General features: G+C 47.7%; 2 protein-coding genes and 1 long non-coding RNA gene across 6 annotated transcripts; 2 read left to right on the forward strand and 1 right to left on the reverse strand.

Annotated features, from left to right (window-relative positions):
* The first annotated feature begins 18,947 nt into the window (after positions 1-18,947).
* On the forward strand, positions 18,948-89,925 carry LOC144136214 (uncharacterized). 2 transcript variants are annotated; one of them, XM_077668336.1, is made up of 6 exons: positions 18,948-19,298; positions 74,663-74,956; positions 82,844-82,987; positions 83,461-84,617; positions 86,950-87,075; positions 87,517-89,925. In XM_077668336.1, exons 2-4 carry the CDS (start codon positions 74,677-74,679, stop codon positions 84,615-84,617), a joined length of 1,581 nt encoding a protein of 526 aa, XP_077524462.1. In that variant the 5' UTR covers positions 18,948-19,298; positions 74,663-74,676; the 3' UTR covers positions 86,950-87,075; positions 87,517-89,925. The 2 variants fall into 2 exon arrangements, with proteins under 2 accessions (XP_077524462.1, XP_077524461.1); XM_077668335.1 differs by lacking the exon at positions 18,948-19,298 and adding an exon at positions 71,475-71,628.
* Positions 89,926-103,049: 13,124 nt separating this feature from the next.
* Positions 103,050-103,901, reverse strand: LOC144136217 (uncharacterized). Its single transcript, XR_013315579.1, has 2 exons — positions 103,656-103,901; positions 103,050-103,121 (listed from the first exon to the last, which is right to left on the reverse strand). It is a non-coding gene; the product is annotated as an uncharacterized LOC144136217 (long non-coding RNA).
* A 1,483-nt stretch (positions 103,902-105,384) lies between these two features.
* Positions 105,385-121,447, forward strand: LOC144136216 (transmembrane protein 192). 3 transcript variants are annotated; one of them, XM_077668339.1, is made up of 6 exons: positions 105,385-105,405; positions 108,140-108,277; positions 109,449-109,683; positions 111,969-112,124; positions 118,234-118,342; positions 120,795-121,447. In XM_077668339.1, exons 2-6 carry the CDS (start codon positions 108,167-108,169, stop codon positions 120,934-120,936), a joined length of 753 nt encoding a protein of 250 aa, XP_077524465.1. In that variant the 5' UTR covers positions 105,385-105,405; positions 108,140-108,166; the 3' UTR covers positions 120,937-121,447. The 3 variants fall into 3 exon arrangements, with proteins under 3 accessions (XP_077524465.1, XP_077524464.1, XP_077524463.1); XM_077668338.1 differs by lacking the exon at positions 105,385-105,405 and adding an exon at positions 106,259-106,475; XM_077668337.1 differs by lacking the exon at positions 105,385-105,405 and adding an exon at positions 106,862-107,041.
* The last annotated feature ends 449 nt before the right edge of the window (positions 121,448-121,896 follow it).

Genomic DNA, 121,896 nt, shown 5'->3' on the forward strand with positions numbered 1-121,896 from the left:
ATGACAAGACAGCTCAGTCGCAAAGCGTCAAACCGGACCTGAAACGAAAACTGCAACAGAAGCCATGTTTTTGCCTGGATATTAACCGAACAAATGCGTCTCCCGCCGTTGTATACAGAACTGAACCCCAACTGGAGCGATTAAAGAAAGGCCTGTTCCGGAGAGGTTTAGGAAATAATTTAGACAGCCTTTTGGTGGAGTACACCATAGATCATTTTTTATCTTATCCTTCAGCTTTCGAACTGGTAAACGGCGGTGTGGTGCACTGTGTGGCTTTGCAAAAGCAGCATCTCATCGGCGACGCGACAGGGGTGAACTGCCGTCGTGTAAAAAACGACGTAGTTGAAAATAGCAATTTTTTTTCGAAATGAGCGCAATTTAGAAACCGAAATAAATCAAATTTTGCTGTAATGGAAAGCTCGTCCATAGATCTTACTTTTGCAATAGCTGAGAGAATGAAAGGTGCTTAGTAGCGCCTAGAAAAACTGCGCGCCAATGTATGTCTTATAAAAAACGACGCAGATCCTGCTGATGTACGGATCAAAATGACCCAAATCCGCTCGCGAGAGCCTTCTTTGTCAGCTTGAGTCTCATAGCTGGGACTGTTTAGGGCGTGGTTTCAATTATTCCTTCCCCAGCGCTACTTTCTCATCGATTGCGAAGGATATGAAGAGATCGCCGGAAGATCCGAACCCAGAAGATGACGATAAAGATAATTAACCCCGTCGCCTATGAACCAATGATGCGCCTCTACTGCAGCGAAGATTAAAGCGTTTAGTGGGGCTAGTTGGCGGTAGCTTTCTGAATTCGTTATTACAAGCAAAATAGCAGAGACAGGCAAGAAACGACAATACTTGCAGTTGTCCTGTCGTTTTTTGTACTCCACGCGTTTAACACTTCATTACCAGTCATGAATTCAGAATGCTACACTGAAGTATAGAATACCTCTATCTCATGCATCCTAGCTAGCTTAGTTTTCAGCTGCCGAAGTGTGGGCGCTAGAAAAGAGTGTTGTAACTGCAATGCTTGACAAAAACCTGCCATTCGCATTTACATGCTTGTGTTAGAGCGCTGCGGTGCCCCTGAAAGCACACAATATATCCTCGAATTGTTTTTCGCCTGTATTCACAGCAAAATCATTTTAAGCTCTATTTTCATAAACAGAGCTTGAAAAGAACTCTGAAAAAGTTTTGTGAATAAAACTTGGGCATCAGTTGTTTCACATCGAAAAAAAGTCAAGTCGAACGTTTAGTGGTTATACTTACTAAATTACTTGCATAATTTTTCATTCAATCACGGTGTAGAGTTCCTCTTACTAAATGTAAACCATATAACATAACAGCTAGGATACTGCTGCGGTTTGTGCGGATCACGAACTTTCACGTCTTTCTCGGTGTGCGCTTAGGTGGATTTGGCTCATTTCGAACATAAAAAATAATATTTCCGTTGAGCAGTTTCGGAAAAATTTGAACCCACGTGACAATCATCAAAATTTCGATTCTGTCCAGACTATAGTTCACTATAGTCGAGACTCAGCAGCGATATGTGCGCCTGATAATTCAATTGTAGAACATGTTAAAATTGTTCAGACGGTTATTGCAGCAGCTTAATGAGAAAATTTCGCGTTCCTGTGATGTTCTTTCTCAAACATGAGGCAAAGCGCAACTGCAGCGACGATACCGCGCTCTTTAAATTTACTTAATTGAAATGCCAACCACGCCTGATTCGGGCACAGCAGCTATCGACGACGCGGCGGCGGCTTTCGGGAGAAAGGCTGCAAGAGCGCAATTACTGCTTGAACTTAATAACGCATCCGAGCAAAACCGTCCTCGTTTGTGTGTCGTATTACATAGCGTAACGCGGAAGGATAATCAATTACGACTAGGGAGAACGATTTCGCTCTGCTGATTGATGTATTTAGCAGCACAAAATCTTTGTGATATCACATAGTGTTGCTCGTAGCAATCGGCCGAATTTAGTTTATGAAAGCTCTACAATTTAAAACTGATTCACGCACAAAATATAACACGCGCGACAGCCAGACTTGGCGCAAATGGTCGGGACGAAGAGGCAAACCAAGCGTACGAGTTTTAGTAAAAGACGCGAGCCTCGAGATACCAGCTGAGTTACAGATTGAGCGTGATTTCTGGAGCGAAAGGGTGGCCAAAAACTTTCCCGGGCTGTTACTGCGGTAGGTGGCCAAGAATGACTACACCGGGGACCTGTGGCCTGCGACAAGTGACCACTGCCTCATCGTAAGCTTCTTAAAATCGTTATTGTCATCACTACCTACAGATTTAAGTTCACTGTAATGCAGACTCCTCTCCCGCGGATTCTCTGTTTCTGCTGCTATTAGCCGCCACCCTACAACTACAGCAACCCTCCTTCAGTTATCAATCCACTCGGACGTATGTGGCCCCACCGGTCATCTGTTCTGCTCATAACACGTGCTGCTCAGGTACTTACGTTTTCCCTCCGTAATTTCTGCTAGGTTATCTTCAACAATGTACGCTGTTTCCGTGCTGCCGCCTACCATCTTCCCTTCTGCGCGCTGTCATTTGTCTCATTTAAGGCTTTTTTCTTCTTGGTATACTTTCTAGTTCTGGGCCCGTATAAAACACTTGACGAACTTCCCATCATGATCACTGCGTCCCTCGGTAGTTTTTTTACCTTCTTTTTTGGCGCCGGATGTTGTGAAACCCCGTATTTCATGCGGCACATGCGCTCTGATCGGTTGTGCCTGTCGTGATGTCTTCTTTTCATATAATCAAAATGCATATAAGGGTGAAAAGACGGAAAATACACCCACGAGTGATGTGCCGCTACTGGTTGCTTTATTGCGAAGGCAGCAAATATATAGCTTGAAAGGACATAGAAAAATTGATAGTAGATTTGCATAGTTAGGCCAAATGCAAATTTAGGCACGCTAGAAGTTCGGTTTTCCCTTTGGTTCCCCTGTTCAGATGCAGTGTTCACGGATAGCAGTTGTTCGTATAGCGATAATTGGTTAACGTCCACATCTGCGGACTTGGTCATTCTCTACATTCATAGATCCCTGGGAGTCTTCCTACCACTCCTGACGCAGTTGTGCAGCGGTCAAGCGATGCGCCAACCGCTGTTGCTTCGGTTGGGTTGCGATCCAGGTTGGACTTCCCGAGCAACCTCTCATAATTAAATGAGCTGCCGCCTGACACGGTGGGTAGGTTTCCAGGTATGCATATGTATAAATACATACCTGGGCAGGTTGGCCACCAAAAGGTGGGCAGGTGAACAGCCTGCACAAAACCGGCTTCAGACAAACAGCTAACACAAAAACAGAATGGCTAAATGCGGCGAATGGCCACTGATAAAAAATCTTGGTGCAGACAAATGGGTCGAATAGGTTAGAAAAATAACTCGCCCATTTCAGCATCCTCTTTCCTTCTTTCTGCTTCTTTTTTTTATTCGGGAGCCCAACCTTCCTAGGAATGCGACACTGAAAGGCGGATGCTGGGCGGAACAAACAGGATTGTTCACCATTGATTCAAACCAGCCCCGTAAGGAACGTAACCTACACGAAGTACCTGGGATTAAGTGCCAAGGGATCAACGATATCAAGCGGTAGCAGCCACCAACATAGAGCTTGATGGCACAATGTGTATAGATTTTGAGACGTTTAGAGTTCTATAATACAAGGGGTATATGTTCGAACAAACTGAGATCTGGGGTTATGGAGAATCAGAGGGAAAGAAAGCAGCAAACACAAGCAAGGAAAGTACGAAATAGAAAACAAATAAGGAGATATATAGACAATGAGAAAATGATAGGATCAATATGTGAGCTGTGATATGGACAAACAGATGAACTGAAGGCATTTTGCTGCAGTGTGTATACAGGGTATTTCAAATTGTTCAGTTCATAATGCTTCATGTCTCGAAGCACGATGCTGATCCTGAAATTTCAAAAACTGCGCTCGCCTTCTATTTCGACGGCCTTGAATTTCGCAATACAATCTTGCGCCCCAAGACTAAAAATAACATACCCAACAATTCTGGACAAAAACGTTTTTGAGCGGGAACGAGTTTATTAAAGCAATTTTTTCATATATTGTAAGTTTTCACTGTAACAATCAATATATACGCAAATCTCCCGTCGACGGCCTTGCATTTTTTTGCATTAATGTTTTTGCGACCGTCAAAGGTGTCCCCATTGGTTTTCTATGGCAGATTTAACTGCTCCATGTGAGCGATGGAAAAACGTTAAAAGAAAGATTTTACTACACATCTGAAGAGTGGACCATTACCTTCTACAGTACGTTACAAATTTCTAATATTCAAAATTTTCTTCCAATAACGCTGGCTCTGAAAAGTTAGCCAGTTAATTTTAATAACTATTAGCCTTTTAATTGTACTCTATCATATAAATAATGCCGCCCTTCGCGTAAAATCAAACTACAGACTCCTCACCAAAGTACCTTTCACGGCTTTTAAAAGAAAAAAAAATCCGTATTCAATAACATGAAACACCCTGCATATTGCTCGACACAGCGAACCGAAGACGCATGTTCTGTCTGTAACACAATGCATTAGGTCCTTGTTCCTAAAACACCCAAAAGCAAATAGCGGGTGGAAACCTCTATGATGACGCAGCACGCAGAGAATCGTCGTAAGCTCTTCGCAGCACTTATCAGTAGCCGAGTGAACGCCTAGGAAGTGCAGGATGGAAAGGGTGCAGAACAACCACTGCTTTACACCCTCGGGACGCACTGACGAGGTTTCATTCAAGTGTTCCGTCGGGCGTAACACGCGCGTCAGCCGACCTAGCGATTAGATATTATGGTGATAACCCGCGCAAACAAATTCCCCTTCAGTCACAACACCCCGATGGCCGCTGTTCGCAACGGAAGGGTATTCGACTTCAGCACTTTGCGCAGAGGCTTGCATTGCATTTTCAGCCACCATAATCTTGGACAGACAGGCCAAGGCGTGACGGTGAGCAGCCTATGCAGGGGAGAGTCAAAATGTTTAAAACTATAGTTTCCGAGAAGTGCAGGAAGGAGGTGCAGAACTATATGGAGCGTTATCTCTGGAATACCCTACTGGCACTGAGATTTGTGTGCGATCACGTACATTTTGTACAGGAACTCGTATATGTGGAACGTGGGCGTATACGGCCTGAATGTGGCCTGCGTGAACATATGCGTGACTCTGCTTATCCATGCATTTGGACATCCGCGTGCTGAGCGAGACCTGCTGAGGCTGTGCGTGCTGCACAAGAGCAGTCAGTCCGTACGTGGGTATAAGGTGCTTCATCTAACACCTTACACAATATTTAGAAAAAGGCTTTATGAGTTAGAAGAGCGTTCCTTTCGGCGTAGCATTGCCAGTGGTGTAGTACATTAGAATGCAACTAAGACGTGCTAACTAGCAGGCTGGTTAACCAATGTTGAATAGTTAAGAGAGAGAGAGAAAGACGGAAAGGCAGGGAGGTTAACTAGGCAGTGCCCGGTATGCTACCCTACACGTGGGAAGGGGAACGGAGGGAGAGATAGAAAAGGAAGAGAACAAAGGGATATGATCACTTTTCCACGTGTCCGTTGGCCGTTACTTGTAGGGTACACAGGGCACACACTGATTGTTCACAATCTTGCACTCAATCCTGAGTCCTTCAAGAACTTTAAAAGTGCCTTCAAAGCTGTCCTCTGCGGTGAAGGCTTACTCCAAGGGCCCAGAATCTTGGCTTCAGTAAGGGGCCGAGGATATAAACGGCGGAGTGTTGCAGCCAGGAGTGCACGCTCACGCTGAAACCGAGGGCAGTTACAAAGAAGGTGTTCTATAGTTTCGGCGCACCCACACATCTCACACGCAGGAGAGTCTGCCATTGCGATTAAATGGGAGTAGGCATTTGTGAACGTCACTCCCAGCCGCAGGCGACACAACAGCGTAGCATCGCAGCGGGAGAGGCCGGACGGAAGACTGAGTCGGAGTAAGGGGTCTAGGCGGTGCAGATGGCATGTGGAGTTACTAGTTGAGGACCATGACGCTAAATGTTCTTTTCGGCCAAGCATTCGCAGATGTCTTGCTGCGTCGGCTCTTGTCAACGGTATCTGGACAATGTTGGCACTGCCGTGAGCCGCTCGAGCTGCAGCGTCAGCTGCGTCGTTTCCAACAATGCCAGAGTGTCCCGGTATCCACTGGAAGACGATGTCATGACCGTCTTCCTGCGCCTGGTGTTGGAGATGTCCTAATTCAGCTACGAGTTGATCGTGATCGCCATGGCGTAAAGCAGAATTAAGACACTGTAAGGCTGCTTTTGAGTCACAGAACACAGCCCATTAGTGGGGTGTTTGTGCACCGATGTACTGCACAGCCGCACGAAGAGCGGCCAATTCTGACCCGGTGGAGGTTGTCCGATGCGAAGTTTGCTGAATAATACTGGTCTGTCTCGCAGGAATCACCACGGCGTAGGTTGAACTTGTACCTGAGACCGAACCATCTGTATACACATGAGTGCGGTCACTATATGCGGCGTGGAGTAGGCAGAGTGCCAACTGTTTAATGGCCGGTGTCGATAAGTTCGATTGTTTCGTTATGCCCGGAATTGTAAGGCGCACGCATGGCTCCCGCAGACACCACAGCGCAGAGGAAGGCCGTGCTGCCGGGGTGAACTGCGATGGGATAGACGACTGGTGGGCTGCTATAACCTTTGAAAACGCTGCGTGTGGTCTTTGATTCGCCACTGACACAAGGTGGTGCTGTGGAATCCTTGTTAGATGCCGTATATGGATCCGCAGGGTTTCAAGGCTTATATACGTCGAGAGTGGGTAGTCCTGGGCGATTGCAATGGCAGCAACTGTTGCGCTGCGAGGTAGAGCCAGGCATGTGCGAAGTGCCTAACCTTGTATAGCTTGCAGGGCACGCAAATTTGTCTTGCACGTGCTTGAAAGCACTGGTGCACTATACCGAAAAAATCCCAAAAAGAAAGTTGCAACATTGATAAAATCGACAATCCCCATGATTTTCCGCCAAGAAATCTGAGCACGTGTGTGATAGAGATTAGTTTTTTCTTTACAATGCTGCAATGCGGGCTCCATGATAAATTTCGATCTATAACGATTCCTAAAAAACGATGAGATGCACGATAGGCAATGACATGGCCGTCAATAGTTAGCGGATAACGAGTTATACTTTTGCGCGTGAATGCCACTATAGCGCACTTCTCGGCTGACACGCTCAGACCTTGCTCTCGGAAATAGGAGGAAGTTAGGGTTGCTGCCCTCTGAAGTCTTGTTCGCACCTGGAGACGCGTCACAGGGGAGGCCCAGATGCAGATGTCATCGGCATACATAGAGATATGGGCGGTATTAGGTAGGTACTCCTGGAGTCTTATAAGCGTTAGATTAAACAAAGTAGGACTGAGCACTCCGGCCTGGGGCACGCCCCGGTAGGTGTAATGCATGGGTGTGGAGCTATCTTCACACATAATAGAAAATGTCCTTTTGGTCAGATAGCTTTGGATCCACCTATACATCCGTTCACTTATTCCAACAGCCTCTAGCGCATTAAGGATGGCCTCATGTGTCACGTTATCGTATGCACCTTTGATGTCAAGAAAAAGTGTCGCGCATATGCGCTTCTGGCGTTTCTGTTGCTGTACTGTGGACACGAGATCAATGACGTTGTCTATAGAGGAGCGACCCCGTCGGAAACCCGCCATGGCATTAGGATACACGTTATTGTGCTCAAGGTACAACTCAAGACGCGCCAGACCCATTCTTTCCATGAATTTTCCCACACAACTGGCCAAAGCTATTGACCTGTATGATGACAGGTCGAGTGGGGATTTCCCTGGTTTTAGTAATGGTATCATGCGACTGGGTTTCCACTGGGGAGGGACAACTCCGACTTGCCACGAGTGGTTGTAAAGGCTGAGTAGCTCTCTACGCGCGTCGTGGCCAAGGTGGCACAGCGCAGCATATGTAATGCCATCTGGACCTGGTGCAGACGAACGCTTACATTCTGCCAGGGCAGCATCAAGTTCCTCACGAGTAAAGACAGCATCCATCGATGAATCCCGTAATGCACGAGGAACACGCTGGGAACCCGAGGTAGTCACTGCACCCGCGATTGTCCTGCAGAAGTCAGTTGCAACTTCGTTCTGATGACGGTTTTGATGTAGAGCCAACGCATAGAAAGGCTGTCTTTGCTGTGGAAGCGTTCGAAGCCCCCGCACTGTACTCCAAATGAGGGACATGGGCTTTCGAGGATCCAGAGATTGGCAGAAGGACTTCCAGCGCTGTCCCACCAGCCTGTCCATTCGTCGCTTGATTTTCCTCTGCACACGACGCGCCTCTCGGGGGTCCCTTACGTATTTGGTCAGTCTGTAACGTCTTTCTGCACACCGGTGAATAGCTTTTAGGTGGTCTAATTCGGCATCAAATTCGGTGCGCATTCTAGTTGACGTGAGGAAGCCTCTAGCAGCCTTCATTGCTGTTACTATAATGTCCTCCAAATTGGAAGTGAGGGCTTCTTTACACGCCTCTTCCATTCGAGTTTTAAATGCCATCCAATCGATGTGAGCGTGTTTAGCTGGGACGAACGTCCGAAGACCTGGAATCTTGAGGTAGGTGGGTACGTGGTCACTCCCGTGGATCTCCACATCACAAAACCACTGGACACGCCGGCGCAGAGACCGCGAAACTAGCGTCAGGTCTAGGCAACTGCTGTATGAACTGCCTCGCAGGTATGTCGGGCTGCCGTCATACCTGCCCACAGTTGGGGGTGGGTGTTGAAATCTCCGCTAATAATCCAAGGAACCCGGTTGCCTCCATAATTGTCTTCAACCTCTCGCAGTCCAATTGAGAGGAGGGGGACACATACGCCGCAATCAGTGTGAACTCTATTGATCCTTTTTTGACTATGAAACACACGTACTGATTGTCATTGTGGGGTTGAACTGGGCAGCAAGCGTACGTTATGTCGGTGCGGATGTAGACCAGAACTTTGCTGCGCTCCCCGCATGTCGGAACAAAGAAGGGCTCGTATCCGGAAAGCCTGATTGCTTGGGATAAGTTAGGTTCACAGATGACTAATATCGGGAAGTGGTTGTTGAAAACATATTGCGGAAAACTTGCGATTCGTGACTTTAGGCCCCTTGCGTTCCACTGGAAGACCGCAGCGCCCCTGACTTCCTCACGAAACGTGGGAAGCTGGCCAGCCATTATGTTTTAAAGATCTTGTAGTGCTGGAACCAGAGAGTCCAGCACCAGTAAGACGCTTCGGGCGGTTGACGATTGCAGGGCCTGTATCAGAGGGCGAATGGCGCTGACCACCGTCCCGAGGATCACGAGGGCTTGACGATCTTGCTCCGTCTCTAACGACAGGTGAGCTCGGCGATGGGTGTTTACGCTGAGGAGGCTCAGTAGGAAGTAACGGTGGAAGCGCTGGCCAAGCATCCGCACACGAAGAGGTCTGATTATCCTTGGCGATATTTCGCGGACTGGACACACTTGTAAGTGGCGGCACGGGAGGAGGTTGAGAAGGAGGTACCGTGGGCGCGTCTATGTGGTTGATTTTTAAGAGCATACACTTTCTTGGGTTCCTTTTGCGGCGTGAACGTATTTTCCGAACTGTCGCGGCAGCTTCACAGTGCGCAGAATTGTCCCGAACCATTTGCTTTAAAACGGCGCGCTCGTTTTTTAAGCGCGGACAATTCTTAGATGAGGCGTCATGAGGCCCGTTGCAGTTGGCACACTTAAGCACTTGTGCATTACATGACTCAGCGCTGTGAGCTCCGGCACAGCGAGAGCACACTCTCGTGTTGTCGCAGACCCCGCTCACATGACACAGTTTCAAACATTTCTGGCACTGCAGGGGTTTCGGAATGAATGGCCGCACTGCATGACGGAAATGGCCCACCTTCACGTGTGATGGAACGCTATCGCCTTGGAACAAAATCTTCACACAACGAGAATTGCCGAGACGTGATACCCGTAGAATTACGGTGCCATCATTTGCCGGCTTCACGAGTATAGGCAAATCATCTCGCGTGATAACCTCGTCGACATCATAAATTACGCCGGAAGAGGGCTCGTTCACGCCGAGGGGGATAACAGTACGTACTGATAATCCGCCGAGCTGGGTTATGGCCCGCAGTGGTTCCAACGCAGCCGCGTGGTGGACATCAACGGCTACAATGGCTACAACGGCTACAACGGCTACAGACGAGGTTTCCCATTGGATATCATGCCATTTACAACTTTCCAGACCTGTTTGGGTTTGTCCACTATTGAAGCAAATTTGTTTTCACAATAGGCCGTTTTAGCCTTCTTTAGATCCAGATTTAATTTGTTTCTAAATTTCTTAAATTCTTCGAAATCGGTTTGAGAAGTCTTTTTCCCTGAAATATTGGCAAACAATGGACCACGGGAAGGCCACGTTGAAACATATTTTGTGGAAATTTCCAAAGAGTGAAGCCTCGACAACCGTCGTCGGCGATTCCCAGACGAAACACCATCACCACTTTGACCCACTATTACGTGGCACACCAGCCTTTGTTTCGCAGTGCGGTGCGGCTATCGATGATGTACGGGCACTCCTTGATTTCGTGCCTCTGACGACGACAACGTTGATCCTTCATGTCGGCACTAAAGATATTACATCAAGCTCCGGAGCAACAGCGTTCAAAAGGCACAGCGCCCTACTTGGTTACATATCAAGAGAGCGCCCAGAAATCACCCGAATATATTCGAGCCTCATCTTGCGAAGGACGCCAAACCGTCGTCGAGGGAACCAAAATGGCGCGTCCGTGCACCGCTGCAACCAAGAAGCCAGCCACTTCAATCACCTTCTGCAACGCTTCTGTCGGCGTTCTCAACTCGTCTCCTTCCTACAGCACGGCTTCGAATGGCTACCGACGGCCCGTTTTCTAGCAGCTGACGGCCTGCACCCAAATTTCGAAGGCGTTGCACTACTTGCTGGCCATCTCAGAGAGATCTGTTTCAAGCCGTTCTACGACAAATCCTCACCTTCGTGGAATGACTGCGCACCTGCACCTCAACCGTGCAACGAAATTTCAGGTGCTGAAACTCCTGTTCCCCGTAACCAGCCGCAAAGCCACAGTCTTTCATCGAGCCCCACTTCTAGTGGTCCTTCCTTAAAAAACCAGCCTCCTGCTCCTCCGTCCAGCATCAACGAATGGCCTACATTAGCGTCCACTGTTTCCGTCAAGCATCTTCCCAACCACCTGCCTGCCGCCACAACTGCTACTCCTGCTGCTACAAGTAGCAGCAACCGCCCATCTACTAGCCGCACTAGCAACCTAACCTCAACGAACAAGACGCCACTTCAGCCACCCAATGAAAATGCAGTAGCTTCTTCAGCCTAGAGCACCCCACGTTCAAGGAACTCCACGTCTGGCATACTACTGTCAACGAGTGCGCCTTCGCCTCACCCACTATGTGCAAGTGTAGGAGCTATTTCAGCCTCGAGCAGTTCGTCGACCACCTCTAAGCCTAAGCCACGCTCCGCAGCACTACGTCGGACTACTCCTGCTACATCCTAAGGTAGCCACACAACCTCCGCAGTACCAATCGGAACTCCTCTCGGCATGGGAAGCATGACTGATTAGCCACGTAATTTTCCGGTAGCTGTGAATCCACGTCTTTTTCACTCGGATTTCTAAAGCTTAGAAAACTTGCCGAAAAACGTATTTGTCATGATTTGCATATTTACACCCTTAGTTGAGCCGCCGCGGTGGCTGAGTGGTTATGGTGCTCGGCTGCTGGCCCGAAAGACGCGGGTTCGATCCCGGCCGCGGCAGTCGAATTTCGATGGAGGCGAAATTCTAGAGGCCCGTGTACTGTGCGATGTCAGTGCACGTTAAAGAACCCCAGGTGGTCGAAATTCCCGGAGCCCTTCACTACGGCGTCTTTCATAGCCTGAGTCGCTTTGGGACCCCCATGAACCATAAACCATTTCCAACCTTAGCACCTACTTCGCAGCTTCAATCGTCCCGAAGGGCCTTCGGTTAACAGTAGAACCAGCTATACGTGAAATGTCCGTCAGAAATAAAGCGAAGTGGAACACAATACTAACGACCGCTTCACTTGAACTAACCAATGTCGTCTTAGAGCACTATGCCTCTTCCAAGAAAGTGCTTGTTAACAAAGAGTACCAAATGCGCTCTCATTACAAACTCGGTTGTGTCGAATCAGCTGCATCAGAAAAATATGAAACCAAAAAACTAAATGAACTTAGCGCCTTAAAAGCAAGAAAGTTACTTCGTGACAACGTGGAATGCTCTTTTCCCCAGCAACAACTTAATGGTTATGAACTCGCTCCTCATTCAACAGCCGCAGATTGCCTCTTTGCTTTCTCGGCAGTGCCTGCCATCAACAAAGAACTTAGTAATCAAGATAAATCGACCGTAATAAATCTCTCTGCTTACAAATTAACCTTGGATGAAAGCAACGTGTTGTCCCGTGGCCTTAGTTTTTGCTCCTATATAGGCGGATACAGCGAGTTCCAGCTGCTGAAAGATTTGGACAATTTTGCCCGCAACCTGCGCCTTCGAGAATTTTTTTATGACAAACGTAATTCTAACGCCCCGCGCAATCCATTGCCGTCTTACAAGCACTGGGCTCCTACAACACAGCGGGACAAGTGCCTAGAGTTGTATATTGGCGCCGTACAAAAAGATATTTTACAACTGTACAAGAGTAAGGTACCTTTCCACCGTAAACTTTCAGTTCGCGAAACTAAAGCAATGGAACAGTTAGCCTCCCGTAATGAAATCATCATTAAGCCTGCTGACAAGGGTGGAGCTGTGGTTGTAATGAACAAGAGTGATTATGTCCCAGAGGCACACAGGTAGCTAGCAGACAGCTGTTTTTATCGACTTCTAGACTATGACCCCACAAATCAGTTCAAAGAAATTCTCAAGAATACATTGCTTGACCTTTATAATGATAACCAAATTACAGAAAACATTTTTCGCTCAATCATTCCGCTTAGCTCGGTTACTGGTAGATTCTACTTGTTACCAAAAGATCCATAAAGTAAACATTCCGGGTCTACCCATCGTTTCTGGTCTCGGCACTGTTACGGAAAATCTATCCCGTTACGTCGATACGCTCGTTGATACATTCTCGCGGTAATACAGGACGTGCTACGTCTGCCGCTATGGACGAGGGTGGCGCTGGTGAACACTCTCAAGGCTCGCTTACACCCAATAAACATAAATACCCACGAGAGCAGCAGATTGGACAGCCGTCGCCGTAGCTCAGTTGGTAAGAGCACTGGACGCGATATTCGGAGGTCGTGAGTTCGGATCCCACCGGCGGCATGGTTGTTTTTTCTGATGCTTTATAAGTAACTTTATTTCAGCGATAGATTAATTTAATTATTATTATCCCCCCGATTATCACTACACATTAAAAAAAAAATTTAACCTTCCCCTATGCACCTTGGTTTCGGTGACTGTTTGCTCCCTTCATAAGTTTGTCAAAACGAGTCCCACATTTCTTTTACCTTGTCTGCTAATTGCTATAGGAGGGTCTCGGTCTTGGCAGTCTTGATGACATAGGTAGCATAAGAGGGCTCTCGCACAGTTTCCGCCCTCGCCGTTAGATGACGTTCCATGTCACACTCGCGGTAATACAGGACGTGCTACGTCCGCCGCTATGGACGGGGGTGGCGCTGGTGAACACTCTCAAGGTTCGCTTACATCCAATAAACATAAATACCCACGAAAGCAGCAGATTGGACAGCCGTCGCCGTAGCTCAGTTGGTAAGAGCACCGGACGCGATATTCGGAGGTCGTGGGTTCTGATCCAACCGGCGGCATGGTTTTTTTTCTGCTGCTTTATATATATATATATATATATATATATATATATATATATATATATATATATATATATATATATATATATATATATATATATATATATATATATATATATATATATATATATATATATATATATATATATATATATATATATATATAATCACCAAAAATTGAAGAAACATAACAGGATTTCATTCACGACGTTTCGGCTGTGAAACGGCCTTCATATATATATATATATATATATATATATATATATATATATATATATATATATATATATATATATATATATATATACAAAGGAGGGGCTTGTTTGATAAAGTTATGAAGGGGGCCAACAGTCACCGAAACCAAGGTGCATAGGGGGGAACGTTTAATTTTTTTTAATGTGTAGTGCTGATCAGTGGGATAATTATACTTCGATTAATCTATCGCTTAAAGAAAATTATAAAGCAGCAGAAAAACAACCATGCCGCCGGTGGGATCCGAACCCACGACCTCCGAATATCGCATCCGGTACTCTGGAGCACCGTGTGTGTGCGTGTGCGTGTGTCTGTGTGTCTCTGTGTGTGTGTAGTTGCGAAAACATTACGTACTTGACTGCTTAAAATAATATAGAGCGAAGTATACGCTTCGTTTAAGGAGACATATTTATTTTACTCGACGTTTCAACCGGAGGACCGATCTTTTTCAAGAGTATTGTAACGGGGGCCTAGGTCAGCGCTTAGGCGGCGGCGAAACACAGTCCCTGCTCTGTCAGGAAGAGCAGGCTCTCGCTCTGAGCGATGGCAGTGCGGCTAGGCTAATGCCCTTCATCTTCACAATATATATGTGCCCACTGTGGCAGGTGGCTGTTCAGTAATGTTTGGTGGCCGCGAGCGGTTGCTCGGGAAGCACAACCTGGGTCTCGCAAGCCGCACCGATGGCAGTGGCGCATCTTGTAGCCTAGCCGTTGCCTCAGTGCGCCAGGACTGATATCTGGACTGCCAGGGATTCAGAATGTAAAGTAGAGAATGACCAACGCCGCATATTTGAGAATTAACCCATCATCGCCTATCCAAACAGGTCCTATGCGTGAACAATGGATCCGAACAAAGGAACCGAGGTGCAAGGGCTCCTAATTCGCAGTTTGGCCAAACTACGCAAATCGACCTTCCATTTTTTTCCCCGTTTTCGAGAGCACGGGACAACTAGAACGGCGCATGCATGAAAAAAAAATAAGATATGCAGGAAAAAAGTAAGAGGAGCGAGCTCGCAGTTGTGGCTCCCGACCTTCCGTTGTTTTCCCGTTGCAGTTGCAAGGTGACAACACTCGTCGCCGCTACCGAGCTTTCCGGAGGGTGACGTGCTGCGCCCGTGCGAGTCCGCATGGAAGTAAGCGTAGGAGAGGCGCTGGAGACAAGATTAGGGCCGCTGTTTACACTTTACGCGGCTGCGATAAGCTCAGAGGGAGCGGGAGGACACTTTCTTTAAGAGGGCCGGATGGTCGCCGAGGGTTTGCAGTGCAGTGCTCGCACCTTCGCACCTGGCCGCGGTACGCGCGATAACGACCAAGGAGACGCGAAGGGAAAGAGACTGGCCGCAGCTGCATCGAAGGGGGACGTGATTGCGAGCTCGTGCCTCTATACTGTAAAAGAAGAAAAAAAAAAGTGGCGCAGTCGGACTACAACGGGGATTCAGCCACACTTGGCGGATATCCCTTGTGCGGTGGCGAATTTTAACTTTAAAAAATGCTGCATGGACACAATAGGAGCGCCGTGCTGTGGGAACCTAACGCTCTATTTCCTTTTAGCGCGCTAGCAATAAAACCCTGCATATTTTGGCGATGTTTGTCTGTCCGAAGCAACTGGCAGGTGGATCGTCTGCCCACCGGGCTGTGGGCAACCTGCCAGCAGGATTCATCGCAAACTATGCAAAGCACTCTGCATGAGACCACTATATCATCGCCGCAGACGAACATCCCACCTGTTCAACTGCCAGTCTCTCGCACTGTTGTGCCTCTACGGCCGCAACCGTCCCTGAGGGATTTTCGACACATCTCCCGGGTTCCCTATCACCATCTTGCTAGCCTTCCTATCGCAAGGCCGCGCATATCACGTTTACAAACACCATTGACGCACATCGCACCATTCTGCTGTCCCAGTTTACACCCACCTCTGGACCATCCTCTCTGCTATGGAGCCTGCGCCTTCCCCGCGTGCTTCTTTCAATGCTCGGCATCAGGAAGAAGATGAATTTATCCCCGATAGAACTGAAACAAGTCACCCTTGAATATGTCCATGATCACCATGCAACCGGCTGCACGTCTGCACCGATGCCTCAAAGAACCCCATTCGGGCTCCGTGGTCATCTTCTCAAGGACTTCAGAAATTAGAGTTAGGAAATCTCACCAGACTTCTCCGACGAGTGCAGAACTAACCGATATTTGTGTCTCCATTGAACATATCAAAGAGCACAGCCCCCAGCAGTGGTATATATTCACTGATTCCATACCAGCCCTCCAAGGCTTGCAAGCTGCTCTTCACCGGGGAGTCCATGAACAACTGGGCACGGAAATCCGAGAAATACATCAGTCCGCTATCGATAAAGGGCACGCTACCAGGACACAGCGGCATAGCAGGCAATCGCCGCGCGGTCGAACTAGCCACCAAGACGGCGATTGAGTGTCGATCCCCATTTCGACAGCACACGCAGCGGGCAGGCTGCGGGCACTTGCGCGGGAAATCACGCTTGTCTCGAGAAATTCCGGCCAGTTTTCGAACTTAGTTTAAAATACCTGGACCCTGACCTGAAGCTCCGGCTTCCACCCGGCCTACCACGACGTGACGCAACTTTGTTTTATCGCTTGTGGTTCGGTGTGGCTTTCACAAACCATTACTCCATTGTAATCGGTATAACTAATAGGCCTCCATATGTCATCTGCGGCTGCGACGAGACTATAGCCCACATTCTCAGTGAACGCGGGCTTGCATAGAGTCTCTCCGCTGTGTGCTGGAGCGTCGATATCCACGCCCGCTGAGGGAGATTAAGATTCGCGGCCAATGGCCGAGGCGATCGTCGGCGGTGAAGGCCTCCAAGGCACTGCTGCGCTTCTTGAGAATCTCGGGCCTACACGATAAGCTGTGATTTTACCGCACGCTTACTCACTTCACGAATTGACTTAATTTCCCTGCTACTCCTTTTTCTTCTACACCTTTATGTCCCCTCACCCCTTTCCCCCCAGCACAGGGTAGGAAACCGGTTTCTTGATCCAGTTGATGAAGGTGATGTCCTCAGGCTTGATGCTAGTCAACCTCCGTGTCTTTCCTCCACCTTCTCCTCCTCTTTCTCCTCCTCCAGCACTGTGCTTTGCTTTGGATGTCGTCGTCTTCATCAACTTCCATAAGAACTCGCCGTCTCAAACCAAGCTTCGAACCGGAATCGAAACCGAAGTGCGAGTGTACCTAATTCGCATTTGGACGAACCACGCTAAATAGTCCGTCATTTTTAACCCCAAGTGAAGTTTTACTTGTAGACGTTATAAATACCAAAAAATTTGTGTTCGTGAGTCAGAGCTATGAAGAATTAATTTTCTGTGTGTTTTCTTTTGTTCTACTCTCAGGTTAAATTTCACTTGCAGATGTTGAAAATGTTGAAAATTTGTGTGCACGTGTCAAAGCTTGAATGATTAAATCTGTGTGTTTATTTTATTTTAGTCCAAGGTTAAAGTTTAGTTGCAGATGTTGTAAATATCGAAAATTTGTGCACGTGAGTCAAAGCTGTGAAGAATTAATTTTTTTGCTTCCTTTTATTTTATTCTACTTGCAGATGTTGCAAACATCGAAAATTATTGCGCGCGAGTAAAAGCTATGAATAACGTGCTTTGTGTGCGCGTGCTTTTGTGCTCTTGCTGTCACCCTGCATGAGGTGACTGTGGGCTTTTATCACGCTGCCTTTTTCAGGCAGCTTTTGCCTGCAGCCCCTGAGTCTCTGTGAGGGGAAATAAAGCTTTTATTATTATTCGAAGCTGTTGATGCCTTTACATTAAGGTTTGTGTCATTCTTTCATGACTGTGTTTGTGGATCCCTACACGTCTGTCTGCTCACAACCAGAGATCTCTTTACGTCCTAGGCCCCCATGGTGGTTTAGTGGTTAAGGTGCTCGGCTGCTGACCCGAAAAAGGCGTGTTTGATCCAGGCCGCAGCGGTCGCATTTCGATGAAGGCGAATGCTAGAGGCCCGTGTATTGTGCGATGTCAGTGGACGTTAGAGAATCCCAGGCGGTCGAAATTATCCGGAGACGCAACTGCGATGTCTCTCATAGCCTTAGTCGCTTTGAAACTTCAATCCCGTTAGGCTATATTTTTGCCCTCTAGCTGGCGGTTAGATGTTTTCCCAAAGGTGTCTAGACGTGGCGACATGGAGACAATGAAGATACATCGAAACGTGTGTTCTCACTTGTGGTCTGGTAACGTCACTTCCAGACCTGGAAATCCGATAAGGCTTCTGATGGTATGGCATCAAATCTCGGGTGGGAAGAATGTGATGTAGACTTGTAAAGAATGCGGATTACTTATTCCTGTCCGGATAAGCACAAGTCGAGCTCTGCGTTATTTGAATTACCGCTTGCGTTGGCATGTGATAGACAGCAGCTCCACGCACGGTAATTCTATCGGATAACCGATACGCGGACGACATCTATTTCTTCGCGATCATTCAGCTTGCCAGAAAAGTAAAGCCTATCTATAGCTCGAGCACAGGTTGCCGTGGCTATACAGCCTGCGGAAGTTGCGTGCACGTGGGCCGTTTTCAGGTCCTCACGAGCTAACCAGCCGATGTGGTAGCCTTCGCGTCGCACTCGTAGGATTCCGCTGCATGGCAACGGAAGGTTGTACCCCAGCGCTGCACAGAAAGGATCACATCGCCGTTCGTGCTGGAGAGGCGGCCGGGGAGCCATTTGCACTTTTCTTGCTGCGGTGCGCCGCCCGTGCGAGGCGGAGAGTCGCGCGGTTCGGGCGCGCCTCGTGTATCGCGCAGCGGGTTCACGCGACTGCCGCCGGCGCACGTGACGACAGCTTGCGTCGACGGCCGCGACACGGCGCGTGCGACCAACGCCGGCCGGGCTCTGACGCCGGCCAAGCCCGCCTGGACAAGCGCCGCCATCCTCCGGCGAGCCAAGACCTCTCCTTGTTGCTTTGCTGCTGCATCCGGGCCGAGCGGGAGCGCCTCTCGCGCAGTTCTCTTCCGGCAAGAATCTGCTCTTCAGTGCTGCGCGCCCCTGCTCCGTGCGCGGTTCCTTGTTACTTTTAGTTCTTTCTTTTTTACTTTTCCCGGCGCCTCGTGGGACCCACGCGCTCTTTACGGTCATCGCCTGTGGGACAGCCGCGTTAGGATTTCCACAGCGCTTCACTACATCGCACCAAGCCTCGTGTCCCGTGCGCTCGGAGATCTTCCTCGTTGCAGGCGAAAGCGCTTATCGGCATCAAGGTGAGCACCGCTGCCCTGCGTCGAGAGCCCGCGCACATGCAAACAGCAGCACTGGTTGCCACGCGGTCCTCAGCTTCTCGTGACAGCGAACGGGTTGACGGGAGTTGAGGCCGCGCCAAGGTACTGGCGGCCGCCGGCAGCTGACAGAAGAGCCTCGGGTGCGAACAGCGCGCGTTGTACGTTAGTGACTGGCCACGTTTCTTTTTGTTTTGTTTTGCTGTTGTAGTTGTTTTGCGTTCTCTCTTTCACGCTTTCGCAGTCCCATTGAGAAAGAACATGGACGCTCAGCTGATCTTTTGTATGGTTTTGTAATGCCCGGATGGGCAAGAACAGAGAGCGGAGCTCGCACGTGTGGGATACTTCTGTAAGAGCGCTTTTCTATCCATGAAAGTAACATGCGGTGAAGCTTCGCTTCAAATGCACTTTTTCTTAACCGGTCTCGTTCGCAAATGGGCAAAGCGCAAAGGCAGCTGACAATAAGCCAGAAGAGTACATGTCAACAATGCAGCAATGCTAACCAATGGATAAACGCTGGCCAGAAACAACCGCGATCTGGTGTTGGGTGTCTAGCATTTATTGGTTTATTATTTACGCATTATTAAATTGTTGCATGCCAAAGCAGGAAAGAAGGCAGTGAGGCATACCTAGTGGAAGGTTTTGGATTACTTTCGGTCAGCTGGGTTTATTTAACGTGCATTGTAAAAGGCGTTTTCGCTGAGTTGCAGAATGGAAGAAAGAGAGGAAAGAAAGAACCGAATTCATCAGAGAGAGATTAGTCCTCAAGCCAGCATGCAACTTAACCTCACCTTATATAGCGTCAGCAGCTGCTCTTTTCAGAGAGATTTTTTGAGGCGCATCACAGTACTGCTGCATATGATAGAGTCGCTGAGTTCGCTTATTCAATAAATGCTTGCGCAAGTTACATATTTAATTCATTTCTTCAGTTTACCGTCTAGCGCTCTACAGTACGAGCTTTTGCAGTAGGCGCAGCTTCAGGGGATCGGGTAATTAACCTTGCCTTTCAGCAAGACTAGAACGAGTCAGAATTCCATCATGCGTCCTCACCGCAGCAAAAGTAAACATGTGATAGCTGTTGCAATCTCGCCTAGAACAACTTTCTGGGTTGACCGGCAGCGATTACTCCGGCATAACTTTGCGGTACCATGGTGTCGTGCGAAAGCGCTGAAGAGGCGACGCGTGTTGTGCCAGAAGAATAACTGCTAAAGAGATAAAAAATACAGATTTACTGTCATTGCTAAGCTTTACAGGTACCCAAGACATAGCTTTTTATTGTAGTTAATCACGCACTCGAACACAATCGCGTTAGTCTTCTGGCGCAAACTCTGAATTCTTTAAGAGCAAAGCGCGTGGTTTTAAAATTTGCCCCGTCATTTCTTTCCGTAGCTTTCTTACTGTTCTGAATATTCTAATGGAATGTAAGTTGCAAGTTTTACATATCTTTAATCTTGAACTCGTACTTTTTATTTGCGAAAAAGTTTGCTTTGGAATCAATAGTTCCACGTTGGGCGCCATATATGGTGCCAAAGGCAGTGCACGCTGTAAGCGTAACTTGGGCACTGGAACACCGGATTTAGTGGGAATTCCTGCAGCGGAAATGCCTTGTGCGGGGGGCTGCCCTAATCGCGGCCCTGTCGTGAGTCATAAAGACAGGAAAGTGCTAATGAGATTCAGCAACGGGACTGTGCCAGCCATGGCGTTACGTCTCGTCAGAAAGATATATAAGGTAGCTAAAAGAGTTTTCCCTGCTTCTGATGTCGCATTAGGAAAATGAACAACCTTCTCTAATGCTGGAAAAGCGCTTGGGGTGTGCACGACAGCCTGATCACCCGTTCGAATATGACTGCCGAGAGAGCATTGAAAAGCAGGCTGTCGTCGTTCGTCTTGGGCTGTGCAACTTGGACGCCCTCCAGCGAACCTGGAAGCGCATGGCGCGTGTTCGGATGCTGCCATTCTATGGCCGTGTGTCCGGAGACTGCGGGGTGTATAACAGCGGCCACAGACGACCACTTGAGACCAACGCCTGACAGTGCATTCGGCCACAGCATTATTCTCAATGGTTTTACATGCTCCGTGGCTTGATTAGGCTGCGGACAAGCTCACCTTAAAATCAAAGAGCAGGCAACCTTGAATGACCTGTTTCGACGCCTACATTTTCCCTCGCCATCTCAAACTATGGCTACTGTGAGGGAATGTTTTTCCCTGTGAATGTTCGGACTTCTAACGTGGCCATTTTTTTAGCAGACTAGACAGCTATGTCCATATCGGTGATCGCTTTTGCAAAAACAAATAACTTTTTAATTTCTTTGTATTGGTAAGCTATATTTATATCGCGTTCATTTTCGCTGATCAAACCACCGTCGGCAACCCGCCGGGAAAAATGGGTACAAGCGTCCCGCGGTCCGGCGCACGGCTTCCTCAAGGGTGTGCGTTCGGAACAGCGTCCGCCAACCCCGCCGCGTCCTTACGGGGGCGAAACCAGTTTCGAACGCCATCGGCCTGGAAAGGTGGTTCGTGATTCATTTGAGAGGTATTCCAGTAAAATGAGTTGTGGGGCTAGTTGCTCCATTCTCATAGTTAGTTCTTGCGCACAAAAACTGTCCTTCCCTGTCTTTACTGTGTCGTCTTTTTGTGAGCAAGAACTAATTCTGATTCAGTTGCGAGTTTGAACGGAGTTTCGAGAGTTCAGTGGGTTTAAATGACTGCGCTCTAAGAGAGTTCAGCAGATGAGAGTAGGCCTCAACCTTCGAAGCTAGTTTCGAAAGTTGGTCACTGCGTCAACGGGAAAAAAGGGCCACAATGGGCTTATCCGCACGAGGCGGATTTCGGTCTCTCGCGGATAGATTTTCCATCGAGAGAGGACGAAGTGACCAGAGGCCCTTTTCCAAGCATTTCACCCCAGAATAGCCGAGCACCAGGCCGGGGAAATCTTGTGCTCCCTATAAAGCCGGTGGGTACCCGGCGGCGCTGGGGATCGAACCCAGCACGTCCCGAATGCGAGGCGGATGCACTACCACGAGGCTGCCACCCATAAATTTTCCCGACAAAAAACAAAGAAACCTCATTTACACGCTTCATTTGGGGATTCCTTTAAAAGGTTCCTTGTCATGTTTGGTAACGTGCTTGCAATGATGCGCACGATAGTAACGGGGCTCAATAATCAACGGCACCATCCAGAGCTCGAAACAGCGGATCATCTACGATCGGATGAGTGGCTGGCACAGACTTCTTCTCAGGCTTTCAAAGCTCTTCGGTGCGCTCGCAAACCCGGGCCGCGGCAGCTCTTGACGGTCGCGGCACAGGGCTGACGTCGTGCCAAACGGATGGACGTGCGCTGTCGCACAGATACGTCCAGGATGCTTGACCCGAGGCCAGCGTCGATAACGGCCTCGCAAGCAGGGATCGATAAGTTGGAAGGTTCCTTCGCTGAACGCATCCTCTTCGCGGGCACGATGCGCCGCCGATAAGGGACTCCCCGCTCGCTCTCATTCTTTTTTTCTCACCACCAGGGTTTCCGCGTTTAAGAGGTGCTCTCCGTATCGCCGTCTCGTGTGCTGACACTCGCAGTATCGGGTTGTGTGCGCCTCTCGCGCCAACAGCAGCCGCGAAAAGCAAATGGTTTCCCGCGAATATCGTCGCAGCGAACCGAATTTTCGGAAAATGACATAGGCGGGGAAGAAAGGTTGAAGTTGCGCAACATAAGCGAGTCGATGTCGTTAAAGGCCAACGTGTGGGTGGAGAGAAGTCGTGGGGAGCACGACGCGCGAAATCGCCAGACGCTGAAGACAGCACTGCCGTGTACCTGAGATCCTGCTTGTTGATCCGCCAGCTCTGCGGTTAACATTGCTACATAGTGTTATTTCTTTTTTGTTTACAATTGAAAGGTTTCAGTTTTTTTTTTCAAAGGAAATGGCTTTCTGTATGCATCTCCTGGCTTCCTCTGCACGTTTAATAGCGGCCTGACTCTCGCGGTTTGTGCGAATAGAGCGAGCGTGTTGCTCTACGCAAGATCGGCCGGGAAAACCACTCGAGAAAACGCACGTGATAGTCGCGAAACGTGTGAACATTAAAATCAGCGAGCACACAGACAAGCATACGAAAGGTTTGCTGTCGGTGCTCGTCTTTCGCAGAGCTTCGCCGGCGTTTCTTCCTCTCCATCCTCACTGCGGTTATCGCCTGGACTCGGACACACTGCGCATCCTTTATTTTACCACGGGCAGTACTACGAAGGGTCACCTTTCAGCAAACGGGTCTTGCAGTGCGAGTTGTCTCTTTTTTACTCTCCGCGGCTCGCGAGAGTGACCGGAGGCTCTTCAACGACACTCGCCATGCTGGTCTAGCTACGGCTGCTGAAAATTAAGATAACTCACTACTGGGCAAATAAGGCAAGAACGAGGTTTACAACGACATCCCTTGCACGACCTGGCTTGCCTCGACTAAGGAGGCAACAGCCTTATCTTTCCGTGCGTGTTATTTTTATTTTTGGATTCGCACTGGTTCCTACCTCTCCACGCAATTCGTAGAGTCACTGCTAGATTACCTCTGCACACGGAGCCCGTTTCAGTGATAGAGGGCGTAATGGGTAAAACTATATTTGCGACGTCAAATTGCGCTGAATCCAAGTCAGGACGGCGAAAATAAAGTCATGCAGTGTGTGTCGACGCAGTGTGGTCCACCGAGGCCTACGGTTGACAACGGAAACGAGAACAGCTATACCCAGCTTTAGTGCACGAACTTCACAGGACAGCTTCTCGGAATAGTAAGAATGGCAGGTGTCATTTAGACTATTTCGAGTTTGCTGACAATGCCTCTTCTATATATCGGTCCACGAAGCAGCCTTTGCTGGAGCCAGCCGATCCAGAAAGGAAATGGTGCAGCAGCGTCTCGCAAACTAAAAACAGTGCTGCGACGACGGACAAGAAGGACAAGCGCTTCCTGATTCCCCCATAAGAATTTGTGCCCACCTCTTTTCACACAAACCAAAGTTATCTGTAGGCATGTGGACAAAATAACAAGAGAAACATGTGACGCCTATTACATCCATGTGATGGTGACACGTGCGTAAGCTGAGCTTCAGTGCTCCTTTATGGCTGTGAGATCGAATATCTTTATTCTCATGATCAGAAGGGAGGCGCATGAGTCCTGGTTGTGTTAGATAGTGTATTAATACCTGCGCTTTTTCAATAACACTTCTTCTTCTTCTTCTTCTTCTTCTTCTTCTTCTTCTTCTTCTTCTTCTTCTTCTTCTTCTTCTTCTTCTTCTTCTTCTTCTTCTTCTTCTTCTTCTTCTTCTTCTTCTTCTTCTTCTTCTTCTTCCTCTTATTATTATTATTATTATTATTATTCGTCTTCTTCTTCTTTTTCTTCTTCTATTTATTCTTCTTCTTATTCTTCTTCTCTTCTTCTTATTCTTATTCTTCTTCTCTTCTTCTTCTTCTTATTCTTATTCTTCTTATTCTTCTTCTTCTTATTCTTCTTCTTAATCTTATTCTTATTCTTATTAATCTTATTCTTATTCTTCTTAATCTTCTTCTTCTTCTTCTTCTTCTTACTCTTCTTATTCTTATTCTTCTTCTTATTCTTATTCTTCTTAGTAAGCATGACACATACCCAGGCAGGGGGATTGGCCAAGGTTCAGTAGATAATCCCAATGAAGTAATAAACCTTCAGCGCTTGCCTTTCTTTCTTGACCGTCGTCGCAGCGCTGTTTTTAGTTCTTCATTGATGCACCAACTCGCTCAGTTTTCGGTTCTTTTTCGTCTCGTAAAAGTAAAGCGAAAAAGGGTTATAAGCATTGAAAATGCCCCGGCAAATTAAAGAACATAGCGGATATGAAAGTGCAAGCTCGACTAAGAAAGTCATGACTACGCCACAGAAAATAATAAATATCATTGCTGCAACAAACGAGGTTTGCTGCATGACAGGCATTTGTGCAGCGAAGCCACCAACGCCTTGTTATGCTTTAAACCACTTCCGACTTTTATATTGACCGCGCAATGGTCGTGCATTTTATTGAATTAATTTACTTCTGTGATTTTACCTGTTATTAATTGTCATTTAATGCTTATATCTGCAACACGTTGAATTTTCCATACGTGCTACCTGACTAAACTCCTGCTAACGCGTGCCCACTGCTCTGTCTGCGCTTTGTGCAGATAAATACTAGTTGATATTTTGGAGCCTGTCATTCCTGCCTCGGCACTGCTTTATTTGGGCAGCAAAACCGGACTGCTCGCGTGTTAGCTGCCTTAGACGATCGATTTGTTCTGAAGAAACACAGTCGCACAAATATTGTACGTAGCGGGAAAAAATAGTATCTCCTATTTATTGCTGTTCATTTTTCTTTAATTGTTGCCTTTATGAACGCATGACGGCTATAGAGCAATTGGAACGCAAACTTTTCACCATAAATTAAAGATCTCTTACCATTAACTACGTCACTCGTCCGTTCTTTAACCCGCAAATAATATCTCTGCTGTAGTTACCATCGTCTTTACCATCATCATCAAAATTTCCTGTAAGATTATATCCGCTGCACGGCTGAGGACTCACTCATTGATCTCTTATGTATAAATGCTGCCTACCCTTTCCCGTCCGACTCCCTAATTTCATATCCGCATCTGACTTCCCACAGCCCCTCTCCCTGGGAATGTAAGCGTCGCCGCGTTTTGCCCCGTAACAAAGCTATTCAACGCAGCAACGCTAGGAGAATGCCTTGATCCCTTTCCTTCTGTGACCCTGAGAAACCATCGCTTATATGCTATTGCTGTTACAAGCCCCACCAAATTACTTTTTCAGGCCTTGATTTCCGCTAGAATTTCGTTAGTGTTTTTTCTTTAGCCGGCGCTGTTCTTTTTTTGTTTTTAATAGTAATGAATAAAGCGTTTCTTAAACAATATCAAAATACACAGTCCTGCGTGTCAAATCCAGACAAGGGCTTGAATGACAGGGCGCGGCAACTGGATACAACGCATAACAACACAAATGTAGTGACTGATGCACAAGGTTCCCCTATCTATATGTCTCGCTGCGCTATTCTCATCCCTATTTCAAGCCTTTCCCTTAGCCTCCTAAGTTCGGCCTAAGAAATTAGTTACGGCAGGATACAGTTGTCACATGCTTTTCCACTCGACAGTAAGCTGCTATTCCGTACTTTAGATTGTTTGCTAAATTCAGTCCTGCCCATTCTTATTCTCCTGGCGTTTTCTTTCTCGTGGTGCGTTTTTTGGGTCACTACTTATTCTAGATTGACGTAGTTACTACTACTCCGCCAGTTCGCTACCTTCCTAAACTTGCTCCATTTCATACTGCTCAACACTCTACCAGCCGAGCTGCTAATTAATTTGCCGATTGTACAAGACCGCACTTTGCTTCAGGTTTGGTGTAGAGAAGCGCTTATCATCAATGCAGGAGCTATAATCAATGCAGCAAACCCAATATCTCGGCCTCACACACCACTATAAATCACAACAAATTATTTGTCTTTATAAAATAAGTGCTTCGTTTTATCACATCACCTGTCGTCCACGGAGGAATGCTCAGGCAGCTTTCTGTAAGGATACATCTTACGTTTATGAGTTCACTAGTTCCTCGTACCTCCTCAGGAGCCAGTCACAGAAGTGCTATAACATTTTTGAACACCGCAGCACAGATATGGCGGGAAAAGGCAAAAAAATTGGCAGAGGCACTTAAGCTCCGCCTGAAGGGTATGACGAGATAGCGTTTAATGGGTTAGTGCCCACATATGCAGAATTAGCCATTCTCATAGATACCTGGGAGTCATACCATTCCTGGTACAGTGATTAAGCGATGCGCCACTGCCCTGCGATGGCAGGTGCTGCCACTGGTGGGGTTTGTGTGACCCAGGTTGCTCTTCCTGAGCAACCTCTCGCGACCGGTCATTAATTTACTGCCACCTGCCACTGCGCAGTTTGCTCACAATCCGGTGGTCGGCAGTTCTGATGACGCCGCAAGGTCACGTGACCTAGGTGGCCCACGTACGTCCTAGGTTGCTTCTTTTGAGATCTGTCGTGGATTTTTCGCTGACTGTAAACGACGCCGACGAAGACGCATAACTGTCTTGTGCATTACACAGTTTAAATGAGCTGACGAGAAGAGCTATCAACTTCAAAATAAATAAATAAAGAGTTGAATATTATTTCATAACTGAAAGTTTTGCGATGAAGCAATTTTTATGCAGAAAGCTTAACCTCTTCTCGTTTTTTCTCAATAGTTCCAACCGAGCAGTTCTCAATATAGGCCCGAGGGTGTTGGCGCCTTGGAGCCCTCGAATACTGGACCCGGCTCTACAACGCACGTGTTGTTCATTTTTGCCTGGAGTATTCAGAACTGTCGCCCTCTGCTGTTGGCCGCTCTTCTGCGACGCACGATAGTTTATCGGGCGGGTCGCGTTACGATGCAGGAGGAAACGATCACCCGGCCGTCGCAGGATCCGGAACGGGTGCTGAGTTCCAAGGCCGCGTTTCATTCCGAGACTGCAGGCGAGAGCGCAAAGGTACAAACTGTAATATTTTGGAGAGCAGGCCGAGTGTTGCGCGCGACGCATGCTGCCGCGTTTTCTTGTTCCTTCTTGTTCTTTTTTTTTTCTTCTGTATTGCCGTATATCCTGACGCCCGAGGGGATGGTCAAGAGTCTTCGAACGATCGTGTACACAGCGTTGCAGCGTGCCGGAAATGTGCTTCCATGAGTTCTTGGCGAATAAATCTTTTTTCTTTTTCTTTCATTCCTCCAAGCGGGATATAAAGACATTACAAAACTGTTACCGTCTTGCATTGCCTGTCTTTTTCCCCTGCTTTCTGCAGGGCTGCTTTATGAAGGATCCCATGCTTAGGAGTGTCTGGATAGTGCACTGTAAAATTGGAGAAGGTGAGGACGTTATAACTATAGAAGTCCTCCTCTTTTGTACTGTCGGAATCGCTCGCAACGTAGCGAACTGTTACCACTGGTTAGTTCAAAGGATACCTTCGCGATCAAAAGTTCTCGGGACGCAAGACAAAAAATTTAGAGGATGGTTACCATTGGTTAACGCGAGATTCAGCGACATCTATTACGGTATGTATTGGTACTTTGTCGTAGAGAATATGAGAGCGCCTCACATCTGTATACTTCTGTAGCGCTCTTTTTAGTTTTCCACAAATACTCTTTTTTCGTCGAGGTCTTCTCTAAGTCCACCGCTCTAGCACCGCCCATGATCCTCTCCTCGGGCGGCGCGTTTCGCAGCGACTGTCGCAAATGGACCGTGCTACATACACCTCCGCTCTTTTATTTCCCAGAAAGTTCTGGTCGGCTGTCTGTGCTAAAGGCTGTGAGTGAACAGATTGAAGAGGCCCAGGCAGCCGTTACAAGGCAAACAGCACACATTAAAAGAATATTTACACACATCCAGAAGCACATACATTGCATACATGTTTCAAACGCAATAAAATGGGATCACTAATTCAAGTAAATGCAATGCACACATAGGTGTATTAAAACAACACCAAAATATCAATTCAGCAAGCACCACTAACTAGCAGGAAGTATGCATACAATCAAGTGATCATACAAGGTGGAAGCTTGGGCATGTTGGTGTGTCATTATCGTTACAGCGCAAAAGACGAGTACACAGGCACGGTGCTGAACTTACAACTGATCTTTGCTGAGGGTTTTCCACTGCTTAAATACTGCGGCGAACAATCTCAGATGAAAATGCGTGCTCATACAAATTTATTTATTTATTTATTTATTTATTTATTTATTTATTTGTAGTGGGGCAGAATAGAAAGAAACAACAATACAAAGAACAATACAAAGAGGAAAAGACGCAATCATACAACATTAGGAACAGGCCTGGTAAAATATATGGGGAATCCCCCAAGGCGGAGTAAATTTGTAATAAGGGAGTAATTACTCATTGGCATCCACCCGAGCCGTAAATTTGTAATAAGGGAGTAGTTACTCATTGGCATCCACCCGAGCCGTATGCCTGCGTTCGGGTGCCAATGAGTAATTACTCACTTATTAGGAACAGGCTTGTAGAAATTCTTCTAATGATAATGAGCGGATGTTGCCTGATGAGGAATCCCAAACTTCAATGGTATGAGGGAAAAAGCTGTACTTAGAGAGGTTAGTGCAGGCATAAAAGGGCGAAATGCTTAGGACATGGTGGCTCCTTGTATGCGAAGGTTTTGAAAATGTGAGATAATTACCTAGCGAAGAAAAACGAGGTAAATTGAATAAAGTGTACATGAATTTGAGGCATTCAAGACGACGACGTGCGGCAAGAATACCGAGACGTAGTTGGGGAAGAAAAGTAGACGGCGAAAAATCTATGTCAAATCTTCTGCAAACAGAGCGCGCGACCTTCTTTTGCAGAGACCTTCTTTTGGTTGGTTTCACACTGCTTGTAGGGATTCCAGACAACACAACCACAATCGAGGATGGGGCGAATGAGTGTTTTGTATGTTGAAGGCTTGGTTTCTTGAGGAGGAGCGCGCAAGGTGCGATGCGAGTATCCTAGTCCTTTAAGTGCCTTATTGCAGATGACGACGATGTGCTTTGACCAAGACATGTCGGGCGTTAGAAGAAGACCGAGATATTTGTATTCGCATACTCTGTGTAAGTTGACTGTATTATATGAATATGTAAAGAAGAAATGGCACGGACGTCGTGAAAATGACATACAGGAGGTCTTAAAAAAGTCAATATTCATTTGCCACGTGTTCGACCGGTTACATGAATTGTTAAGGACAGCATGGTTAGCGGTGATTTAATTGTTCTATATAAAACGCAGTCACCGACATAAAGGCGTATATTTAGTGAAGCGTGAAATGGCAGATCATTAATGTACAGAAGGAACAGAAGACGACCCAGTGCAGAACCTTGGGTAACCCCCGATGAAATATTAACTGAAGATGAGTTAGCAGAGTTGAAGTGTACGTAGGGGGGGGGGGGGGGGGGGGCGCTGGGAAAGAAAGTCCGATATCCAGTTCACCAGGGACGAATTTTTTCAGTATAGCGTACAGCTTGAGCATTAGTTTAGGGTGTGAAACTGTATCGGAGGCCATTGCGAAGTCTATAGAAACAGCAACAACTTCGTCACCTATTTCGAGAGCACTGCTGATGTCATGTACGAATTCTGTCGGTTGTGTTACAGTACCGAAGCCACTACGAAAACCATGCTGGAAAACGCTTAGTATGTTATTAATTTTGAAGAAATTCCATATCTTCAAAGACAGCGTGCTCCAGTATTTTACATGAATGCGCTCTTAAGGAAACTGGCCTGTAGCTGGATGTTAACTGCAAATCGCCAGATTTCAACAGGGGGAGAACCTTAGCAAGTTTTCATGAGGAAGGAAGGGTGCCGGACGTTAGGGATTTCCTAAAGATAACTGTAAGGTATCTGCTGGAACAAAGAGAGTAGCGAACCAGAAATGCCGCAGAGTTGTCGTCAGGACCACACGATTTTTTTAGTATCTAAGTTTAATATCATATTGAGCACACCTTCAGTTCACGGATACTGACACGTCCCTAATTGAAGATTGCGATTCAGAATCAAAAGCTGAAATTACCGAATTTTCTGTAGTGAAAACTGAATGGAAGTAGTCGTTAAGAGCAGAAGCAATTATTTGTGGTTCAGAAACAGCGACATCGTTAATTATCAATACATTCGAAGTGGACCGAGGAGTTAGAATAGACTTCCAGAATCTGCGGGGATTAGTTTTCATTAATATGGGCACAGTAACCTGGTGGGTTAGTGGGGAATTAGCGGGTGGATTGAGGTGGATGAGTGAGTCGGTTTAGTATAATCCCACATAATGCCCCAATGGAGGGTACTCGAACATTCCAGCAGGTGATGACTATAGCTTTTTCACCTTTAAGAATGTTGTTAGGAAGGACCCCAATTTTTTTTCTACGGTTAACCCATTTATTCATGGATGAAATGAATTACGGATCTCGTATATTTGCTGGTTTAATTCAACACTGTTCGGTAAGTTGCGTTCGCACGACTTTTGCGCGTATCGGAGAACATGGCTACCGTTTCTGTACTGAATTCTTAGTGAATTAACGTTAGCGAAATTCTCCGTCAGCGCTCCTGTCGCTCGCCTCGCTCATTTTGCACGACATGCAGCCGTAGCAGTCCTGGCTGCAGCATGCGTTCGTGCCTGCGGGTGTGCCTACCGCGTGCAGCGTTCACCAGCTGCTCGCCACTGACCGAGGAGTCGCTGGGGAGTCGGAAGACCGCGTGTCGCTCCCGAAGCGTGCTTCGGTCTCCAGCAACGGAAAAACCCCCGCAGCTCCCGCGTCGGCATGACACCGAGATGAAGAAACAGAACAAAGCAAGTTGCATTGGTTCGGCCTCGAGAAACTCTGCCTTGCTATCGTTCTATTTAAACGTTCCGCGAGCGCGAACATCCTTCGCGTGGGGTTTCGCAGTGCGCAGGGACACATTCTGCTTTTCTTTCTTCTTTCGTTCCATTTCACGTTCTGCTTTTTTTCATGACATGGCATTTTCTAGTTTTTATTTTTCTGCAAAAAAGTTCGTTCAGAGTCTTTCGTTCAGCCCGGGTTAAGTAAGCCGCGCAGCTTGTCGTTGGCTTCACCGGAACGCCGAGCACAGTATTACTCCTTGCTCGTGGTCGTGTAAAGTGAATGAATGAATGAATGAATGAATGAATGAATGAATGAATGAATGAATGAATGAATGAATGAATAGCGGACAAGATGTTAGTTCGTGTCTTTTGTACCGCGCGTTGAGCTGGTAACTGAGGTTTTTCTCTCGAAGAATTCACCTATAGAAACACTGCTTTCATTTTTATTCGCGCGTAACGGTACGACTGCGCACCAATCAATCAATCAATCAATCAATCAATCAATCAATCAATCAATCAATCAATGGATTTCCCTAAAAAAACGCGAAACCAGAACCGACAGAGAAGTGCTGTGTATTTCATTGCGACGCAGCAGCACAGACAAGCTTTTCGCAGTTATGCGCGAACAGAACAAACTGAGGCCACCAGGGTAGACTACGTATGTTTGAGCGGAAATGATTATCGAAGTTTTTGTGTAATCAGTCAACGAGGGCATGCTCCAGAAAAGATACGCAGGGACCCCTACCAGGCGGCAGCAGATGGCAGTAGTACGCAAAAAGGTCAAATTGTTCCTTGCTGCTACGCAGTTGTGGTAGTCGTCAAAAATGCTTTCGTTCATTTGTTAAAAAGTAGGGATGTTTATACTACAGCAGACTTCAGTTACGTCAACTATAGCATCATGAACGCATCTGCACATACCAGGCAGGTATAAGTGCCTGTGCGCGCGATAGATTTACGTTTGTTTTACGTCACAATGGGCGCTGCGAAATGATTGATGATGAAAGAAAACACTGAAGTCACCTTGCTGCGGCTTCTTTTGTTGAATTGCACGCGTAACAGGGCAACATACTGTGCCTGCTCGGTCCTCAAGAGAGCACAAGCTGAGTCGACGCCCTGGCACAAAAGGACCTGCCTCGATCATAATCCTAAAGCTTAAAGGGCTCTCCAATTCCTGCCCTGTGCGTATGTTGTCTCGGCCCCTACTGTCGAAGTAAGTGGTAGCAAATACGATTTCGAATGCCTTCCAACTAGCCCAAGTTCCGCCTTAATAACCAGTTCCAGCATTTTGCATACCAACCATGCTGAAAGGTTGTAGTCAGGGGCTGTTCTTCTATGTTATTATTTGTTTTTACTCTCCGAATATTATTTTCTAAGCAAGAATTTCGGTTTTAATTGGTGAAATTTCGGCCTCATTTTTCTGTACAATGAACAGCTGATCTAGCAGCACCTAACACATAAACAGTCGTATTAAGAGCTATCGTTACTCAAGGATGCCATACAGTCATATCAAAAAGTAAAAGATGTCGAAGTTAAATAATCCGGGCGTCGGACAAAAATGTAAGGGGTGACTTAGTTCTTAAAATTTGGTTGTGATGCTATTGTTGCACTTTGCGCGAAACGAGAGGACCGTGATCAAAATGGTGGGCGTGCTGACGGCAGTAATAGAAGTTCCGCCCAACCATCGAGGGAGCCAGAACATGACACTTTCGTGCAATTACGCGTGGCTCCATATTGACGGTTGCGTGTTGCGATTCCAAAACTTATCAGTGTCCTTACATGCAGTGGAAAAGCCTACTTAACCAAGGAATGGCCCTAAGCCAGTAACATGTCCGAGCACATGGAGCCATACGATAGCTTACAGCCCTTAGGTGGGAAGTGCATTCAGCCTTCTGGTCTGCAGCTGCTTGTGAGCTTGCGGATGAATGTATCAAATCTCACAACAACGGTTCTAAATTCCAAGGATACCATTGTGTCACTCTATTCCTGGTTCCAGCATTGTCGTCATTTTCTGCAGTGACCTAGTGCAACTGGTACTGAATAGCCAGCTAAATGTGACATGCAAGCCAGAAATAGTGGCCTATATCGCTTAAAATAAAATTTTCAGAAATGAATATGGAGTACCGTTATGATTCTAGCTGCTATCGCTCGAAGAATCGTATCCGATCCCTCTTCATTCACTGTAGCACGCAAAGGTTAATGGGTGGTGGCTGCAGAGAGGGCACCCTTCCTCATGTGGTAATGTTTCCTCTCTCTCTCTCTCTCTTTATTTGTTTCACTTCTGCACACGTCACATTGTGTCAGTGTCAAGCAGCCCAAGGAGAAGCGCGTGCGCTGCTGCTGTCCCTTTCGATCTGGGCTTCCAGGGTTGCAGCGCGGCGTAGCGTTGCCATGGCCCGGGGCTTGAACCCCTGCGCAACGCGGCCTCTCGTGCCCCACTCGGTTCGCGCGCCGTTAATAGGCTTCCGCTCCAAGCCGGCTCCGGCCGGTCCACCCTTTCGGGAAGACCCGCGAAGCCGTGCGGAAAACCGAAACGCGATAGCCCCCTCGGTCGCTGAAGGGAGCTGTACACGACGGAGAGCCCACCGCCCAATGCGTTTGGCAAGTGCGCTGGCCGGCGAGATATCGTCGGAAACTTTTTGCGCCTTCTTAGGGGCGATAAGACAAAAGGGCGTAGTTGCTGATATGTGTATTTTCTAGCGCTTACGTAGCCGTTGTTTCTGCAGTGCCTTTCTTTGTGTCATGTAAGTGGAGCCAAACGCTAGAATCTATTCCTATTTGCTTTGGCTTTCTGGAAATATACTTGTGCTCAGTATTCACTTTGATAGAACATCTTGACCGATCGAAATAGCACTAGCGGTACGAGAGCCACTGCACAGGATGCTTAATCGCTGCCACATCGGATTGCCGGTTCAGAGTGGCTGGGCACACCTAACAATGAAAATTTCGGTGTGGTATAAAAACAATCGCGGGGTTTCACGTCCCGAATGAGCTACGAGGGACGCCGTAGTGGATTTAGGCCGCCAGAGATCGTCTAACGTGCGCTCACATCATCGCACAGCACAGGCGCGTATTTATGTTCAGCCGCCGCGACCGGGATCGAACGAGCAACCTCGGGAGTCACCGCAGTGGGTGGCTGTGGTGTGGTACGGTTCATTACAGGAAAAGGGCACAACTTCCGGCCACCGGGACTGCGTCGCTTAGGGCTGTCTTCTTAACTGCGGCTGGCGGCCAAAGGAGAGGGAAGTGAAAGTAGCCGTTTGACGAGAGAACAGATACAGGGAGAGAGAGATGCTATTCGTAACGCACACGCATATGTACAGACCAGCTACGGATGGTGTCAATGGCCCCAGTACCTTCACAGAAAGGCGTGTTGAATCTGCCCATAACAATAAGATTTGTCGGGCTAGTTTGTTCGTACTGAATGAAAAAGGTAAACTGCGTTGGCAAGTGTCGTGTGTGTTCCCTTGTCTTGTCTTAACCCTTTCGCGCAGTTTACCCATTTCATGCCCGTAACAGCAGGCCCGGTATCCTCAGTTTGGCTAGAATGAAATCAGGACCTGGACACAGTGTCTGTCTACTTTGTCTTGACCTTCTAGCGATGTGATTGAACTTGGAAGTTCCTTCACGTCCCGACACCGGCCCCGGCTCTGGTGCCCTGTCTGTCAGCGTGCCTACACGAACGTGTGGGTTCACGTGCAGGCGGCTGCAGCAGCGAACGCGAAACGGAGGCGAGGAAACCGCGGCCTGGGCGCCACTCACACAGGCTGTGCAAGACTGGTCTACAATGACGTCAGCGCGATTTTGTTTACAAACTTGAAGGCCAGGTGCTTTGTTTGAGCGTTTCTTGGTAAGCTTACCGATGATCCCCGACGTGCAAACTTTACGCTCCTATTCAATCGTGAGGCAAACATCACCTGGAAGACGTTCCCTTTGACAGCGAGGTCTGACGCTTCCGCAGGCTGCGGAACAGCGGGACAGCCCCGCAGAGCCTCCAGCTCGCTTAGTAGCCGCAGGGCGGTGCACTACAGCAGCGGCTACTCAGCGCTCTTCGCGGCTGTCGAGATAATCAGCTTCTCCTGGAAACGTACGGGATGGGCTCAGCACAGGACGCGCTGCACGCAGTCATATCTCGTGACCCTAGCGCGAGGGATGACAGCTGCTGGGCGTTGCTAGTAGGCGCTAGCCGTTACGTACACACGAGACCGAGAGAAAATATCTACTGGCTGCCGCTTCAAGGCTGGGGCGCTCCGCAAGTCAAGACGAAATGGCGGCGCGATAGACGCAACCCTATATGAGGCAACCAAGCAAAGCGTTTTGCAACGTTAATAGACGACGCAACTGTCCTCCTCGAAGAGGCCGCGTCGCTTTCGAGTACAGTTTGTTTTCAGGCGTGTCGGCAGACTGTAATGGCAGCACGGGTGGAAATTTATGGGCCTGCACCGATGTCGTCAGACCACATGCTCGGCGCGTGCCGCCGTGACGTTGTCCGCCTTTCCAGGAAGCCTGCTACGGCAGCGGCCGAAAGCCTATCTGCGTTTCAAGATTTCTCGCTTCCGCTATCTCTCTCTCTCCGATTTTTCCGGGGGGAGAAGGTATACGCCAAGCACTTACTCTTATCGAGGCGACCTAATGAAGCTGTTACGCGTGTCTTCTCTTGCTACTTAGGACGTTTTAATCATTCACAAATGTGCGCCGCTCCTTCTTCTGCTGAGCGCTTTCTGCCGCCATCATCTCGGAGAGATATCTGTGCCTTATCACGGGCTTAAATTTGTTTCTCTTTGCTTCTTGATGTGCAGATCCCTTCCGCTCATGCCTTTACCGCCATCAGCATAACTGACGCTGTCATCATTTGAGCTTAGCCTTGATAAGTACGGAGCACTTGTGCATTATCGAAAAGTTCTATGGCAGTTTCCCGCCCTCTACATAGCAGTATTTGTCGATATACTTTTCACAATGCAATTTTCCCCGCAAATGACAATGCCGAGGTATCCAATGTTAGTGCTTCGATTTGCGAAACGGCCCCATGGCCTACCTGTTGAGAATAATATTAAATGCTTGACTCAGACGGCCGCTTCTTTTTTTCCATCCTTTCTGGCCACAGTTGTCCACTAAGACATCGGCGACGTAAGGCATCGGTGCCTCTCTTGTTTGGAGACTGGATGCTGCACAGCTTCGAGTACTGTCCGTGATCAACGGTTCCAGGGTTGCAAAGAGCGATTTAATTTCAAAGGCGTCAAGTATCAACGTTCAGAGGCTGTACTTCGTGAATGCCATCGCCTGTGTTCTTATGTTTTCCACATGACATTCTCCTCACATCAAGCACCCTCACGTCATGTAATATCTCACAGCTCCTTGATTCACTTGATTGTCTTGCAACTAACAACTGAGTCATGTTTGGATTTGTTTCCTTTAACGCAAAAGTAAAGCCATATAAAGGACGAAGAGCGAAAAAGCATTGTATAAAAAACATTGTGCACGAACTTTGGTAACAAAGACCCCACCTCCCATCTAGCACAACTGAGAATAATCCTTACAGGTACACTTGCCTCATTACGACAATAATTTGTGAACGAACCGCCTCGACTACAAGGACTACTTCTGAAAGCATGAGCGATTTGTCAACACTTAACTGTGATTTGCCGCCGGTTCACTGCTTCACAGTTGTGGGAACTGTTCAAGCAGAACTCGTATCAAAAAGAAAGCAGGTTCTCGAACTTGGCTTAATTTATGATTTGGCAGGTATAAAATATTGTGCTTCCGAATAAAATCAGTTGTTAGTCTCTGCTTCTCCTTTCCGTTTTCGTTCATGTTTTATTTAGCTCATTTCTATGGAGCCGAAACGCTAAAGGCGCCCATGCGTTGAGCGATATCAGTGCACGTTAAAGATTCCCAGTGGTAGCAATGATTCCGGAACCCCCCCTACTGCACCTCTTTTAAGGTCAAAGCCTTACATCGATTGTAAGCAATGAAACCCCGGCTTTGATTGCAGAAGTGGCCACGAAAATCCAGTCTGACGTCACCATGATCCCGGAGCTTGAAGTGGTGTCAACCAAAGCGACAATGACATCATCAGACTGAAAGTGACGTCAGGTAAACCGGAAATGACTTGACGGCTTACTTATAGCGGCGCTTTATATGCCCACGTAAGTCGCGTGGTCTTTACTAAGGGCCTTCACCCTAACAGAGACAGAGAAACTGACGGGACACACGCTAGACATCAAGTGAAGTTTAATGCCCTTCAAGTTTAATACCCTTCAGATCAGTTTAATACACTTCAGTTGGTGTCTAGCGTGTGTCCCGTCTGTTTCTCTCTCTCCCTCTCTCTTTCTGTCCGCTGTTTTATTCGCGTTAGCTATCATGTCGCAGCCATTGTTCTACACTAGGAAGACCGGAGAGGCCCGCAAACTACTGGAAGGATGAATTACGCCACGCTGAAGCATGCCGGCCACCTGATCGTCAATAATCTGTCGTGCGGTCGCCGATACGCGCTACGGGTGTTGGCGCAGCGGCGTGTGGGCACCGGTGCCGATCTCATGGGTCACGGTAGACGTGCGACCCAGTCGGCTTTGAGCAACGTCGAAAGAGGAGCGAAACTGGTCCAGTAAGCGAAGAAGCTGGGCGCGTTGCGGTGGGGCCAGACTGGCGTCGACGGAACCAGCAAAGACGTCGATTGTGGCTGCAGCGGGATGCGCTGGCAGAGTCAGAGAATGAGTACAGGTAGAGAACAGGAGTCGGTGCAACGGTCGTGTACGAGCAGGGCGTCGATGAGCTGAATATGGCCAAGGCATTCGCCACAGAGAAACAAGCAGGGGCTCAGAAAATGGTTGGAGATGTGATCGGACTGCGGCCACCTTGGACAGTGAGCACAGCGAATGGCAGAGGCAGACAGACCGTGGCGAGAGAGGAAGACGCTGTGAAGAGGACGGCGCCGTCAGATGTAGAGAAGCAAGAGACAGATTGATGAGCACGGATGAGCTTCGATGTCAGCCACGCAGAAGATGTGTCAGGCGAGGCAGCACTTCGAGCTCGGCACGACCGCAGTCGATGAGTGCTTCATGATGAGAAAGTCCAAACCTAAAATGATGTCATGGGAGCGCGATAAGAGAACGAAGAATTCGAAGGTATATAAAGACCCCTGACTGATGACCCTGGCTGTGCAGGCGGCCAAAGGCGAGATGCGCTGCGCATTAACTGTGTGAAGCGAAAAACCAGATAGCGGCGTCGTCACTTTGCGAAGTTGGCGGCGCAGTTTCTCACTCATTACGGGCACAGTAGTGCCAGTATCAACAAGGGCCAAGGCAGTGAGGCCCTCCACAGGAACGTCGATCACAACTGTAGGGGACAAACGAGGCCTCAAATTTGTCGCCGAAGATGCAGTTCTTTCCCCGGGAATTGCGGCAACTAGTTTTTTCTCGCCACAGGGGAAAGACGACGCAGTGGCGAAACCGAGCGGATGGCGAACGGCGGGTTGCATACGGGCGGCGATCGGATCGCGTAGGCGTAAGCTGGTGGGTCATCCGCGGGTGACAGCACACGGCGACGACAGCGACGCGCAACGCGAACTGGGATACCACACCCATAACAAATAGGAAGGTTGCGACTGGTGTGCCCAGGGTTCACACGAGCAGGGGGCGGCCGGGTCGGAAATGCAGGCGGCTGCGTCGGAGGACAGAACGGGACAAACGCGTCGGGTCTTCGGACGGCGTCTGCCTACGTGGCAGCTCTTCTGAGACTTGCTCGCGAATTAAAGGCTGGAGGCAGGTTGGAGGGAGGTCCCTGAACGCAGTGAAAAAGCGTAAGCTGTCGAGCCACCTCCTCACGCACGAAGTCTTTGATCTGGCTGGGACGGCGAGGCTGGTAAGCGATTTGGGCTGCACGGAGGGTGATGGCGCCAAAATTCGCTGCTTGCGGAGCAGCTCATCGTGGCACAGGGTGAATATGCCGGCAACGGTGGTGGGGTTTCGGGAATCTGAAATGTGTCAGCTTCGATTCCTTTCAGAGCGTGCTTGATCCGGTCCGCCTCACACTTAGACGAGTCCATTACATCCTCGATGTAACTGGCGACCGGTTCACCCTGCAGCTGGGCTCTTCGGAGCAGGCGCTGTTCGGAGCGTAGCTTGCGCACGGCAGGGCGCCAGAAGATATCATAAAAGGCGCGTTTAAAGGCAGACAGGTGCTCAAGTCTGCTTCGTGGTTTCTGTACCAACTATAGGCTGGCCACGTCCGACAGGTAAAACACCACGTTGTTTAGCTTCATGGCCTCGTCCCACCGGTTGGGCCGCTTACCCGCTCGTAGGAGGCAAGCCAGTACGTCATCGGACCCGTTAAAGTCGTCTGGGTTCCGCTGTCGGAGAGCGCCAGGGCAAACGACTGGCGTATGCGAAGGGGCAGATGTCTGGCTTGCGTCGGTATACATAGTCGACGCGATGGTTCTGCTGCGAAGCTCCAAGACGTAGGGCAACGGCTGCACCCAGCAGCTCCACCAAGTTGCAGCGAGAATCACAGGGAAAGCAGCCCTGCCAATATGGAGGTCCGAGCTCCGAGCATCAACGGAACGATCTCGCGCCGTGTGCTGGCAGTGTGGCTGCCCACCTTCCTCTTTACGATAAAAATAAAAAATAGTGTATCTCTGGCGTCCTCCCAAGACGTCAGACCTGAGATATGGATAATGGGGGTACTCATGGGGGCTGCGATATTTTTCCCCTAATCCTGAGCTGCAGACAGCCCCATGGTTGCGTTACTGCTTTCCAGGACTGCACTCGACCTAAACTGGGTGGTCGAAATGTGCATGCGCAACGACGGTGGATTAGAAGCGGTAAGTTGATTTTTCGAAACACACGCCGAACAAAGGCAGCCTTGGTTCTCTGACCAACGTTTCGACAAAAACACTTCTCTTTGTTTCAGAGGAATACAAATCCCCGTCTCAAAACGGATGTCAGCGGACTAATGATTTCGTCTCCCCTACTCCCCTAGGTTAACTTCCTTCCGTGTATGCTTAAGATGCTAAAACGGAAGCTTGATGATAGAAACAGCGCAGTTTGAAACTGGGCCATCCTTGTGTATCTCCCTTCGTCCCGTTTTCAAATCGCTCTGTTTCTAATCAGTGCTTAAGATGTTCACCCAAAAACATGTCAGTAAATAAACTGCGCCCACTACTAAATCTTGCTGTTTTCTGACACCCAAACGAAGGGTGCATACAGCTGGCGTCGGTAAATCAAGGACAGAATCCCCTCCAGTGCCCTCGCTTTAGTGATTTGGTGATCTGCTGGGTGTTCGCTGGACTATAGCGATTTCCTATTTCACCAGGAAACGCACCGTTCTTGCGTGGGAGCGGCATTAAAAGGTCCGTAGAATGCATAATTTTTCAGCGCGAAATGCACAGGACAAAGAAAGAAAAGAGATACACGCAGGACAGCGTTCGTCTCGCGTGTATCTCCTTTATTTCTTTGTCCTGTGCATTTCGCGCTGAAAAAATATGCATTCTGCGTACCTACGAAGACCAACTAGCCCGTCTTACCACTTTGAAAGGTCACCCCCTGACATGCTTCAGCCAGCTGTAGCATCCACTCCTACTGTGCCATGGTGAGGGACAGAACATTATATTGGCCACAGTTGAGCACTGCAGGGCACTACACTAAATGTGCACTACACAGGAGCGCACCGGTCTGCTCCGGCTGCAAGCGCTGCCTTTCGAAACCACTTTCTTTCCGTGCACGATAAACTATCGCCGTCATCAAAGAACGCCGTAACGCAGCAGTGCACTCCGTGTTTGCCGAAGCTTATTGGCGTTGCCGTGACCTGGATTGAAACGTAATGACCCGGGCCAGGGCAGGGTCGCGCAGAGCAGTGTTAGCGGGGCCTTTCGCGCCCTTCGAGTGGCGTACACGGCTTGCTACGATATCGGAGTACCGGTCCTTACCACTCGTGAGGGAACGAGGAATATACTGACTACGCTTCTCGAGCAGCATTTGCTCACTCCGAGCGTGTGTCGGTGTTTTTATTTATCAACACTGGGAGCCTTTTGTCAAGGTCGAACACGAGATATGGCACATAAGAATACATGGATCACTTTAAAAGACAATTTTTCGTGAAAAGCAATAAGAATACAGCAACAAAAACAGAAAGAGAAACACTTCAGCATGCCAAGTGAGCGAACAAAAGTGTATTAGTCGGCTAAAATGAGCACAGAAGCGAATATTCCGGTTCCCGTCGCGGTGGTTTTCATCAGTACAACCGACCACAACGGTGTATTATAACTAGCGCATGCAATATAGGTATTTTGTACCCCACTCCTGCTTGGACCATATTTTGGCCTGGAGTATATGATAAATAATTAATTAATTAATTAATTTAAATAATACACAATAACATGCTATATTCAAAGACTGCAAGTGAATCTCCAAACGCAACACGAAGGCCTGGACAGATTGGGCTTTGACAATGTGACTTGGCATACCATTGCACCATTCTGCAGGAAACGGGAAAACAAAAAAAGTATATGCAGAATGACATTCTGCATATATGGGAATTAACCCATTACGCTATCGCGTTACTCTGCGATATCTGGGAAAAAGTTGTACTTACTAATTTTACACTGCCGTAGAAATGGTCGAACACATTTACTACGATTTGTTCTACTGGAATGAAGGTTGGGCGGTTTCAAGTAGCCATTTTTGTGAATACATATTGATATGCTCATGATAAAGCAACAAAAGAAACTTCGAACAAGCCAGCTTTCGCCGAGTAGCCAAGGTAGGCAAACGCGCTTGAATGCGAAGGAGCTGTTAAGCTGTGATATCTCGAATACTTGGAGTCGACAAATATGAGTGCCATATTCCGTGCCAGAAAATCCGTCGTCGGCGTTGTCGTCGTCGGCGTTGTTGGCGAAAAATCGGGAGCATTGTTCTGGCAGGTGGTCCCCAGAAAGCAACCTATAGGAGGCAGGTGGCCGCCTAGGTCACGTGACCTTTCGGCGCCATCAGAACCTGCCCACCGGAATAGTGAGCAAACTGCCCACCGTGGAAGGTTGCTCAGGAAGATTAACCTAGGCCGCATAAGCCCCACCCATGGGAGTACCTGCCATCGCAGGCCAGTGGCGCATCGCTTAACCACTGCACCACTGTGCCAGCAGAGGCGTGAGAACTCCCAGGGATCTATGAAAGCGAAGTACAGAATGACATTCTGCATATATGGGATTTAACCCATTACGCAATCGCGTCGGGCAGTTAAAGCGCAGCTTAAGTCTCCCCTACAATTTTTTTTAATTAGGATTCCAAACTAAGTTTGCGTAGTCTAAAGGTTGCCTTTTTAATGTTTTGTATGCGGTTAATTCCGCATTTGAAAGTGCTCCTGCAAGCTTTCTCCTTAGGAAGCCGAGCTGCTCGAATGCTTAATTGGAAATAGTATTTAAATGATTGCCTCAGCTAAATTTTTTAGGAAAGAAAATTCAGCAGTAATTGTCACATATCTCGGTGGACACCCGAAGCGCGCCGTAAGGGAAGGGATAAAGTAAGGACTGAGAGAAGAAAGGAAGAAAGAGGTGCCGTAGTGGAGGTCTCCGGAATAATTTCGACCAACTGGGGATCTTTAACGTGCACAGACATCGCTCAGCACACAGGTGCCTTTGCGTTTCGCCTCCATCGAAACGCGACCGCCGCAGTCGGGTTCGTACCCGGGAACTCAGTAGCCGAGCGACCTTACCATTGTGTGATCCTAATGACAGTGTTATTGCGATGCCTAAACACTTGGACTTTCAGCGCTTTCGTTTGCTGGAAATATGCCGCAGCCAAATCTATTCGAGGAAAACATATTTTTTTTTTACCGAGGAAATAATGCCCGACTCCATCAACTTTTTGGCAGTGATGCTTGTCCGGAGGCTTGTAGCTTGGCGCTTTGTCTCTTCCGATTAGATTCGTTATTCTGAAGATCTGAAACCAAATGACGATGCCGGAGCAGAAGCCAGCCGTTTTCCAAACTTGGCAGCAAAAGAGACGACAGCACAAAACGGGCTGCTGCACCAACGGGTTCCACAGTCAACGTTGTAAAAGCTGCTAGCTAACCAGTGCCCAGCTCAACGCCAGTCGGCGCCTTCTTCACCCAGAGAAAACATCGATGGGTAGATGGATCTACCAGCCCTGTATTGTTTCTGGAGCCTGCTGTCGACATTCTTGCCATTATGTAGGCTCTCCTGGAGTGTTTTCCTGCTCTCGATAAGGGCACACACAGCGATAAGTCCTCGCGAAATGAACGCAGCCACACTCGCTCCAGGAAGCTGCGCCATGACTGTGTGGCTCCCGGATCAAGTCGTATTACACTATGCGTGGTGTTCGTTGTGGGACACAGAGCGAGCCGTGGCGCGGAAAAAAGTAAACGAAGCAAGGAGCACCAGCTGAGGATCGAAACAAAGATGCCGGAGTCAGGACGGACTTCCTTTAGCCTAGCGCGTGTTGATGTGCTTCTTATGTATGCCCGTATAACCAACTGGTGCTCAAGTACGAATAACTGCTGCGTCGTTCGTGGCAAAACTGAATTGCGAAACTACGCTTACGTGCTCAGAACAACCACTGGTACCGGACTGTACGACCAGAAATACTACGTACGGTTCAACAGAGAGAGAGAGAGAAACTTTATTCGTGGAGAGGAATTTATTTGTCCCCGTACGGTTCCACACGTTCGTCTATTTAGGCAACGTGAGGCAAGACAGGACGAGCCCACGGTGCAGTCTAAGGGATTTTCAAGTTCCATAGAATGCCAGGCTTCCCGCAGAGTTATGACGGAACGGCTGTACTCGGTTGAGTTCAGAATAACGCCACAGTTTACAGGTTATATTAGGTTAGGTTACGCCCACTCTGGGTGGACACCTGAGCCACACCGTGAGGGAAGAAATGAAGTTACTAAAATGGACGTGAGAGAAATGAGTTGAGGAACATACCACGCGCCCCATAGTTTAAACCGAATCCTTAGATAAGTTTGTAGCTTTCTGTACATGCTTGTCTGTAGACTAACTGAGCTTTTCCTACTTTTTCTCTTTAGTTTTTCAACACTTTTTGATGAATATAGCATATTTGAGAAAAAGACAGGAAACACTATCCACCCGCAGTGATCAAGTTCGGTCCCTCCGAAAATTTCGTAACAATTAAAAAGTTCAGTCATTACCGTATAACCTGTTATTTACTCTGTATGTGCATAAATGTGTGGCCAGTTACGACGCCGAAGAATGGAGAATGTATTTTCAAGGCAGGGCATGAATGGCTAGATATGCATGGCTTTTCTTTTTCAAGTTTTTTAAATGTATTTATTCATTTTTTTTCTTTTTGGTGCTGTTCTGTTTACTTCCTTGCTAGTTGGTATTGTGATGTGTCTACAAATATTTGCAGAAGTATTCTAGACTCACTAGAAATGATATGTTGTTTATTTAATAATTTCTGTGTACTTGTGATACCGTTTAATTTACTGTTCGCATACTTGATGTCAATTAATATGAGCAATACCTATTGATGTAAAAGCACGAATGCCTCGTACAAACGGTCATGGGCCTAGTCAAGCGGTCGAGACAGCTTTTAGCCCTTGACCCTTTCAGGATACGTTATTTCTGAAAGAAATGAAGTATTGAATTGAACTGAATTGAATCGTGGCCAGTCAGTGATGTTGAGTGAACAAGCTTCCTTCCTTGCTTGACACTTTACAGGGAGCCAGACGCTTTATAGGAGGGCACAGGTTGGCCATCGCTGTTCAAACTCATTTCCAACGTACGACTAAGTCTCGACTTTTAAGAACACTGCTTCGTGTGCGCGCTCTAGCAAGAAAGTTGCTGGACTCATGCCAACATACGCTTTGCGCCTGGAAAAATCTGCGCCGCAAGGAGCCCTGTCGTATAAGTGCATCTTCTTACAAAGCTACGCTGCCGTCCCATTGGTATCGTGAAGCCGGAAGCACTGTTGTGGAAAACGTGGCAGTGTTTCAACGCATTTAAACCGAGCAGACCGGCGAAAGCACATGTTTAGCCTGCTTTGCTCGGGGTTTTGCTCTGCTGGGTCGTCGGCACGTCTGGAGACGATATTATTGTACCGGGAGCTACACTAGGCTACCAGCCGAGCATTTCGCGGTACATGGAAGAGGCCAGTTGTGCGCATGCGCCATTACCATGGCAACCGGAGAGGAGCAGTGGGTGCGCCGCGCGCTTCGTCGCCGCCGTCGCTGCGGCCGCGCGCCCGCTCCACCGTCGAAGCTGAATGTCACCTCACGCGGATGACCAGTTGTGCGCATGCGCCGATATTATGGTAACCAGAGAGACCCCACAGCTGCACCACGTTCGTCACCACCGCCTCGCCGCACGACGCTCTATCACCCGAAACGCGCGTGGTCGCATGCGCAGCATTGCGTATAAAAGGCGGGGATGTAATCGGCGGCTGTATCACAACGCTTGATATGGATGCACAGAAGGAGAGTCCAGCCGCTGCTAAACGGTGGTATAGACAAGAGAAGATTAACTCTTCCGATCCTGAGGTTGTCGCCTGGCACTTGGCTACTCAACAAAAAGATAATGAGCGTAAGAAGGCGAAGAGAGCATCGGAGACGCCCGAACAGAGAGAGGAACGGCTTGCCAAACGGAGACGCCAGACTGCCGAGCGTAATAGACGGCGCATAACCGCCGAGATGGAGCCTATGGAAGGCGTGAGTTAACGGGAACCAACCGAAGATGATGTGAAGGCCCGTCGTGTGACTGATCTCACCATTCCAGTTTCCGAAAGTGCATCTGCGCCCCGGACATTAGAAGCAGACTTTGTTAACTTGGTTGCTGACGCCAGTCGTCTTGAACCAAATAAGAACGCTGGAGTCTGTGTGTACGTGAAACAAGTTATCACCGCCGTCGGACATCTCCCTTCGATCGCGGTGAATAATGGTGACGCCTGCTGTGTTCGGCTTCTGGAGAGCGGCATTATCATCCAAGGAGTCTACGTGGCAACGGGAACATCTGTCAAGCAGACGATTGATGTGGTTGCCACGTGTATACCAGCCTACGGCACGGTTTCACAGTTGTGTGTGACTTTGGGTGATTTCAACAGGACACAGGACTCTCTTACTCAGTGTATGAAAAAAAAGTTTGACTAATTTGGCTTCGGACCCACACGTCCAGACTACACAATGGGGAACTACTATAGACCTTGAATACCAAAGAGACTCTAATAATAATAATAATTGGTTTTGGGGGAAAGGAAATGGCGCGGTATCTGTCTCGTATACCGCTGGACACCTGAACCGCGCCGTAAGGGAAGCGATAAAGCAGGGAATGAAAGAAGAAAGGAAGAAAGTGGTGCCGTAGTGGAGGGCTCCGGAATCAAAAGAGACTCTACCAAATCGAAATACTGTATAGACAAAATTGAGACCGCTGCATGCTACTTCGCAGATCATCGGGCAGTCTTCGTCTCTGTCAAGCAAAATGAATAAAAGACGTGTATACCCAATGTCTCTCATTGCTAAACATACAATGACAACAAGCTCAGCCAGGGAAACGTACCTCCCGCTACGTATATCCTGGTATAGCCAAGCTAAGCCACTGCCAATTTTTTCGACAATACTAGTTGATGAAGACGACGATGCGCAATGCGCAGCGTGAGAGTAAGTATATTAGTTCGATAGAAGTATTAGTTGAAGAAGACGGCGATGTGCAATGCACAACGCGTGTGTGAGATGGGAAAAATAGAAAATTGTTTTTTGGGGACAGGAAATGGCGCAGCATCTGTCTCACATATCGGCGGACACCTGAACCGCGCCGTAATGGGAGGGACAAATGAGGGAGTTAAAAAAGAAAGGATCTGATACCTGATTTAATATCTGCTGCGGGTCCTTGGACCCAAGATATTAAGCTTATTTTCGGAATATGGCGGAGTGCTTGGCTTGAAGCACTCTGGCACGAATCGTCCCGGTATTGCACTGCCTCCGGGATCGGCCCGGGGCATATTAGCGCGCGCCTTTCCTTTCTATCTTTGCTCTCCTATCGTTTAACTCTCCTACTTTGAGCACGCGGCAGCGAGCGTGGCTCGGCTTGAGCCAGTAGGCAGGCCCGTACACTTTCCTTTTCTTTCTTCCTATCAGCATCAGAAGCATCAGCAGAAAAGAAAGGAAGTGCTGCCGTAGTGGAGGGCTCCGGAATAATTTCGACCACCTGGGGATCTTTAACGTGCACTGACATCGCACAGCACACGGGCGCCTTTGCGTTTCGCCTCCGTCGAAACGCGGCCGTCGCGGTCGGGTTCGAGCCCAGGAACTCCGGATGAGCAGCCGAGCGCCCTAACCACTGAGCCACGCGAGAGTGTATTGATCGGTTGCAGCGACAGCATAGTGCTCTCGTGGAGTGGCCAGCGAAGCTGATCTGTTCGCGCCGCCGCAGGTTTGAATCCCAGTCGCGGCAATATTTATTTATTTATTGTTTGGAAAAGGTCACCGACAAGTTCAAGCTTCATGCACCATCGGTGAGCCGGTAGAAGCATTGCTTTCGCACTAACACGCGATGAGAAAGACCCGCCTGCTTTACTTCGCCCACGTCTGTGCGCCTCAGTAAAATATTGTGGGGTGTTGGGATGGGGTAGCGTGGTGGGGCCGGAGAAGGGACGAGGAGCATCGGAGACGTGGTTACGAAGGAAAAGGCAAGGAAAACTTTATACAAAAACTATTTGCATATTGTACAGGTGAGAGCAACTGAGAGTGCTTCTCAGTAAAGCGAGGTTCTTCGCGGTCGGGAGTCTTTCCCAGCAAAGGGTCTCTCTCAAGAGGGGGGCTCCCTGGTACCAAACCAGCAGCTCGTTAAATACCTTCCGTATTCCCCAGATCCCTGGCTGGGGAATACAGTTCGAAGAATGATGTCCAATCAAGCGTTGACACTGATGGTACCGCCTACGGCAGGGTGGTCCTGATGTTCTATCGCACTTCGGTCGATGGAGAGGGAACAGGACACGGTCACGTTGTCGACAACACAGCTTCCAGGTGGGCGCGCACGTGGGTGTGGACTGCGCCCATGTGGCCCAGGAATGCGCCTGCGTGACACAGGAATGCGGGCCCATGTGGCACAGGAAGGCGCCGGCGTGACACAGGAATGCGGGCCCATGTGGCACAGGAATGCCAGGCTGTCTCCCAGCAGGGTTTGAAAGATCTTGCACTTCGTCGTCTGATGACCGGAACGCGGAACCCCTGTCGAAGGCGCAGCTCTACGCCATTTTTCAACCACAGCGTGACTAATGAGGACAACTCTCAGTTCGTCGACTCGATGGCTTGCTTGACCACGTGGGAACGCCATTGTCGTCGCTGCCTCTGCCATTCCTGCCGCGAACGCGTCTTTGTAGTCACGTTTCTTTGGTTTTCTGGAAAACCTGGTCGAGGAATCCGCGTCTTTATTCATTTGGGATGGAAGACACGCCAGACATAACAGGGGTGACCCTTGCAGGCCGCAGTTTCACAAGACAGCGCTCCCGCAGAAATCTTACAGGAAAGGTGCGGTATACCTAACGTGGTCCACGCATTCGTACGCAGATTTACGATGGCGCGCAGTGAAATGCTGCGCGCATAATCGGATGTTAGTCACACCAAGGTTTAATGGACTCGGTGTTCGAGCAATATGGTCCAGACCTAGGGAAGACCTACTCTAACCAACCACGAGGTACACAGGGGCAGGCACTAGGCCCGAGCTGAATATTACACCAACACTACAGAGGCATACCCGACAACATCTACGTGGAAGCGGCTTTACACACCCTACCAGGTATTAAACCGCTATCGCCGGCGACGAAGATGGCACCATCGGGGCCGCAGCCACCCTCCAGACCAACAACCCTACGGAGGCTGAAGGCGCGTCCATCGCCTCGTCACACCATCATTATCACTCCAACCACCCGATGGGTTCTCGCATCAGGACACGCGTTTACCGAAGGGACAATCCTGACGTGGGTTCCTGGGAATGCCTGGAGCCCCGGTAATCAGCGGTGATCAAATCACCACGCATTACAAAAAGCAGCCGCTTCACCCTCCCGCCACATAACCGTACACTATGGAGTAGATTCAAAGTATAGTGCGGTCTGGTGGCAACTACAGACAAACTGCTACATCTCACCCTACCTCCTTCATCGTTACCACTCTACCTTGACCCTCCCTCGCTGCTCAACATGTGGAGCGGCCAAGGCCACCCTCATATACTACCTGTGGGAATGCCCCCAACCCGTGGCGATGCCCCCACACCCCTTCTCATGGGAGGCCGCTCTGCGAGTTGCTCAACCAGCTGGCCCAACATGGCTAGTGGACAGAGCTCTACAGCCCTGGTCCGTGGACTCTTGGACAAACAGGAGCCCACCCTTGAGGACATTCTTTTATTTCTTGCCTAAAAATAAAGTATTTAACATCACCGCCACCACCACGCAGCAATGACAGAAATTGTGGGCCGTTTGGCGCGGTCCATTTGCTGCGGTCTTTTTCTGCGGTCTACCTGCTGCGGTCCTTTTCCTGCTTAGCAACTCTCATGGAGATGACGCATTAGTTCTTGAAAGATGCTGCGTGCGTTAATCAAGAGGGCTGGTTATATCAGGAGGCACATGAACTGTCCCTGCATTTTCCTTACTTGCGTTTTGTGCTCAAGCTGCCCTGGTATATTGCAAACTGACCATTACATAAAGAACCATTGCAGCAGTACTATTTCAATTCTCTTACAAGAACGACAGACTGGGTGAGTTCGTGGTTATCCGTAGTACATTTAAAACAGGGCTACCGGAGACGAGACAAGGAAGACAAGAGGAAACACACTGTGCTGAAATTCGCTGGACTTCAGTTGAAAGTTCAGCGCATGCAGTGTGTGTCCTCTCCCGTTTCTCGTCTCTGGCAGCGCTATTGCTAGACAACCACCAGTTCCCGTAGTTTAAGAAAGGTACTGAAAGCTGTTGAGCTATCATATGAATCCCATTTGTTTTGTTTTTTTGTTTTTTTTTCGCTGTCTCCTCGCCAGCGGGCCGCCTTGCCGGACATCTTTGCTCAGAGGCGATCCATGTGCGTTGGCTTTTGTACAGCTTATAAAATAAACAACTTTTCGCGCATTTCACTAATGTAACATAACACTTGTTTCAGCATCCATGTTAGCTTGGGGCCGCTTTGCTAACCAAATTTGGCCTCCAACTACAAGGGTCACCTGTTTTTGCTGGACACTCTGAGGAGCTGTGACGTCACTGCTAGCGCTCATTTGCATCACCAAAGATACAACCTCTGTGAGCGCGCAATGCGTAGAAACCTCGGGTGTGCAGACGCACACAGCGCTGGGGAGAGAGTGCCGCTTCAGTCTGCGCCCTGGATACAGTGGATGTCTTGATATCTCAGTGCGGAATGGCTGCCAGTGAACAATTGGGCTCAAGGATCTGACGGCACTCCATGCCCGACAAGGGCGAAAAGCTCCCGCCATGAGGCCGCGCAAAACACTGCGGAGCGCAACATAGTCGATGCGGTATGCTTACTCAGTCCCCGAGCGTTCCGAGCAAGTGTAGTTTCCGGTAAAAATAGTCATATTTTGGATTAGCCTCCAGCCGGGTCCGTTGTACTAAATTGCCATCAGTTTACTGAGAGTTCCACGGAGATAACAAGGTAAGTTACGCTCTTCGGGCAATGTACCCTCAATTTAATCCGTGCACGAATATACGTGCAATGAATAGAAAAAGAAAAGTTATACGAATGTATACAGTGTGTTTCACCTAAGGCGTTCTGCCATTATCAAAAATAGGCCCTTTAGGTTTTTTTTTCGGCATAGCATTGTCAGTGGTGGAGCGCAGCAGAATACAGGTTACGACGTACTAGCTAATGAGCTGGTTAACTCATATTGAATAGTTAACTTTTTAACTATTACTGTTAGTCTCCTTATTCATTGAAAGGCGTGTAGGCCATCGTATGTAATATCAATGTTAGTTTCTCGAATATCGAAAGTGTAATTGCCCTCCGCACTGAGGCCCAACAAATTTCTGGCTATTTCGGCGGGTTACGTGCAGTGGAGGGGTTACTTTGCCTGTAAGCTTTTCGAGAGCGCATGCATTTTGGCACGATGTAGGCAAAATCTGCTGGGCCACAGTGCCGAAGCTAACCGAATTTTAGAAATAATCTAATGCTGGATATTACTTACGGTGGTCTACACGTCTCTCAATAAATAAGAATACTTACAGTATTAGTTTAAAGTTAATTATTCAATATTAGTTAACCAGCCTACTAATAGTTAGAACGTCCTAGCTGTATTCTGATGCGGCACATGTCCAACAATGCTAGGCCGGGAAAAGCTTCTAACGTTTCTTTTTTCACTCCCTCCTTTATCCCTTTCCTTACGGCGCGGTTCGGGTGTCGACCAAAATATGTGAGACAGTTACTGCGTCATTTCGTTTCGTCAAAAATGAATTTTCAATTTCAACTAAAAAATAGTTTTAAAAATTGTAGAGCAACTTAGACAAACCCCCGGTAGATACCAGTAAAGGCCAATAAAGCCCACTAGTGAGCATGCTCAATAAACAAAGTGTGAGACGGAGACGGCTGGTTGCTGAGTCGTTGCAGAAGCCCAGCAAAATGTGCCGATTTTCCATCGTATTAACGTACCGGCGTTTTTGTTCTTGCTTGATTTACATGCCGGTGATACATGACTGAATCTGCATCCATAGTAGTCCAGAGATCTGCCGCAGAAAAAGTGGCCAGTGGGGTGGTAGCAGCCGCTCTCAGCCCCTGGATGGCTAACGTGGGCTGAACGGGTCACAGATCAAGACAAACACATTTGCGGTGTACAACTTTCTCGTCTCGGCCATCACGTACAGCAGTGTCGCGTTCAATACGATTTCAGTAGATCTGTCCACTGCACTCCTGTTGTGTGATATATATATATATATATATATATATATATATATATATATATATATATATATATATATATATATATATATATATATATATATATATATATATATAAAGGAAGCCAACAGTCACCGAAACCAAGGTGCATAGGGGAATGTTTTTAATTTTTTTTAAATTCTTAGTGCCAATCAACCGAGCAGTACTGAAAAGCCTTTTTCTCACGTTATACGGTGCGCCACAAGAACGCGTTTTCGCGCGTACTCAAGAAAAAAGTAAATGAGGGGGCCGTCGGCTCCTCCGATTCCGCGGTATCAAAAGCGCGCTCACTGTGGCTGCCACGGTGTATCTCTCAGTCGAATGGCGGCCGCCTCGCTTTTATCAGCGGCCGTTCGGAAAGGAAACTGGGCTGTCCATTAGCGCCGAGATCCCAGGCAAACAGCACACACGATGTGTGCACGCGACTCGGAATGAGTGCGGCTGCTGAATGTGGCTACCGTGCAGCGTGCCACGCGTGTTCTTCGTGCAGATAACGAGCAGGGGTGACAAGAACCCTCTCGAGATACTGGTCCGCGTGGCGACCAATAGCGAGGGCGCGATACGGCGTCCCCCTATAGGTTCTTTAGCGCCCGCACTCCGTACACTCTTATTACCGGGCTCGGCGATACCGAGAAGTGATTTCTGCCAGCACCTGAAAGCACCTTGGCCTTCTTTCTTGCATGGCGCGCTCCGGGGCGTCGTCGGCGCCAAGTGCCGGCGGGAACGACGCCGCGGCCACGTTGACAGCACGCGGAACATGGCGGCGGGCAGTCGTGACGTCCTCTCCGTTCGCGTTCTGCTGCGTTGTTAGGCGCCAACGTGCCCGACTAGTGGGACCTTATTTTGTAGCGATTCCTTTCTGAATTTCTTTCCTTTCCACCTCTTGTTCTTCATTGCTGAGCCATGCAAGAGATGGCGAATGACAGTGCAGGCTCGCAACCAGTCATGACATCATTAGCAGCGGCTACGAACCAGGGAATGCGTCCCGAAGCAACTGGTCGTCAATAGAAACTGTCCTTGTTTGTCTAGTCTGGCGCCCCCATTGGCGCTGCAGTGCTGTTGGCCGCTGAAGAGGCACCACTTTCTAATTCCCCTCTCTGCTCGGCTTTGCAGCGTGCCTGCAGCTACGTTTGAAGGTTATGTGCGGTGTGTGCATCCCCCACGAGTCATGACAAGTGGAAACCGAGACCCTCGAATTCGGTGGCTCAGCGGGTAGCGCGTTCGGCTGTCGAGCCCGAGATCCCGGGATTGAATCCCGGCCGCGGTAGTCGCTTTTCGATGGAGGCGAAAAGTTTGTGTCTCGTCGTCAAGAGCAGGTGCAAGCATGATGAGGATTGCAAAGGCGAAGCGTATTCTAGGGCAGCTCATATGGTGGTAAACGCACTCTTTCATCCAGGTCCTTCGGCCGCTTACTGTCATGCTAGTGCTCATGTCCGCCGTGTAAACGACAACACAGCAGCGCACTAGCTCGTGCTCTGCGTGAGCACGTTACACGGCATGGGCGCAGCCGGCTTCCGTTCCTGCGACGATGGCTGTCTTGTATGCACCGTTTTCTTATACGGTAGCATAAGGAGCCCGGCGAGGTGTTTTCCCGGGGTGTCGCTGTGCCGCTGTCACACTCGGCGAGGCGGCGGTTTCTTGTGCAAAGGCTGTGGGTCCCCAAATTGTTGCACTAGTGCGAGACTGATTGCATTTAAATCTGTGTGAGATCTAGCAAAGAATTTCTAGTCGCAGCAAGCGCCCACTATCGCTCGGGAGTCAAACCAAGAACCAGCACATGCAGGAGTGTCTATGTGAGCAGGTCACACTATGTGGTTCTATGGCATGAATGTCTATGTGGAGCGGCTATGTTGTCGCTCTGTCACGCGTAATCAGCGTCTAAGTGTCCCTCTTTGAAGTTTATTAAAAACCGGGCCGGCAGTCTACTACCGCTGTACGGTCATAACAGTGATCATAAAGACATCAGTATGTACAAATTTTTAGCACGTTTGTCCGAACATACACAGAGAAAAAAAGAAGCAGTCAATGATTTCTAAAGAGCCTGAAAAGGACTAAGAAATTTATTATCTAAAGCAGTTTTTGGAAGCGCGAATAAAAATGGAATTTTTATAACAAGCTGCTGCATGTTTTTCAGTCACCTTTTTCAATTTCGAATCGCCGCTTCACAGGTTAAGATTATTGTTTCCTCGAAAGCCACTGGCGAGACTATTCAAAAATCCGCACATGGTGGCGTGAAATAGCTTTCTTTTTTTTCGTTCGGGGGGGGGGGGGGGGGGGGAGGGGCAGATAACGGCTACTTCCTGATTGGTCGCCGTCGAGAACAGGTTGTAAAGCATCAACATATTTCCCAGCTGAGACGTTACTCACGCTGGTCCCCGTACATTTACAACTCTACTTTGCGAAGGGAACAGCCACTCACAACGTTGTCTACATCATCCGGCATAGTTTTGATAACGCATGTGATATCACTTCCTTAAATTCCGTCGTGCAAACTTCAGCAAGTCGTGCTTAATAGCACTGTCAGTATCACAAGTGGCGGCCATGAAAATTAAAGGAGCCGAAGTGCGTACATCAACCTAATGCTCACAATTTCGCGGAGTCCTTCTTTGAGAAGGAAGCTGCGCAAAGCATGAAAACACACTAAATCTGCAGCATCGCTCACCTGAATACATACACCCACTTCTATAGGCTAATCTTCTTGTGATCATGCAGTTTTTCACCTTGAAGTGCTTTTTCGTGATTGCTTGTGTTGCCCTGATTTCGGCCTTCATTGCTGCTGCCAGCATGTAGAGGGTCCAGGGCTCTGTCAAGCTGTCAATGGGCAGCTTTTACTCCGGGCTCCCGGTCATCATGTACCGCATGATGGTCGAATAAATATATTATCGTTATTATTATTATTATTATTATTATTATTATTATTATTATTATTATTATTATTATTATTATTATTATTATTATTATTATTATTATTATTATTATTACTATTATTAAACAGACGAAAACCAAGCGTTCGAGCTCTCGCCACGTGGACAGCGATGGCCACCAATTTAAAGCACAAGAAGGTCCACTGCGATACTAGACCGTTTTTGAAAACACTGCAGTTGCTCTTCAATAGCTTGCGCGACGCGCTCTGAGTCAGCGCTCCGACAACTGAAAAGTTGTCGCTGCTATAGCCCTAAGGTAAACGGACGAAGGACTGGCGCTGACGCTTGCAAAAAGAGGCATGAGACCAGCTTTGTCCCCTGTGGAACAGGGGTCGTCTATAAGATACCTCTGTCATGTGGAAAGAGCTGCATTGGACAGACGGGTAGGTGTCTAAACGGCAGACTGCCAGAGCAACGTAGAGCAGTCGAGTCCCGTGTAAAGAGTAGCCACCTGGCTGAACATTGCAGCCGGTGCCCTACCAGACCATCGCGCTCCCCAGCGTTGAGCAACACACGTGTGCTGCGCAGCTTCAAGCAGCAGAACAGCAGGGAAACTTTTGAGGCCCTTGAGATACACAATGAAGGCGATAAATGCGTTAGTACTGCATCTCTTCTGTTAACGTCCAATGAGTTGCCTTATCTGAAGGCGAGAGTGACGCGGGTGCCTAGGTGGACCTGCTGGGTTGTTAAACTTTGTTAACGCGAATGTGCGGGGCATGCGGTTGTGAGCTGGGGTGTCAACCCTTTGCTGTATATATATTTTTGTTCGTGCCAATAAACCATCAGTTGAAGTCAGCGTTCGTCCTGCGTGTATCTCCTTAATTTCTTTCTTTGTCCTCCGTGTTTCGCGCTGAAAAATGTGCATTATAAAATTTAACTAATGATTTTTAATTTTTAAGTCTCCACTTTTATAAATCATCATCATCATCATCATCATCATCATCATCATCAGCCTTTCTACACCCACTGCAGGGCAAAGGCCTCTCCCATGTCTGTCCAATTAACCCTATCCTTTGCCAGCTGCATCCACCCTTTGCCTGCAAACTTCTTAATCTCATCCGCCCACCTAACCTTCTGCCGCCCCCTGCTCCGCTTACTTTCTCTTGGAATCCACTCCGTTACCCTTAAGGACCAGCGGTTATCTTGCCTTCGCATTACATGCCCTGCCCAAGCCCATTTCTTTCTCTTGATTTCTGCTTTTCTTGATTTCTACTTTTATAAATAGCTTCCAATTTTTCGTCCTTTTTCTGGTATGAATCGAGAATCAACTAACAGAGCGTCACCTTTAAACCAGACTAATCGGGTTCAAACCCAACCGCAAAGGCCGCGCGCGCTTCGATCGAGGCGAAACGCAAAAGGCGACCGTGTGCTGTGCGATGTCAGTGCATGTTAAAGATCCCTGGGTGGTCGAGATTATTCCGGCGCCCTTCACTGCGGCACTTCTTTCTTCCTCTCTTCTCTCAGTCCCTCTTTTATGCCTTCCCTTACGGCGCGGTTCAGGTGTCCGCCGAGATGTGAGACAGATACAGTGCCATTTCCTTTCACCAAAAACCAACTTTCAATTTTACCATTCGATGCCAGCTTGAGCGGCCTTGGTCTGTCGCTGAGCGCGGACAAATCGGTGGCCATGGCCTGCGCTTCGCGCTCGCGCGCGCACCTTGCGCCACTGTCACTGGACGGGACTCCGATTCCTTGGCGTAAATCGGTGCGGTACCTTGGCCTGGACATCCACTGGCGCCTTTCTTTTCGCCCCGCGGCGACCAAGGCCCGTCTGCAGATGAAGAGGATCACTGCCGTCGTACACAAGCTCACCGCTCTAGGCCAGGACATCTCCCTGCAAGCCGCACTGCGGCTATACAATGCCGCAGCTTTGGGGGTGGTGCTCTATGCGCTGCCGCTCGTCACGGTGCGCAAGCCGTGCTGGAAGAGACTCGAGCTCCAGCACCGCAAGTCCCTGCGTGTGTGCCTAGGCCTGCCCAAAAACTCGCAGTGCGCCGCAACGTTGGCCGAGGCAGGAGCGTGGCCACTTGAGCTCCAAGATGCGCGCAGGGCACTCAATCAAATCGACCGGCTTCACCGCGCGCCGGACGGCGGCTCGCTGCTGCAGCGTATGCGCTCGCACTCGCGCTCACGAATTGGGGCGGCGCTGCTCGAGTATGAGCGATTGACTCAAGGCCCACCCCCCTACGGCTCCTGCGCGCCCTGGCCTGCTGCCTCGGAAGTACAGCGAGAGATCGTCGTCACCGCGGGAAAGCGGAGCACACCCCTCTGTGCTGTGCAGCAGCTGGTCAGAGCCGTCATATACGAGGAGCTCCAGGAACATCTCCTCGTGCACACCGACGGCTCAGTGGCCCGCGACAGCTGCTCCCTTGCAGTGACGGCTACCATCCCCGCCCTGCGACTGCACAGCCAGCAACACGCAACCTTCCTGGGCTCCTCCACCACGGCGGAGTTGATGGGGATCCGGCTCGGGCTGGACCTGCTGTTCACCCTCGGCCCTCCGCCGCCCAGGAGTGCTCTGCTGTGCGACTCCCGCGCCGCCCTCAGCCGCCTGCAATCCAACGGCGCGGTACCCCACTAGTGGGGGAAATTCGCTCGCGCATCGAGCGCCTCGCGCAGAGAGGATGCGCCGTGCGTGCACAGTGGGTGCCCGGTCACTGCGGCATCGGCGGCAACGAAGAAGCTGACGGCCTCGCGACCGCCGCACGTCAACTACCTCCTAGCGATCTTCCCCTTGCGCTGGAGGACGTGCGTGCGGTCATCCAGGACCATCTCCGAAAGCAGCACCCCGACGCACGCATCGCAGGAGGTGAGCGCATCGACAGCATCACCGGCTGTCGCGCACTTAAGGCGGTTGCAACGTGCAATGATCCTCCGCGCGCGCATTGGCTGCGTGAGGCCCGGGGAACGACGGGAGCGTCACGGAATCGCGACGAGTGATGTGTGTGACGGGTGCGGTGCAGTGGAAACACTAGAGCGCCTGCTCCTTCACTGCGCCGCGTTCGCCGATGCTTATCGCGATATGCTTGCGGCCTATAGGGCGCTGGACATACTACCAGACTCCCTCAAGACGCTATTGTGGCCGCAGGGCAGTGCGCGCACCCGTGAGCGAACCTTGGTGAGTCTGTGCATTCCTCGAACAGACGGGCTTGACGTCCCGTCTTTTCTCCGCCAGGCAGTTACACACAGTGACCGAACGCTCCGCGAGTTCTGCCTTGGACGATTAACAACTGGACGCCCCACTCCAGTTTTAGTCAACATAGTGCTGTGCGCGTGTGTTTTTATTGCTTCATCATGAACTAATCACGCGCACAACCTGGACACATTTCTTATTGTGTAAATAGTTTGTTTATATTACCTCTCCCCATATCCTCTCTTCCTCTCCCCTCACCTCTTTCATTTCATTTCTTCATTCTGCCTGCTACCCTTTATTTCCGCTGCCCCAGCTCAGGTGCTTCAGTATCGATGGCAGATGCCGGGGCGAGCAAAAATATTTTCCTTCCTTTTTATTATTATTTTAATAAAATCCACTTACTACTAAAAAGACCCGCCGCGGTGGCTCAGTGGTTAGGGCGCTCGGCTACTGATCCGGAGTTCCCGGGTTCGAACCCGACCGCGGCGGCTTCGTTTTTATGGCGGCAAAACGCTAAGGCGCCCGTGTGCTGTGCGATGTCAGTGCACGTTAAAGATACACAGGTGGTCGAAATTTTTCTGGAGCCCTCCACTACGGCATCTCTTTCTTCCTTTCTTCCTTCACTCCCTCCTTTATCCCTTCCCTTACGGCGTGGTTCAGGGGTCCAACGATATATAAGACAGATATCGCGACATTTCCTTTCCCCAAAAACCAATTATTATTATTATTATTATTATTATTATTATTATTATTATTATTATTATTATTATTATTATTATCACCAAGACCAACTAGCATGTCTTACCACTTCAACGAGATTTAGACGCTGTCATCAGCGCTAACACTCGCGAACTGAAAAAAAAAAATCGAAAATTGGTTTTTGGTGAAAGGAAATGGTGCAGTATCTGTTTCATATATCGGCGGACGCCTGAACCGCGCCGTAAGGAAAGGGGTAAAAGAGGGACTGCGAGAAGAAAGGAAGAAAAAGGTGCCGCAGTGGAGGGCTCCGGAAAAATTTCGACCACCCGGGGATCTTTAACGTGCGCTGACATCGCACAGCACACGGGCGCCTTTGCGTTTTGCCTCTATCGAAACGTGGCCGCCGCGGTCGGGTTTGAACCCGGGTACGCCGGCGAGCAAAAACTCTTATTTTATCGAATGCACATGCGAATAATATTCAGCGTGCTGTTTTGGTGCTCATTAGCGTTGGCTGTTTCGTTGATATGCAAATTTCATGAAACATCGAGATTTACAAGTTACACGACCGAAGCCAACTGCGGACAAGTGAAAAAATTTTCCCCGTCGTGCAATGTAATGGTTGCTCATTTGCACAGCTTTTTTTTTCATGGTCGGTGCCAAATATAAACATGCGGAATTTAGGAATTGACCCCCCCCCCCCCCCCCCCCCCCCACACACCCCTGAATGTGCCTGAGATCCTATAGATATCGTAAGGGGCAGGGCAAATAGGCCTTGAGGAATCTCGCCTGAAGGAGATCCACTCGCAATGGTTGTTGACCCGTGCTTTTGATAGTGTCGTTCAGGACAAGTGCATTCGCAAGCATTTTATAACCGCAAGGCGCGGTGAACTCTGCACTTATGTTTTAGCAAACTACGCCCTATCTGTGTCATCTATGCTGGCGCGCAGAATGGATATCCATCATTTCTTATTTGTTTCTGTGAGCATACTTGGCGAATCTTTCTGGAAACTCTTGGCGAAAACAGCGTTGTTACTAAAGCACCGTCATGCATAAGCGCCGTTTTCACAAAAAAGATCATGCACCAACCGGCCCCCACTTGCCTTGCCTTGTTGAAGCGCCTTTCAAGGAACGGCCACACTGGAGCTGTTTGATGGTCTTGGTGCAACAGGCTGAAGACTTGCGAGGAACTTAATTTGTCGCCAAATAAAGTGTGCCCCTCCGCCTTGGCCACGTACATACGTGCCCTGTGGTGAGTGTGCGGGGAGAACAAAATCAGCGCAACGGCATCCTGGGTATACTCCGACCTGAAGGACGTGCTTTGAGCACGCATTTTGGCGGGATGAAGCGGAGCAGTACCATCTCTTGTTCTCTTTTAATGCATGCCCACTTGGGAAATTTCACGCAGAATCAGAAGCACAATATAGAGAACTTTACTGGTAAGCTTCAGCGCCTGATGACTATTTTTTTTTTGGATGCAGCGTGTTATTTCTAGTGTGACAGAGCAATATCGAATTGATTAAACGCTTCTTCACGTCCAGTGCATATTGATATCTTTCAAGTGATGAAGTGCAAAACGGAATGTCAGCCGGAGTGTAGACGGCGTAAAGCTCTTGCTGCAGTAGAACACGGCTTGCAGTGCTTGACGGACGCCACACAGGAGAGTTTAGAAAACACCCATAATTCATTAGCGCTAGCAGGAAACTCGGTAATCGGGTGACGCGTACTACATTAACGCGATGGCGTTAAGACTCCCGTTCTGCAGAAAATCCGGCGTCGGCGCTGTGAGCGAAAAATCTCCGGAGAAGCAACCTACGGGGGGGTGGGGGGGTGGGGGGGGGGGGGAGGGGGGGCGGGGGGGCACCTACAGGTCACGTGATCTTGTGGTGTCATCACAACCAGCCCACCAGATTGTGAGAAAACTGACCACCGTGGAAGGCGACAGTTAAAGATTGGTCGCGAGAGGTTGCTCGGGAAGAACAACCTGTGTTTCACAAGCCCCACCGGTGGCTGCACCCAGCTGCTATGGCAGGCCACTGGCGCATCGCTTAACCGCTGCTCCACTGCGCCATGGGAGAGGCGTGAGAACTCCCAGGGATCTATGAATGTAAAGTAGAGAATGACCTATTCCCATATATGGGCATGAACCCATTAAAGCTGTCGCATCATACTTTTTAAGGCGGAGCTTAAGTGTCCCCCCCCCCCCCCCAATTGTTTCGAAACATAACTGCTGCATTTAGGTGGTCTAATGAGGCTGTCGATACAGCTAACGAGTTTTGCTGTCCTCTGGCGCAGGGATGAGTAAAAGTCCTTATACGATCGCGAGGTGGCAATTATTGGGCCACTTATGCGTACCTAAAACACAAGAAATGCGTGCGTGCGTGTGCGGCGCAACCTAATAACCCGCGAAAGTAGAAGATTGGACAGCCGCCGCCGTAGCCCTGTTAGTAGAGCGCCGCACGCAGCATACAAATAAAAGAAAAAACATTCCTCTACAGTTTCCTTGGTTTCGATGACCGTTCGCTTCCTTAAAACGTAAAATTATATGACGATATTGCTTACCAGCCGAAACATGACACCTCTTTGACAGCAAAAGGAGGACGAATATATAAGCTTCCTGAAGAAAATAAAATGTCCAGAGACTTTAAAACCCGCGGAATTCTTTACCTACATTCCGACTTCGTTTTATCCAGTGAGTTAACAGCTAGGCTATATTTTACACGTTACAAAACGCAAAGCTGGCAAAAGTTCAATTGAGAGCGCAGCTGGACGCACGTGCACACAGGGAAAGCACATAAACCAAGTTCCCATAAGTGTTCTTCCGCGAAGCTGTGCTTCGTTGTTTGCTCAGCTGCGTGCAGAGGGGAAACAATAGCGGTCGCTGACGCTGAGTCGAAACGCTCACGTGGAGGAAAACATCTTAACCTTCTGTTCGCCTCGAAACTAAGAACATCGTGGCGATTGCTTGCTTGCCCATCCTGTACGCTCTTCAGCCTAAGCCATGAGCAAAAACGGCTGACCCGCAGGTAACCGTGGAATAAACAGGGCTACAATGGCGCTCGCACGAATGTGCTCGCAATCCTGACCTTCCATTACCGAGGCCACGATTAATAGTTCCTCTTACGCCTTCTACGCTAGAAGCCGTGCGTGCGGATGCACTGCTATTTTGACGTGCTTGACGAAGGACTTGGGAGCTTTCTTACAAGTATTGTACAAAATACAAGAAAGCTAGATGATTGACGGTATAATAAGCGCACAGGACAACACACACAAGAGCAGAGGAAGACACGGACTGGCGCTAAAAAAGCTAGATGAGAGTCATTCCTCTGAGACTCAGCAGACTAGCTATATATGAGTAGCTGGTTCTACATGAGGTCAGATAAGTGGGCTCAGCTGATTTTCAGGCGCTCTTGCCACGAACTCTCGTATAATGTCACAGAGTCACATAAAGCGTCGCACTTTTCCCTGAGCCCAGCTTAAGCACGCTCAGCTACCAGTCACCTGGCAATAAGGAAAAACATTGTAACGTACCCCTGGCCTCGCTGGTAATCGGCTTATGTCGCACTAGGCGCTCCACCGATTGAGAATTCGTGCATGCTGTATACCGCAGCTCTGCATCACGTGTTTCCGGCCCTATGACATTTGTGTTAACACCAGCAAACCGTCACTAAAAGCCAAGCTGAAAATGTCTGCCAAAGAAAATTTACCACAGAGAGAGAATTATCAACAAGGCCTCACCGAGTAACTAAAATTGGTTAATTGAAATGTTGATAAAGGGAGATCCCCACCACAGATTGAATCACTGATTTATGGCGCACTGCAATCGGCGATCAGGAGCAGCTCTGCGAATCCGCAAGGAGCAAGATGTATAGAGCCCAATCAGAACTCAGGATGTGGATCCAAATTGCCCGACGAAACACGCTCTTCGGAATCAGATTGAGGAGGACGTATCAAGTGACGCCACGTCACATGTAGTCCCGCGGCAACCGGTTTGTGCCTGTGGCTGATGCGGAGAGAGAGATCAGTGCAAATTTATTATAATGGCGGTAAACTCCCGGTTACGGATTTAGAACAAACTTGGGCGCCTGGCAACAAAAGTGTTCTCCTTAATGTTTCTGTCACGGGCATGCTAGTGTGGGCATAAATATTTAAAGAACAGAAATAAGTCGTATAAGTTGCCAGAACAAGCCAGGCATGCTTACAGTGGCTAACGGCGCTGCATTTTTCAGCTGTCGAGAGTTTTTTCGCTCTGGCTTCATCTGTTTTCGTTCGCACAGAGTGAACGCTTTCAGATGCCTGACAGTCCGCTTACCTGACTTATTTGACGTCACGGATTAGTCCGAGACCTCATGCGTGGTGTGAGTCGCACTTAACCAGGCTAATGGCGCTTGTGTTGCTGCAACATCACCAGCCAATCGTCGTAAAAACAAAGTGAACAAAGCAAGAGGTTTCGCGCAGCTCAAAAGTGCGGTTACTGTTGCTGTGGCCCGTCTCACAGAGTCCACTGGCGCTGAGGACCTTGCTATAAGCGCGGCTAAGTTCAGTCAGCGGCAGGCTGTTGGCTGAAAGCTAGAACTGCTAAGCAATGAGCAGGCCGAAGGTGTCCGCGGTTGCGCCTGCTCGAAACAGCGCGTGCAGCTATAAATAGAGCTGGCTTTCCAGATACCGGCGCACTTTGAGGAACGGCAGTCCGGGAGCGGTGTGTCAACACGGGCCGCTTGTAGCGAGTGTGCTCGAGGAGCCCATCAGCGGACGCAATAAAGAGGAGCGGCCTCGATTCCCAGCAGCCCTATAAGGAAAGAGATAGGGCCTCAGGAGGCAGCGTGCATAATGTGTGCGGCCCAGCTTCGTGAGGGGTACAGAGGAAGGCGAGCCCGGTGAGAGGGTATGTGCTGGAGCATACTGTGGTCTTAGTGCTGAAGCGAAGTGCCGGATGCGTAAGTTGCAAAAACGAATATAAACAAAGCAAACTGTACACAGAAACAGTGCAAGAGTAAGGCACAATAGGCTGCAGCGCAGATGATGGTCGAAAATTAGGGGGACACTTAAAGGGCCACTGACCAAGGGTATGGGCATTTTAGCTTTTTGCTTCCTTTTGCTTTTAATTTGTTTTTATTTACCACAAGACCCACAGGCTTCCAAATCTATCTGACTTCTTTCAGTGGTCTAGGTGTAGTGTGCCCGGCTCACGACCCAAGGGCCAGTGGTTCGAGTCCCAGCTCGACAATTTTTTTTCTTTTCAGCGCACTTGCTTCTTTTTCTTCAGGGGCAATGCCAGCACTGCCCTGCAGACCAATGACTAATTGTGTAATGACGTCGTCACTCTTGTACTGCGTGATCGTTGGGGTGTTTGAATTTCCCGCGGGAAGTCATGTGTCGTCACGACCCTCTTGACCTATCCGGACATTCTCGATACGCCAACACCAACTACGGCGGTTTCTCCGCTGATTGAGGCCCTTAAAGAGGGAGCACCGCGGGGTATAACCACTTTACCAAGCTACCAAATGTAAACTGCTGTTCGCTTCCGAGACTGTTGAACTCTACTTTGGTTTTCTGCATATTAATTTTTAGACCCACCGTTCTGCTGTGCCCACCCAGTTCGTTGATCATGCTTTGCAGTTCGCCTCCTGAGTGACTTCGGAAGGAACTGTCATCAGCGAATCACGGATTACTACAGTATTCCACAGTAACTCTTATCCCCAACTGTTCCCAATCCAGGCCTCGGAATGCCTCCTGTAAACAGGCGGTGAGCAGCATTGGCGAGATCGTGTCTCCCTGCCTGATACTATTCCCTATCGAGATTTTATTGCTGACTTTATGGAGGTCTATGGTAAAGCTGGGCAGTCGTTATAAATATCCTCCCGTTTTTTTTTTTACATAAAACTCTTCTACACCCTGAATCCGCAACGCCTGCTTGACTGCTGAGCTTTCGACAGAGTCAAATGCTTTCTCTTAATTTATGAAGGCTATTCATAGAGGTTGGTTGTATTCAGCGCATTTCTCTATCACCTGATTGACGGTCTGAATCCCTTAAGTGCCAACTCAAAGTGTCCATCATGCGCATACGCGCCAAACGTCGGCGCTCTTGGCGTACGCCGGAACGGGGGTCGAAAAGAGGCATGCATCTCCATGTTCCTGGTGCTGGCTCGCTCCGCCTCTCGACACGAGGGAAAGAATTGCAGGCCGTAAAGAAAAGGGGTTGGGTGGGGGCGCTGAAAGGAGAACTTAAACCGCGAATAAAAATGCCAGGAACCTGAAAGAGCTTCTAGCCATGAAAAAGACAGTCACCGGGAGCCCCGTGGTCCTCCGATTGTTGTAAACCGGACCCCGCTTCTGACGCGTGCGCGAGCGCCCATGCACTGGCGCCCATATCTAGCACGGAAAGATTGGCGCCTCGCCAAGGTCTCCTGCAGTGAGCATGCGCAGACCGGTTCTGCCGTACGCCAAGAGCGCCCAGCGAAGAGCGCCGACGCTGGGCGCGTACGCCCTTGTAGTTGGCGAAGCCTGCCTGGTCATTTGGTTGAAGGAAGTCTAAGGTAGTCCTGACTCCATTAGCGACTGTCTTCTTATAGGCAGCGGGCAGTAAGCTGATCGGTCTGTAAGTTTTCAAGTCAGTGACGCCTCCTTTATTATGGATTAATATGATATTAGCGCTCTTCAGAGCATCTGATACGCTCGAGGTCATAGGGCATTGCGTGCTAGAAGTGGTAAGGGAATACGTCTACTCAGGGCAGGCAGTAACCACGGGTCCTTGATCACGAGAGTGACATAAGTAGAAGAATAAGAATGGGGTGGCGCGCATATGGCAGGTTCCCTCAGATCTGGAATGGCAGTTTACCAATATGCCTCAAGAGAAAAGAGTACAACAGCTGTACCTTACCGGCACTGGCCTATGAGGCAGAAACGTGGAGGCTAATGAGAAGGGTTCAGCGTAAGCGAAAGACAACGCAGTTATCTATGGAAGGAAAAACGATTGGTATAACTTCGAGAGACGGGCTATGCGAAGAAAAGTTCGCTCATAAACAACCTCCCGTTGGAAAAAAATTCCCTTGTCCAAACTTTCTGGACATGGTACTTCTGTATGTGCTACATCGGTTTTGTTAACTTAATTTGTTCGACTGAACTAAGGACTTTGATAGTCAAACGTGCAAGGTAATCAAAAAAGCAATATAAAAACTACGAACAAATTGCGATTTATTTCATATTGTCTCATACACCTGATTTTCTTTTGTTCTAGGTCCTCTTTCGTACAATTCATTCCGTCATTCCGTCAGTTTTGCCAGTCTAGGTAAAGAAGCACTCTGGGAATAATTCACGGATGATTTTTTTTTCAACGCTCGATCAGCACCATTGAACTTATCTTTGTTTCTCGACAGTTTTGAAGTGGCAATTCATGAAATTTTAATTAAAAAGTTGCACTATTCTGGCCTCAAAAGTCCCTTCTGTAATATTTTTCGGAACTATTTGTCTCAAATCGGAAGGCGAGAGGGCATCAAGGGCATTTTCAGCACATACATCAACCACCATCGAAACGTAATAACTAAACGACACCTCTCTATTGTGAATGCACTGGTAGTCTGTAACTTGTAAAATAATGGCACAAAGCCATGTGCTCGTTTCCTAAAAACTGTTTTCTTATCAATACTTTGAAAACGCAACTTATTTTTTGCAGAAACCCGCCAAAAAGAATAGTGACTGACTCGCCAATTAGTTTTTATCACTTTCTGCGGGTGTCACGATTCTGTCTCTTGTCGCTGTGTGCCTGTATGGTATAAATATCTGGTTGTGTTCGTCGACATTGCTTGCCATCCCATCTTCGTTATCCCATCTTCGTGGCTTCGTAGCATCGCTGGGTTGTCGTATGTGTCGAAAGATCGTACCACTTCCAGTAAAGAAAATTATTGCCCATGCTCTTGACAGCAGCGTTCTGAGATATGTGATCGAAGTTTTGCTTTTTATACCTTCTTCGGAAAAATCCTGCCACGTCTTCACCAAAAAACATACCTAGAACCTCAGTTTACAATACCCGTGTTTATCATTTGGAGATCTCTTCAAAAACCTTTCTCCACCCCACTTCCGTTCATTGACCGTCAAGTTTGCGGTGCTGTCGCAATTCCGGAGCGCTTCCATAATGGTCACTCATGCAACTTCACCTAGGTTCCGAAGTTCGCTTTGCAGTACCACACAATTGTGCAGGATACAGCGCCTCTTAGGGTTGTGCTTATGACCCTCAATTTTTTTTTAATTTATTCATCGAAATGTTAACCTTATCGTCTTGAAAGATCTTCAAAAGTATGCTTCGTTCATTGCTGCAGGATTCCTCTTTTTTTTTTGCACTAGTTTGTACTCCGTAGTTGTATATTTTCTGCGTTTATTTTACAATCTACCAGTTTTCAAGCTTTATTCACAGTGCCATTCTGTGTTAGTGCTAAAAAGCTTTTTTTTTTTACAATTCGCTGCACTTCTTTTTGCGAGGCCATGTTCCAAAAGACACTGATGGCTTAGAAGGGCCCGTTTCAAATTTGAGCATAAATAGATCGAATTGAAGGACACAATGCTACTTATATTGCCATTTATTCTAAGAATACGATTTGGTGACCATTCTGAACAGGATAAACCACCGCTACGTATCGGCGAATGTTATGAGGGTTTGGGTTTATGGGTGTTTAACGTCCCAAAGCGACTCGGGCTATGAGGGCGCCATAGTGAAAGGCTCCGGAAATTTCTACCACCTGGGGTTCTTTTACGTGCACTTACATCGCACAGCACGCGGGCCTCTGGAATATCGCCTCCACTGTAACTCGACCGCCGCGGCCGGGATCGAGCCCGCGTCTTTCGGGCCAGCAGCCGAGCGCCATAACCACTCAGCCACCGCGGCGGCACGGCGAATGGTATGAGGAGATCGCAGAAGCGTGGTTCTTTGTCGTCCACATATCCTAATTGTGTCAACGTCGATTCAAGTGCTCCTCCAGGCATGTGGAGATAGCACCTAATTGTCACCGCAGCTGCGGACTTTCACTGTTTACACCCGCTCCGCGTAGTCAGTGCATTTTTTGTAGCGATAGCTACATTACGGTAGTATTTCGAGCCTTCAGCGTGGCTGAGCGCCACGCTGTGACGTGGCTAGTAACGTGGTGCGGAGCAGCTGCAGGCGGCGCGGCGCCGTGGCTGATCACGTGGTTCGTCACCTGGCTGGTCACGTGACCAAGTTCCACTCAGCCAGCTGAAGCTATCGCGTCACTCCAGGTTTAACCAGAGCTAAACCACCGCCATTTTTTTTAAGGGACACTGGGGAGAAACTGAATTCTTTCCTGTATCGACAGGCTACCGCGCCCTAACGACATTGTACTTTCACTGGAAATGAAGATCGTAGGAGCGAGAGGAGGTCAAATAAAGAGACACAGGCGTCGCCACCACCGACCGTTTCCGCAATGCGGTGATGGCAAGACAGTTTTGTACGCGCGCATCCGGCAGACTGGCTGCAGCGCCATTCCCTTTAGAACGACGCTCACAGTTTCCATTTTGGTCTTGACATCACCAGTTTTGAATCGGCAAAGGTATTGAATCCAATTTTCTCAGTAATAAATGCTTTTTGAGCAACCAAACGTACAACAACATAGCCAGAAGAAGCCACAAAATCGATTTTTGGGTGACGTTTTTCTTTTCGCCGGACGGGGGGGAGGCTATAATGTGTTCAATTAGCTTAACGCAACTGGAAGTATAGAAAGTTGACGATAATTAGAAACCATCAAAGCGTCTCCTTTAACACCGGCACAGCGCGTTCTGTTCTCCAGTCGGGAGACAGGCTACTAGCTAATAACGAGGCATTAAAAACAATAACTAGAAACTTAAGGTTTTAGCATAACGACGTAAAAAACAGGTGGGTATTCCGTCAGGTCCAGGTGACGTCTTTTTCTTCAGGTTCAGCAACATTCCAATCACACCGGTAGGCGATACAATGTCAGGGAAGGCAGTGCATGCTGCCCCACCACGGTGCTCATATGAAGTATGTGCAGAAAACACACTATGAAAGTGGCGATTAAATTCAGCAGCAATGCTTGATTTGTCAACTAGGAGCGCCCCATTATGCATTATTTGATGAACACTTTTTCTGCTTCTCCAGAATGATTTACAAAATTCATATGGTGCAGTCCGTATAAACTTTGACAAAGTACGCTGGAACTAGCGTTCTTAGGCTTTCTTAGCAGCATTGCTAACTTCACATTGTATAGCTTGAATAATGTTGCGGCAGGCGCTGGCTCGTTTTAACCGCTTAATTTTCCTTCTTAGATGCAAGATTTTTCGAGTAGTCCAAGGATTTCTTTTGCCAGTTTTCTTGATTTTGTTAGGGATGAATGTGTCAAGGCAGTACTTGCGCATCTCTTTGAATTTATTCCACAAATAATTGCGACCGCGAGTTTCATCCTCCAGCTGTTTGCGTTTGGGCAGCACCTTAGCCAGCGTGCACAGTCGCTTGTGTTCGCTGGATCGCTTCCTAAGCACGGAAACGGCTGCGGCGTATCGCCTTCGCAATGCGTGACCTTGAAACGCGCCTCTTATTGTCGGTTTGCGTAATGAGATGCTGCACACGCCTTTGACAGAAGCCGCTCACGTGACTCCAGAAGCGCTGTGAAGCTAATAATTACCATTATTGCACACTCTTATAGCAGCAGGAGTGGATATCAAGAAAATGCAAAGGCAGCTGGAAGGGACAGATAATCCGGCGGGCGGATGAGATTAGGAAGTTCGATAAGATAAGGCGGCTGCAGCTGTGTTAATTGCAGGGATATGGTAGAGGCCTTTGTCCTGCGACATATGTAGTTATGATTATGGTAATAATGATGACATCAGCAGTTTAGCGGACAACAACAATATTGTTCACAGGGAAAAAAGGGATGCCAGCTGTCCGGTTCTTTCAGCATTTAATCCGTAAATGTAAGCTACGCATGGTGAATATCTTAGCGCCTAATTTTTTTTATATATGGGATTATAACTGACACGCCCAGTGATATGCACAACGCGTCGCCATGTGATACGGGGGCTTTATTGTCCCCGAGAGGTTAAACCTGCGCAAAAGACAAGGACATAGGCAACAAGTAACACACAAAACACCTCGGGCGCAGCGTGTTCCTCATTGCCTATGTCCTCGTATTTTGTGCAGTTTTAACCTTTCTGGAACTATGAACCAACTAGCCCGCAAGAACGACCTCCTAAATGAAGCTTTACTGTCCAGAGGTAAAAAAAATTGCAGGTGGTTTAGCATTGCCAAGCCTGAAATATTGTGCAAAACCACACTTTTCCGGAGGTGTACACCTGTGCCACGCAATTGAAAGCGCGATTGAGGTATCCACTGACCCAGTGAGCCAGTTATGCGCGTCTTCAACTTTTTCATAGTCAATGTCGTTGTCTTTTTCATAGTCTTTTCCAATGTATTTTTCTTTTTCATAGTCAATGCCAATTCACCTAATGTACGCCCGCGGCATAGGCTCCAGTGCCGTGTTTCTGCAGCAGTGTTGAGAACGCCAACGCGTATTGCCGTGTTTCTGCCACAAGATTGTCCACGCCAACGCATGCAGCGCACATCTCTCTCACACTACCGCCACATAACTCAAAGCGCCAATATTAGTTTCATAACAGTATTAGTGGACGAAGAAGAGACGTGCAATGCACAGCGAGAGAGTGTGTTGAATACACAATTTAAAACGAGGCGCGTTGCATGCGGCGATAGCCTATCGCGCAGCGGCCTACGAAGCTGATCTGCTCGCGCCGCAGCTGGTTCGACCCCCCAGTCATGGATATTTATTCGATTTCTTTTTACTTTCCCTTGGCACAAACACACCGCGAGCATACAAACATTTCAGGATCTTGCTCGGGGTTGACAACCGATCGGAACAGTGCTTTCGCGCTAGCAACGAAGCCGCAGTTGGGAGCTTTCTAGAACACAGTCCGTCATTGCTTCTCCTGCAGAGGCTGTGCGGGTGTGTTCAGCGCATCTTTATCAGCTACCGACCGATCAACTCACAAAAGTACCTCTAGCTTTGGATGTAGCGTCAGCGACTTCGCGCGCAGCATCAGCCACTTATTCGCTACAGAAGGCCTGAGCCGAGGTCCTGCAGTGTCTTCGAAGAGAGAGAGAGGGAAAGCGGTCGGCCTCGCAGAGGCATGCGCCCTATCTGCCACTCGGCCGGCGCCGATAAGCACCGGCGGCGGCGGCACAAGATGCCTCGAGTCCTCCGCGGTCTTTCGAGCCGCGGGTTTCGCGTCAGTCGGAAGGCGCCTTATCGGCTGCGGCGGAAAACCCGGTGAGCGAATCCTTTGCTTGGTCGCCTGAGTCTTGAAAGTGCTGCGCGCGAGCAGTATGCCACGCCTGGTTGTTTGATCTGCATGGCACGCCACAGCTCCATGCTTGGCAGCTTCCGGCGTGCTTGCATCGTTACGGCGCCGTGATCCTGCTGCTCATGCACCATCGTGCGCTGGAAGGCAGTTGCGTGCTGTGCGTCAGCGGCTATGCAGTTTCGGCTTGCACGGACGCGCGCTCTTCTCACGTCTGAGACACGCCAATTCATTGGCGGAATTGCGCTTGGGAGGAAAACTTCGGCTGTCTGACGTGTGCACGATGTTCTGCACATCCCGAGAAATCATCGCGGCTGAAGAGACGCTGCGTAGCCGTGATAAATGTCGGCCAAAGGGCATTATTAACGTGCAGTAGGAGGTCAGTGCGCAGATTCTGCCGCAGAATGCGTATCGAAGGAGCGCGCCGTGGATTTCTATGGCGCATCATCACGCACCATTCTAAACGCCATGTTCGACGGGCAGAGAGTAACAGTGTACTCTTAACATAAAAAAAATATCACATTCTTGGAAGTGGGACCAAAATCATCTTACCTACAGGAAATTTCGATCACTACAGATAGATTACAAGCCACACGGTGTTGTTCAGAAGCACACCCTGGGCTCTAAACTTTTGACAACGGGTACTGTAGTGTTTGCAGGTTGGCACATGTTCCTCGCAGATAGAACAGAGGGACTGGCTCTATATATGGCCGTTTGCCAAGACTGAAGACAGTGATGTCCCATCCTGTTGCCGAAAATTCCCTCAGTGAGACACAGAAATGCCTATTTTAGAACCTGTTTTCCTGCAGAACCTATATCTAACACTCCACCAATTTGGAAAAAAGTGAGCCAATTTCTATGCTTAGAATCTCCTGAAACTCTGCGAAAATTTTCTTTTCGCCATTTTTTTGTTTTTATTCCGCGAAAAAGGGAAAAATTCTCCGATTGGAACATGACTGTTCGAAGACATACACGAATGAAGGCCGCAGACAACGCAGTCTGCTTGTTTGCAACAAATGTTTATTTTGTTGTGCGCTGGCCGCAGCTGTGTGAAACATTCCAGACACCCAGCGACTGAGTTGTTTGAGCCCATAGCACTGCTTCACACCATTTCCAGATCGAGTGTTCAAAGCTCGTTTGCATTACATTTCGCAGGCGCCACCTATAGGCCTCCTAACCCTTCCACGGCACTGCTGCGACGTAGGCACCAGACGGCAGATGCTCTTCAGCACAGGGCAGATAGCGCAGCTTTGCCGTCAAGCGACGACCGTCTTGAGGACGCGGTAAATGGTGTCAGAAGAACTCCCCCTGTAGGGAGCTATCGACCGATATCATGCATGGGTGCTTATTCGGGCATGCGATCGCTCGTAAGGAATCAAGTACCTGGTACAGGTGCTCTGCTATCACGCAGATCACGTAGGCCTATGGGAAGAAAGAGCTCACTTGGCGTAGCCATCTTGCTCGCTTGACTGTTGTATGCTACCACCGCAGAGCAAGCGGTAGCACGAGCACCCTGAAAGCCTACTCTCGTGTGTATAGCTTTACGCGAGTGTGGACTGTGGCAACCGCGCACGGGATTCTCACGTCTTATATCTGATCCCTTCTACGAGCACTTGACTATCTTAGCGCCGTGCCCAGATTGGCAGTGTCAGCTATTTACTCAACAGTCTATGCGAAGCTGATATTAATTGGAAAGACGCCCTGTCGTTTGAACTGATGCCCTGCGGAGCGCGAAAAGCCAAAGCCGTTTGGTTTAACGTGCTCACAGCACTGCGATCTCATTAGCCGTGAGCTGAGCACAGAAGGCACCAATTTACTCTGTGCTGTGATCTAACACAGGCAAAAGCAGACCCAGAGAAGTAATCGCTACGTTTTCAGTCTTCAGTCTTCAGTTATCAGTAAAGAACAGCAAAATTTCTTTTTTCGGCCAGGAATTGTCATCAGAAAACTAGAACTGTAATTTGTGCCACCAACAGCGCAATTTGTTGTGCGCCTATCGCGAACAGTGCCGCACACCATTCAAAAGTCAAGCAGTTGCCCGAAGCTCACAGCGTCAATTAGCTGAGCAAAGCGCCACGCCGCGGAGGGGATGCGGCACCTCAAAGGCTTCCGTGCTTCACCGTCAGCCAAACACTAGACTTTCTTGTTATTTTATTTAGCTTTTGCGTTTCGACCATTGCTGTCGCTCTTATCATATATATGATAAGTATTATCCAGCTTCGTGTGCTTGAAAACCGTTTGTACCCTGCAGCATGAGCCATTGAAGAGTCCGCGAGCTGACGTGAAAACTTGCGCGATACGAAAATGCAACACAGGAACTGGACGCCCGCAGCTGAAAGCGGCTCGCTCTTGAAAAATCTGAGAGGCTCGTTTAACATAAAAGGACCTTAGTTTAACCTGATTCAATCATTTTGCATTTAACGTCAGTGAGAAAACCCCATCCTTGACGCTCGCGCCCTTATCGAAAAATAGAAAGTAATATCTGACCAACGACGACGCACATTGAATAAATCACAATGTGTATATTAGTACCATCTCGCCGTTTTGGATTACAGAAATGACACGCAAAGTACAGGTTGCATGCGGTATTAGTAAGTTTCAGTTGACCTCGTCGGCATGCCATAGCTCATTAGGTAATGGACAGGATCAGGGCTGCATTGTATTCTAAAACAACCACGCACAAAACCATGCCGAGAAACGCCCGTCCAATTCGTGACTCAAAGTTTAGGCTTGAATTCATTGGCTTCAGGCCCAGGGACGAGTCAAAAGCTCGGACATGATGAACTATAGCAGATTACTGCGTCTTTTTTCATTCTCGTCTGCATACAGTGCACCACATAACCATGTGCTGCATTTTCTTTTATCGCGAAGGGCAATTTTTGGAAACCCCTGAGGTGTACGCATGTTGTGGACGCAAGCTCTGTTTTCTGGTCACGGTGCTGTCATCTCGTTAGCAGCGCTTGAGTCCGCCTGCTGAGATTTCCTTGTGTGCCCCTCTCGCAGTGTAAGGCGGGGCCATGAGCAGCGGCAAGTCGAGCGAGTCCCTGCGCAAGGAGGACCACAACGACGATGAGTCGCTGCCGGATGAGGAGCCGGCCGCCGTGGAAGTGCCCAGTCCCCCGGACGGCGGCTACGGCTGGGTCATCGTGTTCGCCTCGTTCATCTGCTTCGTCATCGTCGACGGCATCATCTTCTCGTTCGGCATCTTCCTGCGCGAGTTCGCCACCACCTTCGACGAGTCCAAGGGTGCCACGGCCTGGGTGGCCTCCATACAGACGGGCTGCTACCTGCTCGCCGGTACGTTCGGTCAGGCCCACCCTCGATATTCGTCTGCGTGCGGGCACACCGGACGAATGCCGACATCGGGATCCAGTGGTCAGATGTCTCGCTCATACAGCCGGACACAACCCAAGAGCTAAGCGGTATACGTCTCTCAAAGGAAGCCTTCCAATTAATGGTGTCAGTTTTTCCCGTGACATCGCAGTGCACCTACTAAACACTTGCTGCAAGCCATGGGGGCAGGTGCAAGGCGACTGACCGCGGCGTCATATAAATAGGCTGGCGCCATTGATTGGGAGATTTCCTCTGAAGGGGTTGGATCCCTCACTGATGCTTAACAAGCCACGCAGGTGGTGGCTAATTCAGTGATTCATTCACTCGGCCTGACAGCCCACCCACTATCCTTGCAAAATGCCGCATGCCCACTCCCTAGCTACCTCTATAGACTGTTGCAATTAGCGCTCCCTGTACTGTTGAGTGCACGGGGCGCAAGCACAGTGGTAGCACGAACTCTCTGCACCTGCTCGCAACAAGAGCAGATGTTCTGATCTGTGCGTTTCTTCCACCAGCGCAGTCGCAGAATTCCACCGCGTGTGCTTGCAGTCTCTCGTGATTAGTGCGTGATACGAACACCATTCTAATGCATTGTAATTGCGCAAAGCAGCCCATGCATTTCGGCGTGTTTTAACGAAACATTAAGGTAACGAAGTGATGCAGCGGGACACAGGAGAGACACAAAGAACAAGAATGGGGAAAGAAAGGAAGACACGAACGGAAGCCTTTGAGCGCTCGTCTGTGCAGGTGTTTCTTGTTTTGTGCTGTTCTCGTTTGGACACTATTACACCAACTTCATGAGGTTCTACTTTGCCGAAAGAAAAGCTAACCTGGCTCAGCCTACGGAGGTAATGATAACTATGACGTCGCTGAAACTGGCTCTCTGAAGTCAAATTCGTAACAATTCGTAACGATGCTTCCCCCGTTTCACAGTTTTCCATATTTCGCGTTTTTTAGCTCCGCCTGAAGTTACGGCTGGGAGCGACCGATGGGAGTGGGCGAAAGACCGAACAGGGGGGTTCAACGTTGCAGTATTGCAGGCGGGCTCAGCCTCGCAATTTCGGTGACCTTTCCGTAAACAGCGTGCGCCCCACCGGCACGGGCCAGTAACCGCTTGTCAGCCAACGCCTGACGCCGATAGCGAGGCGTGGTTTGTCCCGATAGCCAATTCCCGCCAAGAGGCGTCGGCCCACGCATTACGTGAAGCTGCGCGCGGCCAGAGATAATCTTGCACTCCTTGAGATCACAGCTCCCACTCGTGCACAAGGACATTTCTATTCGGAGTTTAAGAAGCCCCCCGTATGCCAGCAACGATCCTGGCAAGCGCGTAACGCCTTCGTGCAGTCCCCCATTCCTTCTTGTGACGTTGGTGCTGATAGGGCATTCACCTGAAACAGCTTTTATCTGCCAAGAAAGCAACACATGTCTTTTGGCGTCGCCGCTTCGTCCGTGTGCCTCGTTCGCGAAAGAAATGGAGCGACGCGGAAATAGGTTGCGGCTGATAGTGTGCTGCACCAGTACAGTGGCCGGTTAACCAAACCGCCTTTCTTCGGTCTGTCCTGCCCAAAGCACACGTCGACATGATGAGTGCACCTTTTTGGAGAGTGAGTGCCACGCTAGAAGCTGTTCGTTCTTTTTTTTTTCTTTTAATCGCTGCATACAAGTCCACGCAAGTGTCTTCAAGCGCCACCTTTGCATAGTAGAGAGGCTAGAGATGCTCTGGTCTTCCATTTCCGCTAATTGCACAGCCGACGGCACGGCGCCTGGTCTGGTTATGGACTCAAAGGCATTTGGGGCTACAGCCCAAATGGAATACTGCTAACCATTAACGCCATCGCTTTCGTTCTTTTTCCTTTCTTTCTTTCTTTCTTTCTTTCTTTCTTTCTTTCTTTCTTTCTTTCTTTCTTTCTTTCTTCCTTTCTTGCCTTCTTTCTCTTTCTTACTTTCTTTCCTTCTTTTCTTTCTTTCTTTCTTTCTTTCTTTCTTTCTTCAAGACATTCCGTTACAGAAATACCATGGGGGGCGCACGACAAAAGGCAAAAGATGTGCCTGACCGGGACGCGCCCCCCTTCGCTGCTGCGGACATACAACCACGACATAATTCAAGGGAATAATACAGTAAAAGAAGCACAATAAAACATCATGGTAAATTAGGACCTCGCTAACACGTGAATACAGAATACTTAAAAAAATGGGTTGGTTAAAACTTAGCGGCAGTATAACTAGACGGTTTTCCGCTGACCTGTGACGCTTCGGGCTCCTAAAATCCATTTCGGCGCTCAAAAATCGATCAGCGTTCATGTACGTGTTTTTTTTATTCTCTCTTGAAATGAGTCATATTCGTCTAAACAGGAACCGAGAAAAACGAGTAAGTTCCTTAACCGCATGCACAGTTTTGCTATTCAAGGAGTTGTATGACATGGCTTAATTCCACGTAAATTAGAGCGACTTTCACCAGTATATACTGAAAAATTATGCGAATAATTTGGCCAATACCAGCATGTAAACTTTGGAGTTGGCTTTTTTTGCATGTGAAACTTAGAAATTAAACCAGTTTTTTTTTTTTAAACCCTGTTTCTGCGTAGTAACTCAAGCTCAGTGTACGAAATAATGCTAACAAAAGTTAATGCTGTGATTTGAGCAGAAAATAAATTGAACATTCACTGTGTTCAACCATTAGCACTGCTGTGCTTCAGTAACACAAGCAAATAAATGCAAGTAGCTGCATAAAGTTCGAATAGTAAGTCAAATAAAATATGTAACGTACGAGAGAACGGAGGCAAAGCTAACAGCGGCGCTGATATGCTGCGAAAAAGAAATGGCGGTTGTTTAGCTCTGGTTAAGCCTGGAGTGGCGCGATAGCTACAGCTGGCTGAGTGGAACGTGGTCACGTGACCAACCACGTGACGACCCACGTGATCAGCCACGGCGCCGCGCCGCCGGCAGCTGGCCCGATCCACGTGACCAACCACGTGACAGCGTGGCGGCGCAACCGCAGAATGGCTCCGCAGCCACAGGGTGGCTAAAGCCCCTTGATAATTTGCCAAGGGGCTTTAAGAGTGGCGCAGCCGCCACGCTGAAGGCTCGAAATGCTACCGTAATGTAGCTATCGCTACAAAATACACGCTTTCAACGCGTCAATAATTAAGATCTTGCACAGCAAAACGAGATTAAGAAATAGTAATCATTAACACAATTTTCATTCCAGAGTCGACTAGGAACCTTTATCTTTGCCAACATCAGCCTTTACATTTAAATTTTTATTTTTTGCGCGCGGGGGGCCCCCCGACACAGGCTACACAAGCGACACAGGCTATGAGGGGCGCCGTAGTTAAGAGCTTCAGATATTTCGACCACCTGGGGTTCATCAACATGCACTGACATAGCAGAGTACACGGGCCTCTAGAATTTTGCTCCTTCGAAATTCGATCGCCACGGACGGGGTCGAGCACTCGTCTTTCGGGTCATCAGTCGAGCGCCGTAACCACTGAGCCACCGCGGCGGCTTCCTTCACATTTAATGAAGGGGGCATAAGATGCTATGACTTCGTAAAATTTGAAGGAGGTGTGCATACGTCTTTTGCTGAGTATGCCTGTGCCCTCTAGACGTTTAAACAGAGCGCGCCTTCAGCGTTGCCCTCGTTCATTATCTCGGTGTCTTAATCGTAGTGTTCGCTAGAGTACTCATTGGCTGCAAATCTGTTTTTGGTGTTGGGTCTTTTCTGCCGTAAGTTCTTGTGTTCAGGTCCCGCATGTATGAGACGTAATGTTTTGATCCTTTTCTATAACATTCGTTTTAGACTGATGCAAAACTACCATTAATCTTGTAAATCAAAGCATATTATCCAAGGTTGCGGAGTGCCCTGAATGAAGACTAAAACGGTGCAGCCGCAGACCTCGGTGGTTTTTTTTTCTTCTAATATCCTTCTCCACACTCATTGCTAGGATCGATTTTCATTTATGAGCCTGAAAACTAAACATTTTGACAGATTTGCCTGTTTGGTTGGGTTTGAGGACTTATAATAAACTGCACAACTCCAACCAAAAATTTAAACTTAAACCCAACGTTTCGAAGCCGACTCGGCTCCTTCATCAGGGGTGACTGAGGGCAGTAGCTAAGCGTCTTTAAGTTTGGAGGGGAGGGGGGGGGGGGGTCAAAGGAACGGCAGCTGTGACGCAAAAGGCGCGGAGGAGGGGGAAGGGGGGTTTAGGCTGTTAGTCACGCTGGAGCACTGCAGGGAGGTGGTGACGCGACTTTTTTTCGTTGAGTTGAAGAGCGGAGTCCCTGGGCATACACTGGGGGCAGGTTTCCTTTTGTGCGGTTGATATTGTTCGGGGTGGTTTGGATATGCCAGGATTCCAGAAGGAGCCTTTTGTGGTAATTTGTTTCGATTCCGAGGATGCAGGTTTCTTCGAAGTTGTTTCTATGATCGGAGTCCTCGGAATTTTCGGCTACTGGATTGCGTTCTCTTGCTAACTTGCGGACGTCGTTTTTATGTTGCCGAATTCTTTCGTTGAGATTTCTGGTTTCACCGATGTAGCTTGCGTCGCTGTCGGCGCAAGGAATATTGTAGACAATGCCTTGGGCTCTTTCTCTCGGCGGCCGGTCTTTGGGAACAGGTAGGCAAAGCGCAACAGTGTTTGTGGGCTTGTGCGCAACCTGGAGACCCGATTTTTTCAGGATTCGGGCGATGGTCTCGCTGACACCTCCGACATAAGGTAAAGTGACGTATTTTGGTGGTGGCGTTGGTCTGTGTGCGTTGATTTCGTGACGAATGTTGTGTTTTTGACGTCGAATGGTTTTTTGAATAAAGTCTTTTGGGTAGCCGTTTATGATGAGTTCTTTGAATATCGCGCGTTGTTCTTTTCTTCTGTCAAGTTCTGTGCTGCAGTGTGTCTCAACTCTTCTGAACAGCGTCTTCACCACCGATGCTTTATGGACTGTCGGGTGGTTCGAAGAGAATTGGAGATACCGGCCTGAGTGGGTTGGTTTGCGGTATACGGAGAATTGAAGGGTATTGTCATTTCGGGACACGAGGACGTCCAAAAACGGCACGGAGTTTTCTTGTTCCACCTCTAGCGTGAACTGAATGTCAGGTTCTACGGAGTTTAAATGACGAAGGAAATTTTGAACCTCAGATCTTTTGATAACGGCGAAGCAGTCGTCGACATGCCTGAGGAAAATCTTTGGTTTCGGGTGGAATGAGTTGATGGCTTGTTGTTCGATGTGTTCCATGGTTAACTTGGCCATGACGACAGAGATGGATGCTCCCATTGGTGTTCCTTTCACTTGTCGGTAAAATTCCCCGTTTGACGAGAAGTATGTGTTCGATAGGCGCAACTGCAGGAGGTGGCGCACATCATTTACACTCAGCGGGGTTCGTGCGCTGAGTGTGTCGTCGCGTTGTAGGGCTTCTCGGGTAGCGGTCACCGCAAGCTTCACGGAGATGTTTGTGAAAAGGGACACCACGTCGAAGGAGACAAGGCATTCGTCGGCCTCAAGGGTGGCTTGGGACACCAGTTCGATGAAGTGACTGGAATGACGGATATGGGTCGCAGTTTTTCCTGCGATTGGGGATATGAGTTTGTGAAGGTATTCTGTCAACGAGCGAAGAGGTGAACACCGGAAGTCGACAATCGGGCGTAAAGGGATCCCCGGCCTGCCCAAAGTCCACAAACCGGGGATCCCTTTGCGCCCGATTGTGGACTTCCGCTCTTCACCTCTTCGCTCGTTGACAGAATACCTTCACAAACTCATATCCCCAATAGCAGGAAAAACAGCGACCCATATCCGTCATTCCAGTCACTTCATCGAACTGGTGTCCTAAGCCACCCTTGAGGCCGACGAATGCCTTGTCTCCTTCGACGTGGTTTCCCTTTTCACAAACATCCCCGTGAAGCTCGCGGTGACCGCTACCCGAGAAGCCCTACCACGCGACGACACACTCAACGCACGAACCCCGCTGAGTGTAAAGGATGTGTGCCGCCTCCTGGAGTTGTGCCTATCGAACACATACTTCTCGTCAAACGGGGAATTTTACCGACAAGTGAAAGGAACACCAATGGGAGCATCCATCTCTGTCGTCATGGCCAATTTCACCATGGAACAACGAGCCCTCAACTCATTCCACCCGAAACCAAAGATTTTCCTCGGGTATGTCGACGACTGCTTCGCCGTCATCAAAAGATCTCAGACTCAAAATTTCCTTCGTCATTTAAACTCCGTAGAACCTGACATTCAGTTCACGTTAGAGGTGGAACAAGAAAACTCCCTGCCGTTTTTGGACGTCGTCGAGTCCCGAAACCACAATACCCTTCAATTCTCCGTATACCGCAAACCAACCCACTCAGGTTGGTATCTCCAATTCTCTTCGAACCACCCGACAGTCCATAAAGCATCGGTGGTGAAGACGCTGTTCAGAAGAGTTGAGACACACTGCAGGACAGAACTTGACAGAAGAAAAGAACAACGCACGATATTCAAAGAACTCATCATGAACGGCTACCCAAAAGACTTTATTCAAAAAACCATCCGACGTCAAAAACACAACATTCGTCACGAAATCAACGCACACATACCAACGCCACCACCAAAATACGTCACTTTACCTTATGTCGGAGGTGTCAGCGAGACCATCGCCCGAATCCTGAAAAAATCGGGTCTCCAGGTTGCGCACAAGCCCACAAACACTGTTGCGCTTTGCCTACCTGTTCCAAAAGACCGGCCGCCGAGAGAAAGAGCCCAAGGCATTGTCTACAAAATTCCATGCGCCGACTGCGACGCAAGCTACATCGGCGAAACCAAAAGTTTCAAAGAAAGAATTCGGCAACATAAGAACGACATCCGCAAATCCGCAAGAGAACGCAATCCAGTAGCCGAACATTCCGAGGACTCCGATCATAGAAACAACTTCGAAGAAACCTGCATCCTCGGAACCGAAACAAATTACCACAAGAGGCTCCTTCTGGAATCCTGGCATATCCAAACCACCCCGAACAATATCAACCGCACAAAAGGAAACCTGCCCCCAGTGTATGCCCAGGGACTTCGCTCTTCAACTCAACGAAAAAAAGTCGCGTCACCACCTCCCTGCAGTGCTCCAGCGTGACTAACAGCCTAAACCCCCTCCCCCTCCTCCGCGCCTTTTGCGTCACAACTGTCGTTCCTTTGACACGCCCCCCCCCCCCCCCCCCCCCCCTGTTCCCCTCCATACTTTAAGACGCTTAGCTACTGTCCTCAGTCACCCCTGATGAAGAAGCCGAGTCGGCTTCGAAACGTTGGGTTAAAGTTAAAATTTTTGGTTGGAGTTGTGCAGTTTATTATAAGTCATTTATGAGCCTGCTGCGAAATTTACTACCGCCTATGTAACAAGCGGCGGAATACGTGTTTTAATTGAAATTACAATTAATCTCCTATTAAAGCGCAAAAATGAAGAAAGCACTTGGTCGTCGTTACTAAAGCCGGGCAGCTACGTAATGAAAGCTTCTTAGAAGATGTCTCACAAAGCTCATTTTTACCATTACTAGGAATTTGTGACAGGCGCTGCTCGTTCCCTTGGCTGCCAACCACGTGGCGCATAGCTTAGAACGTTCAAAAGTAGCGCGTTGACGTGATAAGTGACGTAAGAAAGAGAGATAGAGACCGAGTGCCCAACCTGCACTGGCTGGGCGCCGTCCCGAATTTCTGGTAATGTTCGTTAAAAGTAAATTAGACGTTTTCACGCAAATACTCCAAGTTGCAACCACTGTCTGGCTGCGGGGGCCGCGTGGGAACCGTTCAGATAACTTTGCGTCATACCGTATGCGAGGCCTGGCTAAGATGTACTCCTTGTTCTTGCTGCCGACGCGACAGGTCCAGTCGCAGCGGGCCTGGCTAATGCGTTCGGCTGCCGACCGGTGACCATTGGCGGGAGCTTGCTGGCGGCTGCGGGCTTCTGCGGAGCCGTTTTCGCCAATAGCATCGTTCAACTCTACATTGCTATCGGACTTTTCAGTGGTAAGCCTACATACCTCTTTGGCGCTATTCTGTAACCTTCCGTGTGTTTCATAACGCTGTCCGTTCCATAAAAAAGACGCATAGAGTCAGTTCGGCCTATAGGCTACTAAAGATTTCGACTTTAAACGCAATTGGAATTGAGTCTCACGTGAATGGTGCAGAGTAGGACCGCGGTCACCGGCGTGAAAATAACCCCGCTACAGATTAAAGGATTCACTTTAAAGTTCTTGTCTTATTGCTGGTTCTTTATTGTACAGTCGGCCGGGACACTAAGGAGTAAAATTTTCAAGCAGTGTCGTAAGTTTCTTTTTGTCACCTTTTGATTTGTCATTGGAAGTTAGCTGGAGGCTCGGGGCTAAAACTGAAGCTAAGCCGTCATGTTACATTCTGAGGTCGCCACAAAAGCGGAACAGTTACAGCTTCTGTGGCCCATGCAATTGCCGGAAGTGTAACTCTGCGACGCATCTCCCCAGGAATCGGCTTCGGCTTCATCTTCTTGCCGGCAGCGGTCAACATCAGCTTCTACTTCGAGAAGAAGCGCGCCTTCGCCACTGGCATCGCCGTCTGCGGTTCCGGAATCGGTGGCTTCTTGCTGGCGCCCTGTTGCCAGCTGCTGGTCCTCCGAGTTCGGCTGGGCGAGGCTCCATGCTCATCCTGGCGGGCCATGACGCTCAACTGCTGCGTAGTGGGCGCCCTGTTTCGGCCGATCGAAGAGCCGCAGCCCAAGTCGGAGCCGGTGCCCCTGAAGCCGCTGCTGCTACGCAATCAAGGAGGCCCGCGACGCCATGACCAAGTGGGACTCGGAGGAAGACGGCATCGACGAGACCGCTCCTCAACGGGTCGCGCCGCAAGCAGAGCTGCCCGCCGTCCCGGATCGTCCACGGGACGCCATCATGAGCACCGAGGAGCGCAGCGGTTTCGAGCTCCACCAGCGGAAGCAACAACAGCCCACCCCCGCCTTACTCTGAAGCGGTCAAGGCCGAGCAGCAGTTCAGCTGCTGCCACAACAACAACCACAAGCCGGCCTTCAGGCTGCTCCCGTTCTTCGGAAGATGTCCTTGAAGAACGACAGCAGGCCACGGCGCATGACGCGCCCGAGAATGAGGCCTTTTCTACCGCCAGGATATTCTGTTCAGTGCTAGTCTCCTGCGCATTCCGGAGTACCGGTCGCAGCGAGGACATCGGCTCGTACCACCAGAGCATTGCTCACCTGCCCAAGCAAGGGCCACACAAGAAGCTGGGCTGCCTTTCTCCGGGAAATGACCGATACGCTGATGCAGATGCTCGACGTCTCGTTGCTGGACGAGCCCTACTTTTCGTGACTCTGGCCGTGTCCCGGGTTCCTCACGCTGGCGGGCTTTTTCGTCCCCTTCATGTACATCGTGGACAAGGCAGTCATGTCCGGCATCCCGCCGGACAAGGCTGCCTTCATCCTGTCGGCCATCGGCATCACCAACACGGTGGGCAGGGTCCTTCTCCGGATGGGTGTCTGGACCGGCCCAAATGTGAACGCCCTCTGCATCAACAACGTGGCGCTCACCGTCGGCGGTGTCGCCACGGCGCTCTGCCCCTTCTTCGAGACCTACACGATGCTGCTCGTCCTACAGCGCGGTGTTTGGCTTCTCAATAGGTACGTACGTCGCCGTCCACCCGCGGGTCTTCTTGTACACTGCGAAGTGTATCAAAGTGTCCAGTGTATAGAAGCGTGAAAGAAAGCATGCAACTGATTCTATGGTATCGCTCCGAACAAGTGCTGCCGGCGCATGATGTGCAAATTTTTCAGCGAGCGCCTTGCATGAACATTGCATAACATGCTAGTGCATGCATGAACAGCGTGTCTGGGCGACGGTTGAAGCTATAGCATGCTAGATAAATGATGTCGGGTAAAGGCACTGACGTACAGCCAATTATTGAACGAACGATGAGCCCCCCCCCCCCCCCCCCCCCCCCCCAATTCTGTCCACAATTTCAGTCGTCCATATTAACGGGGTTAGTATTAACGGGGCACGACGGTTGATTGACACACTGAAGTAGGGGGTGAAAAAGAAGACATTGTTTTGACACACACTGTTCCTTGAGCCCAAATGGCTGACGACAGTTCCTTCTAGGTCTATCTGTTGAGGACTGTGGACTGGGCAACACTGAAGCTGGACACCGTTGGCGAATCTCTATTAATCACGAAGTGGCTCCGGCGGTGTCGCGAATGAAACTGACGTGCCTGTGCCAAGCTAGCGGAGTGGCTTGAAATGGCATTGGAAAAAAAGTTTTAACTCTTCAGGTCTCCGCGTCGGTTGCATACAATCTGGAAATGTCCAATTCGTCTACACTGAAAACCTTCTTTTCCTTGCTCCGGGAAAGTTGTCATGGACGGTGTAGGATTATTTGAAGCGCAACTCTATTAGTGCATGGAACTCTGATGACGAAGGACTTGTGAACACGGCGAATAGGTTGCTTCTTGCATTGGCCGAACCGATTACAGGAACTCTTGTGCCTCCTGAGCTGTATGCTCGTATCGCATTGCGATCCGCGAGCGACATACTTGATCTTTCAAGCAAAAGGCGTTCACGGGCGCCCTGAGATGAAATGTCGGTGAAGAACCTTTCTTCTAAGGTGTATTCAGGCGCCCGAAAACTGCACACGTTGGCCAAATCTCCCAGCGCTGGGAAGTACTCGCTAACTGTTTCACCTGTCTGTTGACGGTGGGTATGAAATCGACGCCTTTCAATGACGACATTCGAAGTGACAGGAAATTACTGTGCCACGACTGCGGCTGCGTTCTGATACGCATCAGACGTCTCCCGACTCGTTCGTGGACACGTGCTTGGCTGACGGCGTCAGGCTGAGCCGAGTTGCGCGCAAAGTACACAGATGACCCTCATCTTCTGAGTTGTAAAGATGTAGTGTTTTTCTGCTTTCAGCTGGCGCTCTTGAACCTCCAGCTAGCGTTAGAGTTCGAAGGCCTGAATGCATTGTGGCCGTGACACTGCAGGGCGTCCCAATCTCAGAAGGAATGGTTCGGGCGCTTGTACGTCAGAAAAAAAAGTGGAGTCGAAGTCGGCATGTTGTCCATTGTGTCTTGAAACTTCTGTCCATTTGTTTCGTTAATTGGTCAAAGTCGACGATTTCCTTGCGATTACTACTCCTGCCGGGCGTGAGGCCTCTACTACACCCAGCAGCACAGGTAATCGGCCCAATAATGGAAATGTATTGGAAAAGGCCGGTCCTACAAAGGAGCAGAGTGAAACCGTTTGTGACCAATATTGGGCCGATTACCTGTGCTGCCTGGGACGCAGTCGGAACTGCAAGTGCGCAATATGGCGTCCAGCTTTCCCAAAAATCGAGCGGCCGCAGGTATGTACACGGCATGGCGGATACCGCGGGAGAAAGAAGCCGTACGCGACCCTCCCTGACAGGTCTCGCTTGACCTAACGGACGCCTCGCTGTGCTTCGACGTGACGCTCTCCTCGCGTCGAAAGAAATGGAGAAAGTGTGTTGCTGGCGATGCGACGACGGCGCACTCGCTACATGACTACGGGTGGGTTTGCGTTACGGCCTCCCGTTTTCGAATGTCAATGCTGGAGCGGCCAAATGACGTGGACCAAGGCTCAGTGGTGGACGTCACCAAACAGTGTTTTATTCAGGAAACACGAGTAATTATAGAACAGAATCATATGATAGTAGTGGCCAATATAAAATCACAAATACACAGAGAGAAGTAAGAAGACAATCTCCTAAACAGAAATTGGAACACAACTCACGATCCAACAGTGGCTCTTTTCCCTGGGTAGTGGTTGACCCAGACAAAAAACGAAATGGTTGCTTGGTTCCTCTGTCCTGTACGACTGAAAGCGGTATAAAATATTGGGAATCATTCCTGAGGTCGTTTCTGAGACATAAGCATTAGTTTCGAGTACTTTTGACTTAAATGCGCTGCTTAATTTCCTACTGCTGTTCTGTTCCAGCCTGTTTTGCAGCCCTCCGTTCCATAATTGCTGTCGAGATGTTCGGCGTAGAAAAACTCACTAATGCATTTGGACTGCTGCTGCTATTCCAAGGAGTGGCTTCGGTCATTGGCTCACCTGTCGCTGGTAAGTACCCGTTCACAATAGACCTGTGCAAGCCTTGTATTTAACGCCCTCGTGCTGTTGCTCGCAAAGTGTGGCGCACGTGTATACCCGACAGGGATCTGATGCACATCTACCGCCGTCGTTTTCTGGTTTGTTTACGGGGAGCAGCTTTTACGTTTCGTGTTTTTGACAACCGACATCACTGGATAGCAATTACCGTCGAAATAAATGAAATCAAAATTCCACGATGCGAACATCATTTTCACGAAACTTACTTAATACTTGCTGTTGCGAAGAACAAAGAAAAAAAATGTTTATAAAATGATCTCACGCTTTGAAGAAGCAGGTAAGTAGTGCATGGTGTTGGCATGAACTAAAAAAAAAAACTCAGATGCCTGTTAGCGAGAAACGCCTCCATAGAACAATGACGTTTCACCGAAATGTCCGCTGCCTTGTACGCAGGTATTTTTTTCGATCTGACGGGCACGTACGACGCCTCCTTCTACATTGCTGGCTCGCTGATCGCGCTGTCGGGCATCATGTGCCTGCCGCTGCCGTGGATCTCGCGCTGGGAGAAGCGGCGGAAAGGCCCCGTTCCCACCATCATAACGACGAGCGCAGATGAAGAAGGCGAGGTCGCGCCCAGTCCTCAAGGAGCCGGCGGCAGCGACGACTGCGAAGCCGGCCTCGCGGCAACCTAGGAGCTCCTCTTTCGCCGCGGTTCCACAGGGAGACCGCAGGAGAAAACAAATCAAAGACAAACTCGTCTTCGTGTATACTCAGCAAGCCGTTCGTGGATCCGTCGACAGCTGTGGTGGGTGACACATTAAGTCCAGCACACACGCCTTCAGAGCGCTGTGCTTCCAGGCTCTAGAGTGCGTGGAAGAACTCTCTCAGAAAAACCGTTCTGAAACGCTCCTCCGGATAGTTCTTGACCTGGAGGAGTTCCGGAGGATACGAAGCCATCGGTAGGGACGCACTCACGGCAGCCAAGCATCTCGGGCCAGTGCACGCTTGCGTTAGTTGAGTGAAGTGACGTCGACTCCCAGAATTCAGCCGATACCCGGTCCATGTGCCAACTTCAACGACTGAGAAAGGGAATGCTGGCTGGGAGGGCCCTGCTGCAGGTGCATTACTTTAGCGTGGTGCTGCTAACTGTACACTGCGGTGCGTGACAGAGCGAGAACTCTCATGTGCCGGCCAGAGACAGTGTCCGGAGTGTGGCATGCAGAAATATTTTGTTGCTTGTCTCCTGTGCCCCCGGTTAAGTGACGCCGTTCCAGCGTGAGCCTGTCTTTGCGCAACAGCAGCACGTCCCTCTTGGAGCGCGTAGTGCCCCCTGCACGACACACGAGTGCGCGTCTCCGTATTCTCTTGCCTTACGGTAGACTCGCGTGGTGGCAGCATTGCACGAAAGCCTCACTGTAATCACCACTGTTCACTAGGCTGTCGTGATGCTTCAACGTTTCCGATCGAGACGCGCTAAGCCTCCGTATTTTCATTAGTTACTACTGGCATCCTGTTGAATTCAGCCACCCCCTTTACCTGCTAGGAAAATTCGTTCTGCGATAAACGCTCAGAAAAATGTGGCACACTACTCATTGAAACCCCAGAGATTCAACCTGTGGTACTGGATTATTGTAACTATAACATAGATTTCCTTTTCACCCGACGCGAGGGATACACATTCAATGTCCTAGCCCGCAGCCGTGGTGGTAATATATTTATTAACTAAAGTTTGCGCCTTCCCAATTTAGCGGTTTCTGCAGCAGGTGGGCAAATGTTTACTTATTAATAAGGCGCTAGCATTCGGTGACTGCTTCCAAGTTCTTGTAGAGCAAAAGCTCTTCGACACTTATTCTAGTGAGAATTTATACAACCAAGCCATAGATCACAATTTTCAACGTTTTTATAATTTTGGATATTTATTTAGTACTATAGAGAGCCTACAGGAAGGAGTTTTATTGCGTTTTCTAGCGTTATAGTTACATGAAAAAGACAATATTTAAGATCGGATTGGGACAATAAATGTGAGCATCATAAGAGAATAATCAGGGACCGTATCCTACTTTACTGATCTCACCCGTAACAGGTTTATGTTATTAGTATCATTCTCAAAAGCGGCGCTATTTAATTAATCGTGTGGTCATTTCAGTGAACAGAATTGATGGCACGCAGTTTGAATGCTGTGCACTCTTATTTTTGCCTCTTCATCTGAAAGCATTCTGAAATGCGCTTGACGTCCTATAGACGAGGACAACACGCACTGTTAGGTGCCAAACTTGGAAGAGCCTGTAGCTGCCCTTGTCCCGCAATCTTCAGACAAAGGAATTTCGGTTACAGGAAGGCCGCGTTGCCTTTCGCCGCTGATTCTTACACTTTCTGGTCCACCTTAAGGTATCCGGCTAGGACATTGCTGAAATGTACTAAACTTATTTGCGTGACCCGTCAACTACAACCTCCTCTATACAGCTACATACACGTTGCTCTCTATTCAAGCTTCCTTTCGATAAAATAACGCGAGAATTCTTCGCACTTTTTGCAGTGAACAATATCACATTAATGCTGTGTGTGGGCCACGATCTACCAAAGACTCCGTGCCCAGCTCAGCTGTATTTCGTTCTTTCAAAGCATTCACGTCACGCCATCGTGTGTTCTCGTTATGTCTTCTTCCGACCTACACGCAACCTTTCTCACTTCTGTAACCATTTTTTTGTTGTGGAATATTTGCGATCGTTTTCATTGGTTCTTGTCCGCAATGCTTGCCACACCTTGGTCGGTTTAAAGTTTCTACGCATTAAATTTGACTGGATTGTAATGTACATAAGCTAAGACTACTTTTTTAATAAAAGAAATCAAGCAAAAAGTTAATCCAGTTTTTCTTTATGTCTTAGCCCATTGGTATTGCAGGAATGAGCAAGACGGTTTTAGTAAAATTATCAATCAAAATCAAACTGCCGATGTTTGAAAGAAAAAGGAGGAGAGTTCGATGAAGTGACAAGAACTGTTGCTTTATTTGCGAGAGCGCTAAGTACGGACTGCGATCTTGAACGGCGTGACTACAATAGGACGTCGGAGAAGCGAAAACACGCAGTTCCCTAAGTCCGTCGCCGGTCTCTAATAATATTTATGGGATACCTCTTCCCGTATGGGGTACTCGCGAGTAGATCAGGCGACGTGCACATCATTTCCGAGAGCGCCCACTTCATGTGGGCCACACCTCTTCGTTTACGACACGCCTTTTCCCTGGAGGAAATCGCTCATCTGCAGTAATAGTGCATGCCTAGTGACGACAGGCAGCACTTTTGCGTTGGCATGACGGGGATGGCTTACTTTCACGGAACTTGATGATGTCGGCTCTCCCTTTGCAATTAAAAACGAAGCAAACGCAGTCACCCTCAATCTCCTCCAATTAGTATGTTAGGACTAAGTCCAACTGAGGCAAGAAATACTCGAAGCCAGAGCGAGGAATTGTTTTATACATCTGAGATGCCCGAGTAGCATTAAATGATAGTTTTTAGTTATGGACGTAAAATGCTCGACGGTTGCTATCCATAATGCAGAAAAGATTCGCAGCACAAATAAAACGCACACAGAAGACCAGAAACAAACAAGGCAGGACGGCGCTGCACTCGCGCTGTCCATTGTCTTTTGTGACTGGTTTTTTTCAAGTTACTATGAACCAACTGGCCCGCATTTCAACCCTTCTGCACTTCCAGCTGTTTTATTTGTAACATTCTCCGTTTAAATACATTATGTTCTCGAGACGTAAAATCTAATCACATTCCTAAAAGGAATCCATTCCGTTCAAAAGCAATGATAGGGAAAGCGTGCTGACGCAATTGTCACCAGGTTTTTTGACAAAGGAAGCTTCGTTGGTTTCACGCTCAAGATTTGCCTTAGCGTAACCCAGAACCTGCGTTCTGTTTCTTTTTTAACATTGGTTTACATTTGCGTGTCCGATGTGCAGCCAGATGGCCGCTTATACCACCCTATGCAGCATTGAAGTGTTCTGGCGCTATTTCGTTAAAGCAACGCCCCGTTTGGCCAATGTACACTTTTCTTTAAACGTACGGGGAATAGGGAACTTGCGCTGAACTTTGCGGTGCCGATTGCAGCGCCATAACACTCTCCCTAGCGGGAAGAGCAAGCAGTTTTGGGTAGTACTCTTAGTACTTTTCCGCGCCACCTTCAGGCGCTTACTGGCGTGAGCCTCCGCGCTCCGTCGAAGGCGCACGTGCCGTGCGTCAGCTATTTGGGCTACACCGAGAGAAGCTAGGCATTGAATTCTTGAATAGGAAAAGTTGTCGGGCTAGTTGGTGGTGATCCATTCTTTTGTTGACAGCGCTTAAAAAACACGGACAGAAGGCATAGAAGACGACGTCACAGGCGTCACGGAGTCATCAGCGCCTGTGACGTCGTCTTCTATGTCTTCAGTCCGTGTTTTTTTAAGCGCTGTCAACAAAAGAATTAATGCTGTCAGCCAAACGCGGGTATCTAATCGCGCAGAATCTGTTCTCGCGTTTGCAGCGGCCTAAGCGGCTGACAAAAGCAGTTTTGAGTCACCGAATGGAACAATTGCAGTGCCACCTTGGCAGCGCAGGTTCCCCATACTACAAACGACCTTTGTAACGAATTTTGTGAACTTTGTGACGTGCTTAATATTACAGGGCGCCTTCTTTATTCTTGTTATCAATGGGAATAATTTTGAAAGCTTGCATGGGGCAGAAAGAACAACGTTAACGCTGTATCGGCCGGCAGTTTTCTTAAGGTTGCGGGATATCTTATGCAGGTACAGAATGACTAGAGTAATTTTCTCTTTTCTTTATCCCCTGCTTTTTTACTTTTCTTTCTTTTCTGCAGTGGGCTCTCACAAACAGCTGAAATACAATCAGCAGGGAAACCAGAAATGCGTAGCCGCCCGACCTGCTGATTGACACTATGGGTCAATTGATGTGGGCAAGTTTTTTTCCAAGGTGGCGTTGATGCAGCGCATAGCAATCCCACGTTTAATGTTTAGAATGAACGCTGTTAAAAGGGAGAAGGGCCTTTTATGACCTAGGATTGTGCAGTCAACGGGTGTGTTTGTCAATGCAAAAATTTATCAGATCTAAAATTGGTGTGCATCTTTCGCAGGGAAGTTCGTACGCGAACTTTAAGCCTCCTGCTGCAGCTTTAAAAGCCGTGGTAATTTCTGCAACTGCATCGTCAAGGGATGAAAGATGCGAATTGTCAAGAATCACAAAGTAGTCATCGACATATCTAAAAATCCTTTTACAATGAAGGCACTTTAGTGAATTGCTAATGCATTTATCAACAAAATAAAGAAAGATGTCATAAGGTATAGGAGCAACGGGAGAACCTATGCAAATACCAGCCTTTTGGGTATGAAACGATCATTAAAACTTATGGTCGCTGTTCGAAGATAAAACTCTAAAAGCGTTAAAAAGTTGTCCCTCTTGGCACCTGAAAAATTACGAAAAGGCACTCCTTCCGTCTCTTCAGTCAGTTGTCTTACGGATTTAAACAGTTCATCATTTGGTACGAAATAATAAAGTTCTTCAACGTCTACGCAGAAGCCGATATTATCAGAACCAGTCAAGTTGAGCTCTTGGTTGAATTCTTGGACGATCTCGTGCGATCTTCGAACCAGGATAGGATCTTCACACTTCGACCTCGTTAACTGCGTTTGCGGGTACTGTCCAGATGCAGATTGCCAACAGTTCTCTCCTGAGGAAATGACTCGAAACGAGAATTCCGGCTTATGTGTTCTGCAAGAAAAGAAAGCTTCTGGGCTCCCGTTTTCTGACTTCTTGACTAGACTTGCGACGGATTCGAGACTCATTTCCTGTAGGAGACGAACTGCTGTTGCCTGCTGGGATTTCATTTTGAATTTGATTTCGTGGAAGTTTTCCTGTATAGCTTGATCAGCTTTTTCTTGGAACAATCCTTTGGGCGAGACTACAAATCATCCCTCTATCGGATTGAAGTACCATTAGGTCATGATCCTTTAAATATCTGTCAACCTTGTGATGTTGAGGAGGACGATTTGAACTGCGATTCACAAGTGTTATTACGGAATCGGCTCCTTCCCAGGTGGCTCGGGCTCTTCCAGCGATGCTACGTGTCATTGCCAGGAGTAGATGCTTTTTTGAAGCAGACTCAAAACAAAACTTGGGCCCCTTTTCTAGGATTCCGCAGTTGGCTTTAAGTTTTGTTTTTCAAGATACCAAAGCTAAGTATGCACCAGTCGTCAAGACACTAGAGCCTAAAAAACTTGTGTGAAGACGTGCAGCGTGCTCAACAAGTACCCCAAACGCGCTTGCTCGATAAAGCGCAATCGAGGTACGGGTGGCGGGGCGAATTTCTACTGCCGCGTAGCAAATACCCGTGTCTGTACCCGCGCAACATGTAATCTAACGTTCGTTGTTCAGCGCTACTGTTATTTAGGACCGCAACACTTTTCTTTTGTCGAGTGAAGAGGGGAAACTACGTACGAGGAAAAGAGAGACGAGACAGCGAAAACGGCCATTGCTCGCTCAGTGGCCAGGCCCCCAAGCAAGCAAGCGACGGTGACATACGCGTATAGCGCAGACGTTGTTTTCGTTCGGTGCTTGCGCGCTCTGGCTTTGTAAACATTCTCGTGCCTACCACCTAGATCTGCTCGTAGGCGAGCATCTATCGCAAAGCTATATAGCCCGCTGAAACACACCAGGGATCAAGCGCCTGAATCTGCACGACGCCTATCTCGTTGAGAAAGTGCACTGTGGTACCAGCCCGAGATTGCGAGTTGTATCCTGATCGGCTTTCACGAAACGATTTCAACTCCATGGTTGGTCGAACAATAACGTTCGCGTCTGTACACCTGCAGGTGTACGTATACGCAAAGTGAAGTGCGGCGAACGTAAGCGTTCACAGAGTGACTTTGTTATCGTGGCTGCTAATCGTCAAACTCAATCAAATAGCATGAAAGAAGCTTGGCGGCTGCGTATGTCGCTTTCTCGACCGCCGTCGTAAGCAGTGGTGCGACTGTTGCTGTGCTCTGGAGCTTGCAAACAACTCGTGAGCAAATTTCGCTTACCTATAGGTGATTCATCGGAAGGACGGTAAAAGTGCCTCCGGTCCCATCATGCGCTGAAGTTCAGGCCATCGTTACGCCAAACGGCGGCTGTCTTGCTCGAAAAGCTTTTACGTCACCCAGGAACTTTTCTAACACAAAAAAAATTCAGAAGCTCCGAAAGGACCATTTGTAGCGCCGCCGTCCTGCACCGTGGTATTCCGCAAATGCATGCGCATACCGGCATGGCGCTAGGGACAGGAATAGAACATAGAGAGCGCCACCTTCCTAAAATGGCGGCTCCCTATATAAAATGGTCTACAGGCTACGGGTTAAGCGCCACGGAAAGACTCCTCATCACGGTGTGAGATACCTCTATGCAGCTTCCCTTGGTAGGGAGGTGACATTTCTACTATTATAAAGCACAGGCTTATTTAAACACATCAAAGCATTTTTGCGGAAATTAGTATTTTCGTGTCTTTGACTCATGATAGCGTCCAATATCGAAGGCTTCATTCGAATCAAGTTTTAGAACCCTTAATTATCTTCATTCCAGAGGTAGCCGTGATGCGTGTGATTCAAAATGGTGTCTCCCGATTGGACAATATAGGGGCCTCCACCCTTGCAAAGCAAGAAATGTATCAAGGCACCCCAGTTTAACATATGTAGGTGGGGACACTGGCCCGCGCCGCAGGCAGATGAAGTCCTCTCTTTCTAATAAGCGCCACAAGATGACTCTTCGCTCAGTGGCCCGAATTCGCGCGAATTTGAGCCTGCTACTCAGGTTAGCGCTGGCGCCTTGATGGCAAAACAGTAATGACTGGTCTGCATAGAAGATATTTTTGCGCGAGAAAACGGGCCGCGTTGTCCCGCCTGCATGGCCCCACCGCCGAACTGCCCCGCTTGTAATACCATGAGTGTTTATGGCGCCCGCTTCTTGCGCCCACGATGGTGCAAGTTTGGCTGCACGGTCGCTTCACACGCGGCGCGTTTTCGCGCGCAAAAAAGCGCCCCATACAGGACCAGCTGAATATCGAAGCCGCCCGTCTGCCTCCGTCACTGCGCGCCCGGTCTTTTGTCCACGTTGCAAGAAATGAAAGAAAAGATGGCAGAAACGCTTCGGGCTGCTTACGTGGGGGAGTGCGAAAGCATGGCGTGGACGCAAGACGTAGACGTTCGGTTGCGGTTTGCAAACTGAGTTTATTTCGGGCGATGAGTTTTTTTCAACTATGACACCACCCGGAACGCTGCACGACGAATCATTAATTTCATCGCAATTTTGATACGAAAGTCTGTGAATGTGTGCAAGTACAGGTGCTTATGTTGTCGTTTGCAATCCGTGTCGCACGCTAGCCTCCAACTTGACTAGCACATGTAAGCTGATATGCAATGATAAATGCTATGACACCACCCGCAACGCTGTATGACAAACGGGCGAGTCACAAATTTGGCACGAATGTTGGGAAAACTTGCGCCACATGGAGGTCGGCCACTGGTGGGCATATATAGACGAACGACATGTATAGGATTGCCACAAGTGGCGATGCTCGGCTTGCCATGAGCGTCGTACGGCCTCTTGATGACGTCACCCTAGTTTTCTTGCCATCGCTGGGATTTTCTGTACCATATGCGAGTACACGCACAAAGGCCGCCGTCTTTTCTCGTAATGGGACTAGTAATGCCTTCGCATTAAAATTACTGGATCTAAGGCTGATTGGCATTGCCGGCCGAGAGGTCTGGAGTGGCAGGTTCATTTTGGCGTTTCACAGGCGACTGCCCGGTTGGGCGTCTACACGTGCATACTCAGTCTTCTTCCGCTTGCGTTCTTCGGTTCGATCCCGGCGCACTTCAGAGACTTCAGGGCCCGCTTGGACGAAGCAAATGTCCAAATCTTGTCTTGCTTTTGAGGAAAGCAAAGGCGCCTAACTGGCTCCCTGAGTCAGTGGAGAACTCAATCGCGCTTTCAGGTAAGTGGCCCAGTGGTGTCCATCTGCAAAAAAACTGTGTTTCCGCACAATATTTCGTGCTTAGAAGTTAGCAATGCTTAACCACCAGCGTTTTTATCATCCGTCATCAACAGCAAATGGTACTTTTCTTATGCGCATAGCATGAGAGTCATACAATTATTACACTGACTTAGCGTTGCGACCCCCCAAATGGAGATCAGTGTTCCGTCTTTTAACAAATACAGATGTAACTGCGAAAGCAGCGTTTGGCTTTTTCTCACAATTGCTCATTGAATAATCGCACAAGTAGCAAATATTCTCAAAAATATTCGGTTCGTTCTCGACTCGGTCCTGTCAACATTATATTCGTATTCGACTCGGTTTTTAGCTAAACTGTTTGTATTCGATTCAGCAGCAAAGGTACGTACAGTATTCGTATTCGATTCGGCTTGGAAAAAGTATGTTATTCGCACACCCCTACTAATATACAAAGAGGCGCCGGTGGCAGCGTGCCGCTATGCGTAGACCTGAATCCACCTCTTCGTGCTGCATTCTCGACAGCACGGGATAATCGCCAGGGCAACGGCCAGCGACTTTGCGGGCGTGATAACTTTTCCATCTTGCGTTGACCTTCCCGAGTGCTCTCCTGCATCCTCATCAAACGCGAGTCAAGGCACTGCTGCGAGCTCCCTGCCCCGCGCGTGACATATACGATCGGAGGCGCATCTTGACCTTTAGTTGCCTCGGCATCTCGAGGCAGCACGGCTGAGAGGATAAGCAGCTCGGAAAGGACGACTGGACACTGACCGTTTTATTTCTTTGGTTATTCATTCTGAATAGCTACAAATGGCTTCGGCTTTGCTGCAACTCAGCGACTGCATGCGAACTATAAAATAAGGGAAAAAAGCGCATTTCGATATTTTTTCATTGACAGCGCGAGTAGAATTAGCGCATTTTCTTTAACTTATCCATTAACCAGCTCAGAACAATTTAGTAACATTCCCTTTTCTGTCGCACGCTTCAGAATCTGCAATTCGTCGCCGCCATCTTTGCATCCCAACGGACATAACATGTTCGGCATAAAGTCAGGCCAACGTCGCAGCCTGACCGAGAATGCTCGGCCCAACCTTGGCAGAAGAGGTCGGGCCGTACTTGGGGATGGACGTGCCTTACAGGGCCCAAAGTCGGCGGGCCAACCTCGGCCGGTACTGAATTCCAACCTTAGCGACGGTTGCAGGTTGTCAGCCGAGCATACTGTCAACCTGCAACCGAACTCGGGTCGGCGTGCCGCTCGCCCGGCCTTGGGTCGAGACTAGCCTCTAAAATCAGACCTGTATCGGCCCGATTATTAAGACAGACACTTGCTCAACTATCTCGTGCGAATCGCTCATCACTACAAAGTTTTGTTACTTACATGACACCCAGGATCATGAAGTACACTGTAGGCCCACCTGAAATTCTTGACAGTGCTTGTCATGAATGCGCCGACACCGGGTGGATGTCTTTCATAATAATTTTATTTTGTATTCAAAACAAGCTCTGTGACACTTTCTAAATGTAAAATTCACTCGTGCGCTGCAAGTGACCATTATTACTTTGGTTTCTGCCGGCCTTTCTATAAAGGGCACCTACCAGCCAGCGCTTGATGACAGCGTCTTGAGCATTGTCGCACTTTGGTTGGTCTCAGGCAGCCTGCAGATAAGGAAAAAAAATGGCACTAGTTTAGACAAACACAATGGCATATTCTTAACGCTGAAGCTGACTGCAGTGAAAGCACAAGTGGATGGCAAAGCAGGGCGGCCGCTCATATATCACCGTGCTGATGACGTTTATCAGCTTTCCAGAATCTGAACACTCGGCCCCCTCCACTTGAAGCCAAAGGGAGGCGCAAAGGGCTCCGGACAGAACCGTGCAGGTCATTTGGTCCCCCCCCCCCCACGAAGCGTGAGGAGTACGTAGTACTACACCTGGGCAAATGAAAATCCATGACCAGTGAACACTGAACACCAACATCTAAGGGGTGTTAAAAATTAAGCTTTGCACATTCCTTAAATTTAAGCACTGAGTGGTGCGTGAAATCCACCTCTGTGAAATGCACTGAAACACAACTTCAGACGATAATTGTCACCGTCAGGCGACTAATTAACTTAAATCGATTAATTAACTTTTTAGTGACCCCAGTAAGCGGGCATGTTTATACGGGAAACTGAGAGGTACTCCTACACAATGTAACTTTCTACCAAGCGTGTGTTCCGAGATATTCGCGTCGAAATTATCATCTCGATGCGCGTTATACTGCGCATACAAGGCGGCGAGGATGTTCCTCCCGGCGTCACGACGCGGCGTTTCGTTGGCCAGCGGCCGCTGAAGCTGCTTCCCTTTACTTCCGGCTGCCTGAAGCTACAGCTGCGTCACACCAGGGAGGAGTTTCGCGTCGACGCAAGCCTAATTGCGCGACATATAGAGAAGTTCTACCGACTGGTGTAGTCTAGCAATGCGACAGCCTCTATATTTCCAATACAAAGATTCGCGCTAGCCCCAGTGACTAAAAAGTTAATCGATATATTTCAGATAATTAGGTGCCTGACGGTGACATTTATTATCTCACTTTTTGTCCCCCTGGCCGCATAACTTACGTGCAGGGGTGGTGTTCACGCATCACACTGAGTGCCTAATTTTAAGAAATCTGTAAAGCCTAATTTGAACGAAAATTCTCTCTTTAAAGAGTTTGTGAATGATTTTAATGGTCCTATTCTAATGTAACATATCTGTATAGGTGGTATTTGCGAGTACTCGACCCAACTTTAAAAGCTCTGCGTGTGGCCTATAATTTACGAATATATATATATATATATATATATATATATATATATATATATATATATATATATATTGATGCTCGCAACCGATGAGGGAGCAACACCCCACCGCGCGTTCTTAGGCACTCCTCCCCCTCGACTTAGAACGGGGAATCTGGACGCGCCCAAGTGACGAGGGTGGGAAGGGGCGGGGCGCTGTACCGACCCATTTTTTATTTCTTTTTTTCTTGTGCATCGGCGAGTATGAGTTGGGGGTTTAGTTTCGTTTTCTTTTTCTTCGTTAAGTCGGTGGTTCGATATTTGGAAACAGCAAGATCAGGCATACACATGTCATGTAGTGAGCGTGCAGCACTCTCTATTGGTGTCCTCGCGTAACGAACAGCAACTTTTTAAGGTATGATGTAAACCAGCTTCCCAATATTCAGGAGAACAGTAGAACAGTTATATAGTTATCATTACATTCCTGAGGAAAACTCGGAACCTAATGAAAAGGATTAAAATTTCCTAGAATAACAGCTTATTCGACGGGTACAAATCCGGATAAAACACGTCTAATTTACAGGAGTGAAACCTGGTAGGGTAAAAGCAGAGTTTATAAATATATTAATAATATATGATATACAGGGTGTTTCGTATTTGTCTGTGCAGATTGTAAAAAATTCTCCTGCGCAAACCACTGGTCTATTCCTGCTCACGCACAGACCACACGGTAGCTTATGATAGTCTTCGTTTTTCGATAAATAATCTAACATCAGAACTTACCTGGACTGCCCGGAATCGATGAAAAACTGGAGTCGTTTGCGCGCAAAATTTTCATCGAGGCGAGCGGGATAGCCGAATTGAGAGGCTGCGCCATCTGGCGAACTGCGAAGCAACCAATACACCTGCTCCACGGCCACCTGGATCGGCGCGCGCGTGATCGAGGCGGCCGTGCCTGCTCGGAGCTACGGTAGGTCGATTAGTACCTTCGTGTGGGCCAGTCGGTGAGGCATCATGGAGAGGTGCAGCACAAAGGAACCAAGGACGACATAGACACAAAGGAAACAGGACGAGCGCTGACGAGGTCTCGCAGTAGCCCAAATGGCGCAGCCTGTGAAATCGAGAATTCTGCGCGCAGACGACTGCAATTGTTCCGCCGATTCCGGGTAGTTCAGGGAAGTTCCGATGTCTAAATTATTATTGAAAAACGCAGACTATCATAAGCTGTATATTGAAATATAACATTAAGTGTTTAGTATATTACATTCAATATATTAAATATATAACAGTAACATCACTACATAATATTAAATATTAGTACATTTAAACACGTTTGGTAAGAGTGGATTACAAGGAGTGAATAATGCTTGCTGGGACACGGTGGCTGCAGTATAGCTGCAGCAAGCTAAAGCTAAAAATGAACCAATCCACCTGGCACCTGGCGATGTATGCAAGGAACGAAGAGTGCAGGTCCAGTAGCAGACGTCCCTCTCCAGCCTAATATAAATACGTTAGCAAAACGCTCATAGAGCCGCAATAACCGAGAAAAGCGAACGGTAAACCAAATATGGACCTTTCTGCAGTCCGTGTCAACGCAGTGACTCGTCATTTCATAAATCTCCTTCGCACTGTGACGATCGGCGCCGGAGGATTGGCCGTATTGCAATTCCCCCTCGTGGATCTGGAAAAAGTCACACCGACAGTACTATTTTCTCCCGTTCTGGTGGTACGATTTCGTCTTTCCTAGTACCTGATATCTCCTCTATAAAGCTTTTCTCAACGGGCCAGTGGCACCGCGGGCTCAATATTGGACCGCGCGCGATACGACATGGGTCAGTTGCGCGATCGTTTGCCTATTCGGGGCCGCTCGCAAGAGTGAAAATTTGCGCACTTGAAGCATGAACCCCGCAATTGCATTGCGTGGATTGCGAAAAAGTCACGACCGGCCTACACGGCAGCCGTTGCCTTTATTCCGAACAAGGACCGCGAACGCGCACACAGCGGCTGGTAAGCATGCAGAGACGCGCGCTTGAAGGTATGCGCTGCTCGCTCGCAAGGAGGTGCCACGTTTGCACGGAGGAGCTCCTTCTAGATTTGATGTGCGTCCACGTGCATCATCCGCAGGCAGAGGAGTTTTATCACTTAACCCCAGCCGCACCTGCTGTTGAAACCTGCTAAGCACTGAATAATAGCCACACAGGCTCAGCATGCAGCGGGTTAGCTGAGAAGGCCGTCAGGAATTCCTTTCAGTAGATTTGCACGCTGTCATAACAAGACACTGATTTTTCAGTGTCCCCGTGACAGGGACGTATTGTACATAATGATGCGACTGCATCCGCCACACTTCTCTTGATATTGCTTCTTGCACCAGTCTCACATTTTAGTTTACTCCTCCCCAAGGCTTAGTAGACAACAGCAGCAAGTGTGGCAATGTTCAAGTTGTGCAGAATAAAAAAATATTATGATAAGGAGAAAACAAGGAATAGAAACACGCGGCGTATCTAACAAGCACGTGGTATGGCTTGCTGTACAGTGCAGCTTACATCAAATGCAAAACTTGACCACACACACAGACAAGGTTATTAACAAGGTTAGTCGTTGCTCCGCCACTAGAGCGGCGCTTCATGCCTTATGCCTTCACTTACAGTTGACATACACATCAATATTATTTTTGAATTTTCACTTTTTTTACGCCAGTGTTCTCCTGCATAAGCCATAGCATCATTACAACGAGCTTGCACTGCGAAGATTGTTGTTTTTCCATGAGCAAGCATACTCACACAGACACTATGCATGAAATATTTTTGTTATAAACCACAGAAGAATGGCACACAATAAGTTTTCACTTCAAACAGCTATAGTGCCAAGCACATCATCACCCTCTCCTAGTTTTCAGCAGAGAGGGAACAAGATGGTGAGTGACGATTTAGTAGTTTATGAACTACCTGTATGAAAGCCAGTGTCAACTAGTCAGTGCCCAACACTTTAATTTCTGAAGGTACTGTGTCATGAGTTGTGCGATGCACATTTCATCACTCAAGTCTTTCAATACCTGGAATTCAGCGGTCTCATAATGCACACTAATACAGCCAAAACAATCATAACTTCAAAAGGCGAAGTGGCCTCTTTTATATGGTGTTAAGGCGAGCTGCGTTATCTGCCTGCCGTTCAAGTCATGCTTCATTTATACATAAATTTTTAATTTCGCAGCTTAATTGGGCACATGGTCTCAAAACCACCTCTCGCCCCACAAAGCACTTACATGAGAAACACAATACCATCAGGAGTGCACCCTATAGATAGGTTTGCTTCCCAGGATTTGAGTAAGGAATGAATAATTAATTGTGTGATGTGAACTTTGCATGAACAGTTCACATGCAACACACAAGGTTATTGTGTAAAATTTTTGTCGTGTGCTTTGTGTACACAACTGTAGTTTTTGTATCCAGTTCTTGTATATACGTTGTTTTGAACATTTTTTTCTTGTTTGAATACGTTGTGTATCTTGCGTTATCTTTTGAACATAGCGTTACATTTTTTGTTGCTGAATTGCGCTACCTGTACCATTTTTCTATGTTTCCCCCCCTACAATAATGCCCGTTTCAGGGCGCTGTAGGTATATGAATAAATAAATAATGATGACAGATAATGCTGGAATCGGTTTGTTTTGCAGTACTACAGTTTTAAAATACTAAAGATGACTTGATTGTAAAACATTTTATTCGCCGGGAAGAGCTTGGCAAGAGGTCGCGTTAAGTGGTCGAGAGTACATAGCCCTCGACGACTTTGTCAGCCCACTCCACCGCCAAAACTTGCGTTCTGGGGTCAGAGCTAGCCAGCACGGTCTCCCACCGCTCGAGAGAAGGAGCTGTAACTAGATCACCCGGAGGTGGCTCTACTCTAGACGTCTAACAAGACGTCTAGTGTGACGTCTAGGAAGCAGTCTACATGTCCGTGTATTGGAACTTGTCTACTACTCACGCCGCCTCGCGGCATAATAATGTAACTAAAGCTTATGAACAGTTGTACTACTATTTTTCACAAAGTGAGCAATAACGATAATTAAAAACGTGTTTTCAACAAGTTTACACATTTCTTCTGCAATGACATTGCGCGTAAACCGGACTGGTGGATGTGCCTATCGGTCAGTCTACTTGTAGCAGACGGGGCCGCTCTCCGAAGACGACGCTAAAGAGATATGCGATTATTCTTTTATTATTGATGCTCAACTGTACATGCTCCTCGAACGTGCTCGTTCAGACGGTCCTGTAAACATAAGAAAGAATACGAAAGACTGTAATCAATATGCGCGAAATGCGATACGGCTAATATACACTGCAACAGGAAAACACATACGTGACATTAAACCTGCTGTCTGCCCTACGTGGCACTCGGAGACAGCGAGAGACCTAAATACAGCAGCGATCTTTAATCCTGCAAAGGCTAAAATCAATTCGCAACATGCCGGTGTATTTGTTCTGAGAGTGTAGAGATAAAAAAATGCACGCGAAAGAGTTGATGCAACTAATACAGCAACAGAAGAACACATTTGCTAACCGTCACGCCAGCCGTCTTAACGCCCGTCGAGGAAACCAACGACAGCGACGAGTATTCTCTAAAATCAAGGTGCTAATTAAGATCGATGCCGGATCACGTAAACAGACCTACAGCGTCCGCTGCTGTAGCAAAGCTCTCAACTGCACGATTTTCTCCTGCGTGATTCACTTCTAGGAATCGCACGTCCACGAAGATTAATTAGCCACTAGTTTGCGTACCAAATAACATAATAGAATGACTCACATTTTTCCTTTCCTATACTCCGTGTACAGTCCGACGCCCGCAAGAGCACGACTCGCTCATCCGCGTACATCAGCTCCGCCATCTTTAGACAGCAAGTTAGCCTGCATCGATGTGGACTTCGGCGAAGCAGTCTTATGAGACTGCTTCGCCGAGAAATGGAACGCGTCCCAAGATGGCGGCTGTCCGGCTAGACGTCTAAGTAGCCGTCTACTTGGGAGTATTGGAACGCAGCCGTAGGTAGCACGTTGGCCACAGTGTTTGCAGTTTGGGTTGTAAAGATCTGGATAAATGTGCGCGAGGAGTGATGGGGTGCGTATCGATCTCGTCTGTAGACGACGCCACGTAACCTCTTGTTCTTTAGTAAGTCTTTTGTCTGGAGGGGGGAAAATTCTCCTCTCTAGTTTAAAATGATTGGTGAGATCATGATATGTGATCATTGAGTCCTTCGTGAAATTCAGGGAGCCAGACTCATCCACTGCCCGGTCGACGAAACCTCGGGCTTTATTGTGGGCTGCCTCGTTCCCCGGATTCCCCGAATGGGCTGGGACCCATATCAATTCGGAATAATTTGGTGAGAATTTGGTTGCGTTAAGGATTCTAAGGGAGGTGTTTGTAATTCGCCCTTTAGCGAAATTATTGATACCCATTTTGGAATCGCTGAGGATGATGCTCCCTTGGGTATGTGCTAGGGCGAGGGCTATAGCCGCCTCTTCTGCCGTTTCAGAGGATTTCGTTTTGATTGTCGCCGAGACGATGTGGTCACCATTCTCGTTCACAACCACAACTGCAAAGGCATTGGTATTTTTGTATTCTGCCGCATCTACATAAAGTGTTGCAGCGCACTGGTTGTATTTCTTATGTAAGGCTTTGGCTCGTGCTTGTCTTCTACCCTCATGGTGTAAGGGGTGCATGTTTTTGGGGAGTGGTTTGATTAGTAGGGCCGTCCTATAGGCGCCGGGTAAGTCTACTTTAGCATCGTTATTCGTAGGTTGAAAGTTAATTCCGAGCCTGGTAAGAATACTCCTGCCAGTTCTGGAATTGGCTAATCGCGCTGTTTGAGCCATTAAATGGGCTTCTTTCAGTTCATTGTAGGTGTTATGTATTCCTAACCTCATAAGCCTTTCGGTTGAGGCATTTAGTGGGAGTCCTAACGCAGCCTTATAGGCCTGCCGTATCATGCTATCCAATTTGTCCTTTTCTGCTTTCGAAAATTTCAGATAAGGGGTGGCATAGAGTATCCTGCTCAGCGCAAAGGCCTGCACTAGGCGGCATAAATCTCTTTCCCTCACCCCTTGTCTGCGGTTAGCTATGCGGCGGAGTAATCGCGCCGTCGCTTCTACCGTGCGTTTTAGCTTAGTGAGTGCGTCAGTATTTTTTCCATTTGTTTGTAAATACAACCCCAGTATTCTCATGGTCTGTACCTCTTTGACAGATCGTCCATTAACATAGACGTTTATTTGCGGGGGGGATGTCGTGGTACGCCTACCTCTTTGTTTACGACGGATCACGAAGAGTTCAGATTTAAAGATGACGCAAATGCCGGAACGGAATTTTCAAAGGGCCCGCGTTTCTCGCAACGCTCACCCCGTGCGCCTTGTTGTGACGCTTTCCACTGCAGAAAACAGATGGCGTCACCGCCGCCCTTCCTTTTCCTTCCTCCATGTTCAGCGAAAACTCTGCGTTTGCTGGTTCTGGTTCTCCGATCTCGACGCAGACGATTAAGTTTTTGCATCATGCACCGCTCAACTAAGTAAGTACTGTAGTAAAACTTGGTATGATACTTACCATGATACGCAAGCTCTGCGTGCAGTTTCACCGCAAACGAGCCAGCGGTTGAGGCGGGAAAATTTTTGAAAGTCTTCACGATAAAAATGCACAATACTGTAATACTTAGCCAGCTGACGAACAACTCGCACTTTCTAAACAATTTGGGACACCACGGCCCAAAAGAATGAAAATTTAGGCCTCTTCATCAACGATTTTAAGCTGGCTTTAAGATTTTTTTTTTTTCATTTTTACCATTAAGCACTAGGTATGTTGCGAACTGCACTGCGCTAGAGCTGACGGCAACAGAAGAAGATAAAGCAGCTGCTGTCTCTTACCTTTAGCGTTTCGTTGCCAAATGATTGTCTGCTTCAGCGGTATTGCCTAGAGGTAGTCAACGTAAAAAAGTAACGTTGTGAGCCAAAATTCACGTGAGCGAAAAGCCAAATGAAACCACGGCGAGCAGCAGACGATCGGCACCCGAGTGCCGGGCGCTAGGGAACCTCGATGCTAGCGCCGGGTGGAGACAACTTAAGCGACGCCGCCATATTGAATCCCAACTGGCCTCTCCCATGTACCGCGAAATGCTCAACTGGTAGTCCAGTGCAGCTCTCGCTGCAAAAGGCCGTTCAAGTTAAAGCACTTTGAAGCGCGCCGAGAGCATGAACGGCGCCGTTACAAACGCTAGCGTCGCTGATCCCGTGTTATTCAATATGGCGGCGCCGCTGAAGTTGCCTCCACCCCGACGGCGCTGGCATACAGGCACCCTACCGTGCGCAGAACAGCAGCGCCAGATTTGTTGTGATGAAGTGGAGGCTCGCGGAACTACGCTTTATCCTATGCCGGTCGGCAAACCAGCTGAGCTACCGTACTACTATGGTGCCGCAGTCGGCGCCGCAATCATGGACAGGCGTTCGGCAGGCGCCGTTGTTGTGATGTGTATTCCGGTGCTGGAGTCGTGTCCTACGAGTGCCACTGCATTATTCTTTTGATGTGATCGTTTCGAGAACCAAGAAAACAGTCATGGTCAGCTTGTCAAATCATGAGACGTTTGAGGTAAACGTTTGCCCTGCTTTTGAGCAAGCTTCCACTTAACTGTTTTGCTGGGAATCTGCCATAGAGCTGTCTATCCTTTTTGTTGGTTAGTTGTTTTTGTTCACAGTTACTGGTGTTGGTACACTGCTTTAAAATACTATTCCCGCAGTTGCTGCATGGATTAATTCTGAAAAGCAAACATTGCAATTAACGAACTAGTTTCAGCGATTCCCGCTTGTATTCATTACGTGCATAAAAACTTACGATCTGACTGACCGACGTATCATCACTTGTGCAAAAGCGCTGCTCAGCTGTTGCGATGCATGGCTGACGATTTAACAATGTTATCATTGTATCCTAGCGGTAAGAACGCCGTGGCCGTATCTGTGGACACAGTTCAATAGTCTGTCTCTAGCCCTCTGGCGCGTCGATCGTTTGCCTACTTGGAGGGGCAATTTTGGGGCGAATGATCCATGTTGCGGATCCTGGTTTTAATCAGTCACAGCCAACTGCAAATTGCAGTTGTTTGACACGCTTTGATCATGAAAGGTGTATGGGAGTACTTGACGAACCGCGACGACTTGACGGTATGCTATTGATCTTTTTTTTTTTTTTGCATACTGCGTTGAATTAGCCGGTGAGTGTAGGGGGGATGGGCGAGCAGTGTGCTGACAAGCGACAGCCGAATACCCCACTGGTGTAAACAATCGCGCTCGAGAGGTGTGGAATTTAGGGACGTAGATCTGTTGAGCACGATGTTATTGCTGGGAGCTTTTCCGCTTAATGCGATCGCCGTTCTGGGTTGTGGCTAATCACGTAAATAAATCGGCGCTGTCAATGCGTGCGAATAATGCTGCATTGTACTTAAAAGCACGGCAGTTGTGCGAAAGTGTTGTTGTTTGGTCCACGTTTTGCGCCGCATTTAAACAGAAACGCTGCGCCTCCAGTCCCGGATGCCGTATTCTGAATTTTATTTGTTAGCCCCTGGCTCTTTTGAGAAGTTGTTACGTACAAAGGGGAAACAAAAACGAGAAAGTAGCCATCCGGCAGCGACAGGGCCCATAGTTTTCGTCATCCGAGAATACCTCCCATTTAATGTCAGTAGCTGCAAACCAATGTAGTGTGTTCTTGGGCTTAATGAGACCATGTTCCATTTGACTAAAAACAATTGCTGGCTCTTCTATGACACCTTCCTCTCAAGGAATATAAATGAAAGGATAAAAAGTTGATGTGCATGGTGACAATGCCTTTCAATGCTGTGCATGCTGTGTATCCTAGATTTTACTGACCAAGCAATGCACCCACAATTCAGCATGTGTATACTGCTTGATCTAAAACAGCAAATGTATTGTGCAGTATATTAAATAAATGAAGTGATTGTCACATGACAAAGCATTGCAGAAGAAACATGCACTCATTCTTGTCTCTTGCATTTGTGCCACTATGAGAACATTGATTTATAAAATGGTGTTTGGAGAAATGACCTCCGTAACGCACTTGTGTGCAATCTTAAGGCAACACATCAAGAAGCTTTTTTTACCAGCCGGAAATAATTGCATCAGAAGGCTGAGAAGAGGACTAAGCTGGGCTAAATTGATAACTGCTGCTAAATTGTTAATTTTACTCTCTGTTCATGCTCTAGGTACCGCTTTGATTCTCTGCCTGTCCGGCTACCTCTCTTGCAGGCTTCTACTGCTGAGAGTGTTAACTTTATGTACAAGGATGCAACACCTCTGGTCAACCCATGCTCTGCACCTGACCTTGAGCCACCTTTCAGGATTGTAGCGACTTCAGGAGCTATAATTTTTCAATCCTTAAGCCTTGTAAGTGTGATCATCTTCAATTCGTGCTGTCAGTATTGTGTTCCTCTACCTTATTGCTGTGTGAAATGCTGCCGAAAGGTGTCAAAATGGTTGGAAAATTCTGCTTTTGTACGCTGTTCAAATATTCATCAGGAAAAGCAGAAAGCGCTGCTAGCTCTAATGAGCTGGACTGCTTGCGACTGAACATTACATTCAAGGTAGCCGAAAATCAAACTATGGACAACATGCTCTGTGTCTCAGTATGCATTGAACCCCAGCAGTTCAGTGTATACTGTTCAATGAATGTCATTGTGGCCAGTCTTAAAATATACCTCCCATTAAGTAGCTTATCTTATATCCATGGTATGTTAAATTTTTGTGAACATGAAGACATGTTACTGAGTGCAGTGCTTTGTGGATGCAGGAATTTATTTGCATACTTTTGCTTCACTTAGGATTGCTTTGAGTGGTTAAATTATCCTAAAAGACGGACGCTGAAAGAGCCATGGAAATAGCATTAATATTCACCAGACTGTCGCACACAACAGCGCTCGTTGTGTGTCAGCTATGTTGTGCGCTGTTAACTTCAGCACATTATCAGCTGATGTGACATATTTGGATGCATTTTGAACAATAGCTTCAGCTTGCTCAGATAACATAGCTTTTGCTTGTCTCTGTGCAATGCCTACAGGTTTTCAGATAGAATTTACAGCAAAAAAAAAAAGCGCTACCACTTCTGTGAAAGCCATGGGCATGCAAAGCTGTCACACTTTATATTGTTGTGACACCAATAAGTATCAATACAAAATTCTTAAAAGATCAGCAGAAGGGACACTGAGGACAACACCATCCAATTTTTGTTCTTGTTAAAATTTGGTTGTTTTGCTTTTTGTGGCTCTTCTGACATTCATTTTGGCAACAAAAAATGTATTTATGGCTGAGAAATTAGGAGTTCAAACTGCGATACTACTTCCTGCCATGCAGTCCAAACTCATGAGAGCATTGGAGACAAAATGATCGCTGGCGGGGAGTGGATTTCAGAGACCTGCATGCAAACCAGATATTGATGTCACTGTAGTTTGCTTGCAAAGACTGCTGCTAGCTTCTTCACTGGAAGTTTTTTTTTTGTCATTAGGTATAAGCTAGCTCCTTTTTGTCATCAAAATGGCCCTTTGCCACTCTGCATGTCCAGGTTGGATTGGTTGTGCTGAGCTTCGTGCTCCCCGGCATACCTGGTGGCAGTGGCCGCTCTCCAGACGATGCCTACTCAGTCCTCCTGTACACGCACAGCTGCCTGTGGGCAGCCATGATGCTCATCGATTGCTATCTGCACCGACAGCACAGTATCCTGCACTGCTGCGGGTACATATCTTTTTACCAGCTCACCAAGCGCCTCCGCCGTGCAAACGTCTACATAGTGTCAGCCGGTGAGTGAATTTTTGAGGTCCTGATTTTAATGGACTACTGCATGCATTCAATCATAACGTGGTAAAGGAAGTTACCCTACATCTACTGCCTGGCACTGCACTCTCCCACTCAGCTCCAATTAACCCTGTCCAGTGCGTGTGTGCATGCTTGATCATTATTTTGTGGTCATGCTATTGGTGTAACTGGAGGTGCACAATAGTGGCAGCGTAATATAGGCCCATATATTCTATTGAAGCTGTCTTCTTTGTCTCCTACTTGTTGCTATCCTGTGTATCAGTTATGTATGCTGTGTACATCGTAAAGAAATAGATTATTTTTTATTATTACGCAGGGTAGCTGCGCATTGCAGATGCAAAACTGGTGCTGCGAAAATCCAGCATGCAAGCTCTACAGTGCAATTCTGCAAAAATGAATGAAGCAAAATGTATGTGCACTTACCGTATTTACTTGTGTAATTTGTGCACCCCTAATTTATTATCCATGTTTATAAAAAAAAGCTTTTACTGGAGTATCCTACACTCCCTGCTGCGCCAGACCACCAGCATGCACATAAATGCGTGCAATGCAGGCTTGGGAATATCGGCGCAGCCGTATCATCATGTGTGGCTGCGAAAGATGCAAGTGGTGAAGTGACCAATTGAGCGCCGTTTTGCGCTCACTCGCGCCGGCGGTCCCTTTTTCGGACGAACAGTTGCACAGCCGCTGGGATCCAAAACTGTTGAACTGTTTGCTGTTCGGCTTGTTGCTAGTCAGCCGGGCCATGCGTGAGTGCGCCATTTTATTGCCTTTCATCTCCATTAGCCTCTGACTGCTAGCTTCACGATAATATTATCGCATGTTTATTGCTTTGAGCTGAGCACGCGTCGTCACGCTTTCCCGTGGGGAACTACATAATGTAGGATGTGGCAGGAGGGGATATGAGGTTTGTATTTAGAGTCAACTCTTTTTTTGGCCAGCGAGGGTTGCGAGTTGGGGGTGAATGTATAGGCGGCAGTATACACTTTGTGACTTTTGTAGAGTTTTTTAGGACGTGTTCACAAAATTTTCGCATAATGTGTGCACTCTCTTTTGAAGCCTTAAAAAGGAAAAAAGTGCGCAAATTACGCGAGTAAATAGGTACTTGTCACGATCGCAGCTAGTTGTTACTGAGGTGTTTTGTGTATTGTGTGAACGTTTTAAGTGGGGCTGTTGTCTGATGCTGAGTTAGCCATGTCTACAAGTTTTGACTCCAGTTGACTAGCCTACCGCTTCAAACTTTAACGGTAATGGATAGCAGCCAGAGAAGTGCCTTGTTAAGGCTCATTCACAGTTGCTGTTACACAAGTTCTGTTCAGTGTTATTCAGTGAGATCTGATGGTGTAGTTTTCCTTTTTGTTACTTGTTTTTGTACTAATGGAGCAGGCTGGTGCATATCAGTGGCTCAGTGGTTGGCTACAGGCATTTGGCTGCTGAGAATGAAGTTGCAGGATTGAATCCTGCTTGAGTGCTGTGCAATGCCAGTGTACATTGCAGGACTCCAGGTTGTCAAAACTATCTGGGGACCTCTGCTATGACACCTGGTACCTCTTTCTCTCTGCCTTCCCTCATGGTGTGGTAGAGGTATCCACCGAGGAGTGAAGACGCTACTGGACCTTTTTCAGCACGATAGCTAGGCGGGCGAGTTGGTGATACATTTCCAAAAATAATATTGTAGAAAATAAGGCTCGAAATCCTAATAAATCTGTAGCGTCTTGTGGAATTAAGCATGATAAGAAATTTTTGCCGTGCTCTGAGGGCATAGTGTATAAAATCCTCTGCCCTGTGGTCAAATTTACATAGTTCGAACGGGACGGTCTATTAACACACGACTCAGAGAACATCTTAACTCATTAGAATTTACCCGCTCCGCTAATTTAGTTGATCATTGCCAAGAATGCCTATCCTGTTTCCCTTCCTTATGCTATAGTGACATTGTATAAACACTCCGACCAATTGACCAGGGAAATCGTCGAAGCCTACCAAATGAGAAAAAAAACAAGATTGTGCGTCAGCAAACGATCCCTGCTCCTGCGTGATAGTGAGGTTTTCTATCTTGACCCAACCTAGTAACACGTGCCTTGTGTTTTTGTTGTTCGGTTCTTGCCTGTTCCCTTATATTTGTCTGTTTCCTGTGATTAAACTTTAGTTGAGAGTCAGCGCTTGTCCTGTGTTTTTCTACCTTTTGTCCCTGTTTTTCGCGCTGTTATTTTTGAAAATGGGCCTTTTTGTCAATCGTGGCCAATTTTTATTATTATTCCTGTTCCAGGAAGCACCATGCTCGTCCTCCTGGCTGTCCTTGTCGACAACTACTGCCATGACCGAGGTGCCTGCCCAGGCTCGCCACTGAAACCTGTCCACTATGTACAGATTCTCCTCACGCTCGAGGCGCTCGTAGCGTTGCCCTTCCTGCTCAAGTATTTTGGTAAGAGCATCCAATGCGGTGTTTTCACCTCGATGGTTGTGCACTTAAAACAATCTATTAGATTCAGCCTTTTGGGTCCTGTCTGAGTACGTGATACAACATACATGGTTTCTGCTCTGACTATTGCAGCACTCATAAAGGCTGCATATCATGCATATAAAGAAGAAGAGGTTAAAGTTGAGTTCCACGAGCTCTAAGCATGTTTTCAGTAGCATGAAATGTTGCTCTTCGCAAGTTCAAAACGTTTATTTTTAATGTTCAGCTTGCATCAGTGGTGTAACTTTCAAGTTTTTTTTTCCAAGAAAATAAGGGCATAACGTCCTGTAGACAATTGGGGCAAGCATTTTTTTTTAATGTTCACATGTATGAAGGGAAGTTCACAAAACAAGTATTGGCCGAAATTTTAAAGGAGAATTAAAATTAGAGCCAACGGACCAGGCAGTATTAAACTTTCCTCTTTTAGTGCATAAACTTCTGTTGAGGATCACTTTACCATGCACTATGCTGTGCTGCTTTCCCTTTTCGCTCTTACATAACACAGAGAACCTGCAGTTAACGCAGGCACGCTATGCTCTGCCAAGTACATAGCACAGAGAACCTGCAGTTAACGCAGGCACGCTATGCTCTGCCAAGTATGTACAGTAAAGACAGGTGGTACAGTGCAATCCACTTATAACGACATAGAGAAAATCCGATTGTTATAACCAAGTATTATTATATCTGGACCAACAAAAAAAAGCAAAAAGAACACACCCATGTATTCCCCCATGCATGCAGGTATTTCCCCATGCATGTAGCCACTGCCAGCAGTGCTCCTGTCAAGGGCGCACAGCGTCTTGGTGCTCTGCCAAGTTCGTCGAGCGAGCCACCCCCATCCCCTCTGGAGCTCCCATCAAAAGATACACGATGTTATTGGTGCATAGCTTCTTGGTGCACTGCCAAGGGCTGCGCTGCAGACAGCACGAAACGGGGGAACACGCCAAGAAAAGCTAGCGCATACAAAAAAAGAGCAATTTCTCAACCATCTCAACCACAAAAAAGGGGGAGGGGTTCAGAGATATCACCTTGCGCTTAGCCGGGGTAACTTTTTACCCAGTTCACGAGCGTGCAAACGGGCGGAAACTATATGTTTGTGTGAGACAGGTTGTGCGGCGGCTGCCAAGCAAGTTTCTCCCCCCAGCGATAGCACTTGGTTCCCAAGGCCATAGGCAACGCTCCTCCAGGGATTTAATCGCGCTGTTCTGTTCACAGTGTTTTAAGTCATTCGCTTCAAAGTATTTTATTTTTTATCGAAGTTCTGGGCAAATTTTGGTCATAAACACCTTCTGGGCGGCCAGAATCCTATCGCTGTATCCGTTATTTCGCTCATAATTGTATCGTTGTATACAGTTTATTTTTACATAGAGGCAATGGGAGAATTGATAAATCTAAAGAATTTGATCGTTATAAGCGATATATCGTTTTAAGTGGATTCCACTGTATTTGCAACTTCTTTCTTTCCTTTGTTGCTGTCATGCTTCGCTGGAGCTGCTACAGGCAAGAGCTTCTCTGTCCGCCATAGCACTAGCAGAACTACAGCTGGCACTTGCATGCTCAGCACAATCGCCTGTTCTGCTTAGCTCTAACTAAGGCTGCCTGAAAGTCCTGGCATCGCATAAACTCTGGCTCCTACCATCTGCTTCTCCTTTTTCTTAGGCAGCATGATGGCTCTGGCATCTTGCCAGCTGTGTCATCAGATTACACAAGCTCAGGGAGAGGTGGGGCTCTGTAGAACAGTTCTGGACCATAATACTACTCTGTTTTTAAATAAGGGCTTCAGCTGATGTGAACTGCTTTTCTTGTGCGTTCTGGGTTGGTAAAATTATATTTACTTGAATGTAATACGAGTGTTGTTTTACCGAAAAAACCGGGAGTTAAAAGTCACTCCTCTCATTATAATCAAATAATAATGTGGTAACAGCCGCAGCATTGGCTTAGTGGTTATGGTGCTCGGCTGCTGACCCAAAAGGTGCGTGTTCGATCCAGGCCGCAGCGGTCACATTTAGATGGTGGTGAAATGGCAGAGGCCCATGCACTCTGTGACGTCAGTGCACGTAAAGAACCCTACATGGTCGAATCTATCTGGGGCCCTCCACAGTGGCATCCTTCATAACCCGAGTCGCTCCGGGACATTAAACCCCATAAAAACAAACCATTATGTGGTAACAAGGGCACACATCCCATATTTATTTCTATATTGGTTGATGGCGTAGCGCAGGTTGGCTCCCAACTTCAGGAAACTGAAAAAAAAAGAAAGGAACATTAGAATGCCGTACTAGTTGACTAGCGGAACCTCCGAGCGATACTTAAGAACTTCGTGCTTATCCTCGTTTCAGTATTACTGGTAATCTTTTCCACTGCTCTCAAATAAGAAGGGGCAGGTGATACCTTCGCGCAGTAGCAGTGGTAGCAATGTTTTTAGTCTGTTAATGGCCAAAGGTGGTCTTCCTGTGAAGGCAAGCCACAGGAAAGCCATTTAATCGAAGTACCTTGTTTGCTCGCGTAATTTTCACACTTTTTTTTTCTTTAATTAAGGCTTCAAAAAGGGAGTGCACAAATTATGTGAAAAGTTTTCTGAACATGTCCTAAAAAATGCTACAAAGGTCATGCACAATATATACTGTACATCACTGTAGATTGCACCTTATCTCACACCCTCGCTGGCCAAACGGGTAGAAACTACATTTGCGCGAGGAAGTGTTGCACGGCGGCCATGCATGCTCCTCCCTCCAGCGATTGCGACGATGATAGCGCTTGGTTTCTAAAGGCGCACACAACGCGATTTCATCATGCTGGTCCGTTTGGGGCACCTAGGACGAGTTTTCACATCATTCGCCTTGAAGTATTTTATTTATTTATTTTTCAGACTTTCGGGCATGTTACCATAGTGAACACCTTCCGGGTGACAAGAATTGTATTGTTGTATCCGTTATTTCGGCGATGATTTTATCGTTATATATGGTTTGTTTTGACAAAGGGGCAGTGGGAGAATTGATAAATATTACAATTTGGCCGTTGTAAAGGATATATTGTTATATCTGGTATCATTATAAGGGGATTACACTGTATAATCACCCTGTACCAATTCCATTCCACTTTTATTCCCCGCCCTTCAGCATTGGCAGAAGCAGTGCTAAAGCCGCGTTTAGATAAAGGCAAAATGCATAAGGTATCCGTGCACTGTGTGGTGTCATTGCAGGTTAAAAATCCCCTGCTGGTGTAAATTACTGTACTTTCCACACTATAGTCCACCAACTATACATTTAAAAGCTGATATTTAGTAGCGTGTTGCAGACTATTTATGGGTGCGGACTGCATATGATTTAATTCTTTAAGATTGTTTGTCATGTCCAAAGAAGGCTAGTGTGGCTGTTAAGTAAAAAAAAAAATATATAGTTGTACCTGACTGTGGCTGCGACATTTTGCCATGCTAAATCACATAGCAAAATCAGCTTCTACATGCAGTTAGCTTCAATATGCAAGCAAATGCTGCTAGCGGTGCTAAGAGTGGCTGCTTTTCAATGCTTGGATTTATGAATACATGCAAAAAATCTCTATGAATAACGTCAGCAGCAGTGTAGTCCATCTCGAAGAACAGTTGCGATGGCTGCGAAAGGATGAAGAGCCTTCCCGGTAGCGTTCGAGCTCAGTGTAGTGGAGCATGCACAAGCAGTAAAGTCGAACCGAGCAGGGGAAAAAAATTTTTATGGCGATGAAAAAAGTGCATGGATGTGGGCTGCTTCTCTGAAGCATCAGCAGACTATGTAAAAAACTTATTTTCAGCCGAAATTCATCCTTGCAGACTATACACTGGGTGTTCACTATCAAAGCAGAAACTTTGTATTTTAGGTCGAAATTTTCCCCTCCAGAGTATAGACTGGGTGCGGACCATAGTCCAGAAAATATGGTAATCTAGAGCTCTTCACTATGATGTCCCTCATAGCCTAAGTCGCTTCAGGGCATTGACCCCCCCACATACTATACCTTACCATTATCAGTGGGGTTGATCCAGTAATGAAGAGCAAGGTGTGGCATTGCATCAGCCAGTGGTGAAGGGTGTGGATTAAAAAGAATCGGATCGAAATGGTTTCCGAATTCCTGTATACGGTTTCAGCCCTTGCTCACTTCAACTCTCATGTTAAGGAGATATGCGGGTCATAATACTGTTTTTCTTATTTATGGTAGGATTTTTATTAAAATTATTTTTTTTGTGTAAATTCGGAATATGCAATAGAGTTTTAATAGAAAAATTAGAATTTAAGTTATAAACATTTTGTAACTTCAATTTGGCTTACCGTTGCAGGCCATTATCAAAAAAATGTTTATAAATTACGTATTTGAAATATTTACAGAACTGAATCACCTAAGATGCACTTTGTGTGCTGATGCTATTTTTCACTTGTCTCTATGAAAATACATTGGTTAAAATTCTGTGAATAGAATGTACAAAATGGGCTGGCTAGTAATTTGGGAAAGCTACTAATTAAGTTTGATGCATAATGTAAAAGCCAGTCAAAATAGTATCACTGCACAGCTCTACTCTTCAGGAATAAATTGATACCAAGCTCATTTCAGTTTCACAAGGAAAACCAGAGAAAAATCTTGTAAAGCAAAGACTGTATTTGTAATATCATGAACTGAGATAAAGAGGCTTGAAGTCTTGTGCACTCATTGAGTCGCAGAAAAGCAAATTGCGAGAAAACACATGTAGCTGATGCCACCTTGAGAGATGACAAACGAAAGGACATGAAATGAGCTTTCAAACAGCAGCAAAATGGTGGTGTCCAGAGAGTGATTTTGGAATTGCGATTGCATGAAGCAGTTTCATTTCAAAGCTCACATAATATGTGTTGTGAGGCTGGTTGGTCCATTCTCAGAGTTCTTTTTACCACCCTGTCCTGTCTTCTTTGTGTCGTCTTTTTGTGCGCTAAAAAGAACTCCGAGAAGCTCACACTTGATTTTTCAGCCATGGGACTCTCTAAGTATTCACTTTTTTCAAACTTTAGGATCGTTTTGAGCTTGGATATTTTGAGGAGGTATAGTTTTAAGTATATTTAGTACGAAAAACTGTTTTTCCAGAAGTGACTTTTTGCTTTTTTTTCCCGACTTTAGGACCTGCATCCCCCCTTAATTACCGTTAAAGATGAATCCATACAGCATTTGAACGGCACAGCAGAGATTGCAGAAGTCTTCCATCAGGCCCTGTGAAATTGCAGACATAAAGCCAGCAGAGTTCCGAGCCTGAGATTTTAATTTGCAAATTGCGACTTTGTTTTAGTCGTAACTGAAGATATCATCGCATGTACAGGTAGAAGCAATATGAGAGAGAAACGGGAGCTCTGCGCTTCGTAAAGTACTGTCGCTGACAAGAATGGCCAGCACTGGGGGCATGCATGGAAAGAGCAGCCGGCCATGTTTGCTACCTTTGCCACCAATTCTTGCCGCTGCTTGGCTGCAGCAGTCCACTAAGTGGGGTGGCCAAGTGCTCCCATGTTCCCTCTCATATTGCTTCTACTTCATGGAAGGCTGAGGCATGTTGGCTCAGAGTGACAGTGGTTTTGATAGTCAGGTTCATTCAGCATGCCGCAAAAATTTTGCCGTAAATCAAGTAATCGTTAAGTTATCACAAAATGTTGCAAGGTGGACGAATCTTTTAAAACTACCCCTAAACTGTCTCAAATACAGCCTGCTTGAGAGCTGACATGTGCTGGCAGCCACAAGCTAAATTTTCTACCCTGTTTTCAGTCATACCTGTCCACGTAGTTCTCTGTAAGGCCCTGAAAGTCCGTTCGATTTTCTGGTTTTGATTACTAGTTTCTCTTTGCACTAGGCAAGCATTTTTGAAAAGGCATTTGTTGTGAAACATTGAAGCAGCAAAGCTTACATTTTGAAAATTCAGCTGAGGTCTTGAAACTATATATAGTAAATGTGTCAGTTAATTTGTATTTTCTTTTGCCAATTTATTTATTTCAGATTGTGCAGGGTGCTGCATCAAAGGGCTGCATGTAGCTGCATATTTCAAACAAGAATGTTTTCTGATGTTAATCACCTGTCCTGCATTTTTTTACAGTGATGACAGTGAATTTTCATAAGAACAAGTACAGGCTAGATGTACAGCATGATGAGCTTCTTCTCAGCTTCATGCATTCGCAGTCCTCTGTCGGTGATCTGGGTTTTCGGTAAGTGCCACATTGGTGCTATCTCCACTGCATGGTTCGCTGCTCTTGTGGGGCCTTTTCGCGTTTACGCCAAGCTGGACAGCCATGCATTGAAACAAGTGCAATCACATTACCCTGGATGAAAACGGTCTCCTTCTCGTCTGTCTGGACTGCTGGTGTTATATATATACCACTTTTGCTCCTGGCAATGCATATTCACAAGTAATATTTCAGACATTACTTGAGGGTGTTGTCAGGCTGATAATGATGATGATGAATATTTCAGATTTTGTGGAGTCCATAAGTTCAAATTTTTCAGACTAAAATAGACGCCAGTAAGACTGTGTTTTGTCCGAAAGTTCTATTTTCTAACCTAACACAGACGTTAGGAAATATTGCTGCCATAAAAGGCCAAGTCTTCGTTGTCGCTGCCGTGAAAGGGGCCATCTTGAATTCAAATGGGTTTAATCTGACAAATTGGCTTGATAGGCTTAGTAATTTCTGCACCTCATTGTTACCGCTGAGGCTAACGTCACATACTTCATTCCTGTTGAAGTGGCTTACAAAGAAGGTGTGCGATCGCATTGATAACAGGATGGTGGCCGCAGACGGTGCTAGCTATGGTGCGATGGGGGGTTGAGGTAGGTTGATGGCAGTTGGAGGAGCTCGCTTCATTTTTATCAATATTTGCGACTGTCATTGTTGTGCCTTAGGCAGTGCGTACTGGGCAACATTATTATTTTTCTTTCTTTTTCTCTGCCCACACTATTATATGTCATTGAGAATAGGCCGAAAAACGGACTCTGCCCTCGCCTTGCACTCTGGGTGACGTGCTTTGTGGCATGCTAGTGCGGAGTTGGCCCTTGTTATGGTACGCACGTGGAATGATGCACTACCACGTCGCACATTTCGTTGTCAGTGACGCAACATGTGGACATGGCGAAAACATGGCACTGACTGAAATACAAGCCAATACTAACACCTGCAAGCATAACACAAGAAGTGGCGAAATTCACTATTTTTCTAGCTGTTTTTTTTTTCCAGAAAAGTGATTTCTTTGAAGGTCGCGGATTTTTTGAACTGTTGAGTTATTCAGCCACTTTTTGAGTCCCGCTGTGTCAAAAAAATCGGTCGGAGACTGTATATATACCACCATGTCGACGTCACTTTTTAGACTGAACTGAAAATATAGCATGTTCCTCTGTTTTGTCTTATGGAAAGATCTGTGTTAGCCAAACTGGCAAGTGCCTAAACACAAGGCTCAAAGAAAATAACCAAAATGTCACTAGGGTTGTTTGTGAGCACTTAACTGTGCTCTGCTGTGGCTGGCGGTGTGTGCCATTGTACAAGCAAACCAGTTTTACTCATGAAGTGCAGTGGAAGAGCTACAAGTGAAGTAGTTCAGGTTGTCAGGATTGTAAGGTTTGAGGACATGCATGTACATGCCTTTTATTTTGCTCTATTTAGTGAGAAAATAACAACACTGTCTTTGCTTCTTGAAGATGCAGAGGTGTTATTCAAAAAATACTTGCAGTTAGTACACTGGTCAGAGTGCAGTCCCAAGCCTTGCAGAGCGTAAACCTTACAAGGTTGTTTAGATCGCATGCTGCAGTGCTTTGCAAAGAAGCCAACCTAGCTCGCGTTTGCCGCTCATTTTTTTGTGGCCTCTGCAATCGCCATGAGCGGCTTCGAAATGGTGATAAAGCTACGGAAAAGAGTCTCCCAGTTGCTGTACTTTGCCTGACAAAATTTTGCTTTTCAAGGGTTAGTTTTTAGAGAAATTTTATAATACAAATTTTTGCAATGTCGAATCATTTTATAACTTTTACCTAATCGCTATTAGGAGGTACCATTGTATTGCCTTTTTTAGTTTTCATGCGAGTAGATCGTCACAAATGGTATGGCAGATATACTTTTTGTGCTTCTGCACTCTTTTTGCGGCTTCTGTAGAAACATTTTTAGCACAAAATATTAATGTCAAAATGTAAATTTAACAGGCTATATTTTCATATATTACATTTTACTTTGAAAATTTTTTACTCGCTGTGAAAAATTTATATCGACACACTTTGAAAATGGCTTTTTTTTATGTAATGTCACAAAAAATTTCTAACAGGAAGAGTTTTTGTCTTACAAACTCAAACTTTTGGAGGCTAGTTAATAAAGTGGAAACATTTCGTACATTCCAGAATGTTTTTAATATTTTTCTCTAAGGCATATTGTCTTGTCAATACAATTTTTTTTTTTCTAAATTTTCAACCTTTTTATGTGTGTGCCAATTTTTTTGACAGTATTCACACAATGTATTTGCGTTGAAATAAATGTCCTTTGAAAGTGCATTCTATTTTCATCATGTTCATGTAAATTTTGCTTTTTTGCACCTCACATATTTTGCAGGAAAAAATTATGTTCAGACCTATCAAAAACAGTTATTTTTTTTAACAAAAGAGTTGTAATGATGTTGGTCTTGCAGGGATGACACCTATCTGGAAGATATTGTGGAGAAGCAGTCGGACATGATTCGATACTTGAAGAAATACAATGCCTTTCTTGGACGGAAAATACTAAATCTCAGTGTTGAACTGAACAACTTCAGGTCTCACACATCCTGCTAAGGACCGACGATGTGTTCCAACAAGTGTTTATGTGTGTATGTGCATGGGCCTGCATATTTTGCTGACCTGCTGAATGTTTGCTTTTATTGAAGTGTTAGATAGTGAGGTTTTATTGAAACTATTAAAAACTTTAGCATGTCGTTTTTTATTTGTATTCTTGTTCTTACTACTTTAAGGTTCATGCCTTCAGTTGAATGTTACCATTTTTACAGAAGGTAGTTATGCTGCCTCAAGTGAGTGCAATGCCAAGTTACTCCTTTCTGTAACTTTCAGTGGCATTTTGCTGTTTGTTCTGTCATTGCTTGAGGCTTTAAAATGGTCTGAACTTGTTGTTTGCTAACATTACACAAGGCTGAACTGAGGCCTACATGCTGTGATTCAAGATGTAATAAGGTCTAAATTTGTTCACAAAGGCAGCATTTACTTGCCAAGAACTAGGTAGCAACATATTCTGATATGAAGTGCTTTGCTTGTAAGTTTGAGAAAATAAACCTCTTCTGTTTCAAGACTGCATTCTGTGCTTGAGATCTAGGTTGCAGCTGAAACGACACTGTTTTTGACTGGGCCTACATGTCAGCATGCGGTCTGTCTGGAAGGAACGAGGATAACATTTCTGGGAGGTGAAGTGGGTGGATCTTCACAAACTCGTGTGGGACGATTTTTTGGTTGTGTCCTTCTGTGCTCACTGTTCTGGACCTCACTATGCAAGAAATTCTCAATAAGATAGGCATTGTATTGCTGAATGATATTTCATCGAATAATTGATGGCTTGAGGTGAATCCTCGGTGCTTATATCATTTTTTCGCAAGATCTAAAAGAACACTGACAAAGAGGGAACAGACATGGAGCGCTTGTCCATGTCTGTTCCTTCTTTGTCAGTGTTCTTTTAGCGCTTGCGAAAAATGACAAACGTGCACCAACTAGCCCGATCCACCACTCTTCTGCTTACATAAGATCCTG

Source organism: Amblyomma americanum, chromosome 6 (genome assembly GCF_052857255.1).
Source record: "Amblyomma americanum isolate KBUSLIRL-KWMA chromosome 6, ASM5285725v1, whole genome shotgun sequence".
Classification (NCBI taxonomy): domain Eukaryota; kingdom Metazoa; phylum Arthropoda; class Arachnida; order Ixodida; family Ixodidae; genus Amblyomma; species Amblyomma americanum.

What these genes read in the sequence shown, in the direction of transcription:
- LOC144136214 (XM_077668336.1), top strand. Translation starts at nt 74,677, where the DNA reads ATGAGCAGCGGCAAGTCGAGCGAGTCCCTGCGCAAGGAGGACCACAAC. An exon ending in GGGCTGCTACCTGCTCGCCG is followed by an intron (nt 74,957 to 82,843) that starts GTACGTTCGGTC and finishes CCGACGCGACAG; the next exon opens with GTCCAGTCGCAGCGGGCCTG. An exon ending in TGCTATCGGACTTTTCAGTG is followed by an intron (nt 82,988 to 83,460) that starts GTAAGCCTACAT and finishes GCATCTCCCCAG; the next exon opens with GAATCGGCTTCGGCTTCATC.
- LOC144136216 (XM_077668337.1), top strand. Translation starts at nt 106,997, where the DNA reads ATGAAAGGTGTATGGGAGTACTTGACGAACCGCGACGACTTGACG. An exon ending in CTTCCTGCTCAAGTATTTTG is followed by an intron (nt 112,125 to 118,233) that starts GTAAGAGCATCC and finishes ATTTTTTTACAG; the next exon opens with TGATGACAGTGAATTTTCAT. An exon ending in GTCGGTGATCTGGGTTTTCG is followed by an intron (nt 118,343 to 120,794) that starts GTAAGTGCCACA and finishes TTGGTCTTGCAG; the next exon opens with GGATGACACCTATCTGGAAG.